A 121,896-nucleotide genomic window follows, 5' to 3' on the forward strand; every position below is an offset into this window, starting at 1 on the left:
GCCGAATGGCCGCCTCCTGTGCTGCCCTTTTCTATTCTCTGGACCGATACACTTCAAAATATCACGTCATAAATAATTGATGAAAAGTAACCGTCCTTCTGTCGGGTTTGACTGATTAACAATCCGGAACGTGCTTATTCGCTCCAAATTGGGGGACCACATCCAGTAACAAATTGTTCCAAATAACAAATTAGATTGATCGGAAATTATGAGTGTCGTTTCAAAACTTGGAAAATCAAGTTGATCTCAGAAAAAGGATTCTGAATACTACGAACGACTATTTCATAAAATCCTGTGTCCCGATTTCACAGTGCAATGGGATTCTCTTGTACAAGACAGTCAGTCTTTCGCTTCTTCGTGCATGTATTGGCATACAGACGTTATATTATCTGATTTATACGTTGACTCGGCACTGCCACATAAAATCTGAATGTGCATGAAGTTTTCCCTATTCTCCAGCTGCTCTTGCACAGGATCTCCCGCCCCGCGTGGCTGGGAAATTTGCACCAGATTTCTCTGCACTGGAACACAAGTAAACTTTTGATGCATGTGAGTGGGCGAATATAAGGCCAAGGAGGTTCTACCACATAGGGGCACTCGGGAAAGTCTGTTCCTAAGCCAGTAGCCCCCCTCCCTTAGTAAAGCCCAGGCCTTTAGTAGAAAGAGCCATGTCGTTACAATACACAGTTGTTCCATCGTCTCAAGGAGAATATGGTTGCATTTTGTAATTTATTTTTTTAAAGTGTAACTATCTTTCAATAGAGTGTTTATTTCTGGTGACAGTCACTGCATATTTATTGCGTGATTATGCATCCGCATAACAGACTTTTTCAGCAGTGCCCAATATGATACTGACTCCTCGCAAAAGAAGATCCAAACAAAACTGCACAAACTATAGCAAATATGAATCTTAATTTATATGAGTGAATTCAAGACCTTAACCTTTTTGCGGACCAAGTTGATAGTTAAAAGCTTCTTTTGGTTTCTGATGTCATGGGGACTCCGTTAATTACATTACTGCCTTGTAACTAATCCTGGCGAACAATTATACTCTCTTAATTGCTTGCATGGGTATAAGCGAATCTTAAAACTTCTAGTCACTAAATATAAAATTAAGAAGTATCATACGGTTAGCGTTTTTTTTGGGGGGGAAAGTCGCAAACCTTTAAAATGAGGCTTGAGATAGAAAGATGTGATATTGACAATCGGCTAAGATAACATGAACCTGCATTTACGGTAAAAATGCAAGGGTTTGGGGGAGTCTTAAAGTGTTTTCGCTACACCGTACATTAAACTCTGTAAAATGCAAAGAACTCGCAGCAAAAGGTTCACGAGTCTTTATTCGGGAAACGCCACCGAATCGTTATTGTTGGGGAGGGTTCAGTAATACTTCATTGTTTTCAAATTCGATGCAGTTCATCGGTGAACTGTTGAGGTTTTACTGCTGTGCAATTGTAGCGTATATAGTTTGCCACGAAAATTCCCTCTTCGTCAAAAGGTTGGGGTCGAGACAATTCTGTAATTTCTAATTGCACCGTATTACAGGTTGGGCTCGGAGTCGCGCTGGTCCTTCTTTCTGGCTTAACCCTAACCCTAAAACAATTTTAGAATTTTTAAAGGATCATGAGATGTGCCAATACTTTTATTTCACTTGTCTCATTTACGCTCCGGATAAAATCTTACAGCTATAGGGAAACATTATAAAAGTACCCCGATTATATAGTGCCTTCGCCACCAGGACATCACAGGGAGGATGCAGAAAATATCCCTGACGACAACGAGACCTGGACTCTTGAGGCGCGAACTCCCCTAATCTGGTTCCCCTGTAAACCTGCTTGTTCGCGGGATATGAAGATGGATTCTAGAAAACAAATCTTGTATGTTGGATTTTTTCCTTGATTAAGATCAATTATTTGGGAATACCTTTTTGTGTAATATAAATACATTTTGTAACTTGGATTTTGAGAAAAAATAATTCGTTTTGAAATTTTAAAATTCCCAATCTCTGTAGAATTCTACACAATTTTATATGATTCCATTCGATCTTTGGACTGCAATGTTATTTGATACCCAGACACTGAAACCTCGTTTTCTTTTGCAGTCTGGTCGATCATTGTTCTCACTGGAGGGATCGTGTCGACACAAAAGGCTCAAGGTGCGTTTGTAATTTTGTTTTAACTGCTATTAGGTCAGTTGATTGTATTGAACTGTTTAGGAACATTAGTAGATAGGAATTTGTAAAACAAAACAAGATGTTTTATATCAGCTACCATGTGCATTGTAAATGTGGAATGTACTACGCCTCATTTATTGCATTAGTGGGATAATACAGTGCACTGGCTGGAGCAGCCTGAAATGTATCACCACTCCGACATTAGAGCCCGGCTTGTGTCGATCTGCCATCTCGCAGGCGTTTATGTTAATGTAGCACCGTCTGATCCGGTCACCAGTCCCGCAGGTCCTCGTCCCAAAAGATTCAGAAATGGAACCAGCGCATTTTAGGTCACCGCTGCTAAATAAGTGTGCATTGGTGGCTGGCAGAGAGCACGACAGCCACTTACTATCTGTGTATCGGCTACTAACCATTCACGTGTCAACTATTTACTAGCCATTTACGCCCGTATATCGGCTGTGTGCTATCAGGACCGGTCTTCGATATTGATGTCTGTGTGGCCACAAGGGGCTCCGCGCCTGTGGTCAGAACCTTCCTGCACTGCGCTCCGGCCATCCAACGACTTGACCATCTATTCCCGTGTCCCTAATTGGTCTTGTGTTAATGAATTGTTCTCCATTTAGGGTTATCGATTTTCAGTAGCTTAAGTTGAAAAATGAAAGATCTGTTTAAATATCCTCAATAACAAACAGCGGACGGGACACTAGAGACCAGGGCGAATCCTCTCTTTGTCAGAAGATAATCTTTGCCCATGTTTTTTCAATATAAATGTTTAAATTAAAGAGAAAGCATTTTTTCACCTTTTTATTTTAAAGAATCCTTTCATAGCAAATAGGGAAGTTGAACCCAATGCATAGAAAAATTGGTTTGGTTTCCCTCATATGCAATTACGTCTTTAAAAAATTGTAATAGAATAGTTGTTGCTACTGGGGCAATTAAAATAAACCTCGCCTGGTTTCCATTCCCCAGGCTCTTTAAAACAAGAGGCAATAGATTATTTCCATTTTCCAATTTAAAAAGTTCAAAGAATTCTTCCACTTTTAAATAAAACTATACCTCAGCAGAAAATAGACTGAGATATTTTAAAAGAAAAATTAAAGGAATCCAATGAAAATTATTTTTAATTGGTGGTGTTTTTGAAACCCTTTATTGAAAAAGAAACCCCTTAATGTTAGATAGAGGGCAGAACACCATGGACAGACAGAATAGCAGAATGGCAGTTCCCTGTGGTGCTCCTAGAAAACAAACTAAAATTTATTTGTCCCAGTTCTAGATTATTTGTTGATACTGGTTGAAAGAAGTTTTAAAATGTAAAGAAATATAATTATTTCCTAAATGGACAACAGGAAGTTTTCAGTAAAAGTAAACAGATTCATTGTCCTTTTCAGATTTAAAAAAAATGATGTCTATGTTCATTAGTGTTTGACAGAGTCTAATGACTTATAACAACATGTTTAATCAGTTCAAGTGGTACCATTCTTCAGTACTTGCATCTCAGATCTGAATAATTTATACAGGAAGCTTTGGCAATTATATATGTTGATCAAGACTAAAGGATCCCCAAGACATCTGCTCCATAGGGCTTTGTAACGTGTAAAGCAGACTCTGTGCAACATCCATATGCTCGGTGTAATAAAGTTTCTTATAGCTCACTTAGTAGATTCTTTGCTACTGAGAGTTTCAGCTTCTTACAAATGCACACAAACTAGACATTGACTTTAGAATGGGTACAAAAGTGGTTGTATTTAAAGGCAGAATGTGGGTAACTTATTATTCTAATAGTTGGACAGTACATAATAATCCCAGAACACAATGGTTTGTAGTCTGCCTGTTATACAATCATACCAACATTGTTATATTACAAAAGCAAAATACTGCAAATGTTGGAAATCTGAAATAAAAACAAAAATGCTGGTCAGCATCTGTGGAGAGAGAAACAGAGTTAAGGTTTCAGGTCAATGACCTTTTGTCAGAACTGGAAAAGTTAGAGATGTAACAGATTTTAAGTAAGTGCAGGGGCAGGGAAAGAGGGAAGGGGAGGAAAGAACAAAAGGGAAGGTCTGTGATAGGGTGGAAGGCAGAAGTGATTAAATGACAAACGGTATGATAGTACAAAGCAAAAGGAGATGGGACAAGTAAACAAATAAAAGATGAGTCTAGGTGAGGTGTAAATGGGAATGGCAAAATCATCAACAGCTGCCATGTGAAAAAATAGGGGCAGAGGTTATAGTCTGAAATTGTTGAACTCAATGTTGAGTCCAGAAGACTGTAAAGTGCCTAATCGAAAGATGAGGTGCTGTTTCTCGAACTTACGTTGAGCTTCGTGGAACAGTGTAAGAGGCCGAGGACCGAGAAGTCCGAGTGGGAGTGGAGTGGAGAATTAAAGTGGCAGGCGACCGGAAGTTCGGGGTCACGCTTGCAGACTGAATGAAGGTGTTCCGCAAAGCAGTCACCCAATCCGCGTTTGGTCTCCCCAGTGTAGAGGAGACCACATCGTGAGCAGCGAATACAGTATACTAAATTGCAAGAAGTACAAGTAAATCGCTGTTTCACCTGGAAGGGGTGTTTGGGACCCTGGACAGTGGGAAGGTAAAAGGGCAGGTGTTGCATCTTTCCACAGATGCTGCCTGACCTTGTTATATTACAATTCCTTTCCAAAAAAAGTATCCTGCCATAGCTATTTGGGTTTTAACTTATAAATTTTCCTTCAGTCCTTTTAGAATCATACCACAATTATTTACTTGCTGTAAATCATATTTTACAAAATACATATTCAAATTCAATAGAGATTTGATTAGTCTGCCTCTTGATGATCTCTTTCTTATTTGAAATTGTGGTGGGTCTAAACTGTGTTTGTTTACTTCCGGACTTGAGTCACTGTTCCACTGTCAAGGTGGCTTGTTGTGTCTGTCTTTACTGATGCTGGCGTTTCTGCTACATACATTTCCACAGGGGCACAAGCTTCTCAAGACAGAATTTGTGTTCCAGTTTTGACCACAGTCTATCAGAGACATATGTGATATTAAAGGCTTCTTGTTTTGTCATTTGAGAATTATTGCAAGTATCACATGAAGATATGTAGAAGTTGAGTTCAGCATTCATGGCAAGTCAGTGTACAACATCTCTGGCTTAGCACAAATATCCAGTAATCCCAAATGGCTGTAATGAATTTTCTGCAGCATCTCTGCCTTTTCATCCCTAGGGTTGATAACTCTATTCCCTTTGAATGTGATCTCATCTTGAACAGAGAATTCATATTGGAAATGGTAGCATTCTTAATCTCAGAAAGAATATATTTTTTGTATTTTGGGCATTTAGTCGGAGTTTTAAAATGGATTTTAGGTGCTATTTTGAGATACCAAGATACTTTACCATGTTGATGTTTTTGATCTTTTCAATGAACTCACTAAGTACTGCATAATCATTGTCTTTCTATGGCTTTCTCTGTCTGTTAAACATTGCAGCAATGTACATATCCATTACTTGCTTGTATTTCACTTTCAGAGGGTACAGCATTCTTCGTAGTCATTTGGTTGCAGATAATAATGCTGTCCAAGGACTTACAATGAGTCTCACCTCTGTTCCATACACAGTGGTCAAATCACTCACCCTATACATTATGGCAAACATCTCTTTCTCATTTGTAGCTAGTTGCCTTCTGCTGGAGTGACTGCTTTTGAGGCATATTCCACTGGCTCTTTACATCAAAGTAACACACAGATCTAATACTTTTGTATCACACTGATGTTCAGACTTCTTCACATCATAATACTTAGGAACCAAATGATTTGATTTCATTTACAGATTGGTCGTGGGTGTCTAATCACTGTCGTTCCATACTTGATCTTTTATAAATCTAAGTGGTTCAACAAATATGGCAGAAAGGTTGAAGATAGATCACTATACTGAGGTACTTAGTGAAGAGACATTATTTGGTGCATGAATCTACAGGATAGCTTTAACTTTCATTCAGTCATAACAGTTAACATAGAAATATAAAATAAAAACAAAATGCTGGAGATACTCAGCAGGTCAGGCATAGAAACATAGAAAAAATAGGAGCAGGAGTAGGCCATTCGGCCCTTCGAGCCTGCTCCACCATTCAATATGATCATGGCTGATCCTCTATCTCAATACCATATTCCTGCTCTCTCCCCATACCCCTGGATGCCTTTTGTGTCTGCTCCGGCCTGGCCAGTTTTAGTTAAGCTCATAGCTCGTGCACTGTAATGGCATAATAAAGCTTTATCACTATCATTATTAACCAAAAGCCACTTAAAAAATAGACACTTTAGCCTAGACTTTCCAAATTGGTATTATTTCACTGACTGACGACTTTAAGAATAAGCCAATTGGAAAGAAGAAAAAGCTTGTATTTCGGTAGCGCCTTTCATGACCTCGGGATGCCCCAAAGCACTTTACAGCCAATGAGGTACTTTTGCAGTGTAGTCACCGTTGGAATGTAGGAAACGCAGCAGCCAACTTGCACACAGCAAGCTTTTATCAAACAGCAATGATGATCTGTTTTAAGTGATGTTGGTTGAGGGAATAAATTTTGACCAGGACACCAAGGAGAATTTCCCTGCTCTTATTCAAAACTCTTCTTCGTCCACCTGAGGGGGCAGACGGGAATCTCGCTTTATCGTCTCAGCATCTGTGACGAAAGAAACAGAGTTAACGTTTCAGGTCGATGACCTTTTGTCAGAACTGGAAAAAAGCAGGAAATGGAACAGATTTTTAAGCAAGTGTGGGAGCTGGGAAAGGGGGGAGGGGATGAAAGAACAAAAGGGAAGGTCTGTGATAGGATAGAAGGCAGGAGAGGTTAAGAGACATTAAGAGATATTCAAGGCAAAAGGAGATGGTAATGGGACAGGTTAAGAAACAAAAGATGGCTCTAGATGAAGTGTAAATTGCATAGAAACATGGAAATATATATTGGGGCAGAAATTCCTCCCCAAACGCGGGAGTACGGAAGGGGTACTTGCGTGTCTGGCCGGAGGAAATGCCGGTTTTCAGCATGCACAGCGCATGCGCTGAAAACCGGCATTTCCTCTCCTGTAACCCAAGAGGTGAAGAGGCTAGCGCGTGCGCTGTAGGGGGCAGCACGTGCGTCTTGGATTTCCTCTGTTTTGGGAGATTTGCGCATGTGTAAAGGCCTCCGGTCTTTACGCTTGTAAAAAGCACACATATTTATTTTTACAGGTAAGTGGTGTTTTAGTGCAATTTAGAATTTTTTTTCCCACAGTTTTATTATTTTAAAGAATCTACAATAAGGTAAGTTTAGTTTTAAACCCTGTTTATTAAAAATTTATTTTTTTCAAAAAAAAAAATTATTGTTTAAATTTTTTAAAACTTATTTATACTTAATTTAATGATTGGGATGTTTTTTAAAATTTTATTTAAAGTTTAAGTAGTGTTTTGGGGTGCAGTACTTCTCATGAGTTTGACAGTTCTTACTCTCAAACTTATGAATGAAGTTTCCCCTCCCCTGATTGGCTGAACAGTGCTCACCTGATCCCAGCCGGCACATCGCACTAACTACGCCGCTGGGTCAGGTTAGCACAGCACGCCGACATCAGAACCGGGCCACTGACAGGAAATCCACTGCGGGCCAGGTTTCAGATGTCGGCGCGCCGGGTAAGTGCACATCGGGGGCTTGCACGCGCGGCAAGCCCCCGACACCAAGTTCTGGGCCATTGTACCTATGTAAGCTGCAACTTAAGTATCTTCTTGTTTAACTGTAGACGTTTCTCTTCCAAGGTTACAAAATTGTTGCCATAATCTGCTGTGGCATTTTTAAGATAATTCCTTTTGCATAAACCAAAATGACATCTACAATTAATTCTAGAAAACCCCAAGATTTTCATGCATACACTTTTAGTACACCTCTGGAGTGACACAGCAGAAAAAGTCATGCATGGCCACTGAAACCTACCAAATGGAATGTTGAAAATCATCAATTGGCGTAATTCTTTGTCCAGCTTAACTTGCTAGAACCCATCTTGATACCTAATTCAGAGAAATTTGGCTTTGTGAATTTTGTGGCAATCTGTTCAACTGCTGATAGTAGGTGGTAAGACCTCTTAATTGTTTCAGTTAAATATGCAGAGTCAGTGCAAATCCTCAGGCTTTTCTGGCTTAACAACTGTCACCATACTTGATATCCAATCCGTGGGTTTACTGATAGGAGCAAGTACCTCTGTTGTAATGTTAATCGATTGCTTTCTTCAGGGGCTTCTTCAACCCAATAGGAAATTTGTATGGATAATTTCACTACCAGTTTCACAAATTTGTCTATTTCAGTGTAGCATGTACTGTAGACCACTCAGACCTAAAAACCCATCATTGCATACATTCAGAACTTCTTAGGTCACTGGTTTTTGTTAACAATATTTACATAATGACACGGTGTAACAGCTGGCAGCAATTTCAGAAAGTTTAATTTCTGACATATTTCTGCACCCAGCAGTAGTCAGAGAATCATAGATACTAGTGTAACATCCTTATAGAGTCATAGTGATACAGCACAGAAAGAGGCCCTTCGGCCCATCATGTCTGTGCCATCCATCAAGCCCTATCTATTCTAATCCCATTTTCCAGCACTTGGTCCGTAGCCTTGTATGCAATGGCATTTCAAGTGCTCATCTAAATGCTTCTTGAATGTTGTGAGGGTTCCTGCCTCTACCACCCTTTCAGGCAGTGAGTTCCAGATTCTAACCACCCTCTGGGTGAAAAAGTTTTTCCTCAAATCCCCTCTAAACCTCCTGCCCCATACCTTGAAACTATGCCCCCTGGTTATTGACCCCTCTACTAAGGGGAAAAGTTCTTTTCTATTTACCCTATCTATGCCCCTCATAATTTTGTACACCTCAATCAGGTCCCCCCTCAGCCTTCTCTGCTCTAAGGAAAACAACCCCAGCCTGTCCAGTCTCTCTTCATAGCTGAAGCACTCCAGCCCAGGTAACATCCTGGTGAATCTCCTCTGCACTCTCTCCAGTGCAATCACATCCTTCCTTATCTACAATATGGGGTTCAAGATTGGGTATAATTCCTTCTCCAGTACAGTTCAATTTACATTTGCTTATTGGAGCCATCACATATCCATCATACAGTTTTGGCTTAGCTTTACTTCTTTGAGATAAAGATTTCTTATAGCAAGCACATAATTTTTGTTAGGGAGTAGTTTGCAAGTTGCTGCATCCCTAACAGGTGAAATTTAACATCTACTTGCCATTGGCCCGCATTGTCTCATTTGAAATAGATTTTTTTCAGCTTCTCCACTGCTGCGATTATGAATTTCTGTGCTTGTACAGTTTGCAGTTGTTTCTTTTACTGTCTCTTTGTCTTACACTTGGCAACAAATTATTTTTTAAAACTGCACTTGTTACATACACATCTATGTGAATGCTGGACATTGAAGGGACTATTTTCAAAATGTGCGCTACTGGTGGGGAGCCTTACCTGCTGGTCACACAAATTGGGAAATGGTTGGGACACTGCCAATGATTTACTGCCCATTATGGCCCTTGAATGTTACTGTTAGCATGTTTCTCTTACAAGAAGGTGGTTAGTTGATTCACCTCTAGTCAACTTGGGCATTTGTTTGCCGAATATTGTAACAGGTAGTTTATGGGCAATAAATGCTGGCCTTGCCAGCGACACCTATATATCCAATGAATGAATAAATAAAAAATACTTGACACTCTCCATTTGCCAAACTGTATGGGCAATTTGATCAATACTGAACTGTTTTGCTGTTCTTAACATATGAAGGTTGAGCATTGGCTCTCTCATCGGTCTCTCTGTTCTGGTTCCTAACACAATTGTACCACGAATCAGTAACTTCTTCAGTTCACTGGAATTACAAGTTCTGCGAGGTCCTTCAACACTGTTGCACAGTGATCAATCAATTCTCCGTTCTCGATTTCTTGCATTTAAAACATAGCTCATATATGTAGTATTCTTTTTTGACTGGCAAAGATTTTTGAATTCTCTAACATTTTATACTTTCCTCACCCACTGTATCCCATGGAACATGTGACATACAGTCCAATGTTTGACAAGAATGAAGTCTCTCGAACACTTGTAGCTAGTTCCTAATTCACCTTCGCATAAACTTCTTCCAAATATGCGCTGGATTTCACTTTAAGAGTTGCCATTTTTGAGGCAGTGAATTTTAATTCTTGGACAGCAGTTTTAAACACCCCTGATATTTTGCAATGAGAGCTTTTCTAATTGGTTCCACCCAATTTACAGGAGTAAATTGAGAAGATCTGATCAGACAATTTTGCAAAAGTTCTGTTACAACTGACTTCCGTCCTTTATTAACCTGCCCCGTTTTAAGTCTCACACAGGACGCAGCTTCATTTAAATATTAATCTTGGGGCTTGGAGATCCTGCACATCATTTCACGATGCTCAGGTGTGCAGGACATCGATTTGTAATGGTGCCCATGTGAAATGGGTGTTTAAGGTTGTCATGTAAAGACAAGTACAGGGAAAGAAACAGCAATGTTACAGCCAATATATTTAGTTATTTCTTAAATGCTGGCATTTAGATTCTCATGAGCCTTTGTGATAATTGTTCTATTTTTGTTGCCCCTAGCCCCAGTACAGGCACCAATGACTTTCCAGTGAGAATCCCCTATCTAAAGAGTTTGCAATAAAAAGAGGATCAATAGAGAAATGCCAGGAAGGTCAGGTTGCACTCGAGGTGCTCAGTGCCTAACTGTCAGTATCTACACACCCGCAACTGCAGACAGAAGTGACTATATCTCATTTTGGCAGATGATTAATGTCTGCGGAGGTTCCTATTCCAAAAGGGAAGTTGGGAAAACAGATTGAGAAATTGGATAGGATAAAAATAGATAGTGAGGAGGTACTTAAAAGGTTGGCAGTGCTCAAAGTAAAAAGTCACCCGGTCCGGATGGGATGCATCCTAGGTTGCTGAGGAAAGTAAGGGTGGAAATTGCGGAGGCTCTGGCCTCAATCTTCCAATCCTCCTTAGATATGGGAGTGGTGCCAGAGGATTGGAGGATTGCAAATATTACAACCCTGTTCAAAAAAGGGGAGAGGCAATTACAGGCCAGTCAGCCTAACGTCGGTGGTTTTTTAGACACATTAATCTGGGACAAAATTAATTGGCACTTGGAAAAATATGGGTTAATAAATGAAAGCCAGCACTGATTTGTTAAAGGTAAATCATGATTGGGTTAACTTGACTGAGTTCTTTGATGAAGTAATGGAGAGGGTTGATGAGGGTAGTGCGGTTAATGTTGTGTATATGGACTTTCAAAAGGCATTTGATAAAGTACCACATAATAGACTTGTTAGCAAAATTAAAACCCATGGGTTAAAGGGGCAGCGGCTGAGTGGATACGAAATTGGTTAAGGGGCAGAAAGCATATAGTAGTGGTGAACGGTTGTTTTTCAGACTGGAGGGAAGTGTGCAGTGGTGTCCCCAGGGGTCGGTGTTGGGACCACTGCTCTTTTTGATATATATTAATGACTTGGCCTTGGGTATGCAGGGCATAATTTCAAAGTTTGCAGATGACATGAAACTCAGAAATGTAGTAAACAGCGAGGAGGATAGTAACAGAATTAAGGAGGACGTAGACAGCCTGGCGAAATTCGCAGACACACGGCAGATGAAATTTAACGCAGAGAAGTGCAAAGTAATTCATTTGGTAGGAAGAATGAGGAGAGGCAATATAAACTAAATGGTACAATTTTAAAGGGGCTGCAGGAACAGAGACACCTGGGGGTGTATGTACACAAGTCTTTGAAGGTGGCAGGACAAATTGAAAAGGCTGTTAAGGCATTCAGGATCCTTGGCTTTATAAATAGAGGCATAGAGTGCAAAAGCAATGAAGTTATGCTAAACCTTTATAGAATATTGGTTAGGCCCCAGCTGGAGTGTTGTGGCCAATTCTGGGCAACACACTGTAGGAAGGATGTCAAGGCCTTAGAATGGGTACAGAGGAGATTTACTAGAATGGTACCAGGGATAAAAGACTTCAGTTATGTGGAGAGACTAGAGAAGCTGGGATTGTTCTCCTTCGAGCAGAGAAGGTTAAGGGGAGATTTGATAGAGGTGTTCAAAATCATGTATGGTCTTGATAGAGTAAATAAGGAGAAACTGTTTCCAGTGGTAGAAGGGTCGGTAACCAGAGGACACAGATTTAAAATAACTGGCAAAAGAACCAGATGCAACGTGAGGGGAAAAAATTACACAGTGAGTGGTTATGATCTGGAATGCACTGCCTGAAATGGTGGTGGAAGCAGATTTAGTAATAACTTTCAAAAGGGAATTGGATAAATACTTGAAGTGGAAAACATTACAGGGCTATGGGGAAAGAGGACTAATTGGATAGTTCTTTCAAAGAGCCAGCACAGGTACAATAGGCCAAATGGCCACCTTCTGTGCTGTATCATTCTATGCTTCTGATTGGATTGGCACCAGTATGATATGTGAATGCCTGACTAACCACAATACTGGATACTTTCCCAGAAGCACCCCGATCACAGTGTCTTATGCTTTCATGAAAGAAGATATACCACATGATCAACAGCCAGCATAACCTGATTGGCTGTACCCATCAAGATGCTACCGGTCATAAGTGAAAGCCTTGCCATATCTACCTGACAATGACCATGGTGACTTATCTTCACAGGGTCCAGGTCATCAGAGAGCCAGCTGCAGAGCTATGCTGTCCATGCACATAGAGATGGCACGTCCAATGACGATAATGGTAAGCTGCGGTCTGAAACTTGGCTCCATCTCCTTACAGGCATGTTTCAATGCTGACTAGGGAGAAAGTGCTGTTGATTAGCACAAAGGGCTTTTCTATCCCTTGCCTGCCTACTTATACCTGCACCTTGGCTTTTCTTTCCCATCACTTCTACCTGTCATTTCTTAATCCCTTTCCCCTTCAGACTTGGCAAACAGGCTTTCCCAAAAGCTTTCAGTAATTTGTTCAGCCTATTGTGACTCTCCATTTTAATTGTCCCCATCCCTTAAATTTCACTTACACACAGTTTTCTTCCTCTATAGCTAGGGTTCTCCCTTTACACATGGGGTTAGGCCAGTAAATATACCTCAGAAAATTGGGTCCAAATAGTACACTTCCATTTGAGTCTGCCCAAGATCTGATTCTCACCATTCAAGTCTAAACCACACCCATATTATAAAAGTTAAATGGCTATCTCTTATTCACAGCTCACACTCAGTAGATTCTTTACTGATCTGTGTCTTTTTTTCTGCCAATTCGCACACATGCACACTCCAAACACTGATTGTAAAACTGGTTGTTCTTGAGCAAAGCACATGACCTGCTTTAGCGGCTAGGAGGTACATAATGATTCCAAAAAATAATGATCTCTATTCAATGCATTCTATAATTATAGCCACTTAGCACCAGCCATGTTCTAGGCATATACCAGCCATCTACTAGGCATATACCAGCCATCTGCCACCTGTGCTTCTGAAATTATAATTTAAATCACAGTAAACTGAATTTACTTCGTTTTACAGGGAGACAGAACATCATACCACATCACAAGTCAGGAAAACAATGTGGAGTTTGGGTTCGGAACGACAATGGCGGATATTTTGCTTCACCAAATTACCCGAATGCTTACCCTCCCAATAGAGAATGTATCTACATACTAGAAGGTAATGTAATTTCCTCATTTCCACCAAACCTTTGTCAGTACTCAACAAAGGTCTATCCATATTTATTAGTAGGGATTACCTGCAGCATTTGCTTGAACAATGTAATTGTTAAAATGGCTAAACTGGAAGCTTGTCACAACATTGTACATCTTTAGTCCTCCTGCTTGAAATGTTCTCAGAAATGTTGAGAATGTTTCTTCCTTTGATAACTGAATACACCTAAACCTCGAGGTAAGCCTTGTCCTCTAAGAACTACATTTGTTAACATTTTGCTGTACTTGCAGCGGCCCCACGCCAGCGAATTGAACTCACTTTTGACGAACCTTATAGCATTGAACCCTCCTGGGATTGTCGATTTGACCACTTGGAAGTCAGAGATGGACCATTTGGATTCTCCCACGTAATAAACCGTTACTGTGGTCAAAAAAGTCCATCGCTTATTAAATCATCTGGAAGGTTCTTATGGATAAAATTCACTTCAGATGAGGAATTAGAAGGTTTTGGATTTCAAGCAAAATACTCTTTTGTACCAGGTAACTCATTTATCATTTTTTGGAGGAACCTAAAGATTTTCAATGGGCAGGACTATCAACTTTGGCGAGGGCGTAAAACAGGAGGTAGCAAATTGGCCACTCATTATTCACCCCGCCTGATTTTCCGTTCCATGAAAGGTATATCAGATGGAGTGTATAATGGTTGGCCGGTCCATTTTAAGTTAAATGTTCTGTCCAGTATGTCCAGTGTTTGATTTAAGTGAATTAAAGTTGTTAAAATCTTTAGCCGTGACACAGTATTAAAAAATGTGTTGTCGGGATTTAAGGGACGCATTTATTGCTCACCTATAGTTGCTTCGACAAAGGTAGCAGAGAGCCTTCTCCTTGAATTGCTTATTCGAACAATGACAGACAGAAAAACACCCTCTGGCCCACCCAGCCTGCCCCACACAATGGCGATACCTTGTGTATCACAATATAGACACTCTCCACCCCACCTGAAACTGTGTGATCTCCTGGGAGAGGCAAAAAACAGATTTAAAAACCCAGACCAATTTAGGGGGGGAAAATCTGGGAAATTTCTCTCTGACCCATCTAGGCAATAAAAACTAGTCCAGGAGATCACTCTAGCCCTGAATTCCCTGAAGTACCTATCTTTTGCAAGAGATGATGTCCGCCCTGACCAGAAACCGGTCGAGCTCTTGCTTGAAGGAATTTAGTGAATTGGCATCCACCGCATGAGATGGCAGCCTGTTCCAGAGGTCCACTGTTCTCTGGGAAAAGAACCACCTCCTGACATCTAACCTAGACCTGGCCTTACACAACTTAAAATTGTGACCCCTGGTCCTCCCTAACCTATTTAATTGGAACAAACTGTCAACTGGAACACAAATCTATTCCCTTCATCATCTTATGAACCTCAACCAGATCACCCCTAAGTCTCTGCTTCTCTAAAGTGTAGAGTCCCAACTCTTTTAGCCTATGTTGTGGTAATGGTGCTCCCACAATGGTGTTAGTTAGGGAATTCCAGTATATTGACTCAGCAACAGTGAAGGAACGGTGATATATGTTCAAATCAGGATGCTATGTGACTTGGAGGGGAACTAGGAGATGATGTTCCCATGACATTGGTACTGTAGTTCTCGGTAATAGAGGTCAATGGGGAAGAAGGTGCTGTTGAAGTAACTTTCATGAGTTGGTGCAGTATGTCCTGTAGGTAGGACATACGGCAACCGTAGTGTGGACAGGTGGATATTGAGTACAGAGTATTGGCGCCAATCAAGTGAATTGCTCTGGCCTGGATGGTGTCAAGCTTCTTGCGTGTTGTTGCAGCCGCACCTATCCAAGCAAATGGTAAGTATTGCATCACATTGCTGACTTGAGCCTTGTAGATGGAGGAGAGTCTTTGAGGGATCATGAGGTGAGCCACTTGTCAAAGTCTACCCAGCCTCTACCCTGCTATTATAGATACAGAGTTGATATGGTAAGTCCAGTTAATCTTCTGGTTAAAGGTGACCCCCAAGATGTTGATGTTAGAGGACTCAGTGGTGATGGGGCTGTTGAAGCTGACTTTCTGTTGGAGATGACCATTACCTGGCACTTATGTGGCATAAATGTTACATGCCACTTGTCAGACCAACCTGGATGTCGTCCAAATACTCCTGTAGGCTGTTTCCCTGAGAAACTCCCGCAACAATGTCCTGGAGGTGTGATGATTGGCCTCCAATAACCATGACCATTTTCCTTTGTGTCAGATTCCTCCAAAATAAAGACAAGCATTTTAGACATATTTATCAAATATTACTTGATTTAGCATGTCATTTAAATTGACAATCAAACTTTTCCTACTTTTACAGATCCTGATTTTATCTACCTTGGTGGAATCTTGAACCCCATTCCAGGTATTATTACCATTACATGTTCCAGGTGATTTTTTAACACTAGTTTTTAAAAAATAAAATGTTCATATTTTCTCTTTTTCCAGTAAATATTAATATTTTGTTTCTCTAGATTGCCAGTTTGAACTATCAGGGCCTGATGGGATTATTCACTCTAGTCAAGTGGAACAAGAGGAGAAAATAAAACCTGGAGAAGCAATCGACTGCATTTGGATAATAAGAGCTCCGCCAAAAGCTAAAGTATGTGTGTACTTTACAGAAGACAATGCACAGAGAGAAACTTTAATTGAGGTTCCTACCCAGAGCTTGTATGATAGAACATTTGTAGTGTCATGTTCAAGCCAAAACACTTTGCAGTTTCAGAGCAGTGCAGTTTAGAAATAGAGAACATGGGCACCAAACATTGTTCAGGCTTCCCAGAAGTCATTTATTGGTCCTCATACTATTTTGAGACACGGATTGCTCTGAAATTGTTGCTAATTTCTCCACACTAGTTTGTGCCCCACAATAAATTCAAATCTTAAAGGATTCAAAATCACTAGCAAGGAAACTTTTAATTTACTCTCATTGATCTTTCTTGGCAATAATTTCAAACTGTGCTCACAATATATGCAACAAAAAGAATCTTCAATAAACCAGTACTTTTGTTAAAAATAGAAAAAGACAAAAGTAAAAGAATAATGACAATTCTCTGTGGCAGGTAGATTTTTAATAGGAATATACTAATGGCAAAATGACATGTTTAAGGAAACGACTGTTACAATTTAACTTGCTATTTGATAGATAATTTAAACCCCCCTCCAAAAAACCATTAAGGGCGATTTTCTTTTTTTGTCTTGTTGTGTGGCGTCACTGCAGCATTCTAGTGATGTATGTGTGTGTGCTGCTTGGCACCATCAGAATTAATTTGAATTAAACGCAGTCTTTTATTACTTTGCGCGTGTTTTTTTATTAAAATACAATATCAAAAGTATTAGCGCACTTTCCAGTCAAACGTACATATTTAGTGAAACCGTGCAAGTAAATTATTTAATTTCACAGATGCAAATATAGCTATACATTTTACAATGTTGATCCTAAAGAAGTTTCACCAACTGTGATGTAGTAGGCTGTCTAATGTTAGAATAAACCCACTGTCTTAGCTTTATGAATGCTAATAACAGTAACATTGGCCTGGATTTTCTAGTGCCTACAGGTACATACGAGGTTTGTATGCGTCCGTAAGGGCCCCGCAAGTTCCGGGTTTTCGTGCATGCACGAAAACCCAGACCTTGCAGTCCGTCAAGAATCTTCTTGACAGATTGTAGTCATCCCTGGTAAATGGACATCCGTGGGCGGAGAGTTGGGCTATTTACCCAACTACTGCCCAACGAATGCCCGTGAAATTCTTACGCCTGGTAAAAGCAGGTGTAAGGCCTGCTTTTACCAGTGTAAGAGTTTAAATGAATATAAAAATATTTTTTTTCAATTATTTAAACATTAAAACACATGTAAAATAAGTTACGGTTATTTTTAGTCCCTTTAAAACATTTAAATTTATTTTTCAAAAATTTACATTTTTTTTAATGTTTAATTAAATTGTATTTTAATTAATTTTAAATGTTTTTTATTTACTTGGTATGTAAATGTGTTTTTTTTATGTGATTCCCCATTCATGCTTATGGGGATTACATACGTACAGAATCCCCATAAGCATGAATGGGGATCCCCCTTCTTTCATTGGTTGGGCCGGCCCACGTGATCCCAGGGACGCTTGCAAACTGCCTGCACCCCTGGGATACACATGTCTACGCATAGAGGCCCAGGAGCGCGAGTCTCCGTGGATCCTGAGGCAGAAGGTAGGCGCGGACTTTATTTGCACATCAGAGGCATTTCCCTGCGGGAAGCCTCCGACCGCAAATTCAGTCCCAACATATTACAGCCTAAAATCTGTTGCAGAAAAATGATATTAAGTTTGGTGAGATATAAATAGCATTAAGAATAATGATTTTAGAGAGAAAGGTTTCCACCTGAGTTATTTCCATTAGCTACCAAACACCTGTGATATCTATGTGCAATGGGCATAAATATGTCAATATTTCTTTCTCTTCCAAAAGTAATTTGTTTTCAGTGAATTCTGATTTATATGAATTGTCGCTGAAGGCAGTGAAATTGAAATTTGCAAGTAAACTGTGACTTGACATTTAACCACTTTCTACATAAGTGATTAAAAATGTTCAATTTATTTTATTTTCATATCTTGTTTGCCAAATAACCTTTCAAAATGTTCTTCAAATATGTCCTGCAGTAGAATACAATCCATAACAATAGCATTTACATTTTGAACAAATAGATGCATATCTTGTACATTATGGTAGTTTTAACGAGCAATTTCAATTGCCATTGACCTTGAAAGATGTGCTTTATTTTAAAGTATCATAAACAACTTATGCCATGCATGCGAGGAATATATGATAGATAAAATTCAATTTGATGTCCAGTGCCACTGTGATCCCAAGAGTGCGAGCTATTTCATTTAACCTTAGTATTGAACAATTAACATTACCAACAAGTCAACGCAGATTAGTGGAATTATTCTAATGCAGATTAACATCAGGTAAGACTCAGAGAGAGTGGCACTTTAAGTAACATTCCCCAATTAATACTAAAAAAGTAATTAAGATACTACATTGCTGTACTTTGTAATCTACAGAAATGGAACAGAAGATAGATGTGTTTTCAACACTGTTCATTGTGATTCATTTTCTTCATTCCAATTAGATATTGGGAAGACCAAAGCCATTGTTTTCAGTCCCTGCCACAAACTCCGTTCCCTAGCCACTGACTCCATCCCTCTCCCTAACATCTGTCTGAGGCTGAACCACACTGTTCGCAACCTTGGTGTCATATTTGACCCTGAAATGAGCTTCCGACCACATATCCACAGCATAACTAAGACCGCCTACTTCCACCTCCGTAACATCGCCCATCTCCGCCCTTGCCTCAGCTCATCCGCTGCTGAAACCCTCATCCATGCCTTTGTTACCTCTAGACTTGACTATTCCAATGCACTCCTGCCTGGCCTCCCATGTTCTACCCTATGTAAACTTGAGGTGATCCAAAGCTTGGCTGTCTGTGTCCTAACTTGCACCAAGTCCCGTTCACCCATCACCCCTGTACTCGCTGACCTACATTGGCTCCTGGTTAAGCAATGCCTCGATTTCAAAATTCTCATCCTTGTTTTCAAATCCCTCGATGGTCTCAACCCTCCCTATCTCTGTAATCTTCTCCAGCCCCACAACCCCCCAAGATATCTGTGCTCCTCTAATTCTGCCCTCTTGAGCATACCTGATTATAATCGCTCAACCATTGGTGGCCTTGGCTTCAGCTGCTGCCCTAAGCTCTTGAATTCCCTGCCTAAACCTCTCTGTCTCTCTACCTCTCTTTCCTCCTTGAAGACGCTCCTTAAAACCTACCTCTTTGACCAAGCTTTTGGTCATCTGCCCTAATTACTCCTTATGTGGCTCGGTGTCAAATTTTTTGTCTTATAATGCTCCTGTGAAGCACCTTGGGACGTTTTACTACATTAAAGGTGCTATATAAATACAAGTTGTTGTTGTTCATTGGTATTGCTTCACTGGCAAATATACCTGCTGCTTACTACAACAGTTCAGCCTTGTTATAACATGGTCCTTGGGATCCAAGCCTATTACATACAGTGTGCGTTACATGTAATGTATGAAATTTGAGAACAATATTTCAGTAATGTTGTAACAAATGTTCTATTAAAAGCTGGAAGCTGCAATAGGACAGAACACCACCCTTTCACTTTTAAGATTTGCGTGCAAACTTCCTTTGTAAAGGACCAGAAGTGAAATATTGTCATGTTCGTATGATTGCATTGTCCACCATTTACAAATAATTGGTACATATCATTCTTAGCTCGATTATTCTATAGCTCTTTGTGAAAATATGCACAAATGAACTGACAAGGATTTACTAGCCACCCATATTGATATCCAGGCAAAGGTTGATAATAGACCTCATGCTCGCAATCTGGCTTCAATGCAGACACATACACAATACATGATAGTCATTGAACTCATCTAGCCTAATATTGGGAAACTGAATAAAATAAACTATGTTGAATTAACTTTCCTTCAACAACCTTATAAAAATGAGATGCTGTTGTTGCCACACTTGGGAAGGAGTTGTATCTAACCCATATCGGTATACTGAAGCATATTGTCCAGACAGTACTGTAGTGGCAATGTCTGTAGGGCACAAAAAGTACTCTGAAAATGCTAACTGTAGTTATAAAGAATGATCAATGAAAGTCCACCATCTGAAGGTAGACTTATTATTGGTGTAATCAAGGTCAGGCTCTCAGTACGGGTTCTATACTGTAATTTTGGATTAGCTTTATAAATGTTTCCGTGTGATCACTTCAAAACTTCAGCATTAGGGGCCATCTAAAGGGAATAAGAATGGTTGTTGTGGGAAATTGAGTTGGTACACTGGTACAGTAGGGATTGTTCCCCAAAGGTGGGGCAGAATAGAGGGAGCTCTTTTGCCCATCTGACATACAGTAGCTTGATTCTGAAACTGAAAAGTAGTCCATTTCCAGCCCTAATATTCTCAAGTCGATGGGCATGAACTTCACCTCCAGCCATTCAAAAATGAAAAAGAGAAAAAAATTAAAAACTAGGCCAAAATCAAAAAGAATATTAAATGTTAATGGTCAGGTAAGTAAAATCAGCCACGCTCTTTGAGATCCAATTCTGATGCTCGTTCTTGATTCTCCCTTTCTTTAAATGTAAAGGTATACAGCAATAATCTTGTATGTAAAGAATAACCAAATACGTATACAACATTGTCACTGAACCGCAAAGTATTTCTGTTTGACAGATTTATTTACGCTTTCTTGACTATCAAATGGATCACTCCAATGAATGCAAGAGGAATTTTGTTGCTGTGTATGATGGGAGCAGTGCTATTGAAAACCTAAAGGCAAAATTTTGTAGCACAGTTGCCAATGACGTAATGCTACAAACTGGAATTGGAGTGGTTCGTATGTGGGCTGATGAGGGCAGCAGGCTCAGCAGATTCCGAATGCTGTTTACTTCATTTGTGGATCGTAAGTAACTGTTGCTTATAAATATTATTCTCTAATAACATTTAATTTGTTACTAGCTTAGTTTGTTGTGCAATAGATTGCTTCAGAGGATAGCGTTTAAAAAAAAAAAAAAAATGAAACACTATTGTAACACGGCAGCTGGATTTTGATACCATAATCAAAAATCCTTGCTTGGAAATTATGCTGTGCAATGTTATAAGGTGAGGATTGGGAGAAGTTTGGGATCAGTGTGGCTGCCCTTCCTCTCAGCAGCAGTGCCATGTGTCCGAGCTGACTGATTAACGGTATGTTACCTTGGAAAATTGCCAATAAAAGAGAAAAACATTTTTTTTAATTTCCAGGAACGCTATTTATTTTGGTCCTGTACACTTTGATTATACTTTCTAAAATTTGTCTTTAGAAATGTACAAGAAATGTTTGCAGACATACAGAGCAAAAAAGAAATGTTTCAAAATTGACAAATGATTATATCAGAATTTTTTTCCTTTTTTTGAAAATATTTGAAAGAATTACTGACAATCTTTTAGATTTCCTGTCGGAAAGCAAGTCAGGACAATACTATAAAACAGAATGCCATTCCACTTGTACACTCAATAACGCAGGAAGTACTTTAGGTAGGTTGTGATATTGCAACACTTGACTGCCATATAAATTTTAAAAGACAGTTCATTTTAACAGCAGCTGCACAACAGCACCTGTTCTGCTAAATCCATCGTTTCCAATCTTATTTTTTACTTTGTGGCCCTTTTGAAATAAAGATAGTTGAATTGGTACTGACTTCAGGAAAGTCTCTATACTGTGACTTGGCATCCACTAGGAAATGGATTACAGCTAGTAATCGTACCTAACAAGATAAAATTCCCTATTCAGTGAAAATCAATAAGAATTCTGCAAATCTTCCTAATATGTATCAGTTGATGCAAGCTTTGCTTGTGTGCTTATTACAGTAATTGATTGATATCCTCAACGCCTCCTTTTTTACTCACTTGTCTGAATTCACTCCTGGATTATGCATAGAAAAAGTGCCTGTACCAATAGTGATTTTCATTAAAAATGAAGAGCACACCTGACCCAAAAACCCTTTAAAGTAATGTTCATATCTTGTGTTTTTTAAAACAGACTTTTAGAGACTTCAGTCACAAATTATTCATAGCAGATGTCACTTGCATGAAGATACCACTTGTATGTACATTTTTATCTCTTTCAACCCACCACCTGCACAGTAAACAGCATCTCCAGATTTTGTTCATGTAACACATCCTGTGACTTGTCCTTTAAGAGTTTAAAATTCAAGCAGTTGATTTGCATAAATCCCTGAAGAATCACCATGAAAAATTGGATCAGAATGCACAAAATGTTATATGTCACAGAAAGTGCCAAAAGTACATCTAGTTTTTTTTGTTATTTTTCTGATCTATTCCTTTATTTCAGAATGCTATTAACTATAGCACTATATCTTGTTTACACTTAGTTTCCAAAGCTAATGATTGAATGATGCTTGGATTTATTGATTGCTAACGTGCATAAATTCTAACAAGATTACATGAATTCATTAATTTTGTGTGGGAGATTCAGTTCATGCTTTTACTGTGAATAATGGAGCTATGACCAATTTACCTAACTGACACAGCTGAACTAACAAAGACATGACCTTTTCAAAGTGCCCATTTACTGTGTTTAGTTGCTCATGGTTGAATGGCCATACACAGTGCTACACCACATCTTGTATCAGATTTTGAAATACAATTGCTGTGCTATAATTTATGGTGACACTAACCTTTGTCTCACAGCTCCCTGCCAGGACAACACATTCTTTTGCCACAGCAACATGTGCATCAACAATTCTTTGGTCTGTAATGGAGTCCAGAACTGTGTGTACCCATGGGATGAAAATCATTGTAAAGGTAACATTGTTTGCCGAGAACTGTAAAAGCATTTGTGAGAAAAAATGCCCTTTACTTCATCAGACTTGACAAAAGCCATTTCTCTCTGACAGCTGTATTTATGGGTTAAATCAGTACATTTATCCCAGTCAAAGCTTCCATTAAGCATTGGTTTACAGAGCCTAACAGATCTTAACTAGTTTTGACATTTCCACAGCTACTATATGGAAATCTGATTTAATACAAAACAGCTCATCTCATTCCCTAATAAAATTTGAGAGGTCAGTTCACAGTTGTGAACTGAAGATATGTCACCAGGTCGAAGGTGGGTATGATTTTTGGTTTATTTAGACTGGTATTTAAGATTAATTGACTAATATTCCATTGTTGTATATTTCTTGCTATTTGTCGTCCTCCCCGCCTACCCACCCCCATGATAGTTTATAGTGCTGTAACTGCCAATGTTAAACAGCGTTAAAATCTGGAGTAACTGTGAAGATATTCAGCTTTCCCCTGTACCTGATCATCTTTGGTTAACCGCTAGCACTGGATGAATGAGACAGCCTGTTCCTTTTTTTTTCAGCACTACAAATGGCAAACATAAGGCTCGTAGGATCAGAGGAGGGGGTGGGTGGACGGTTGAGGTCGGGGGTGCTGGTGGGGGTAGGGGGGTGGGGTGGAGGATGCATCAAAAGGTAAACTTGATCTTGTCCTCATCCAGTATCCATCAGCATTCTCTTGCAGCAGAGATAATTGAAAACAATCAGGGAACCCTGGCCAACTTGTGTCAGTTCCCAGGATATCTGTTACCTTAATTGTGGATTAGAGTCCTGTCCTTGGTTGGCAATATTCTGACGCAGTACACCTAACAAGCATATATCAAGAGCAATTAACAACATGGCCATCTTGGCACTGAAGCAGCAGGTAAATGATATACCCAGCATTATGATAGAATATATACAGCAAGCATTGAAAGGTGGTCCCTGCCACAGCAATTTCCACGGCTACAAATAGACTGACTTCATCTGATAGCAGTTTTTCTATTAATACAACTAATGTTAAATACACTACTGCCTACTTGGGGAAGAATAGGCCTGTCATCCTTATACCAGCAGTGCTTAGAGCTGTCACTTCAAAAAAATTCTGCTCTGCGCTGAGAGATTAAGTGGAAACAGAATGAAATCTCATTGAAATAAAGCTGTTAGAATTAACGAAATTACACAGAGATGCACCAAATAAACAGTAAATTGCTGTCAAAGACTGGATTCAGTGCCTGATCATTTCCATTTAAAACTGCCAAGACTGTCCTCATCATCCCTGGAGCAGCCTGTCCAGATCTTGTTTCTGAATGTTGGCAGGTGCCCTTTGAATGGTCTGAGTTAAAAGCTTAAGGAAAATGTTTATGCATATTTGGAATTGATGCTGTATCAGTAATGCCGCATGCAAATTTTGAATTTAATAGTTTTATTTCATGGAAAGATTACACAAACTCTACAGAAAACTGTTGAAGTAAATAATTAATGGGACTAAAAGTCAACAAATCCCCTAGACCTGATGGCCTACATCCTAGGGTTATAAAAGAGGTAGCTACAGAGATAGTGGATGTATTGGTTTTGATCTTCCAGAATTCCCTATATTCTAGAATGGTCCCTGTAGATTGGAAGGTAGCAAACGTAACCCCGCTATTCAAGAAAGGAGGGAGAGAGTAAACTGCGAACTATAGGCCAGTTAGCCTGACTTCAGTAGCAGGGAAAAGCACTAGAATCCATTATTAGGGACATGGTAACAGAGCACTTAAAAAATCATAGAGAGTCAACATGGAATTATGAAAAAGAAATCGTGTTTGACAAATCTAATAGAATTTTTTGAGGTTGTAACTAGCAGGGTAGATAAGGGGAGAACAGTGGATGTAATGTATTTTGATTTTCAAAAAGCATTCGATAAGGTGCCACAACAGGTTATTATACAAGATTAGAGCTCATGGGATTGGGGGTAATATATTAGCATGGATCGAGAATTGGTTAACAAACAGAAAACAGAGAGTAGGAATAAACGGGTCATTTTCGGGTTGGCAGGCTGTAACTAGTGGGGTACCACAAGGATCAATGCTTGGGCCTCAACTATTTACAATCTATATCAATGACTTAGATGAGGGGACCGAGTGTAATGTATCCAAGTTTGTTGATAATATAAAGTTAGGTGGGAAAGTAAGCTGTGAGGAGGATGCAAAGAGGCTGCAAAGGGATATAGACAGATGAAGTGTGTGGGCAAGAACACGGCAGATGGAATATAATGTGGAAAAGTATGAAGTTATCCACTTTGGTAGAAAAAATAGAAAGGCGGAATATTTTTAAAATACTGAGAGACTGGGAAATGTTGGGCTTGATCTTGCCGGCGCTCTGAGGGTGGGTTTGGAGGTGGGTCCGCTGTCAAAATAGCAAAGATTGACAGCAAAGTTATGTCTCAACATTCACTGGAACTCAGTAAGAAACTTCTCAAGGTGCGCACAGATTTGTCCAATAAGGGTCAGTTTTGGAAGAATAGATTTCACTGTATGACAACACATTACCAGAAACTTCACATGGACATTGGCTAAACCTCTCAAGTTTATGCTTGTTAGTTGGTATGCTTGCAGTAGGATGAGGGTGAGTGTGAGGGGTGGCTAGTGAGATGGGGAAGTGATAATGTAGATAGAGAGGTTTGGGTGGAGGTGCAAGGTAAGTTGGTGTGAGTAAAGATGTGCAGGAGAAGGGTATGGAAGGCAGAGTGACGGGGATGTGTTGAGTGGCACAGGAGGATGAGTTTGAGTGTGGCTTTGCAGTAATGTTTTGCGATCCATTGAGATCATTGAAAGGTTTGCACCACTGCAGTAAGGACCCCTGATGACACCCCTGCTTGTGTCCTGCTGTGCAATGTGCAACCAGGCTGCGTTGATCTCCTGGGGCGGTCTCTTCCTCCCTGAATGCTGTAACTCCCTCCATAAGCATATGGAGGGAGTCATTGGAGAGCCTGGGTGCAACCGTGCATCTCTGTGTAATGCTTGTCAGTGTTTGCAGCACCTCAATGCTGTCAAACACTGACAGAACAACTGTCAAACTCAATGTGGCCGTGGTCCTTTTAAGGAACCTGTCTGATGACACATCATCAAATTACGTCATCAGACCCGCTTCCTGTTAATTGTCCGGGAAGCCCGCAGGGCGGGCTTAACGAGGCCAATCAAGGGAAAATCCCTTTGACCGAACGGCTGTAGCCGGGAGCAGGACCGGAACCCGGCAACCAGCTCTCCCGCCACCATCCCAACGCCGCCGAGAAAATCCAGCCCATTGTTATTCAGAGGGACCTGGGTGTCTTTGTACACGAATCACTGAAAGCTAACATGCAGGTACAGCAAGCAATTAGGAAAGCAAGTGGTCCTCTTTTTATATAGGAAAGCAAGTGGTATGTTAACCTTTATTACAAAAGAATTGGAGCATAAGAGTAAAGAAGTCTTATTCCAATTATATAGGGCCTTGGTGAGACCACATCTGGAGTACTGTGTACAGATTTGGTCACCTTACCTAAGGAAGGATATACTTGCCACAGAGGCTCATTAGACTGATTCCTGGGATGAGGGGATTGTCCTATGAGGAGAGATTGAGTAGACTAGGCCTATATTCCCTAGCGTTTAGAAGATTGAAAGGTGATCTCATTGAAACATATAAAATTTTTACAGGGTAAATGCTAGGAGGATGTTTTCCCTGGCTGGGGAGTCTAGAACTAGGGGTCACAGTCAATTTTCCCTGTAAGCTGTGCGGCAGATCCCACGCAGCTGGCTTGCCGGGTTTAAGTAGAAATACTGAGCATGCGTGGTATTTTGAATGGGTTGCACGGCCGGAAAAAAAATTACAGGGAACATTGGTCACAGTCTCAGAATAAGGGGTCGGCAATTTAGGACAGAGATGAGGAGAAAAATTTTTTTACTCTGAGGGTTGTGAATCTTTGGAATTATCTACCCCAGAGAGCTGTGGATGCTCAGTTTTTTTAAAATTTGTTTATGGCATGTGGGCATCGCTGGCAAGGCCAGCATTTATTGCCCATCCCTACTTGCCCTCAAGAAGGTGGTGGTGAGCTGCCTTCTTGAACCGCTGCAGTCCGTGTGGCGAAGGTACTCCCACAGTGCTGTTGGGGAGGGAGTTCCAGGATTTTGACCCAACGACGATGAAGGATCGGCAATATATTTCTATGTCAGGATGGTGTGTGACTTGGAGGGGAATTTGGAGGTGGTGGTGTTTTCATGCGCCTGCTGCCCTTGTCCTTCTAGGTGGAAGAGGTCGCGGGTTTGGGAGGTGCTGCCGAAGAAGCCTTGGCAAGTTGCTGCAGTGCATCTTGTAGATGGTACACACTGCAGCTATGGTACGCTGGTGGTGGAGGGAGTGAATGTTTAAGGTGGTGGATGGGGTGCCAATCAAGCGGGCTGTATATTCAAGACAGAGATCGATAGATTTTTGGATACTAAGGGAATCAAGGGATATGGAGATAGTGTGGGAAAGTGGAGTTGAGGTAGAAGATTAGCCATGATCTTATTGAATGGTGGAGCAGGCTCGAAGGGCCAAATGGCCTACTCCTGCTCCTATTTCTTATGTTCCTATGTTCATATGTAATTTATTTTCTTTTAAAGGGGTGACAAAAGGGTCTTGTTTATACACAATAGACTGCTTAACAAATTGCCCGTTGTGTCTGATGTTGGAAATATATAATTTATTTCTACTTCCAACGCCGCTCTTCTCCTAAAGAGGGTGGGAATGATTTTCTTGTCCTCTGTCCACCTGGGCACCAGGCAGGTGGCGTAAATTCAAAATGAGTTCACTTTCAATTACTTGAACCTGTTTGAATTTGCGAGTTCAGATCATTATCATGCATCCGATGCAGACCTGCCATCTGGCAGGGCCTTGGACCTAGGAATGGGCCAGAAATGCAGCCATTGCTGCTGACCTGAGAGTCTTGCAGCAGCAGGAATGGCCATTGGCATCCGGATCTTCAGGCTGTTCTCCAAAAACTGCAGCCAAAAGGCCTCCAGGCCCAAAGATCGCCAACGAGGCTAAAAAAAAAGCTTTCACTTAACTTTTTAGGCCTCCCTGACTTTGCTGCCTGCTTAACATGGGAGCCGGCAGCAAGCCCGACCACCTGCGGGTCCTCTATTGGTGAAGCTGGAGGGAAATGAGCCTGGAGACCCATCCTACCTCATTTCCACGGTTGTCCTTTGCTTGCACCTGCTCCAGGCTCAAACACTCTGCCCCCCGCGCCCCACCCCCCCTCACTTCCGGGGAAATCCCAGGACAGCATAAAGGGGATGGAGACTGAGCATCGTGGGTCCCTGCTCCCTTTTCATCTCCTTGCAAAGGCAGCCACTTGGGTGCGCTATCAGATGGGTGTCAGTGAGCAGGTCTTCGGGAACAAGGGAAAATGAGAATAGAGAGAGAAAGAGTAATAAATAAGACTTTTTTTTACCTCTCTGATTCTTCCCCTTACTCCATCCATCTGCATCTGCTCCCACATCCATTTGTTCCCTTTTCCTTCAGTCACCTATCTAAGCTATTTTTCAATGCTGACATGGTCTCTGCTTCAATAACTAACTCCACCAGCACATTCCACAGCCTCAATACCCTCTGTGTAAAAAAGCTTCTTTTGCTCTCTGTCCTAAATCACATTCATTTAATCATATCTATATCCATATCCCCTCATTCTAGACTTCTCAATCACTGGAACAGTCCGTTTCTATCTACTTTATAATTTTAAACAACTCTATCAAATCACCCGTTAATTTCCTCTGTCGTAACAAAAACAGCCCAATTTTTCTTGTCTTTCCTCATATTTGTATTTCTTCATACCAGGCAACATCCTAGTGAATCTGAATTGTATCCTCTCTATTGCCGTAACATCCTTCCTATAGCATGGAGCCCAAAACTGGGCACAGTACTCTAACTTTATTTTAATGATGACAATACGTTCATGCCCCATACAATGCTATTTTCGTCCCCCTCCTGATACTCAGATGCTGTAAACTCTGTGTAACTAGTACTTTTTCTACCTATTCCCCTTAGTTATCTGTCAGTCTAAATAGCAATATGTCAGTGAAGTAAATATTTCATATTCTAACTCAGTGGGTAAAATGTCTACTGATGCTATGTACTCTGGATGACCTCTGTTTCAATAAAAAGTATATTATAGAACATTTTAACACAGAAGTACATCCAATATTTAATAGCCATCTGTCATCCATTATGCCATGACCAGTCTAAATATATAGTCAAGTGCTTTTAGCTGCAGTGGGCAGAACTCACCAGTACATTGATGAAAATGTCACAATGTGCAGTATTGATGGATTTTGGCACATTGTGGATTTTAATATGGGTGAATGAATGGACATCAGAATGCAGTGCATCTGTTTTGGTACATTTTACCTCAATAATTAAAGCCAACACAGAACTCACCCATATCTTCTGGCAGGGATATTTAGTTTTCCTGTTCATTATTTCTCCACATTATATCATGTTTTAAAAATACTGGTATTGCCATAAAGCATTTATAATCCGTACTGAACTACCATCCTGGGCACATTCATTGTGCTTTTGTGATTGACTAAATAATTAAGGAAGGCATAGGCCTTCCTGTGAGTCATGCTGATTTAAGTGTGCGCTTGCTAAAAGCACTGTGAGTAAGTCTCCGAGAATTCAATGTCTGATCATTTTGGGAGAGTGCAGATAATGTATAGTAGAACAACTATAAAGGTTTAGTAAGCTCCATTATTCTACATTACTTCGATTTCCTAAAGACTTGTTATAAACTGGAGCCGTGTAGCTGTGAGCGTATCAGGATAAATCACTTTCTATGGTTTTTCCAATAATGGATGCAATTTCTCTCCAAAGGTTGGTAATTATTTTCCGTCATTCTGCACAGTCAACTACATGCACAGTTTTATAGCTGATTCATAAAACCCAAGATGACTAATGGAGTTGCATTTTACATCAATTAAGGATCCTGATACACAATTAAGTAACGACATAACCACTTAAAACTACATGCATTTTTCTCCTCTAACTTTTCGTTGAACTGTGAAGAAAATGATGCCCTTTCTTGGTACATAGATGAATTACTTAAGATAAAAATGAAAAATATTCTGATTGTATTATGTGAACCCAAATTTAATTTCACCATTACTTAGTTATTACATTTAATAGTAAAATTCATACATTTAGAAAGAATTGTAGTTGGCACAGTAGTGCTGAGGGACGAGAGTAGATTTTTAGTCTTTACTGCTTGGGCATTAAGCATCACCTAGGCATGGTGCGGAGAGAAAAATCGGAGAAATGGATCCCATGACTCTTAGAGGGATTGCCTGATTTTCCTTCCAATAATTTAAACTGAAGCAAAATCGGGCGGGTTCTATTACCGGAGTGCGAATCCTCCAGCTAGATTTTCTAGCAAGGTGAATCTTAATGCCCAGGTGGTTAAGATGAAAATCTCTTTCATTGTCTATACATTGGGTTCTAATTCCAATGGTGGCTGGTACTTAAAGCAGCTAATCATACACTACTTTGTTTGTTTAAAGCATGTCTGATCCATTTTGAATCTAGTGAGTCTTCAAGGAATGACATTTGGCATAATTCCTCAGTCGTGTTACTAGAAAAATACCTAATTGGCCTCAACATAAAAAATTTTATAGCACATCCCTTCAACAGCTTCAATGTATGTTTTCCTTGCCCAATTTAATCATAAGTGGACAGCATTGTCTACTTTTATTATTTGCTATTTATTAGTTAAATCTTGGGGTCAAATAGGACCTCTGGTTATAGTTTCATTTTGGAGGCGTGTCGGGCAAGATTTAATTCCTGTAGTAAAATAAGACAGTGACATAGGTTAATTGTCATTGCTATCCTGTCAGCTCTGACCATTCAGCCAACTTCTATATCAATGACATACTGGCAATGCAGACTCAGAAGGCACTATTAAACCACCATGCAGACCAAAGTGCCAAATGTGATTAAGGTGATCAATTTAATTCCCAGCACAATAATTACCTTCAATTAATTTCTCACCTAAGTGTCAATGTCAACCTGAAATAAAAACAGAAAATGCTGGAGATACTCAGATCAGGCAGCATCTCTGAAGAGAGAAACAGAGTTAACGTTTCAGGTCGATGAGCAGAACTCTGATGAAAGGTCATCGACCTGAAACGTAGGGGTAGATTTTCATAAAGCTGTCGGGAAGGAGGCGGGACTACAACTTTCAGGTTTTAGTCCCGCCTACATCGACGTTCGGCCAATCTGCGCGATTTTCCCTTGACTGACCTTGTTAAGCCCGCCCAGCGGGCTCAGCAGGCCAATTAAGGGCCACCCGGCAACAGGTGACGTCACAGACTGAAATTTCATCTGTCAAGAGGTCTTGACAGATGAAATATCAGTGTTTCACAGCTGTTTGAAGCTGTCAAACACTGACAGTCTGGCTTCCAACCTGAGTCCTTCTACGCAGACTCAGTTAGAAGTCTCACCGGCAATGAAAGCTGAAGGCTGTCACTTTTGACAGATCGCAGCCATTTTGCTTTCAGTGCCGGCTGAGTGATGGACTCCCGAAACCTAGCGGAGGAAAGGCTGTTAAGGTAAGTACAGGTAATTTAAACTTCTTTACACACTTTAGATACACCAAATACACTTACCTTTGCACTCATGCACCCATCACTCACCTGAACACCAACATCGCGACCCCTCCAAGTCCTTCAACCCGACGGCCCGCCTGCTCTAACGTGGCGTGGTTTGGAGCCGTCGGGAATCCCACACGACACCCCTCAAAATAGGAATTAGGCTCAAAACTGCCTGTTAACTACCTGTTAACAGGCAGTTAATTGGCACTAATCCCTACCCGCCTCGGGTCGGCGGGTCCCAGTGCGGGGTGGGTACCCGCCTCCCCTGAAACTTACGTGGAGGCGGGTTTTGGGTGGGATGGTGTCGAGACCCCTGAAATCGGGATTTCCCCCCCCCCCCCCCCAACACACGCCTGAAACCCCACACGCCTGACGGCTCCAGGAAAATCGGGGCCGTTAACTCTGTTTCTCTCTTCACAGATGCTGCCTGACCTGCTGAGTATCTCCAGCATTTTCTGTTTTTATTTCAGATTTCCAGCATCTGCAGTATTTTCTTTTTGTGTCAATGTCAACCCATGGTTTCCTACTTATGAGGAGGCTTACTGACTCTACTACTCCTACGATGTGGTCCCGTAGTTTCCTCAGCAAAGCCGGTGGTAGGCTGCTGTTCCTCATGTTAAAACACTAGAGATGCTTGTGGCTGGCAAATTCTGGGTGCTCGAGCCTGTGATTGCCCGGCTGCAGACTGCTGCACCTTGACTGCTGTGAGGGCAGTCTGGTCCATTTGACATCTTGGCACCATAGTGGCTATTTGTTGAGGGGTAGTAAAGGAGCAGACATGCTGACACGGCAGTGGACTTCTCCATATATTCAGTCATAGTGTTGAAACTCCGTGGCAGACCTTCCAATACATTGTTTAACCTCTTGTGAGAGGCAAGCAGTTTTCTTTTCATGGCTGGGCCCCTGAAGTTCTCATCTCTGTCCTGCTCAGCAGAGCTGGGAGAGGACCTCACCCTCTAACCAGTTCTCTCCTGGGCTGTCTCACCAGTACCTGCTCCTGCTCACTTGTGCTGGGTTTTCCACCATGTGCAGCCCCCTCTATCTCATTCACACAAAGTCCCAATATTTGTGCTGGTACTTGAAAGGGATGGAGTGCGTGACGGTGCATCCTCAGGATTGTCCTCCTCCGAGGTGTCTTCAGCAGGGCCCAAGTGTTGAGAAGGACCTAGAGGAGGAAAGAAAAAGGGGACGAGGTGGATGGTACTGAGAGGCTGTATATTAGCAGATGACAGTCTTCAGAATGCAGCTTCGAGTTGTGAAGCATGCTGAATATTTGCTGAGGTGATTGAAGGGTTACAAGTAATATATAGACACCCTTGCCTTCCCTGTGCCACTAATCTCCAGGGCTTTGTACTCCACTTGGGTAAGGGCTATGATGCCTAATACTCCTCCCCCAGTCTTGCTGCTATCCATCGCATTATTTGCTCTCTTGTCCTGCAGAAAGATAGAGTGAGAGGTAGTGAGTGGCTGTTGAAAAGGTAAGTGGAGATATGTGGCACTTGTGCTATAGTGCATGTCCTGAAAGCTGGAGAAGAAGCAAGGTGGAATGAGAAAGCCAAATGTGTGCAATGTGAAGTGAGGAAGGAGACTCTGGTTGTGCAAGTAGTAAAATGTAAGAAGAAAATGCTGTTACATAGTATAACATAGTATTACAGCACAGAAACAGGCCATTCGACCCAACAGGTTGATGCCGGTGTTTATGCTCCACACGAGCCTCCCCGCACCCTTCTTCATCTAACCCCATCAACATATCCTTCTATTCCTTTCTCCCTCATGTGTTTATCTAGCTTCCCCTTAAATGCATGTACGCTAGTCACCTCAACTACTCCTTGTGGTTGCAAGTTCCACATTCTAACAAATCTCTGGGTAAAGAAGTTTCTCCTGAATTCCCTATTGGATTGAGTGTGTGATGTGAAGAGAGCAAAGGAAGAGGTGTGTGTGTTTGGAATGAGAAAGAGAGGTTTTGCAACAAGCCCTCATGATTGTATGTTGAAGAATGTGATGGAGTGAGAGAACTGTTGCGAGTGGTGGGGGAGGGGGTGAAAGGAGTGTTGCAGGTGTTGTTGAGAGAGATGGAGAAATCAAGGCCTAGAAATTCAGTCGCGTTTGCGCCCACTTATTGGCTAAAGAGTGGTTTGCGCCGGAAGTTTTTTAGTGCCCGAAATTCAGTTGGTCCCTAAAATCGACGTTAGCCGGTAGCGCTGCGCCGGCACCGATGACGTCATCGGTATGCGCAGCGCCCCGGTTCCAACGCGATTCCGTGCCGACGGCCAAATTCAGTTGCGACCGCCTCGCCCGTAGCGGCCGCAAACAGCGTTTGAAAAACGGGGCCTTGCAGCTCCGAGAGGCCGGCGCATAAAGGTGGAGGGGCGGCTGGCTGCTTTCCCGGCGGCCGCCTGGCCGCACCTCCCTCCCCGGACTCCTGCACCACCCCCCCGCGGCATTGGTGTCTGACTCCCGCGAGCCTGGCACTTCTCCGTGGTGCCGGGCTCATTTGCCGGGGGAATCCAGCGGCGATCTCACGGCTGCAGGCAGCTCCTCCTTAAGAGAAGGAGGAGGCCTGCAGTACCCCAGCCTGCCGCACCGCATCGGGTGCCGCAGCGGCAGCTGGACGCCTGAAATTGACTTTCATCGCCCCAAGCGAGGCGGCCAAACCCTGCAATAGCGCCCGCCTCCGTCTTGGGGCGCCGCAACTGAATTTCAGGCGGGCGCTACGGGAATCCGGGAGAGCGCTAAATTTCAGGCGCTAAAGACCTGGCGCGGCGATAGCGAATTTCTAGGCCCAAGAGCTGTAACCCTTGCTGCTCTTGAGGTCATTGAACTGCTTCCTACACTGAATCTAGGTCTTGGGGGTGATGCTGCTGGCAGTGACCCTCTCAGCCGCCTCTGTCCAGGCCTATTGGATAGCTACCCTGGCTATGCTCCTGCGGGTGCTGGGAAACAATACCTCCCTCCTTGCCCTGACCTCCCCCACGAGGACCTCCAGGGAAGCATCAGAAAACCTTGGGGGAGCCCTGTAACTCATTCTCCCAACAGTCCCTCTTCCAGCACTATAACAGCAAAATCTGGCATCAGGGTATCCAACCTCACTTTAGGAGGTGCATTCCTGCTTTAAATGGGCCTCAGGCACCACATTGGAAATGGCCCCACGAAAATGGGCAGGCTGCCCATTTCCCAACACGATAGGGTGGTCGGCCCGTCGATTAAAATAAGGACCAGGAGTTCAACTCTCCCGGGCCCCTCATTGGCATTGGGGGCTCGTCACCACTTCCCCCCTCCCCCCCCCCCCCCCCCCCCACACCACTACCCACCCAATTTGTGCCTCGAGTTAAAATCAGGGCTTGTGGTTTCATCAGAAACATTTCAAGTGCTTTATGTTAGCGCTCTTTAAATGCTAATGTGCAATTGTTATAGAACTAGACTTAAAGATAATGACAGACTTTAGAATTCCTACTGAGCTCTGATATTTCCTCACCACATAATTTGATCAGAATTATTAGCAGTTTCTGAAATAACTGATGTATTGTAATAATAATAATCGAGTTTGCCTAAGTCCTCAAAGAGTTGTAAATCTGTATATTTTCCTATTATCCTTTGAGCTGCAAATAAAGTAAATTAGAAAATAATGAAGAGATTTTTAATGCAGAAAGATGGGCCATTACATTGAAATGGAATGGTTATTAGGTCTGACTGGTTTATAAGCTTGTCAGAATTCACATGCTTTTTCTAGCAAGTTTATAGATTTAGGTAGTGGACTGCTTTTTAGAAGAACCTATAATGATAACTGCTAGTTAGAAACAAAAAATATAGAAAAAAATGAAAGGCCAGAATTCATTTACAATCAAATGATACAATTGTGAAGAAGAAGCACTGTGCAGGTCAGATGCTAAGCTGTGGTTCGGCCAGGACTAGCTATTCTAGTTTTTTTTCAAAAATATTTATTTGTATTCAAAGTGGCACTGGTGTGAATATTTTTAGATTGGTAATGTTTACACATTTGGATATTTGTACTTTTGCAGAAAAGAAAAAGCCTGGCCTTTTTCACCAGATTACCAAAACTCACGGAACAATCATCGGTATTTCATCAGGAATTGTCCTGGTTCTTCTTGTCATTTCTGTACTAGTGCAAGTAAAACAACCTCGTAAAAAGGTTTTGGCTCGCAAAGCAGCATTTAACAAATCAGGATTTCAGGAAGTGTTCGATCCTCCTCATTATGAACTATTTTCGTTAAGAGACAAAGAAATAACGGCAGATTTGGCTGATTTATCTGAAGACTTTGAGAACTACCATAAACTGAGGCGCTCCTCATCCAATGCCTCCAGGTGCATCCACGACCACCACTGCGGCTCACAACCACCAAGTATAAAGCAAAGCAGGACTAATTTAAGCACAATGGACCTTCCATTTCGGAATGACTTCTCTCAGCCACAGCCAATGAAAACATTTAATAGCACCTTCAAGAAAAGCTGCTATACTTTAAAACACTCACAAGACAGTCCAGAACGTGTCATAGAAGACAGAGTGATGGAGGAGATTCCTCCTGAAATCTACATACGTGGCAGAAATGACACTGTTCAGCGTTCAATGTCCATTGACTTCTGAAGTGGAACTGCTGTGCTGTTACTGAGCACTATCTTTTGGTCTCTTTGTCTCTTGCAAATGCTGCTCTGTCACTTTGACATTTCATTTGGCATTTTAATATACCCCAATAATCAGCTCAATGACAAGATATGTGGAACTGGGGTCACCTTTCCTTGACCCTTCTGATTGACTATATTTCTGTGAGACGAACTGTCGACAACAATTCTTAATAACAGACTCTCTGGTTGTGTTCTGAAGCTTGCTAATATTGTATTATTGGTTGATAATTATTTACTGTAAATATGCTAAAGGTTTAATTCTTTGGTCTCCTGCTGTTAGCCCATTAATTGCTCCAGTCCACTGGAGAGAAGCTTTTTAACTGAAGTATGAAAAGCAGCACTGCAATTACATCAAAAGTCCTTTCAAGTGTCTTTTTTTTACTTAAAAAGAAGCATTGAATTTTTAGACCCTGCTAGACTATGGTTTTGAATGGCAACATTTTCTACTTGTCATGGCCTATTTTTTACACATTAATTTAACACACTATTTAGATAAGGTCACCACTATGAATAAAGTTACCATTAGTGAACTCACAGGATTATGTATTTGCCAGTTCAAATAAAAAGCTTGTTGAAATGTAAAATTATTTCTTTCTGTGCAGACTATCGACAACCTAATTATCCATCCTCTTTGCAAAATGTAATATTTTAGTAACTTATTTTGGTAAATGGGAGTTAACTTTTAAAAGCTGTGTGGAATCCTGACACTTGAAAGAGGGGACAGTGGGAGTGGGGGTAGGGGGGGGTGGGAGTGGGAGTGACGGAAAGTGGGTGGGGCCTCTGGTGCCCACCGATGATGCAGGAGAGAGGCATGAACCATTTAAGGTTCATGCCTCATTTCCATATGATGGGTATACTCACACTGGTTATTGGCAGCTCGTCCATTGGTGGGTAGGGAGAGCGAATTGGGGCAGAAGTAATGCAATTTAAAGGCAACCTGCACCTCTTAAAGGGGAGGTGCACTTTGCTGCATGGTGTGATCTTAAACTTGGAAAGTACATTCTCAATGTGTACTTGCAAAGGCCCCAAAATTTTCAGACAGCTCTCCGGAGGTCCTTGTAGAGGAGGTCTGCAGGAAGAAGCTGGTCCTGTTTCTGGATGACGGGAGAAGGGTGCCAAGGCAAGTAGCCCTGCAATGGTGGGCAGAGGTGGCTGACTAGATGCATGCGGTAAGCATTGCCCTGAGAACTTGGCATAGTGCCATAAAAAATTCAATGATTTGACCAGAGCTGCTAAGATAAGACTCCTATTCCCACCTATCTTACTCACCGCTTAGCCCTGCACCACCTGTAGCCCCAGCACTCACAAGTCTTCCCTGCTTCCCATCACTTTCCTCTAATCACAGCAGCACACTTCACTGCACTGCACTGCACCTCTTTCAACTTCCACCTGCACATTCTGTACCGCCTCACAATTATTCCCCTCGCTGCCCCACACCTGCGGCTTCTTTCACGCACCATCCAAACTGTACTAGCCTGACAAGCTCATCTTCAGAACCCTTCAACAGGTCACACGCTAACGCACTTTCTTCTGGACCAGATATTTGCAGGTGGCAAGGCTGGAGGATATGTCCCACAGGGCGTTTGGCCATCCGACCCTTTTTGCTTTTCACTGAACTTTCTCCCTCACGTACTATGCATGGCAATCTGGTACTGCCTTGAACTGCCACTGATCTGAGTCAGTTACAAGGGTCTACACTGGGAGAATCACCAAGTACAAGTGCACAGGAACATGGGCAGGGGAAAGGATGGCAGAGGAATGAGTTTACCACAGGGCAAGCTCATGTCCTAGCGCTGCTGTAGACAGTACAGATGAAGGCTGCTAGGGCTATAAAAGACTGATAGCTGGGCACCAGCAACTGCTTGATGCATTGGACTGTCTGCCAGGGAGCTTGTGTCAGACAGTGTAGAGTAGTCCACCTCGAACTCACATGAGGTCCTTGCACATGACATCAAAGCACTGCAGTCAACGATGGAGCATGTAACCTCCCTGCACACTGCAGTGAGGCTCTCCGTTATGGAGCCTGTGGTAACAACTCTAACATCTTCGATGGAAACTCAGACTGTTGTCATTCAAGCGTAGGGTTCCAATGCCTCCTGCATCTTGAAGGAAAGCATCAATAGGGGCATCTAAACCATCCAATCAATCCTACACTTGGTTCTCGTGCAGAGCAATGGGAGTGCTGAGACCCAGCCTCATGCAGGTGGCAATAGCTCCACAGAAGAGGCATATGCTTTCCTTTTTCAGGATGGCAGGATGTATGCTCCCCATCACTCCTTCAACCAGTGTCTGTGTTGGTGCTATAAAGTAAGCTGGATCAGACTGCCCCAGCCGTAGCCAAGCTGCTGCGGTTCTGCAGCCAGGCCCTCTCAGGTCCAAGGTCCACAAGCTCACCCACGATGGCCATCTCAAGTGCACTCATTGGATTTGATGCAGGCATGTGTCGCAAATTGATTAACATTGTTTATCTCACCTGCTGCAGCCTGGAATGACCCTGAGACATGGAAATCCGGGCACCTTCAGAGTGTGTGATCCAGTGATGGGCACCAGTTGCTACTGCAATAAGTGCCCTAGCTCTCTACAGCTTCCGTAGAGAATCAGAGCCACTGGACAAACTGTTCCTCACATAACTGGAGGAACGATGTTCTTGTCCTGTAAACTCGTCTGGGGTAAGGCTCCCCAACTCTTCCTTTCTGCTCTTCTTGCTCCTGGTCCTCCACTACAATGGCAGATTGAGCAGCACATCCATGTTACCAGATGAAGTTTGTGCAGAAGCCCAAGGGCAGAAATTCTCTTCCAGCTACAAAAGAAACCTTGCCACAAGTTTTGCACTCAGCTACATCAGCCAACTCAGCAGAAATGGGCACAAAAGCCCAGTAGCATTTAAAAATGAGCAACCAGATCCTGAACTAATTGCAGCTGAGGATCCCTTTAAATAACACTGGTACACCATCCCTCCTGACTGTTCCGCCCCAAGGTTTGTGAGCAGGTTTTAGAATGGGCGAATCCAGAGCTGAGGAAGTTGGAAAATGTCAGTAACAGGCGCAGGACCCTTATTTGCATATATGTATTAGGCATCAGACGGACGCCCTGGATAACAAAAATGCACCCGACTCAAAATGGCACTGTGCGCATTTCTAGCAGAGATCGGGCAAGCAAGTTCTCCACTTAGAATTAGGAGGCCTATCGGCCATTTTTCGAAACCAGCTATAAGTTGAAAATCCTCTTGGATTTTTGAGCAGGATGAGATTGCTGGGAAACGAATGTTATATTCTGTGAAACGCTAGATCATGGTTTTGCCTCATAATTGTAGGGTCTCAGCTGGATCATGGGTGTTTGTGAGGGGGCGGGTGAAGGTGACAAACCAGAGAAGAGGTAGTGAGGACTGATAGGTCACCTACGTGCTCTCTTGGTGGGGGAATAACATAGTGCAAGCAACCAAATAGTGAAAAAATAGTGGACAAACAGGGGAAGGGAATGCCATCAAGATTCTTTTGATAAGTGGAATGGACAGTGCTGAATTTCCCTTCCCTTGTGGTGGAACACTGCACCATTGAAAGATGCACCGTGCAGAAGCCTGACTGAGGATTGATGATATTTATAAGACTGTGGAGAAGCGACAAGACATCAGCAAAGGTCTCATATAGGTGACATATTACTTCCTATTATACTTAGCATCTAATACCAAGAATTCCTTCTCTCTACTCTCAGCCTGTTAGCAGTGTATTTCCTTATTTAGTTCCTTATCTCAGAATGTCATTAAAGGCCATATTGTGTAATGAATGCTGCCAGTGTACAAAATGGTATTAGCTCAAGTGCTGAGATACAGGGCTAGAAATTCAGTAGATTAGCGCCTGGCGGGGGCGATAACAGTTAGTGCCTCGGTTCCTTTTGCCATGCAGATCATGACATCAGCGAGCTGGGCGCCTGATCTGCAAACTTCAGTAACAGCCCCCACCTTACCGCCTCGCGCCGACAGCACCAGGGAGCGGGGGAGTGAACCAGCCGGCTGGCGGGACGCTACTTAAAGGGATGCATCCCAGCTGTCAAGGAACTTCCGTTCTGTGGAAATGGAAGAAGTAGTGTCTAAGTAAGAAAACTGAAATAAAATGAAGGAGTCACCATGTGTAAGGGATAGTGGGTAAATAATGCAGAGGTTCAGTAATGTTCTGAACAGAGGACTCATAGGTAACCTCATCAGACACAGGTGAGGTCACTACAGACGCCAGTTAACAAACAATGGGTCAATTGGAGAAAATGGATGAAGTAAGACGTAATCTAATCAAGGAGATGGGACAGGTTGTAGAATAGGATAAACTAATCATCAGGGCGCAGGAAAAAAAGGAACAAATGTGTAACCAAAGCGATGGGACAGATTATAGAATAGTATAAACCAGGAGGGAAAACCCCTGATAGGGAACGAGAACCTAGGAGCAACACTCAACACAAGGAACCTGGGGACAGAAACCCTACGTAGAGGTTTGGACAGAGATTGATCACCTCGGACCACATCGGGGTAATATCACTATAAGTTGTGAGTCTTATATTTTGGAATTGTACTTTAAATAATGAACAGTGTTTGTTAAGCATTTATTAAAGATAAATCTTTGTACGCGAAATCTGTTGCCTGTGTGTTTGTTCAGACCAAACTTACATTTGAACCCTGAAAGGAAAAATTGCAAACCTATTTGTTCGATCTTTAGAACATCCAGCGAATTCGGAGCAACAGTTCCAAAGGCCAGTTATGAGTGGCGGAGAGCGCAGGATGCATCTGCAGCCAAATAAAGGCTGCTTAATCCCCGAAGTGTTACGGTCTGTCAAAGGACTTTGAATTTCATCCCACAGCATATCGCCGTTCTGCACTCCCCGAATCATTGGGGGCTGGTGTGCCGATTCCAGTGACCCTCCCCTTTACGGGCTGGAAGGCGCCTGCGCCAGTGCTCACTCCCGATTACACAACTCCTCATACTCGTTATCGCTTGGAGCCTAACGCCACCCACCTACGCCATTAGTGCCTGATTTAGCGTTCCCCGGCATTCTTTGAGTGCTGAGACTGAATTTAGCGGGCAGCGAGATTGATTAGCGCCTGGCGCTAAACTTCCAACTTCTTAAAAGTTACCGCCCCTTCCTGGGCACTACTGAATTTCTCCCCCACAGAGTAGTATCAATAGGATTGCGACACTTTGATGCTTAACTTCAACTGCACTGTTATATTTCGTGAGGGATGGGTAATGGAGACAGAAATTGAAATTAGTTCCATAACCATAACTCATTAGTCATTAGCACTCTACTAATATCCTTTTGAAATATTATTCACTATTTAATGGATTCTAAATTGGTGGATCTCCTCTCTGGGAAGAGGTAAGAGCTCAGAAGAAGAAGAATAACAAGAACAACAGCAATAACAACAACATGCATTTATACAACCGATTCACAAAAATATAATCAGACAAAAATGTGAAATAAAAAGGAATATTATAGGCCCCTCCTCCCTTACAGCAGTTCTCATTACAGCTAATCAAAAATAGAATGAATAACACTTTTTAAAAATAGTTTCAAAAAATAACAATAAACCTGTGGTATAAATAGACTGTTATATCGGCTGAATGTAAAAAATAAAGAATATTTTTACTTGTGGACTAAATTCACCGATGAGTATGTCATTTGTGAGTTATCAGGTCAGTACAAAGTTGAATAAACTCTTCAGATTTCATCTGTCCCTTCCCCTTCATCCGTAAAGTGACATCTACGTTACTTTTATTGGCAGTTAATAATAATTGCCTGACAGCCAGTTTTTAAAACACACCCTGTAACAGCAGATAATTGCTCCATGATTATGAAAATAATTCAGAATAGTGTAACGTACAGAATTTGAATCATTTGACTGAATTTAAGAAGATAATTGGATACAGGGTAGAAAGAACAGGTACTGAAATCTGGGCTCAGTATTTTCCATTATTCTGTTCAACCGTGCCAAGTGATGCTTTGTGTTGGCAAATAAATATTAATTGCCTAATTTAAATGCACTTATGGTACACTATTTCACTGGCATGCTGGAATTCCAGAGGGATCTCGAGGAGGAAATCAATTTTAATTTCATGGTTCAAATGCTGCGGCCATTTCCTCTTCTTCCTACTTCCCTTTGTTCTTAACTTTTACACATATTAAACACATAACCTAGCAATGTCAGGTGATAATCTTATGTTTTCTCGTCCTTTACAGAGCACTACAAAGAGAATATGGTAAGCAAAAAAGACAAAATTGTGCGCATCGCAGTAATACGCATTTACTTCCAGAAATTTCTTGAGGCAAAGAAAGAAAAAAACACTTACATTGATATGCTGCCTTTCACATTCTCAGAATGTCCCAACATGCTTCACAGCCAATTAATTACTTTTTGAAGTGAAACTACTGTTGTTTTGTAGGCAAATATGTACAGCAAGGCCCCACCAACAGCAATGCGATGAATGAACAGCCAATTTGTTCTTGCTGGTGTTGATTAAAGGATAAATGTTCCCCAGGAAAACTGCCCAGCTCTTTTTGAATAGTGCCATGCGACAGTTTATGTCCATCTGAACACACAGGTTTAATGTCTCATCCAAAAGATGGCAGCTCTGACACTGCAGCACTTTCTCAGTACTGCATTGATGTGTCAGCCTACATCACATGCTCAAGTCCTGGAGTGGGGCTTAAACCCGTGACCTTCTGACTCAAAGGTGAGAGTGCGACAACTGTGCCAAACTGACAGGTTGCAGTGTAATAAAACCTTGCTTTGCATTGTAGGTATGTAGTGAGGTAGCCCAGGGGCCACATTCTTTTATAGTATGCACATATGTACAACATTGCATGCACACACAAGGCTGTATACATACAGTAGACTCCCAATTTTTATGGAAAACAATTTTTTTTGGTAGTTATCTGTATGAAAAAGAAAAAAAATAAAGACTTGCACTTAGATAGCACCTTTCATGACCTCTGGACATCCCAAAGTGCTTTACAGCCAATTAAGTACTTATGAAGTGTGGTCATCGTTGTAATGTAGGAAACGTGGCAGCCAATTTGCACACAGCAAGATTCCACAAACAGCAACGTGATAATGATCAGATAATCTGTTTTAGTGATATTGGTTGAGGGATAAATATTGGCCTGGGTAGAACTCCCTAGCTCTTACTTTGAGATAGTTCTGTGGGATCTTTTATATCCACCTGAGAGGGCAAACAGGGCCTCAGTTTAATGACTCATCTGAGAGGATGGCACCTTCAACAGTGCAGCACTTTCCTCAGTAACTACACTGGAATGCCAGCCTAGTATCAAGTCTCTAGAGTGGGACTTGAACCAACAACCATTTAAGACTCAAAGGGGAGAGTGCTACCACTGAGCCACGGCAAACATCCAACAGAAGCTAGCTACTGTGAGGTGGATATGATTGGCAGGTTGCAGTCGCAAGTTCACCTCCAAATTTTACTCTCAAGTATTTCAAGTGCTGCTGGCATAAAGCCTACTGTCCACTGATCAGTGATGTAATATATTAGATATTACTTTATGCTCTCAATATTTTTATTCTAGTCTTTTCAGATTTTTTCCCCAAAATTTATACCTTATAAAAAAAATGTCGTAATTGTTTTGATTCTCACACAGCTCACAAGAACACAACAAATAGGAATAAATGATACAATTGAATGGAAACTACGACAGGCCTGGAATTTCCTTAGAGCTGCTCCCACTATACTGCTGTAAATTCACTGGACATGTGGCGGAAGCCCCGCTTACATACTTCCAGCACAGCAGAAATTCCCAGTCTAGGGACTGTAGTCATCTGCTTCAATTCCAACACCTGTTCCAAACCTAGTGGACTATTGATCAGGTTTGTTTTAGTCGTAGAAATAATTGTAATTTTATTTTCAGCATTTCCTCCTTATTTTAAATTGTAGTTCTTTTAAGTTTCCATCAGAAATTTTCTTACCTTTTTAATTTTCTGCATCATTTTAATTGATTACATGAACACTGCCTCTGATGTTTGATGTGATACAGACAATTTAGAAATTTATGGGCCACAATCTTCAACCTTTTGATATGAGTGTATTGGGCTCAAAGCTCGCTTTACCTGATTTGCATCTAAGTGTTAAAACACAAGGGGCTATATTTCATCTTTGATGAAATTGGGAAGAATGCATGTGTCGCATTATAATTAGCGATCTACTATTGAAATTGTTGGAATGTACAGTTTCGAAAAATGTGATTTCGGAGAATGCTATTTGTTTTAGCAGTAATGAACACGCAGAAGTAATAATGATCTTTTAATGCTCCCATCTCAACTAATGAGCCACATAACCAATTTGTATGACAAAATGTGTGCTAATCCGGCTGTGGTGCACAATTTTGGAGGGAAGTGGTTCAATGACAATTGCAAATTGCTTGTTTTTATAGCAATGGCTATACAATACCTAGATGGATATATGCACTTATTTACTCATAATATTTCATCTGCTCTCTTCACAGAGCAAGGAGAATGTATTGGTTCACAATACACACCCAAAGTGTACCACTCACCTGAGCACTAACTGTTACCAATCCCAATTGAAGCTGACACTAATGCAGATACCCCACAGGAGATTACTCTGATTTTGAGGAGGAAGGAAATGTGTGAGGCATAAAGCACCGTTGATGAAAGGGTAACAGTCGCAGAGGTTGTTGGGGGGCCACCTGGTTCATGTCAGAGGTCCAACATGCTGACTGCCCCACCTAAATTGCACATATTTCTGTAGTGGCTGTTAGAACACAGGGTCATATTGAACAGTCATTTGCCTCCATATATACAGCATTGGAAGATGCTGAGGTTAGATTGCCTGCAGTGTCGTCTATCATTAAGCACCTGAAAACATCAATGGCATTTTCAGTGGGTACCTCACTTATGCAGGCCATAACTATATTAAGAATATCATTCATGAATGGATCCACTTCTGCCATGTAGATTTTGGGCAATAAACTGCAAGATACAGCCATAGCCTGCTTCAACGTACTTGAAGAATTGTTTTTAAAAACCATGAGGGAGGAGTTATCATAGATTTCTGAGATATCATAGATGGCCACTATTCCATGCTCACACAGAGCAGTGGGCATTCACTGCCATTACTAGGGCATTGCCGATGGTCGAATGCCCCTACAGGTCTTTGTGGGCTGGGGCACATCTCAGTACCAACTTCCCTGGTAATCCTGAGACTTCATGCACTGCTCGTATACCATGTCCAGTTAGCTCACTCTGTTGCAGTACACACACTACCTGTACTAGTTCCTGCTGCAAGCTGTGTTCCCCTCTGCCCTTTTCAGACCTGGCCTTCCTTGTCCTCTTCCCACCAATGACTGCTACAACTATATGCAAAAAAAAACTCCTCTGTACTATTCACATTTTTTAACTGGTGTGATAATTCCAATAGTTACCTTTTGTTAAACTCATTACCACCAGGTCCAATCTTGACTCTACTACAGCTGCAGAACATTGCACAGGTTCACCAACAAGACCTTAGTGGGCAAAAACAGACTTTTTACAAGCTTTTCGCTAATGTTCATTGGACCATTTTTGAAGGGGTAGGAATACTCAAAACAGCATTATTGTATTAGTGTTTTTGTTGATATAATACCAATTTTCACTTATGTCTCCTTTTTTATTACAATTTATCAGAAGAGGAAAATATTGCTAGTAGCCTACTTTCTGATTGGCCGCAGAGTGGTGCAGCAGCTACAGGTGGACATTTAAGTACGGTTATGGTCCTCTGGTGCCACCATGTGGTGATCGTTTTATGTGGCACGGAGGAATGACTACAGAGAATGCCCAAATCTATATAGGTGAGTCTTCCAATTATTCTTAAAAAATTTACATATAGGGCTCAAAATTCCACAAACCCTTGTAAAGGGGCGGAAGTGCAGCAAGACAGATGGGATGGACCTCAATGGATCCAGGCTCTGAACAAAATTACGCCCACCTCCCCCCTGCCCCACCCCACCCCAACTTTCTGGGATTGTGTTGTATTTCCACCCTCCCCTGCCCCCTAAATTTCAGACCCATAATATTCAATGGTGACTCTTGTCTCTGACACCAAGGTGGACCCCTAGTTTGTACACACCTACTTTCTCTTTAGTAGATCTCCTATGGCATTATCCGAATTTATAATAATAGGCGTGTTATGCTATGTAATGGATAATGTATTATCAGGACCATTAATTTATGGTGATGAAATTTGTGAAATCCTATTTTTTATTGAATGTTTTTTTACGAATTACGGTAGTGTTTTGCAAATAAAATTTTGGAACTCTGACCATTTTACCATGAAAACTGTAAATGAGCGGCCTTCATTATTGCTGTGTGTTCCTTATCTGATGTATTTTCTGTGTTAGCCTGAAAATCTGCAGTGTGCCACACCTCGACTTTGCCACCAACCCCATCAAAGTTTATGCAAATAGGGAGAGGGTATGCGATTTCCATGCCTTTAACAGACAGGAGGCAGATCTGGGGCACATAGTTACATAGGAGGTCATTTTAGTCTAACTCGCCAAACGGAAAACAGATGGGTTTGGGTCGGCTACCCATTTTACACCCTGCCTGGTATGGGATGCACTGAAGGCGGGGGTTAAAACAGGCAACTTTCCAGAGTACAAACAAACCAAAAAATGTCCAGAAGTTAACCAGCAGCCTGAAATGAAAAACCAACACCTAACCTGTAAGTATTGCATGATCCCTTTAAATAGCGCTGATGAGGGGTCCTTCCTGCCATGTACACACACACACACTTACTCTCGCTTTAACGGATCTCCTATGGCATTATCTGATGTAATAATAATAGGTGTGTTATGCTATATGAGGGGTGATGTATTATCAGGACCACGTGTTGCTGGGTGAGTTCAGCACATGGCGAGCATTGTGCTGGTCCATACCAAAATTCGAAACTAGTGCACGACCCTAATTTAACTAAGATATTCAACTCTGAACATAATTCCAGCATGCACTCCTGACATCAATGGAGTTGCCTGCACCAATATGGTGGGCGGCGCACTGCCAACTTGTAATGAGAGTGCGCTTCCTGCCTGCCATGTGGAAGCTTAGGAGGTCATTTAACACCTGAAAAACAGACGTTACGTGATTGAATTTCTAGGCCTATTTGTCTGATACAGAATTCACAGCAGGTCATTGCTGAATTGGATGAAACTTCTTTTCTCACTAATTCAATTATTCTCCCATCTTGGTTGCTGTGTATTGCTAATGTTTTCAGGAAACAAGTAATTATAAGTAATGATAATTGAAATGTTTATACATTTTGCATTTTTAGATAGCTTTCAACTACGATACCACTTTACATTGCTACACGTGCTCTTAATTTATTTTTCACTGCTATGTATTTCTTTGTTATCCCCTTGATCTTATTTTATTTATTTCACTTGCACAATTTCAGGTCTCAATTACTTGTATATATGTTCTCAATTAATTCTATTTGCTTGATCCATTATACAGCTTAAAGTGGCATTTTCTGTCAGCTCCTTAGGATCTAATTAGCATGATTTTTATAAATTGCTTTTCATATTGTGCATTTTTCATTACAAATGCATGCATCATTGTGCATGCCAGATATTTATTTTTCATATTCCCATTTATGTTTGAATCTACTTATGAGATTAACAGTGTCACTGTGACACTTAATAGTTATCTCACATCTCCCCTGATAACAGAGTAGTTAAGTGATACTGTACTGAACATGTGTTTGTAATCCATGTTACACTTGTTGGAGAGGGACCGTGAACACTGTACAATCTCATTTTTACCATTTTGCAAAGGTACTAAAATGCATTTTGCCACATAAATTGTGGTGCCTGTGTAATTTAATGACATCTTCCAAATAAGAGATTTTTTTTTTAAGTATTTCACTTTGTGGCAATGGTTAGTTAGAGTACTGTGTGCAGTTCTGGACATCCCACTATAGAAAGGATATTAAGCCATTGAAAGAGTGTACAGTGTTGATTCACCAGGAGGATGTCAGGGACGGGAAACTATATCTGTGAGCAATGACTTAAGATACTCTGACTATTTGCACTGGAGCAGTGAAGGTTAAGTAGAGATTTAATAGAGGTTTTTAAATTATGAAGAGTTTTGACAGGGTGTCAGCCATGGCTCAGTTGGTAGCACCCTTGCCTCTGAGTCAGAAGGTTGTGGGTTCAAGTCCCACTCCAGGGACTTGAGCACATAAAGCTAGGCTGACACTGCAGTGCAGTACTGAGGGAGTGCTGCACTGTCAGAGGTGCCGTCATTTGGATGAGACATTGAACCGAGGCTCCGTCTGCCCTCTCAGGTGGACGTGAAAGATCCCATGGCACTATTTCGAAGAAGAGCAGGGGAGTTATCCCTGGTGTCCTGGCCAATATTTATCCCTCAATCAACATCACTAAAACAGATTATTTGGTCATTATCACATTGCTGTTTTTGGGAGCTTGCTGTGCACAAATTGGCTGCCGCGTTTCCTACATTATAACAGTGGCTACACTTCAAAAAGTACTTCATTGGCTGTAGAGCACTTTGGGATGTCCGGTGGTCGTGAAAGGCGCTATATAAAAAGGTGTGAGTCTTTCTGAATAAGGAGAAACAATTTCTTCTGGTTGTGGAGTCAATGATAAGGAATCATGGCCTAGGAATTCGGTGGGCTGCGCCACCAGTTAGTGCTCAAAGAGGGCACTTAGTGGGTTTAGCGCCACTGGCCACGTCTCCCGCGAAATTTAGAGGGGCACTAATGGCGGCGTTAGCCGGTAGTGCTGTGCCGCCACCGATGACATCATCGATGTGCGCAGCGCCCCGCTACCGCTCCGATCGCGATATTTGGTAGCGCTTCCCGCTGTAACGCCGGTCGCAATTTGCGACTGGTTATGGGGGGCCTACTTGCGGCGGTAGAGGCGCAAATTAAAGGAGAGGTGCGGGGCGGCCATCTTTGTTGTTGGCCGCCTGCCAGCACCTCTCTGCGCCGCCGTCCCCGGCCTCCTAACCACCCCCCCCCCCCCGCGTTGTGCCGGCTGTGTCCCAAGAGCCCGGCACTTCCCCTCGGTTAAGAAGAGGAGGAAGGCCTGCAGTACCGCAGCGCGCCGTGCCGCAGCGTGTGGCGCTGCGGCACGTTGCGCTGCGATTTTCAGTTGCAGCGCCCCAAGACGGATGCGGGGCGCCTCGAGTAGCGCCGCGCATCTGTTTGGGGCGCTCAAACTGAATATCGGGCTGGCGCTCGCGGCTCCTTCTGGGGCGGTACTTCCGGCGCGGAGCGAGGCTAGGAGAAATGCCTTTATGCAGAAGGTAACTGGAGCAGGGAATGCTTTGCCACAGGGAGTGGTTGAAGTAGAGACCATTGATTCTTTTAAGGGAAAAGTGGATAAATATTTGAAGCAGAGGAAGATATAATGCTGTGGGGCGAAAGTAGGGCAGTGGGATTAGTTTTGGATTGCTCTAGCAAAGAGCCGACACAAACATGATGGGCTGAATAACCTCCTTATACATAGATACATAGAAGATAGGAGCAGGAGTAGGCCATTCGGCCCTTCGTGCCTGCTCCGCCATTTAATGAGATCATGGCTGATCCTTTAATTCAGTATCCCGTCCCCGCCTTCTCTCCGTAACCCTTAACCCCTTTTGCCCGTAGAAATATATCTAATTCCCTCTTAAATATATTTAATGAGCTGGCGTACACTGCCCTCTGTGGCAATGAGTTCCACAGGTTCACCACTCTCTGAGTGAAGAAATTCCCCCTCATCTCTGTCCTAAATGGTTTAGCCCTTATCCTTAAATTATGTCCTCTAGTTCTGTTCTCACCCGCCAAGGGAAACATTCCTTCTGCATCCAGTCTGTCTAGACCTGTCAGAATTTTATACACTTCTATGAGGTCCCCTCTCAATCTTCTAAACTCCAGTGTGTACATCCCTAAACTACATAGTCTCTCCTCATAGGTCATTCCCGCCATTCCTGGTATCAGCCTGGTGAATCGCCGCTGCACCCCCTCCATGGCAAGAACATCCTTCCTCAGATGAGGCGACCAAAACTGTACACAGTACTCGAGGTGTGGTCTCACCAGTGCCCTGTACAGCTGCAGCAAGGTATCCCTGTTCCTGTATTCTAACCCTTTTGCTATGAAGGCCAGCATACCGTTTGCCTTCTTGACCGCCTGTTGCACCTGCATGCTCGCCTTCAGTGACTGGTGTACAAGAACACCCAGGTCTCTCTGTACTTCCCCCTCTCCCAATCTATTGCCATTTAAATAATAATTTGCCCTCCCGTTCCTGCACCCAAGGTGGATAACTTCGCACTTGTCCACATTATAGTGCATCTGCCATTTATCCGCCCAATCGCCCAGTCTGTCCAAATCGCTCTGGAGCTTCCTGGTCTCTTCCTCTGAGCCCACCCCACCTCCTAGTTTAGTGTCGTCTGCAAATTTGGAAATGCTGCATCCGACTCCCTGATCCAGGTCATTAATGTAAATTGTGAACAGCTGGGGGCCCAGGACAGATCCCTGTGGTACCCCACTTGTTACTGCCTGCCATTCAGAAAATGAGCCGTTTATTCCAACTCTCTGTTTTCTATCTGACAGCCAGTTCCCTATCCACGCCAAAACTTTCCCCTTTATCCCATGAGCCTCAATTTTCCATGCTAATCTTTTATGTGGGACCTTATCGAAGGCCTTTTGGAAGTCCAGGTACACCACATCTACTGGCTCTCCCCCATCTATTCTACCAGTTACTCCCTCAAAAAATTCCAATAGATTAGTCAAGCACGATTTACCCTTTGTAAATCCATGTTGACTCTGTCCTATCCTGTCCCCATTTGCTAAGTGCTCCGCTATTTCATCCTTAATGATGGACTCCAGCATTTTGCCCACAACTGATGTAAGGCTTACAGGTCTGTAATTACCTGCTTTTTCCCTACCCCCCTTTTTGAATAGTGGGGTAACGTTAGCTACCCTCCAATCCATCGGCACTGTTCCCGAGTCTAATGAATTCTGAAAAATCATCCTTAGTGCATCCGCTATCTCTAGGGCCACCTCCTTCAGTACCCTAGGATGCATGTTATCAGGCCCTGGGGATTTGTCCACCTTCAATCCCTTTAGCTTCCTTAACACCATATCCTTAGAGATATTGATTTGCGTCAGTTCCTCCTTTGCCAATGTCCCTATTTTTCCCGATATCCCAGGGAGGTTTTTTGTGTCTTCCTTCGTAAAGACTGACCCAAAGTATGCATTTAGTTGATCTGCCATTTCCTTATTTCCCATTATATATTCCCCCGTATCTGACTGCAATGGACCAACTTTGGTTTTCACCAGTCTTTTCCTTTTGATATATTTATAAAAGCTTTTGGAGTTAGTTTTTATATTTTCCGCCAGCTTGTTTTCGTAAGCTATTTTGCCCCTCTTGATCATGCCCTTTGCCCTCCTTTGCTCTATCTTAAACTGTTCCCAATCTTCCGCTCTGGCGCTTTTTTTGGCTATTTTATACGCCCTATCTTTGGATTTTATGCTGTCTCTAATTTCCCCTGTTATCCACGGTTGAGTCACCTTTTTAGATTTCCTTTTATGCCAGATTGGTATAAACAATTTTTGCAATTTTGTCATTCTATCTTTAAATGTTTGCCATTGTTTATCTACCTCCAGTCCTCTCAGGAACGTTGTCCAATCAGACCTACTCAGTTCCCGTCTCATGGCATCATAATTCCCCTTGTTTAAATTCAGGACCTTAGTCTCTGAGTCGATTTCTTCGCTCTCCATGTACTGTAAAGGTCTGTGACTCTATGAATGTTTTGTAAGAGATGGCCCCAAGCCATGAATTTCAGGATTTAGCTTAGGGCTACTTTTATATTTCTTTTATTCAATCTCGAGATACGAGCGTTGTTAGCAAGGCCAGCAGTTATTGCCCATCTCTAGTTGCCCTTCAGAAGGTGGTGATGAACCTTCCAATAGCTTCTTTCAGTTAAAGAAAGTGTAAAAGTCATTGGGTTAGATTTTGACCATGGGATAGCCCAGTCCATATTGATGGCTTGGCCTCAATACCGTACCCACAGTGGGGGGGGGGGGGGGGGTGAGGGGGAGGGGTGACCCTGTGCGGCAGCAACCCAGATTATTTTAATGCAGCCAGGAGAAACACTGCTACGTCCCCATGCCCCACAAAAATAAATAAAATCTTATTTTGGGCTTCTCATCGGCTGGGCCGCCAGCTGGCACTAGACAGAACATACTCTGCAGTTCTGTCCTAAAATGGCAATCAGGGCTCTATGTACGTCATGGCAGCCAGATTTGCCTATTAAGAGGGCCTACTGCCGGGAATAGGTGGACACTTTGACTGCCCAGCGGTAGACTGCAATTTAACAACTTTCTAAGTCACTAAGTTCTACCATGTTACTGTGTTGACCCTAACCTTTCATTCCTTGAATTTTTATGCCAGTGCAGCTGTTGTATTCATTTAACAAAAGGTTATTTTCCTTGATTCAACAATAACCTGCTACCTTTATTGCCATTTAACATGTGATGAATATGCTGGAGATCAATTCCGCCTCGCCAAAGTAAATATTAATCTGACCAGCACTTTGATCATATCAGAGATGAAACTGAAATTCATTTGTATTTGTTTTGCTTCTCCCAGGGGTTACTAGATGTTAAGAGGGCAATGTGTGAGGTTGCACTGTGTCATGGATGGGGCACGCATTAATGGCCTTTTCTTCACCTTTTCTCTATATTCATAAATATTGTTTTGTAACATTGCAGCCTCTCTAATGACTGCAAAAAATATTAGTGCTCAGATATCCTTTCGCGGGCATTTTTTCACAGGCCATTGTCGGGAGCGGTGAGAGCGGAGACGCAGTGAGTATTTAAACTCACTTTCACGTGCTTTTTTTCACAGGCTTACCAATCTCGCAGACCGGTGGCGGTGTTCCAGAGCCACGTCACGATTCAAAACATGACGCGGGCAGGAGGAAGCAGCTGATTGGTGAGTATTTATACTACTCTATAGTTTGACAGTTAAGGTTCATAGTTTATAAAGTTTAGAAGGTCTTAATTTTGTGGTTATAGTTTCTAAGGTCTCTGTTGTGTAGCGGGGAGTGCTAGGAAACAAGGGCCCTTGAGTATATCATTTAATTGTAGTATAATTGGTGGTATTGATTTAATTTAAATTAATTAAAGGGTAAGTCATGGCAGCAAAGCTCGGCCCCGTGGCATGCTCCTCCTGCACTATGTGGGAAATCAGGGACATTTCCTGTGTCCCTGACGACCATGTGTGCGGGAAGTGTATCCAGCTGCAGCTACTGGCAGACCACATTGCGGCACTGGAGCTGCGAATGGATACATACTGGAGCATCCACGATGCTGAGGACATCGTGGATATCACGTTTAATCAGTTGGTCACACCGCAGGTAAAGGCTGCACAGGCAGGAAGGGAATGGGTAACCACCAGGCAGAGTAGCAGGCACAGGCAGGTAGTGCAGGGGTTCCCTGTGGCCATCCCCCTCTCAAACAGATATACCGCTTTCAATATTGTTGGGGAGGATGGCTTATCGGGGGAAGGCAGCAGCAATCAACTTCCTGGCACCATGGATGGTTCTGCTGCACGGGACGGGAGGAAAAAGAGCAAGAGAGCTATAGTGATAGGGGATTCTATTGTAAAGGGAATAGATAGGCATTCTGCGGCCGCAAACGAGACTCCAAGATGGTATGTTGCCTCCCTGGTGCAAGGGTCCAGGATGTCTCGGAGCGGCTGCAGGACATTCTGGAGGGGGAGGGTGAACAGACAGTTGTCATGGTGCATATAGGTACCAATGATATAGGTAAAAAATGGGATGAGGTCCTAAAAGCTGAATATAGGGAGTTAGGAGGTAAATTAAAAAATAGGACCTCAAAGGTAGTAATCTCAGGATTGCGACCAGTGCCACGTGCTAGTCAGAGTAGAAATAGAAGGATATTTCAGATGAATACGTGGCTAGAAGGATGGTGCAAGGGGGAGGGATTCAAATTCCTGGGACACTGGAACCGGTTCTGGGGGGTGGGTGGGACCAGTACAAACTGGACGGTTTGCACCTGGGCAGGACCTGGACCGATGTCCTAGGGGGTGTATTTGCTAGTGCTGTTGGGGAGGGTTTAAACTAAAATGGTAGTGGGTTGGGAACCTGTGCAGGGAGACAGAGGAAAGGGAAGCAAGGATAGAAACAAAAGACAGGAAGGAGAAAAGCAAAAGTGGAAGTCAGAGAAATCAAGGGTGTAAATCAAACATGGCTGCAGTAAACAATAATTCTAAAAGTGTTAAAAAAACAAGCCTGAAGGCTTTGTGTCTTAATGCAAGGAGCATTCATAATAAGGTGGATGAATTGACTGTGCAAATAGATGTAAACGGATATGATATAATTGGGATTACGGAGACATGGCTCCAGGGTGACCAAGGCTGGGAATTCAACATCCAGGTGTATTCAATATTCAGGAAGGACAGGCAAAAAGGAAAAGGTGGTGGGGTAGCATTGCTGGTTAAAGAGGAGATTAACACAATAGTAAGGAAGGATAATAACTCTGATGATGTGGAATCTGTATGGGTAGAGCTGAGAAATACCAAGGGGCAGAAAATGTTAGTGAGAATTGTATACAGACCCCCAAACAGTAATGCTGAGGTTGGGGATGGCATTAAATCAGAAATTAGAGATGCATGCAATAAGGGCACAGCAGTTATCATGGGTGACTTTAATTTACATATAGATTGGTCTAACCAAATTAGTAACAATACTGTGGAGGAGGAATTCCGAGAGTGTATACGGGATGGTTTCCTGGACCAATATGTCGAGGAACCAACTAGAGATCAGGCCATCTTAGACTGGGTATTATGTAATGAGAAAGGATTGATTAGCAATCTTGTTGTGCAAGGCCCCTTGGGGAGGAGCGATCATAATATGATAGAATTCTTCATTAAGATGGAGAGTGAAATAGTTGATTCAGAGACTTGGGTACTAAATTTAAATAAAGGAAACTATGATGGTATGAGGCGCAAGTTGGCTAGGATGGATTGGGGAATGTTACTTAAAGGGTTGATGGTGAATAGGCAATGGCAAACATTTAAAGATTGCATGGATGAACTACAGAATTTGTTCATCCCTGTTTGGCATAAAAATAAAACAAAAAATGTGACTCAACATTGGCTAACAAGGAAAATTAGGGATAGCATAAGATCCAAGGAGAGGACATATAAATTGGCCAGAAAAAGCAGCAAACCTGAGGATTGGGAGCAGTTTAGGATTCAGCAAAGGAGGACAAAGGGATTAATTAAGAGGGGGAAAATAGAGTATGAGAGTAAGCTTTCAGGGAACATAAAAACTGACTGTAAAAGCGTCTATAGATATGTGAAGAGAAAAAGATTGGTAAAGTAAAGCATAGGTCCCTTGCAGTCAGAATCAGGGGAATTTATAATGGGGAACAAAGACATGGAAGAGCAGTTAAATACATATTTTGGTTCTGTCTTCACAAAGGAGGACACAAATAAACTCCCAGAGATGTCGGGGAACATAGGGTCTAATGAGAGGGAGGAACTAAATGCAATCAGTATTTGTAGGGAAATGGTGTTAGGGAAATTGATGGGATTGAAGGCCAATAAATCCCCAGGGCCTGATAATCTACATCCTAGGGTACTTAAGGAAGTGGCCCTAGAAATAGTAGATGCATTGCTGGTCATCTTCCAAAATTCGATAGACTCTGGAACAGTTCCCACGGATTGGAGGGTAGCTAATGTAACCCCACTATTTAAAAAATGTGGTAGAGAAAAAATGGGGAATTATAGACCAGAAAGCCTGACATCGGTAGGGGGGAAAATGCTAGAGTCCATTATAAAAGATGTAATAGCAGAGCACTTGGAAAACAGTGACAGGATCGGACAAAGTCAACATGGATTTACAAAAGGTAAATCATGCTTGACTAATCTACTGGAATTTTTTGAGGATGCAACTGGTAGAATAGATAAGGGAGACTCAGTGGATGTGGTGTATTTGGACTTTCAGAAGGCTTTCGATAAGGTCCCGCATAAGAGACTAGCGTGCAAAGTTAAAGCACATGGGATTGGGGGTAAGGTACTGACTTGGATAGAAAACTGGTTGGCTGACAGGAAGCAAAGAGTTGGAATAAATGGGTCTTTTTCTGAGTGGAAGGCAGTGACTAGTGAGGTACCGCAGGGATCGGTGCTAGGACCCCAGTTATTCACAATGTATATTAATGATCTAGACGAGGGAACTAGATGTAATATCTCCAAGTTTGCAGACGACACAAAGCTGGGTAGGCATGTGTGCTGTGAGGAGGATGCAGAGAAACTCCAGTATAATTTGGACAGGTTGGGCAATTGGGCAGATGCATGGCAGATGCAGTATAATGTGAATAAATGCGAGGTTATCCACTTTGGTGGCAAAAACAGGAAGGCAGATTATTATCTGAACAGCAATAGATTGGGAAAAGGGGAAGTGCAACGAGACCTGGGTGTCCTTGTGCACCAGTCGCTGAAGGTAAGCATGCAGGTGCAGCAGGCGGTTAAGAAGGCAAATGCTATGCTGGCCTTCATAGCGAGAGGTTTTGAGTACAGGAGTCTTGCTGCAGCTGTACAGGACCTTGGTGAGACCACACCTTGAGTATTGTGTGCAGGTTTGGTCGCCTTATCTGAGGAAGGATGTTGTTGCCATGGAGGGAGTGCAGCAAAGATTCACCAGACTGATACCTGGAATGGCAGGAATGACGTATGAAGAGAGATTGGGTCAATTAGGCTTATATTCGCTCGAGTTTAGAAGAATGAGAGGGGATCTCATTGAAACTTATAAAATTCTAACAGGACTAGACAGACTAGATGCAGGAAGGATGTTCCCGATGGCGGGGGAGTCCAGAACCAGGGGTCACCGTCTAAAGATAAGGGGTAAGCCATTTAGGACTGAGATGAGGGGGAATTTCTTCACCCAGAGAGTGGTGAACCTGTGGAATTCTCTACCACAGAAGACAGTTGAGGCCAATTCATTAAATATATTCAAGAAGGAGTTAAATATATTTCTTAAGGCTAAGGTGATCAAGGGATATGGGGAGAAAGCAGGGACAGGGTACTGAATTTGGATGATCAGCCATGATCGCATTGAATGGTGGAGCAGGCTCGAGGGGCCGAATGGCCTACTCCTGCTCCTATCTTCTATGTTTCTATGTTTCTATGCCAGAGTCCCTTCACCCTGAACCAGTTTTCCTCCTGCTTTTCACCTCACAGCCATCTGATTCCCAAAAGAGGCTTTGTTTGCTTTCAAAATTCCATTTTTTTAAGAAATCAAATTAGAATGATGAAAAACCTGCTTGTTCCTTTCTCTCTATCTGTGCCTTTCTGTCTATTTCCCTCCCACTCTGTCCATAGTTAGAAATTGTCTCACAGGTGTGCATTATTAACAATGGCCCAGAAACTGCTGGAAAAATAATGGCAAATTAACGGTGGCCGCCATTATTACTTTGCAAAAAATCCAGCAATTTGTGGTGAAGAAAGACTTGCATTTATATAGTGCCTTTCACAACCACCGGATGTCTCAAAGCGTTTTACAGCCAATGAAGTACTTTTGAAGTGGAGTCACGCTTGTAATGTAGGAAACATGGCAGCCAATTTGCACACAGCAAGGTCCCACAAACAGCAATGTGATAATGACCAGATAATCTGCTTTAATGATGTTGATTGAGGGATAAATATTGGCCAGGACACGGGGGATAACTCCCCTGCTGTTCTTCAAAATAGTGCCATGGGATCTTTTATGTCCACCTGAGAGAGCTTTGTTTTAACATCTTGTCCAAAAGACGGCACCTCCGACAGTGCAGCACTCCCTCAGCACTGCACTGGAGTGTCAGCCTAGCTTTATGTGCTTAAATCCCTGGAGCGGGACTTGAACCCACAACCTTCTGACTCAGAGGTGAGTGTGCTACCACCTGAGCCACAGCTGACACTGAGATACAGCATGAGTTCCGATTCTCCAAAAATTGCTGGACAATTTACGCCGCTCCGCTATTAGTCTCGACAAAACTGGAAAAATTGCAACCTCACCGAGGGCATGTCATGAAATTTCTGGATTTGCACCGTAAGTGCGGATCAATCTCGCCGCTGCCATTTAGGGCTGGTAATTCACATTGTAAGGACCTTGTTAATGACAGGATTTGTGGTCCTGACATGAAACCCAACCTTGGAGGCCAAGAAAAGGAACATAGACATAGACATAGAAGATAGGAGCAGGAGTAGGCCATTCGGCCCCTCGAGCCTGCTCCGCCATTCAATGTGATCATGGCTGATCATCCAAATTCAGTACCCGGTCCCTGCTTTCTCCCCATACCCCTTGATCCCTTTAGCCTTAAGAAATATATCCAACTCCTTCTTGAATATATTTAATGATGATTTGGCCTCTACTGCCTTCTGTGGTAGAGAATTCCACAGTTTCACCACTCTCTGGGTGAAGAAATTCCTCCTCATCTCTGTCCTAAATGGCATACCCTTTATCCTTAGACTGTGACCCCTGGTTCTCGACTCCCCGACCATCGAGAACATCCTTCCTGCATCTAGTCTGTCCAGTCCTGTCAGAATTTTATAAGTTTCAATGAGATCCCCTCTCATTCTTCTAAACTCCAGCGAGTACAAGCCCAATCGACCCAATCTCTCCTCATACGTCATTCCTGCCATCCCAGGTATCAGCCTGGTGAATCTTCGCTGAACTCCTTCCATGGCAAGAACATCCTTCCTCAGATAAGGCGACCAAAACTGCACACAATACTCAAGATGTGGTCTCACCAAGGCCCTGTACAACTGCAGCAAGACATCCTTGTTCCTGTACTCAAAGCCTCTCGCTACGAAGGCCAACATACCATTTGCCTTCTTAACCGCCTGCTGCACCTGCATGCTTACCTTCAGCGACTGGTGCACAAGGACACCCAGGTCTCGTTGCACTTCCCCTTCGCCCAATCTATTGCCGTTTAGATAATAATCTGCCTTCCTGTTTTTGCCACCAAAGTGGATAACCTCACATTTATCCACGTTATATTGCATCTGCCATGCTTCTGCCCAATCACCCAAGCTGTCCAAATCATACTGGAGTTTCTCGGCATCCTCCTCACAGCACACACACCCACCTAGCTTTGTGTCATCTGCAAACTTGGAGATATTACATCTAGTTCCCTCGTCTAGATCATTAATATATATTGTGAATAGCTGGGGTCCTAGGGCCGATCCCTGCGGTACCCCACTAGTCACTGCCTGCGACTCGGAAAAAGACCAGTTTATTCCAACTCTTTGCTTTCTGTCTGCCAACCAGTTTTCTATCCAAGTCAATACCTTGCCCCCAATCCCATGTGCCTTAACTTTACACGCTAACCTCTTATGCGGGACCTTATCGAAAGCCTTCTGAAAGTTCAAATATACCACATCCACTGGTTCTCCCTTATCTATTCTACCAGTTACATCCTCAAAAAATTCCAGTAGGTTAGTCAAGCATGATTTACCTTTTGTAAATCCATGTTGAATTTGTCCGATCCTGTCACTGTTTTCCTAGTGCTCAGCTATTACATCCTTTACAATGGACTCTAGCATTTTCCCCACTACCGATGTCAGGCTTACCAGTCTGTAATTCCCCGTTTTCTCCCTACCACCTTTTTTGAATAGCGGGGTAACGTTAGCTACCCTCCAATCCATGGGTACTGTTCCAGATTCCATCAAATGTTGGAAGATGATCAGCAATGCATCTACTATTTCTAGGGCCACTTCCTTAAGTACCCTAGGATGTAGATTATCAGGCCCTGGGTATTTATCGGCCTTCAGTCCCATCAATTTCCTTAACACCATTTCCTTACAAATACTGATTTCTTTCAGTTCCTCCCCTTCATTAGACCCTATGTTCCCCGACATCTCTGGGAGGTTATTTGTGTCCTCCTTTGTGAAGACAGAACCAAAATATGTATTTAATTGGTCTGCCATTTCTTTGTTACCCATTATAAATTCCCCTGATTCTGACTGCAAGGGACCTACGTTTGACTGCACCAATCTTTTTCTTTTCACATATCTATGTGTCAGTCAGTCAGTTTTTATGTTCCCTGCAAGCTTACTCTCATATTCTATTTTCCCCTTCTTAATTAATCCCTTTGTCCTCCTTTGTTGAATCCTAAACTGCTCCCAATCCTCAGGTTTACTGCTTTTTCTGGCCAATTTATATGTCCTCTCCTTGGATCTTATGCTATCCCTAATTTCCCTTGTTAGCCACGGTTGAGTCACCTTTTTTGTTTTATTTTTATGCCATACTGGGATGAACAATTTCTGTAGTTCATCCATGCAGTCTTTGAATGCTTGCCATTGCCTATCCACCGTCAACCCTTTGAGTGACATTCCCCAATCAACCCTACCCAACTCGCGCCTCAGACCATCACAGTTTCCTTTATTTAAATTCAGGACCCTAGTCTCTGAGTCAACTACTTCATTCTCCATCTTAATGAAGAATTCTATCATATTATGATTGCTCCGACCCAAGGGGCCTCGTACAACAAGATTGCTAATTAATTCTTTCTCATTACATAATACCCAATCTAAGATGGCCTGATCTCTGGTTGGTTCCTCGACATATTGGTCCAGGAAACCACCCGTAAACACTCCAGGAATTCCTCCTCCACAGTATTGTTACTAATTTGGTTAGCCCAATCTATATGTAGATTAAAGTCACTAAAGTCACCCATGATGACTGCTGTGCCCTTATTGCACGCTTCTCTAATTTCCCTTTTAATGCCATCCCCAACCTCCGCATTACTGTTTGGAGGTCTATATACCACTCCCACTAAAGTTTTCTGCCCTTGGTATTTCTCAGTTCTACCCATACAGATTCCACATCATCAGAGCTAATATCCTTCCTTACAATTGTGTTAATCCCTTCTTTAACCAGCAATGCTACCCCACCTCCCTTTCCTTTTTGCCTATCTTTCCTGAATATTGAATACCCCTGGATGTTGAGTTCCCAGCCTTGGCCACCCTGGAGCCATGTTTCCGTAATCCCAATCAAATCATATTCGTTTACCTCTATGTAGCTGTGGAGTCTCACTCCAACAGGTAGTGAATTGTTCCTAGAGCTTTTTTAAACTTTATTTTTTAAGCTGTCTTGGCGGTATTTTTGTGCCATCCACTTTCCTGTCAGTCTCGGAAGGTCATAGTTTACAGGATGCAAAAAATGACACTCAGAAATGCAAATTAGATAGATTTCCGACAGGAAATAATTTGGGGATACGGTATATGAGTAAGAATGTACTTTTTGCACACCTACCCTGCCATTGACTCATTATTAACTTTTCAAGGAACAATACAACAATTTCCAAACACAACTGGGTTACAATGTCCTCTTCTTCTTATTGTTTTTTTTATTTTTTTCTTATTTTTCCTTTCTGTCTCTTTTCATTCTCTAACTTAATCCACTCTCTCTGTATCTAATTTGATGCTAATTCACCCTATTTCCTTCTCTGTTGTTTGCTCTGTTTCTTTCTCTATCCTTAAATTTCATTGGTTAAGGAGATAGACCATTGGGCATGGCACTCATGACATCGCCATGCCATTATCAATTTGCATGTTCAGCAATCTGCTGCGCGAATATAGTGCAATCTGAAGGGTGAGGAAAAATGTCCAATTCACGTCGCTCCAGCAATTTCTGGGCCATTAAACTATTCTAACTGTCACCTTGAAATAATTAGTTGGTTTCAAAGTTTCATTGGTGTTGTTTGAAAATTTAAGTAACATAAATGAAGAAAGCACACACACACCTTTTCTCTCTGCCCCGTCGCACTCACCTCTCTCTTTTTACCTAATACACTTTTTAACATTTATAGGACACATAACAGGTATGTAATCCACACACTTTTTTTTCCTTTTACATCCACACAAATGCATGCATGCAAATACATACAATCTCTCTATTTTAGAACAAAATATTCAATATAAATTTTACCCATGTAAGACTATTGAACTTTGTTCTCTTGTTTTTCAAAATTATTTGAAGAAAAGCTAATGGACAGAAAGTGCTAGGAGGTAAAGAAGAATATCCCATCAGTACAGCTCACTGAACAGTATTGATGTATCTTGTAAAATTAGGTAAATTATGCTCAGACTGCACATTCAGAATTCAACTCATAGCATCACAGCTCTAGGCAAATATATCAACTTATCAACTGCTGTGCTTAATGTGTATAAATGATGGTTTGATGGCTTCAAACTGCAATTTTCATAACACCAATGAAATAAAGAGGGACTCAAAGAAGAAAGATGGGGTATGTTTAGTGCTTTGTTTACACTGACTTCCAGTCATTTTATCCTGATTTTGAAGTTCCTTAAGCGCACGCTAATGGCATTCTCAGGAAATTTCGGCGGAAATCGCTGTTGGCGTAGATGTCGGTGCAATTTCGGCATAAGTGCGATGCAGGAAATTCAGGAGATTGCGTCAAACCTCAGACTGCTGGTGTCTGATGTCACCTGCCCAGCCCATTATGTGTGTGTAATATATGTGTATGTGTGTGTGATATAGATGTGTGTGTGTGTGATATATATGTGTTTGATATATATGTGGGTGATATATATGTGTGTGTGATAGTGTGTGTATGATATATGTGTGATATGTGATATATGTGTGTGAGTGATATGTGTGTGTGATATATAAGTGTGTGATATGTGTGTTTTATATGTGATATATATCTTCTTCTTAGGCAGTCCCTCGGAACCGAGGATGACTTGCTTCCACATTAAAAATGAGTTCGCAGGTGACTGATGAGTCCAATGAAGATCTACAGTCTCTGTCACAGATGGGGCAGACGGTGGTTGAAGGGGCGGGTGGGTGGAGTGCTTGGGTTGACGTGCGCTCCTTGCGCTGCCTGCGCTTAGCTTCCGCTTACTCCCGGCGAAGAGACTCGAGGTGTTCGGCGCCTTCCCGGATGCTTCTCCTCCACTTTGTGCGGTCTTGGGCCAGGGATTCCCAGATGTTGGTGGGGATGTTACACTTTTTCAAGGAGGCTTTGATGGTGTCCTTGAAGCGTTTCCTCTGCCCACCTGGGGCTCTCTTGCTGTGCCGGAGCTCCGAGTAGAGCGCTTGTTTTGGGAGTCTCGTATCAGGCATGCGGACAATGTGACCCGTCCATAGGAGCTGATCGAGCATGGTCAAAGCTTCGATGCTGGGGATGTTGGCCTGAGCAAGAACACTGACGTTGGTGCACCTATCCTGCCAATGGATTTGCAGGATCTTGCGGAGGCAGCGTTGGTGGTACCTCTCCAGTGTTTTGAGGTGCCTGCTGTACATGGTCCATGTCTCTGAGGCATACAGCAGGGCGGGTATCACTGCTTCTCTGTAGACTCCATCCCACAGCATGCTACCCGTCACCATCTCAGCACAACCCCAGCCCAGCATGAGGTTGAAAAAGCCATCCGACAACTGAAGAACAACAAAGCCTCAGGAGCAGATGGAATCCCCGCCGAGGCACTAAAGCATGGTGGAGAAGCACTACTGGCGCGAATTCATGAACTCATTTCTCTTATCTGGAAGGAGGAGTGCATGCCAAGGGATCTCAGAGATGCCGTAATTGTGACCATCTTCAAGAAAGGTGACAAGTCCGATTGTGGTAATTACAGAGGAGTTTCCCTGTTGTCTGCCACAGGGAAAGTCACCGCAAGAATCCTCCTCAATCGCCTTCTCCCAGTGGCTGAAGAGCTCCTCCCAGAGTCACAATGCGGATTTCGCCCACTAAGAGGCACAATGGACATTCAATTCAATTCAATTTTTTATTTATCATATATGCAGCAAACGTGTGTACTGCACAATGAAATGTTGATTTTTACGAGTCCTCCCAACATTGGAATAAATATGGCATAGCAATGATAAAATACTAATAGAACTACAGTAATAATAAATAAAAAAAAATTATTCATTCATGAGTCTTATGGCCTGGGGTAGAAGCTGTTTCGAAACCTGCTGGTACGAGACCGTATGCTTTGATATCTCTTACCAGACGGGAGCAGGGCGAAGAGGCTGTGGCTGGGGTGGCTCGCGTCTTTGATGATTCTCAGGGCCTTCCCCCGGCACTCTGCAGCCTTCCGGACTCAATATCGAGTTCAACAATTTCAGATCATAACCTCGGCCCCTATTTCATTTTTTCTTGTAATTTTTCCACTCCTTTCCCCCCCGCCCCCTTTCCTTTTGTTTCGCTCTCACACCTGGCAGCTATCCCTTGCCCTGCCAGTACACTTTACACCCAATCTCAGCCTATTACCATCTCGTCTAGCTTCTAACACCTTTCATTGTCTCTTTTTTACTTCTTTTGTTTCTTTTATTCTTTTGTCCGATCGCAGCCCTGCCTCCTATCCATCTTTTCTTTCCAGTTTTGCAGAAGGGTTCGACCCGAAATGTCAACTCAAATTTCTGTCCACGGATGTTGCCTGATCTGCTGAGTTTTTCCAGCATTTTCTGTTGTTATTTCGGATTTCCAACATCCGCAGTATTTTGCTATCGAGCTTGTTGGCAAGCTTGGAGGGGATAATGGTATTGAATGCTGAACTATAATCAAGACATGATCTTCACCGCACGTCAATTACAAGAGAAATGCAGGGAACAGCACCAACCCTGTACATGGCCTTGATCTCACAAAGTGATATATATGTGTGATATATATATATGTGATATATATATGTGTGTGTGTGATATATAACTATGATATATATATGTTTGTGATATCCTCTGTGTGTGAGGTTAACGGTATCGGAATGTGAGGCGCTGTGACAGGCGGCACGTGATAAAGAAACCCCGCCCCCTCTCCCTAACTGTCACCGAGCCGCGCTGACGTAAACGAGCTCTATGTGAGGAAACGGGCGGACGTCACTTCCGGAGCCTGCCTGCCTGCGGCCGGTGCGCGAGCTTCTTCCTCTCTTGTCACGATGGCGTCTGTAGCCGACACAAAGCTCTACGATATCCTCGGAGTTGCGTCTGCGGCCACAGAGAACGAGCTCAAGAAGGTCAGTAACGGTATGAGAGAGGCGGAAAGAACAGATTACCCCCACCCCCCCCCCCCAGCGGCGCGGTAAACCCGGCGCCGGGCAGTTGATTTTTTAACAACCCCCCCCCCCCCCCCCCAGTCTTTAAAAAAAAACAAGTCGAGGCCTAACCGGCTAGGCCGCTGCTGAGGCCCTGGTTTGGGGGGGGGGAAATCGCCGAGCCATTGCGCAGTGACGCCGGGTAGACCGGGTTCAGCCTGACTGAACTCGGGATCTGGCCGCTTTCATCTTGGATTTTTATTAAAACAGGCGGAGCTGGGCCGCTGTCAAGGGAAAGTCGGCACTTGGAGGTGAGAGTGCCGGCCCCGCCGTCGCCGGCATCCGTTCGGTGTCCCCCCCGGTCGCGTGGTGCGAGCTTGGGAAACACCGGGCTCGCTTCTGTTCATCTGACACCGCGGCACCATTTTGTCCCCGCGGGGCTCGCCAGCTTTTGTCGTCGCTGCGGCGGCGGCGGCTTCACGCCGCAGCGGGTGGGTCGTTGCGAGACTTTGAAGAGTGAAATGACGGTGACTGCGGAAGCACGTGAAACGCTGCCTGTAAATTTAGACCTGCTGTAATCTGGAAACGCCTCACTGTCAGTGTATTCTGCCCCGGTCGGCGATTTAAAGCTTCCACAGGCGTAGGTAGGACTGAGGTGTCCCTAAACCGAGAGGGCACGGGAACACACGAGTTACATTTCTGCAAGGGTTGTGCCCTAAATCTGGTGTGACGACCAATGGAGAGCGTCTGAAGTGGTACTTTCACTTTGTGAGTGCCGTAAACTGTAGCATTGTTGATGAATGATATGCAAAACAAGTGTTATACTATGTATATCACAATATATTCTGTGTGTCTCAGTTAGCTTGTTCCTTTCCAGTTACAAAGTCGATTGCTGCAAGTAACGCTGAGTTGCTGTTGGGTGAGGAAGGATTGCAAAGTGGAGCGTGTAGATTTCTGGTTCCATATCTCCACAAAATATGGAACGGCAGCCTTTTTAATGCTTTTCACATTTTGAAGTGTGACAGGTGCTCCAAATATACTTTGTATTGTCTTCTGATTTTTAAAATCATTTACAGAGTGTACTGTACAGAACTGATTTATTTCTATGAAATTAAAAGTATGTTGAGCATAGGCTCCCTTGGTAGCTCACCTGGTCAAGCTAGAAAGAAGCTGAACAACACAGACTGTGAAAGTTTGAGGTTTTGTCCTTGTCCTGTGTTGAGTTAGCTGATTTTCTGGGGATGCTAAAATCGACCTTTTGAACCCTGGATTTGGGGGGGGGGGGGGTGGAGAAAGAGACTCACTACTTTCTGGTGACTCTGACCATGTATGTGTGTAGGTATTGAGGAGCAGATCAGGTTTGTCATGCCTCTATGCCCATTAGCAGTCATATAATCGGCTGACGTTTGCTGTTCAGGTTGTTGTAAAGGATGACTTCTTGGGCAAGGTACTGGAGCCAATGAGACTGTTCTCCAGCAGTGAATTGATGCTTTCAGCGAGGGGGAGAAAACAAAGGATGGGAAAATAGATGTCGTAAATTCAAAATTTGAAGTTGATTATACTGTTTTTGTCTAACATAGCAGCGCTAATTGTTGTAATTGTTCTTAGAAACAATAGATGGGAAAGGAAGAATAATGTAAGTGTATTGTTCTAAAGATCTGAGTTCTAGAAAGTGGATCTAAGACTTTAGCCTTGTGAAATTTCTACTAGTGTCCGAGTGCAATGCGTAGAAGCTTCTTAAGTTGAAATTAATTTAATTTGTATGTGCAATTAATATTGGGCTGGTAGACATTCCTTTCAGTCCTATAGCTTCCAATTCTTGAATGGTCCAGTCTTGTACTAGAATGCTTCTGTGTAACTTTAAACATCATACTCTGCTGCTAACTATATTCAGATTAAGAATGTTTAGAAAAAATTGCTATCTTTCTAAGTAAAATATTTTCCTACTTCAGATAAGATCTTTTTGTCTTTCCAGACCATATGAGACCCATTGCTACCTAGTTGGACTGTTTGCATCTACCGAGAGATTAGACAGTGGTATTTTTTTTTTTTAAGGGGCAGGAACAGTTTAATCAGCATTTCCTGGCAGATTTTCTCCTCCTTGGGATTCCTGTACCTTTCACATGGGAAATTCACAAACTTGCTGTATTACTCTCCATCAAATAGATCGCCCACTTCCACTACCGAAACATCGCCCTTCTCCGCTCATCTGCTGCTGGAATCCTCATCCGTGTATTTGTCATCTACGGACTCAACTATTCCAATGCTCTCTTAGCCAGCCTCCAGTACTCAATGCGCTGTAAGCATCAGCAAATTCAAAACACTGCTGTGCATATCCTATCTCGCACCAAGTCCTGCTCACCCATCGCTCTTGTCCTTGTTGACCTACATTGGCTTCTGGTCCTCCAACGCTTATAATTTAAAATTCTCATCCTTGCATTTAAATCCCTTCTTCCCCTCGTCTCCCTATCTCTCTAACCTCCTCCCAGGCCTATAACCCGCCCAGAAATCTCTGCTCCTCTAAGTCTGACCTATTGTGCCTCTCTCTCCTTACCCTAGGGCAGATATAGAAACATAGAAGATAGGAGCAGGAGTAGGCCATTCGGGCCCTCGAGCCTGCTCTGCCATTTAATGAGATCCTGGCTGATCATCCAAATTCAGTACCCTGTACCTGCTTTCCCCCCATAATCCCTTGATCCCTTTAGCCTTCAGAAATATATCTAACTCCTTCTTGAATATATTTAATGAATTGGCCTCAACTGCCTTCTGTGGTAGAGAATTCCACAGGTTCACCACACTCTGGGTGAAGAAATTCCTCCTCATCTCAGTCCTAAATGGCTTACCCCATATCCTTGGACTCTGACCCCTGGTTCTGGTCTCCCCTGCCATCGGGAACATCCTTCCTGCATCTAGTCTGTCTAGTCCTGTTAGAATTTTATAAGTTTCAATGAGATCCCCTCTCATTCTTCTTGACTCTAGTGAATATAAGCCTAATCGACCCAATCTCTCATGCGTCTTTCCTGCCATCCCAGGTATCAGTCTGGTGAATCTTCGCTGCACTCCCTCCATGGCAAGAACATCCTTCCTCAGATAAGGTGACCAAAACTGCACACAATACTCAAGGTGTGGTCTCACCAAAGCCCTGTACAACTGCAGCAAGACATCCTTGCTCCTGTACTCGAATCCTCTCGCTATGAAGGCCAACTTGCCGCCTTAACCGCCTGCTGCACCTGCATGCTTACCTTCAGCGACTGGTGCACAAGGACACACACGTCTTGTTGCACTTCCCCTTTTCCCAATCTATTGCCATTCAGATAATCTGCCATGTATCTGCCCAATCACCCAACCTGTCCAAATCATACTGGAGTTTCTCTGCATCCTCCTCACAGTGCTCATGGCCACCCAGCTTTGTGTCGTCTGCAATCTTGGAGATATTACATCTAGTTCCCTTGTCTAGATCATTAATATATATTGTGACTAGCTGAGGTCCTAGCACCGACGCCTGCAGTACCCCACTAGTAACTGCCTTCCACTTGGAAAAAGACCCGTTTGTTCCAACTCTTTGCTTCCTGTCTGCCAACCAGTTCTCTATCCAAGTCAGTACCTTACCCCCAATCCCATGTACTTTAACTTTGCATGCTAATCTCTTATGCGGGACCTTATCGAAAGCCTTCTGAAAATCCAAATACACCACACCCACTGGTTCTCCCTTATCTATTCTACCAGTTACATCCTCAAAAAATTCCAGTAGATTAGTCGAGCATAATTTTGTAAATCCATGTTGACTTCGTCTGATGATGTATCAATCTACTGATGGCACAAAGATCTCAGGCGGGCTTAGATAGGTTACTGGAGTGAGTAAATTGTGAGGTAATGCATTTTGGCAATATAATCTAAACTGCTTCTTGCAAGACACCGGAGGAACAGAGACCGAAGGGCACAAAAATATAATTCCTTCAAAGTGTGAGTGCAGGTAGAAGTTGAGGCAGAGACAATTGTATCTTTTATGAGGAAAGTAAATGTAAATTTCACAAGGAAAGATACAGATGCAAGAGTAGGGCATTTGGATTAGTTCTGGATGGCAGAGACGTAATAGTGAAATTGCCTCCTCTTGTGCTGTAGCCTTCTATAATTTCCCTCCAGGGATGTTTCAAGTTGGAGCTTGTTACTCTTTGAAATTATAACCCAATATTTGGATGAAATTGCAACCCAATATTTGGAGGAAAAGTTAGGTTGTAATTAATCAAATATACATTCAACAAAATGAATATCGCGGTTTAATATATCTTTGTAAAAGCAACAAAGACACCAAGTTGTGTTGCTTACCACAACAAATGCCTGTATCACAGCAACGATAGGGAACAAAATTGATTCTTGGTAACCGTCTTTGTGTGACGAAGTTCTGTGATTAAGCTACTTGATAAGAGCAATGTTAAATTTCCCTTTATATGTCAACGGACAAATAAGTAATCTGGTGCCCAAGGCCCTGCTATTACTTCATTGATGTTGTGAACAGTAGCAAAAGAAATGCAGGTAATATTGCACATGATATTTCCTTTGTAGGCAGGTGACATTTAATACATTTTTGTGTACAGTTGGTTGCTCTTAAATTGAGGTGGTTGTTTTTCACCTTATCTATCACTATGAAATGCACACATTAAATGAGGTTCAAGCTTTCACAATAAATGCGCTGCCCAGTATGGACCTAAAACACCGACTGATGTTCCCACATTCAATCCCTGGCCTGTGGTGTGTCTCAGATGATGCGGCAGTACAGGCATTAAACTTGGACTGTCTGCTCCTGGGCTAGGAAGGGGGGAAAGTCTGCAGCAGTTACCACACCTGATTGCTATTCAGCGATCCTCATCTGGAAGATGCATCTGTTTGGAAGTTGCTTCAAGGGCGGAGTTGGTCTTTACTGTCGTGCTCCCTCAGTCAAATAGCTGTCATCCATGATGCAGTATCCCAGCATGACACCGTGCCTTTAGGAGTGACGGGTAGAAGGGGACGAGGGACTACATTGGAGGAGCTTGTAGCATAAAATTCAAAGATGCTGTAGAATTATGCAAATTATTTATATTAGTACCTACAGATCAACTTGTTCTTGATAGTTAATTATGATGTAATTACCTGTACATATTGCTGCAGTGTGGACTATGGCCAGCTCCCTTGGTCTTAGTCATGTGACACATAATGAAGTATCTGATTATTTCAATCAATTGATTATGTAATTTATTCTATTAGATATCTGGTGTCTTTTACACTTGAGATTTTATCATGGATTTGTAGTACTTGTAAATCCAGTTTTTCCACTTTGAATTTTGACAAAATTATGGCATCGAATATGATGTGTACTAATTGAACAATTTCCTCCTCCATTATTATTAGACAAACTCTAATGTGGAATATAATGCTGACTGAATCAAAATATTTTTGTGACAATTTGACCTGTGTTGTATTAATTTTTCTTAAGGCATACCGCAAGTTGGCTAAGGAATACCATCCAGATAAAAATCCAAATGCAGGAGACAAGGTAAAGATCACCAATCTTTTCACGTTTTAAAGTTTTTTTTTTTTTACTTAATCATATCTGACATTGCTGTACTTTAACTGAGACATTTTGAAATGGAAAATTGGATCGCTAACAAAGATGGCCTCGCTTCTTTCCAAGTTGGCTTCAGTGACAGATGTGATTTTGTGTGTGTGTGTCTCTACATATAGGCACTGCTTGGGAAATGATAGTCCAGCTCCAGGTGGGTAGGAACATGCAGCTTGATGTACTCAGCACACCCAAATTTTAAATGGTAGCTATGCTACTCTCTCGAAATTTTAAAATTGCACTGAAGTCACAATATTAATTTTGTTTTCTTTTAAACATTCTCCCTTCCCTTCCTCTCGTCAAGGCACAACTCCATGCTGGGGTTTAGTTCCACAGGTGCCAGCTACCCTCCAGTACTTTGCCCAAGAGGCTATCATTAACATGAGCCATGGCAGATTATTGGACTGTGGCGGGCATTCCACACTTTCACTTCCAGCAGGAGTCACTAAATATTGAAGAGAAACCCCATGCATTGGTTTTTCCTCTCGGTTGAAATGTTCCTTCTGACATCCTGGTAAAGGCTAACTTAGCATGATAATGGGTTAAGCCTGGGACCTTCCTGTGCTGTATGGCTCAACTAGCTATTTAGTAAACTAGCTGAACAATTGGAGAATGATAGCAGTTCTATCCCAAAACCCAATTGGGATGTTTCATTACGTTAAAGATGCTATATAAGTTGTTGAGATATGCTGCTTCCTTAAAAGCAGTTGTTGACTAGTTGATTCTTAGAAATTGGAATCCTTTGGTAGTTTTTCTGAGAAATGGCTTGGTTGCTGCTGCCATCAAGTTATTACTCAAAGATAACAATGAGAATTAGATTGAACAGTTTGAGTGGGTCCTTTGTATATCAGATACTTGGGTGAGAGATCATTGTGGGGGTGGGGGCTATGCCTTTTACTTCATGGGTTGTTCCTTAATATTCAGAGAAGCCATTTTCATAGGACTGATGGTGTGTAGGCCAGAGCACTATTGGTCTACAAAATACAGAGGCTCCTACTTCCGGGTCCATAGAAAAGGCAATTGTTAGGAATGCATAAGAAATAGGAGCAGGTGCAGGCCGTTTGGTTACATAGGGTTTATAGTGCTACTTTGCAATTCCACAATTATTGAACAAAATAATGCCCCTCAAATTAGGCCGAAGGGTCACGAATCAGGTATTTGTCTTAGAGGTTGGCTGTGGACTGCAAAAACAAGTATTTTCTTAGTGAGAGGTTCACAAGAAATCCTTTAAGTTCAATGTACAAGGAATCCGCGGTCAGTACACAATATTTTTTTAAATTCTGTCAGGCCCCAGGTCATTCACTAGATGTCTTGCATTCTGACAAACACTGCTGCTACTGTAACACCCAGGCATCTATTATGGGATTCTGTTCAGCAACATCTACTGAGAGACACCTTTGGTAAGGCATTTTGTGAAACCATGCTCATTTTGCCAAAAAATTCTGCCTTCGTCATGGTGCTGAAATTTTATCTACCACTTTGTGTGTCCTTTTGATAGATCACTTTCATGGGCAGAGTTTATCTTTGTACATAATAAAACCAAGTGGTTTTCAATCAGGGCTGCTGTTTATCTTTGGAACATAACCGTAGGTAAACTGATACTGTTATTTACTGGCAGGGCAGGGGTCGCAGGAAAGTTGAGGCTTATTCTAATGCGAACTTGAATGTTTCATGCATGAAATTTCCATGTTCAAGGTATTGATTTGTAACATATATGGTCAACCATATTTTGAATGCTAGATTTAGCTTTTAATACTGAATAGCTGACCACCAAAAATGATGTTTGTGTTTTTGGATTGATTTATTGAGATTGGAGAATACTCAAATTTATTTTACTTTTTGTCTACAGTTTAAAGAAATAAGCTTTGCATATGAAGTTTTATCAAATCCAGAGAAGCGTGAACTTTATGATCGTTATGGCGAACAAGGCTTGCGAGAAAGTGGTGGCGGTGGAAGTGGAATGGATGATATCTTCTCGCATATCTTTGGTGGTGGTCTCTTTGGGTTCATGGGTGGTCAAAGTCGAAACCGCAACAGTAGACGAAGAGGAGAGGATATGGTGCATCCCCTTAAGTAAGTTTTCTTTTCATTAAAAAAAAAATTCTTTTGGCATATCAATTGTCTTGTTAATTTTTTGTTTTCTAAATTCAACAGGGTATCTTTAGAAGACTTGTACAATGCAAAGACGACCAAGCTACAACTAAGCAAAAATGTCCTGTGTAGTTCATGTAATGGGTAAGTTGTGCTAAACTAAAACTGTGTACATTATCTGAGTGATGTAGAATTTTTTAATCATTGGTACAGAACTGCACGTTGGATTTTCTTTTCAGTATTTGATTTAAAAATCTGCTGTCCATTAAAGCAAGACATGGAAAAAGTATTGCATTTATGTAACGCCTTCCCACAAACAGCAATGAGATCAGTGACTAGTTTTAGTGCTAGAGGGTGGGATGTTGACCAAGATATCAGAAGGCTTTGTGCTCTTTAACTAGTGCCATGTGGACAGGCAGATAGATCCTTGGCTTAATCTCCAATTTGAAATTTAATGTCAAATCTAAAAGTCACATGCCTTGGTATGGCACCAGAACGTGAGCCTAGATTATCTTGGGAGTGGAGCTTGAACCAATGGTGCTCTGAGGTTTTTACCAAATAAACCATGCATGTTTTCTGGAAAATTTACAAAAGGATGCTGAACTCGCTTATTACGGCTTAAAATTTCTTGGTACTTTCTAAAGAAAATAGCAAGTTTTTTTTTCTTCCCAGTATTCTCTGCTCTCTTGAAGGCAATTGCTTATGCTGAGGTACAGTTCCAGGGTGGCAGCTCTCTGCTACTTGGTACAATTGGCCATTCATTGAGTGTTGGCAGGCTAAGTAACCATAGATGGCATTACAGGAGAGCCTGATGCTGATCTTGTATGGCATCCACAGCTTCACTTATCATTAGTCACTGGTAGTGATCAGAGATGGAAATCCTGACTTTTTAAAAATAGGAATGTAGTAGATCACTTTTTTCTCTAGTGATAAATAATGAAATGTTGAAAATGAGTGGATTTATAATAGTTTTATATTTTTAAAGACACTTAAGCAGTCATTGCTTTCATTGCTACTTTTTAACCATTGAATTATACATCTGTTCTATCAACCAAGTATTCTTTGCATGCTTTCTTGGATCATCTTTGTTGCTTTGGCTTTTTTTCTGAGGTGAATCTTGAATACACAAATTTGTTGTGTAATATCCATCATTAACTTTAACTGGGAGAAAGAAAGTTATTTTATTCAAATGTCTTTATTTGGTTTAACAAACCGATTCTCTAAATAGTGGCATTGGTTTGAATGTCTTTTCAGTTAAGTGCCAGAGCCCTTATTGATCTCAGCTGTTGTTCTGATCACTTATGCTTATCATTTGTTGACATGCTAAAACATTTATTTTTAAACACAGCCAGGGTGGGAAGGCAGGAGCTGTTCAGAAGTGCAGTGCTTGCAGGGGACGAGGTGTAAGGATTATGATTAGACAGCTGGCACCAGGAATGGTTCAACAGATGCAGTCTGTGTGTTCTGATTGCAATGGAGAGGGTGAGTAAATTCTTAGTGTTTACATGTAATGCATAGTAATTGAACTATATGCTGGATTTTTTTTTTATATAATGAGTAAGATTTGTTCTTTTGAACCTGAAGCCTACACCAGAGTGTTGGGAACAAACCTGATTTGACATCAAATGTGCTCGGCATAATGTGACTATAGCCTAGATTACTTTTACTAGCTTATTTATACACAGTAAATCCCATATGGACTTGGTCTCAACTGGTACTCCAGTGACTGAACAGCAATTTTGTTGCCAAACTGGTATATCTTGTCCCCAACAATTAATGGGGAAAATAAAAGCCAATGGACAGACATAATACCCATTTCTAGTGTGGTAAAACTGGTCGGCTGTGGTCAGAGGTATGAAGCTCTTAATAGTGCATGCCCTAGAAAGGAGCCACTACACCCAGAGCCATTTAACTGCAGTGTCTTGATTTTATTACTTCGTCACTAATGCCACCAAGCTCAACACCAGCAAACCGAGTATGAAGTTTTGCAAATAAGTGTAACTCCATCATATTGGATGCATAATGAGGGAGAGGTAGAGGGTTATTCTTGAATTTGTGACAAAAAAGATGGTGTCTAAAAGCTAAACATTATCTTTACATTATCTGCAAATGCTTAGGTTGCGAAGATTTTTGCCCACCCAGTGTTGTGAATTTAAACTAACATTGTTCAATTCAACATTGCATTTTTAATGGCAAGTATTTAAAAGATTAGAAATGGTATCCATTACCTTAAGTAATTTGAATGGAGTAATCTTGAATACATACAGACGTGACCATAAACCTTTTGTGTTTGAAAGACATCTACAGGAAACTTTGGTTTATCCGGAGGTTATATGCCCGGAATACTCGATCTAACGGCAAAAATCAGGAGCAGTTTTCTATATTTTTTTAGTTCTCGTTGCTTCTTTTTTCCCCCAGTCAAGCACTGCAAGGTCTGTAGCTATAGCAACAGCTTCAGCTACAGACGCTTGCAGCTGCAGCCGACTGTTTTGAAGCTGCAACAGGGTTTGTTGATTCACACGGAGCTTCTCAGTTCCGTATGTTTAAACATTAACTCTGGTATGTCCGGCACTTTTGATGTTACGGCACCAGCTCGGTCCCGTCAGTGCCGGATATCAGAGTTTCCTGTATTTATATTTCAGCGTTGGGTTACATCTTACAGGAAACTTTCTGGTATCCGGCACGGACGGGACCGACGTGGTGCCGGTTCAGCAACAATTCCGGATAACTGAACGCTATAGTGAAAGATATGGACCTTAGAGCTCCGTATGAAGCAACAAACCCTGTGCTTCAGAACAACGTCCACAAGTTGCAAGCGTCTCTGTAGCTTAGCAACAGCTGCAGCCAAACCCTTGCCTTCCTTAATTTGTTGCTGTGCAAGTAATAAAAGTTAGCTGAAACCGACTCCTGAATTTTGCCGGTTAACTGACATTTCCGGTTATTTAGGGGCCGGTTAATCGAAAGTTTCCTGTATTCTGCACCTATTATGCAATGTATGTTTCTTCCTGTGAGAAATGCCATGGGAAATCTGCTAGAATATTAAGGAAGAAATTGCACGGTTCCATCACAGAGCCTCACTACATGTGAGCACGGTTGCAGATTTAGACCTACTGTTGTAGCCCACAGTCATGCCTACAGTGGCTCCGTGCCGTGCGTAGCCTTATAATTTCTGTCCTATTGTATTGAGTTGTTGTCGCTATGTCTGTGTTCCAAAGAAACATGCGCTTTAAGAACATATAAAATAGGTGCAGGAGTAGGCCTTTCGAGCCTGCTCCAGCATTCAATAAGATCATGGCTGTTCTTCTACCTTAACTCCACCTTCCCGCACTATCTCCATATCCCTTAGTATTCAAAAATCTATCGCTCTCTGTCTTGAATATACTCAACGACTGAGCATCCACAGTCCTCTGGGGTAGAGAATTCCAAAGATTCACCACTCTGAGTGAAGAAATTCCTCCTCATCTCAGTCCTAACTGGCCAACCCCTTATTCTGAGACTGACCCCTAGTTCTAGATTCCCCAGCCAAGGGAAACATCCTCCCAGTATCTACCCAGTCATGGCTTTACCATGTCTTAAACATGAGCTATCACCAGATTCTAGAACCCACTAAGCTTTAATCTAAATCTGTATATTCTGTAGCATTCTAAACTGCTAAATTGTGTGTGTGCATGTAAGAACATAAGAAATAAGAGCAGGAGTAGGCCATTCAATGAGATCATGGCTGATCTTCTGCCTCAATTCCATTCACCGGCCTTCTCGCCATATCCCTTGATGCCCTTACTGGTCAGAAATCTATCGACTTCTGTTTTGAATATACCCAATGACTGAGCCTCCACAGCCCTCTGGGGTAGAGAATTCCAAAGATTCATCACCCTCTGTGTGAAGAAATTTCTCCATCTCAGTCCTGAATGGTCTACCCTTTATCCTGAGGCTGTGGCCCCTGGTTCTAGACTCCCCAGCCAAGGGAAACATTCTCCCAGCATCCACCCTATCAAGCCCTGTAATAATTTTGTATGCTTCAATGAGATCCCCTCTCATTCTTCTGAATTCAAGAGAATACAGGCCTAGTTTACTCAATCTCTTCTCATACGACAGTCCCGCCATCCCAGGAATCAATCTCGTGAACATTCGTTGCACGCCCTCTATGGCAAGTATATCCTTCCTTGGGTAAGGAGACCAAAATTGTACACAGTACTCCAGGTGTGGTCTCACCAAGGCCCTATATAATTGGAGTAAGACTTCTTTACTCCTGTACTCAAATCCTCTTGTAGTAATAATAATAATAATTCAACTTTATTGTCATTGTACAAGTACAACGAAATGTGATCTTGCAAGCTCCCATGAGTCCAGTACAAATAACATTAACATTAAACGTAAATAGCACCGCCCTGGGAGAAGCAAAGCCGCTGCGTCTGTGCGCGCCGCCATTCCATTTCCACCATTCCTCCTGTCCGACAATCTTCAGCCCAACGCCCGGGCCTGCTCACCAGCCGCCCCTCCCGGGGCTCCTTCCGTGACCTTCTCACCAACCGCCCCTCCTTGGGGCTCCTTCCGTGACCTTCTGTACCTGGTCTTCCCTGATGGTCACCCCTCCAGGTACTAACCAGGCCTGGCTCTGCTTAGCTTCCAAGCCTTGCCAGTGACCCTGTCCCTAGTCCCATTTGCCTTCCTAATGGCTTGCTGCACCTGCACATTCACTTTGTGACTCATGTACAAGGATACCCAGGTCCCTTTGAGTATCTGCATTCCCCAATCTTACACCATTTACAAAATACTCTGCCTTTCTGTTTTTTCTACCAAAGTGGATAACTTCACATTTATCCACATTATAATCCATCTGCCATGTTCTCGCCCACCCGTTGAGCCTGTCGATCTCCTTGAAGCCTCTTCACAACTGACACTGCCACATAGCTTTGTGTCATCAGCAAATTTGGAAATGTTACATTTAGTCCCCTCACCCAAATCATTGCTATAGATTGTGAATAGCTGGGGCCCAAGCACCGATCCTTGCGGTACCCCACTAGTCACAGCCTGCCATCCTGAAAAAGACCCGTTTATCCCTACTCTTTGTTTTCTGTCTGTTAACCAATTCTCAATCCATGCTAGTATATTACCCCCAATTCCACGTGCCCTAATTTTGTTCACCAACCTCTTGTGTGGGACCTTATCGAAGGCCTTCTGAAAATCCAGATACACCACATCTACCGGTTCCCCTTTCTCTACTCCACTAGTTACATCCTCAAAGAACTGTAGTAGGTTTGTCAAACAGGATTTCCCTTTCATAAATCCATGTTGACTCTGCCCAATCTTACTATTAGTTTCTAAGTGCCCAGTTATTGCATCCTTTATAATAGATTCCAGCATTTCCCAACTACTGATGTGAGGCTAACAGGTCTGTAGTTCCCCGTTTTCTCTCCCTCCTTTCTTAAATAGCGGGGTTACATTTGCTATCCTCCAATCTGCAGAAACCGTTCCAGAATCTATAGCATTTTGGAAGATGACAACCAATGTGTCCACTATCCCAATGGCCACCTCTTTCAAAACCCGAGGATGTAGGTCATCTGGTCCTTGAGATTATCGACTTAGTCCCATTAATTTTGCTCGTACTATTTTTTTTTACTAATAATTTCTTTAAGTTCCTCATTCTCGCCACACCGTTGCTTTTCTTTTATTTCTGGGAGGTTTTTTGCGTCTTCCTCCATGAAGACAGAAACAAAGTATTTATTTAATTTCTCTGCCATTTCCTCATTCCCCATTATAAATTCTCCCGTCTCTGACTGTAAAGGACCTACATTTACCTTCGCCAGTCTTTTTCACATACATATAGAAGCTTTTACAATCTGTTTTTAGATTTTTCGCTAGTTTCTGCTCATATTCCAGTTTCCCTTTATCAATTTCTTGGTCCCACTTTGCTAATTTCTAAAAAGATCCCAATCCTCAGGCTGACTGCTTTTTCTGGCAACTTTTAAGTTTCCTCCTTTGACTTAATACTAGCTTTAATTTCTTTTGTTAGCCATGGCTGGACCACTTCCTTTTGGGTTTTATGCCCTAGAGGAATATATGTTTGTTGCAAATTATGCATTATTTCCTTGAATGTTTACCATTGTATGTCCACCTTCATACCTTTTAGTGTAGTCTCCCAATCTACCATGGCCAACTTGTCCCTCTTACCCTTGTAGTTTCCTCTGTTTAGATTGAAGACCTTAGTTTCAGATTGGACTACATCACTCTCAAACTTGATATAAAATTCAATCATATTATGGTCACTTGTCCCTAAAGACCCTTTTACCACAAGATTATTGATTAGCCCTTTCTCATTACACAGTACCAGATCCAGAATAGCCTGTTCCCTGGTTGGCTCCTCCACATACTGATCCAGGAAACCATCTCTCGTGCATTCCAAGAATTCGTCCTTCACACCATTAGTGGTAATTTGGTTTGCCCAGTCAATATGTAGATTAAAGTCCCCCATGATTACCGTATTGCCCTTGTTACATGCACTTCTAATATTGATACTGTGCCCTACATTACCATTACTGTTTGGTGGCCTATACACTGCACCTGTTTCTAAGTCTAATCTTTATTAATCCCTAAAACTATCAACAAAGGCTGTACTATTAAATTTGAACCTGTTGAAAGTTTGGTTGCTTATCCTATATTACAACTTGACCTGTTTTTTTAATATTACAGGTGAAGTTATTAATGAAAAGGATCGATGCAAGAAATGTGAGGGAAAGAAGGTGATTAAAGAAGTGAAGATTCTAGAAGTTCACATAGATAAAGGCATGAAGCATGGGCAGCGAATTACTTTCAGTGGAGAAGCAGACCAGTCTCCTGGTGTGGAACCTGGTGATATTATCCTCGTACTACAAGAAAAGGATCATGAGGTACTTGACTTGACTGCAAGTTGATGAATATGACCCTAACTTTTATCATTTGTTTCTCATCTCAAATATTGCTGCTGTGGTTCAGCAGGTGTCAGATGAATTAACCTAACATAGGGAGAAAACAGATTGGATGAATCTTGATGCCATTTACAGCTCTTGCATTTTTCAAAAGGGAACAGAGGGAAGAAGTCTTATTTTTATTAATCATTCAACTGTAAATCAAACAAAATGTAACTATTTGGAGTATGTCACTTGTGAACCTGAAACTACTTCGCGTTTGAGATGTTTGGAGCTCATATATACTATCAATTTAGTGATTCACAACACTGCTACAGTTCAGATAAATTAGAGCTTGATGCCAGTGATTGTGTTCATATAAGCTGCTATTTTAATTGATGCACAGTAAGAAGTGAAGACCTGTTTTTAACAGTGGTATTCCTTTCATATCCCTTACCAATTCATAAATTATCTATAAAACAGATTGCATTTAGCTCCATTTTCTTCAGTTAAGGTCAAATACCATGCCTATTTTGAAGTATAGATGCAGTGCTCTGATTTTCTTCTCTTCCACTTTACAATCAGACTCTGCTTCTGTTAATTGTTACTTTTAGCTGCTTAATAAACTTTTTTTTATAGTTGGCTCACTAATATTGGAACTTTTGTCCAGAAAACTGAAGATGACCACTGCAACAGTTCTCTCAATCAGAATGATTAAATCCAGCTATCTAGGACAATTTTCAGTTATAATTATTCTGTCTAGATATATTCACTGTAGCATCATTTGGGCAGGTATACAGTTTATATAGAAGGCTGGTGAGAGATGAAAACCACTGTCTACCAAAAAACACCAATTACTGCAGGGAATATTTTGATAGATGGAATAAGAATTAAACTGCTTGAGAGCACAAATTGAGAGGCAGGGCCATTGTTGAACAGATATATAATGTAAATAACAGACTTAGAGGTGTGCTGTAGACTTATCAGCATTGTGGTATGCAATGGATTTCAAAGGAAAAATAGTTGCCATTTTGAGGAGGTGGCTCCTCTATGTTCAATGAGGGTTGTTTTTGAAACTTCTGGGAAAGCGGTGTTCCTCTAGGTAGACTTCTGTATAATAATATCAGTTTTACAACTGGCATGAGATGCTAACAATGGGTAAGACACTAGCATTCTTTGACACTTGTTTCCATTATAACTTTAAAACTAGTAAGGGGTTACTTTTTACTGTTGAGAATTTGTCATAAAATGATATGTAGACTGCAAAATATGTCAGCCATAACTTTCAAAGAAAGCCTTGACCCTGATGGCTATCTTGCTGAGTTCTACAAGGCCCTACTGCTGGAGTTCGTGCCCCTCGTGCTGAAACTCCTGTGCTATGTGCTGGAAGCAAAGGCCCTCCCAAGATATATCCAGAGGGCATAACCATAATATCCAAGAAAGATATGGACCCCACCCAGGCTAGTCATGCAGATCAATATCCTTCCTCAATGCTGACTGAAATATTGCCAAAGATCTTGGACTCCAGACTAGATCCAGTCATCCCTGGGATTGTCTATGCAACAGTGTTTATATGCAAAGCAAAAAACTGCAGATACTGGAAACACTTGGCAGGTTAGGCAGCATCTGTAGAGAGAATAAATAAATGTTTCAGGTGTGGACCCTTCATCAGACCAGCCTTTATACGTTGCCTCAAGGGCCAGCATAAGGTGGCTAGTCAGTGTTGTGCACTACTGTTACAGCACCAATGCTCTGTCTTGGCACTCCTCTTTCCCCCCCCCCCCCCCCCCCCCCAAACAACTGGAGAAGACATTCAGCTGAGTCCAAGTTCTTTCTTGCAACACTCGAGAAAGGGTTTTAGCAGCATATACAGGAGGTCAATTAAAATCCTGCATTCACATACCGCTGCACCAAGTGATCAAGCAAGAATGTCCCCTGCCCTCCCACCCTGGCCATAGAACCCTAGGGACATGCATCCATGTGAACCCAGGCAATCGTGGAGTATAGTTAAGGGGACTAAACACAGTTGACAGCTGTATGCTGATTACATACTATATGTAACCACCTCATCCCTGAATATTTTTCAAAGCATCAAAGAATTTGGATGACTTTCTGATTACATACTCATCTACACATAAGCAGATGACATGTCCCCTCAGTTATTCATAATGCAGGAATAGTGCATCTTTTCATGGTGACAGCTTGGCTTAAGATACTTTGGTGTACTTGTCACACAAAAAGCACCACCCTACACAAAGGAAATTCTGCTCCCCCCCCCCCTCCCCCCCCCACCCAACCAGATGAAACAACCGACCCATATCACTCTTGATAAAGACAAACATTCTCACTTGCACCTATGCTGATTAAAGCTGTTGCCCAACAAGGGACCAGCACACCTATTCCACGACTTGAACAGTCACATTTGCAAGTTCCTCTAGGCAGGCAAAGAGATATAAATACACAACAAATGCCTCCAGCTTCCAAATTGAGGAAGGACTCTGTCTCGAATTCCAGGCACTGTTACGAATTGGCTTAGACCTGAGTGATTGTAGCCCTGTTCCTATCCAAAATAACCTGTAGCTGGGGATGGAAGCCAGAACCTTCCTACCAGTCCACCTATACAACCTACTATTTGTGCACCCTCTGAAAACAAGAGAACCCTCTTCCCAATATGGCACTTTCTCCTCCTCTTGAGCATCTCGCCTCATTCCACCCCCCCCCCCCCCCCCTCGTCTCTCATTTAAAATCCTCGTTCTTTACTGCTCACCCAAGTACCACAGAAAATGTTCTCACCCAGTTATCTTCACTGCCTTCCTCCCTCAGCCTCTGCACCGAGTAGCTTCTCATCCTTGGTGATTTCAACTTCCATCTCAATTCATCATGCTCTCCTGAGTTCACTGCCTTCCTATCCTCCCTTTATCTCTCCCTCCATATAAACTTCCCAGCCCATATTCATAGCCACCCTTTTGAACTTGCCATCCCACGTGGCCTCGCCATTCCCATCATGTCACTTACTGATAAGGCCATCTCTGATCACTTTCTTGTATCGCTCTCTACCCACATCCCCCTTCTCCCTCCACCCAATTCCTTCTGTGCCCGCCCTTGGAAAAAGCTCTGTCCCAATTCACTTACAATTGCACTTACAAAATCCCAACTGTATAGCCTTTGGCCCTTCATTCACCACAACATTTCTGCAGCCAATGATCTGCTCAACGATGCCCACACCTCCACCTTAAGTGCCCTAATCCCCAGTAAAACCATTACACGCTCTCGCCCTGGTCGTTCCCCCCCCCCCCCCCCCCCCCCCGGTACAGCCCTCATCTCGGCTCCTTTAAGTCCAAGGAACACAGACTTGGAACAGGTATGGCGGACAACAGGTTTAGCCATTCACCGCCTGATCTGGCTGGACCAGATATAGCACTGTCGGGTCCTGCCCTCGTCTGCCAAAACTGCTCACTATTCCAGGATCATCTTGGAATGCAAAGATAACCCCTGGCTTCTTTTCTCTATGCAAACCATTTTCTTAAACCCCTCGCCCCTGTCTCCTCCACCCTCGTCCCCAACAAGTGCGAGGAACTCCTGGACTTCTTTGTCACTAAGATTGAGACCATCCGATCAGCTGCCTCTGCCTCCTCTCTCCCTTGCCCTAGCCCTAAACTCACATGTTTCTCTAGTTTCCATATGACCTCTCCAAGCTCATCTTGTCCGTGAGACCCACCTCCTGGTCCCTTGATCCTATTCCCACTAAACTGTTGACCTCCCAATTTTCCTTCCTGGCTCCCATGTTTGCTAATAGTGTTAATGGTTCTCTCTCCTCTGTCCCCATCTCCTTCAAATCTGCCATCAGCACCCCTCTCAAAAAAAAAAAAAAAAAAAAAAAACAACTCTTGACCCCCTCCATCCTTGCAAACTACTTCCCCCATCTCCAATCTCCCTTTCCTCTCCAATCCTTGAACGTGTTGTCACCTCCCAAATCCGTGCCCATCTTTCCCAGAACTCCATGTTTGAATCCCTCTAATCAGGTTTCTGCCCCTTCAACAGTACTGAAACAGCTCTCGGTCACAAATGATTTCCTATGTGACTGTGACAAAGGTAAAACTATCCCTCCTCGTCCTTCTTGACCTGTCTATGCCTTTGACTTGGTTGACCACACCATCCTCCTCCAACACCTCTCCACCGTCATCCAGCTGGGTTGGACTGCACTCGCCTGGTTCCATTCTTATCTTTCCAGTCGTAGCCAGAGAATACAATGCAATGGCTTCTCTTCCCACTCCCACACCGTTGCCTCTGGTGTTCCCCAAGGATCTATCCTTGGCCCCCTCCTATTTCTCATTTACATGCTGCCCCTCGGCGACATCATCCGAAAATATAGTTTCCACATGTATGCTGATGGGACCCAGCTCTACCTCACTACCACTACCTCTCGGCCCCTCCACTGTCTCTAAATTGTCAGACTGCTTGTCTGAATCCACTACTTGATGAGCAGAAATTGCCTCCAACTAAGTATTTGGAAGACCGTCTCCATCACAAACTCCGTTCCCTAGCCACCAGGTCCATCCCTCTCCCTGGCAACTGAGGCTGAGCTAGACTGTTGGCAACCTTGGTGTTTCTTTGACCCCGAGATGAGCTTCTGACCACATCCACGCTATCACTAAGACTGCCTATTCCCAGCTCCGTAAGATCGATCAGCCCCTGCCACAACTCTTCTGCTGTTGAAACCTCATCCATGCCTTTGTTACCTCGACTTGATTATTCCAACGCACTCTTGGCCGGCCTCCCACGTTCTACCCTCTGTAAACTGGAGGTTGTCGAAAACACTGCTGCCTGTGTCCTAATTCGCACCAAGTCCTGTTCACCCGTCACCCCTGTGCTTGCTGACCTACATTGGGTCCTGGTTAAGCAACGCCTCGATTTCAAAATTCTCATCCTTGTTTTCAAATCCCTCCGTGGCTTTGCCCCCCTCTATCTCTGTAATCTCCTTCAGCCCTAGACCCCTCCGAGATATCTGTGCTCAATTCTGGCCTCTTCAACATCGCCGATTTTAATAGCTTCATAAAATGTATGTATCATCGTTTCGTAGAATGTGAATGTATTTCCTTGGGAACCCAATACAAATTTATTAAACAAAAGGTGACAGTTGATGATCTCCTAATGGTGCCATTTGCTTTGGTCAGTCAGCTGAACAACCTCTGTGTAAAATATTGAGTCACAAACTAGGCAAACCACAAAATGTTAAATAAGATTTGGATTAAGAGACAAAACTCTTAAAGTAGTGATATGACAGCTACTGTATTTAAATATAAATAGGCAACCTAATATTTCTGCCTGTTGTAACTAATGGAAATTTGCATTTGGTTTAGATATTTTGTTGTACCTGATTGTCCAGGAAAGTCACATGGAGCACAGTTGGAGTACACCGAGTGTGCCATGGTGCACCCCACTTTAGATCAGTGATGCTTTAACTATTTGGTTTCTCACATTTTTATACTTTTTTTTTCAAAATGGAAGTTACACTTGATTCATAGGACCACTGAAGACATTGCATATAACAATTTTTTTTTTATTCCTAGCTGTTTCAAAGAGAGGGAAATGACTTGCACATGACCCACAAAATTGGTCTTGTTGAGGCACTCTGTGGCTTTCAATTCACATTCCAGCATTTGGATGGGCGGCAGATTGTTGTGAAGTATCCTCCAGGAAAAGTTATTGAACCAGGTAATGGATAAGAATGGTGTGAAAGTTACCAAATATTTTCTATTCGCAAATCTATTCAACCAGTATAAATTGTTTAAAAATTGAGTGCATAGTCACACTAGCATATAACAATTGGAATTAAAAATTGATTTGTAAGTGGTATTTTCCTGCATAAAAGTTGCAACACAGAAAGCGTCCAGTCTTTCATTATTTACCCTCCATTTGTGTTGTACCTCACGAATGCATAGCACAGAACAGCTTTTGAGAATAAACATAGCTGTGAGGGTTTGCTGTTTCTTTGGTGGTAGAACCATTCCATTTGTGCTGTGGCACAGTTACCTCAATAGAAGGGACAAATGGTAATTGTGGGGCAGAGTCTGGTACTGTATAAATAGCCTGTTCACACTCCGAGGAGGACATTGCTATTTTGTACTGTCCCACATCTATGGATGAATCAAGTGTCTGATGAAAGAAACCTAGTTGTATGCTGAATCAATAGATTGCAAAATGTGAGTTCTCTGACACGGGATATTGAGCAGAAAAAATAGTTTTGCTTGTACCTTGCGAGTGCACCTTATTCCATAGCCTGGTTGACTTATTGTAGAGCTTTACCTGGTGCTTCATGCAGCTGTGGTATAAAATTCTTCGTTTGTGCATTCATTGGCTGTTTTGGTATTGAGTAAAACCACTGCAGTAGATCTCAATTCTTTAAAATTCAGATTTTTTATGCCTTGTATCTTGCACTCGGTTGACAAAGGGCAATTCTGATATTTGTATTTTATTTCTTCAATAGGTTGTGTTCGTGTTGTTAAAGGTGAAGGAATGCCGCAGTATCGTAATCCATTTGAAAAAGGCGACTTGTACATCAAGTTTGATGTTCAGTTCCCTGAGCATAATTGGATTAGCCCTGAAAAAATAGCTGTAAGTGGAAAGCTCCAATCCTTATGACTTGTTTGGTGGTTCCAGTCTGTCAGTCAACCAATCAGATATTTTGGTATCTGGCACTTGAAAAGATCTAGTAATGAAGCGTCTAATACTCTACTATAAACCTGGAAGATTTTTAAAATGTTATTTATTTCCATGTTAAATGTGACATTGGTTTCTAACATTTTACGTAACTAAAAATGCATGCACAAATGTAATACTTTTGTTGTCTTCAGGAACTAGAAGATCTACTCCCAGCCAGGCCTGATGTTCCTGATGTGATTGGTGACATTGAGGAGGTTGATCTGCAGGAGTTTGATAACACCCGTGGCTCTGCAGGAGGACACCGACGGGAAGCCTACAATGATAGCTCTGATGATGAAAGTGGCCACCACACTGGCCCTGGTGTACAGTGTGCCCATCAGTAAACTTTGATAAAACACTTGCAAACCATGTTCTGTTCAGTTTTGGATATTTTCAGGTTTCATCTGGTTTTGCTGAGCGCCAAACTGGACTTTATGTCACAACTCAATCCAGAGGAACTCTGATGGACATCTCTTTGCTGTATATGTAACTTTTAATTATATTTACTGAATGTATAATTTAAAGTAAACTAACCATGGCACAGTGTGAGGTGCTCAATTCTTTGAGACCTATGCAGGGGAGCAGCTGGTGAGAATTAAACTGGTATCACAAATTTTGTCTGTCCTTGTATCTGCTTTTTTTAAAGAAAAGTTTCTGTAAATTCTTTTCTTTCTTTCTGCCACCATTTTAAAAATGTTTTCCTGATGTTGTAAGGCCCTTATTTGTGTACACTTGATGTATGGGCTGAAATCACATCAGCTGCTAACATAAGTAGAAATAAAGAATTTAGTGGTGCGCATATCTCCAAACAGCTGCATGTCAATCCAAGTGGAGCTGCATCTATAAGTTTTCTTGAGCTTCAAAAAAAGTTAAAGCAAAATAACAGATAATGTGGTTGTGCGGTTCTTTTCTAGAATCTTGAGAGTTCTGTGGTTGTTAAGTAATAAATTCAAATGGCAACAGTGCAACATTTTTTTTTTTTACTCTGAACCCGTGCTTGCAAGCAGGCCCAATTCTGTTTGCTTTATAAAGCTTGGGCAAAGTTTTTTTTTTGCTTTCCCCCCACCCCTCCCATTGCCTTAAATTCTGGCAAAGCCTTTGGACCATTCTGTATTGTAACACTGATTTAAAATGTTTTTTTTTCATATTCAAATTGTAAGTAGTTATTTCTGAAGTCCAAAATTGAGTCATCTGTTAATGTTTGTTCAGATTAAAAGTTTTGAAAAAATTAGAATCATTTGTATGCACTGTTAAATATGTGGCTGTTTAAGAATTTTGGGGCAGACGTTTGTTTAACTGACACTAACAGCCACTTGCTGAAAATATGGTGTAGTCTGCTAAATGTGTAGCAAAAACTACCTGTATGAGAGTGGCGGCTGCAGTGGTGGTCATTATCAAATGTTTCCCAGTAATAGGAATCCATTAAAGATATGGATAGGCATTTATTTTTATTGGAATTATTGGGCAATGGATGTGAATATTTGATTGGAAGCTACATGATGCTCACTGGATCCAGTTTTTTTTTAATTGAGCAAAATGTAGTTGATGGCATTATGGCAATTTTAAAAAAAAAACAAAAACCACTGCACACTAGCAACAACAACCTGCAACTATATAGTACTTTTAACAGCAAGGGTCTTCAGCGGTGTAGGAAAAAGAGAAAAACTGGACACCAAGTAAAAGGTGGAGTGACCAAAAGGTTGGGTTTCAAGCAGGGTGTATGGAGTGGAACATAGGTGACTGAAGGTACAGCCAGGGTAAAGGTGAGGTCAGAATCTGAAGAACTCAAGTTTGGGGAGGTTACCCAGATTGTGAGGCCGTGAAAGGCTTTAGACACTAGAATTTTTAAACTAGAAGCAGAAACACATTGTATGTGCTTACTTTATTGGCTCCACACTAGTAAGGTGGTACTATAGAATTGGTTGGGGTCCTACAGCCCTTGAGAATCCATCTGTGCCTACTATTGAACCTTGTGTAAACTGCACAAGGGGTGCCAGGAGAGAGAATTTGCAAATTTAATCCCTAAAGTCTCTCCTTCTGGCCCAGTTTTTCTGATTGTATTTCCTCAGACCATTTATGTGGCACCAAATTCCTGTAGTACAATTTTAGAAGTATAGTGATTGACTTCAAGAGGACATAGGCTGGTGGACTAGGCAGCCACAAGGCAGATGAAATGTAGTGCAGAAACGTGTGAAGTGATACATTTTAGTAGGAAGAATGTGGTGAGGCAATATAAACAAAAGGGTACAATTTTAAGGGAGGTGCATGAAGAGAGACCTGGGGGTGTATGTGCACAAATCGTTGAAGGTGGCAGGGCAGGTTAAGAAAGCAGTTAAAAAGTATACCAGATCCTGGGGCTTCATAAATAAAGGCATAGAGTACAAAAGCAAGAAAGTTTCGAACCTTTATAAAACACTGGTTTGGCCTCAACTGGAGTATTGTGTCCAATCCTGGGCACTGTACTTTAAGAAGGGTGTGAAGGCCTTTGAGAGGGTACAGAAAAGATTTACAAGAATGGTTCCAGGGATGAGGGACTTCAGTTATGGGGATAGACTAGAGAAGCTGGGGTTCTCCTTGGAGCAGAGAACATTGAGATTTGATGGAGGTGTTCAAAATCACGAGGGGCCTAGACAAGAGTAGATAGAAACTGTTCCCATTGTCGGAAGGGTCGAGAACCAGCGTACACAGATTTAAGGTGATTGGCAGAAGAACCAAAAGTGACATGAAAAACTTTTTTACAATCATTCGATTGGCTTTCAAAAGAGAATTGGATAAGTATCTGAAGGAAAAAAATGTGCAGGGATATGGGAGAGCTGGCATAGGCTTGCTGGGCCAAATGGCAGCCTCCTGTGCTGTAACCATTCTAATACATAATCATGATGATCCTCAATTTGAGGATTCTGATTGAGCTTTTGATAAACACTTTTTTAAAAAGTACTTTAAATGTAAAAGATGTGTACCAGTTGATTTTAAGGAGCTGAAATCCAATATTTTTGACTTAGTTTTGTAAAAGGACTGTAGTTTGTCCTGTTCAAATACATAGAAACCTGCAATTGACACAGGCAAGCTTTGCAGCCATGTTCCATTTACCTTTTAATCCAACACCTAATTGAACTTCAAAAGACTTCTTCACTTGTGTTCCTATACTATTATAATAGTGCAAATTTGCACATCACATAGCAGATTATATTACTTGGGTTAGATTGTTTTGTAAAAATTAATCCCCTAGTGTGTTCTTGCAGGCTGAGGAGCTGACCAGTCACACAAGTGGAATCTGCTCCTATAGCTACTGCGAGGTGTGGCCTTCAGTATCATTCATGAATATACAGCAAAGCTACTGTCACTAATCTACAAACCTAAATCTGGCAAATTTGAGAATTTCATCTCGTGTTTTATAAATAATAACCTACTTTGAAAATGCTGTAACTTGGACCACTGTACACCAACATGGGGCAACCTAGATCAGTGGGACTCTACTGTGCTGTTGTTTGAAAGTGGTAGGTGGGGAGCGAGGAGCAAGAGAAATTATTGGTGAATACCTCAGTGGCACTAGTATAGACTTGAGGTAGAGGCTGGACCACTCAATAAAAAATAGGGAACATAGGACCACTCAGAAAAGGGAGGGGGGAGGGGGGGGGGGGGTGAAGAGAGGAGGTATTCATGCAAAGAAAGGTACTAAGTGATATCACACAATCTGGGCCATATTGTACCTGAAGCAATTTTCCTACATCAATTTTTTTTGTTCAAAAGGTTGAAATGTGCTTTCAGCAATTTACATCATTTCAGGGTTAATAAAAATGTACATTTCCCCAAAAAGAGCACGTTTCTCTAACAGTAGCAGCTGTTTCTGAACACTAATTTGAATATACACCTGTCTGTTGGAAGTTTGTATTTGCTTTTGATGGATGCATACTCACTAAGCACAATTGTGAATAGAAGTGTGGTAGCAGAGCAGTTACTGTTTGGTGTGATAGAGGCCTAACCGTTCCATTCTGCAACAGCTACTTCTCTAAGTGGTGATAGTGCCAATAAATAGGTGTTGGCCATAGCTCAGTGGTAGCACTCTCACCTCAGCGTCAGAAGGGTGTGGGTTCAAGTCTCACGCCAGAGACTGGAGCACAAAAACTCCACTCCAGTGCAGTACTAAGGGAGTGCTGCACTGTTGAGGTGCCACCTTTCGGATGTAAGAATAAAAATGTTTTATATGTGATGGACTCAAGACTATTAATATAAGATGTAATAAAGATAAATTTGATGTGTATGGATCTCCCCTGGGTAAGGCAACAGCGTGAAACTTAACAAAAAAAACCTGCATAACAGGATAACCCCCCCACAGAGACACCATTGAAACTCAAGCGCCACTAAAAGATGTCAACTAACAATTAACTTAAGCAAGAAATGGCACCAACCACTGCAGACACATGTTCAAAGGAAAGCCAATCAAGAACTACCATGAATCTAAGACCCAAGCATGGGGTCTTAGCAATTTAGACTCAAGCATGGGGTCTTAGCAATTTAGACTAGAGACAATGGACTTTAAAAGATATAAAACAAGGAACCCAAAGGCTCTCTCTCTCTGACCAACCACGTGGAAGAACAAGAAGCCCTCCCTCTACAGACCAGACCAAGAAGCAAGGAAAAAGGTTGTGTGCATTGCTTGACTCAGGGAAGTACCAGTCTGTGTAAATCTAACCCATTACCTTAAGTGTTGTAATCGAGTAGAGTCCATAAATACCAGTAGGCTATTGTTTTGATGTGCATGAGTGTGTGTTTAATAAACTTATTCCAAATTGTTTCAAAAGAATTGGTCTTGCTGTCAATTTAATGCCAGTCGAAATAAAAAGCTTACATGGATGAAACATTAAACTGAGGCTCTATTTGCTCTTGAGTGGGCATAAGATTCCATGGCACGATTTTGAAGAGGAGTAGGGTTGATCTTCCTGGTGTTCTGGGCAATATTTATCCCTCAATCAACATCACCAAAACAGATTATCTGGTCATTATCACATTACTGTTTGTGGGACCTTGGTGTGCACAAATTGGCTGCTGCATTTCCTACAACAGTGGCTACACTTCAAAAGCACTTCAGCACTTTGTCACATCCTGGAGGTTGTGAAAGGCACTATCTAATTGCAAGTTTTTCTTGAGTCAGAAGATTTAAGCCCCATTCCAGAATCTTAAGCACATAATCTAGTTGCAGTTACTGAGGGAGTGGTGTGCACTTTTGGATGAGACTGTCTGCCCTCAAGTGGGCACAAAAGATCCCATGGCACTATTTTGAAGAGCAGGCAAGTTCTCCCAGTGCCCTAGCCAACATGCATCCCTCAACCAACATCACAAAGATAATCTGGTCATTTATCTCATTGCTGTTTGTAGGACTGTGCACAAATTGGCTTCTGCGTTTCCCTGCATTACAACAGTGACAACACTTCACAAAGTACTTTTGCCCTGCCAGTACACTTTACACCTAATCCCAGCCTATTACCATCTCGTCTAGCTTCTAATCTCTTACTTCTTTTGGTTCTTTTATTCTTTTGTCCGATCGCAGCCCTGCCTTCGATCTAGTTCCTTTTCTCTCCAGTTTTGAAGAAGGGTCAAACCCGAAACGTCAACTCAAATTTCTCTCCACGGATGTTGCCTGACCTGCTGAGTTTTTCCAGCATTTTCTGTTGTTATTTCGGATTTCTAACATCTGCAGTATTTTGCTATCGTCCTTCACAAAGTACTGATTGGCTGTGAAGTGCTTTGGGACGACTGGATGTTATGAAAGGCACTATATAGAAACCAAGTTCTTTCTTTAAACTTGAGCTTTTGTAGGAATGAAAATCACCAGTTAAAGAGGAATGAAGGTACTTGGGTATGGCAAATTAGATTCTGCCCATTATTGGAGCTGTGTTTTTAAAATGTATTACTGCAGTTCATACTGTGTTAAAATCTATCACCCATTCTGCTGTGAGGATGCTTATATCAGCCTCATCCCAGAAATGACCCTCCTAATTTGTAAATTGGTGTAGCTTTGAACCAATGGGAAGACCATTGTTCAACATCTTAGGCCATCAATAAAGATGGTCTTTGTCTTCATACAACATTGGTAAATTAGCTGTTAATTAAATTATGAAAACAGTCTATGCACACTCAATTTAAAGCAGGTCAGAGAAGACAGCAGCAGAGTGATCTATAACCACATACAGCAGCAAAATGTTTCAGCTTTTTAAAAACATGAATCAGCTGAACTTAAAGTCTAAACTAGAGAAGTTGAGTGCTGGAATGTAGGGTATTATTGATCCAACTGTGAAAGCTATATTTGTTCATTTATTTTATGTAAATAAAGAGACATTAGTCTGAAGCTGTGCTTCATCTCTTGATAAAGGGAAGAATTTATATGTTTCCAAGTTGGTAGATGAAGTAAGGGTTGTATATTACAATTCATGGTCATTCTATCGCTTAACTTGATATTGGGTAGAAAAAAAGCAAACTCTGGCTTTATAGGGATGAGAGGTCCAGTTAAAGGGTTGATCATTGAATCCAAGAACATTTGTTCTTGTGCAAAAATACAAAATAGAAGTACAGGAATGTTTTTTCCAGTCCTGTATGTAGTGCTTGTTCAAAATAGAATTCTGCTCATAACCCATAATCCTCAATTGATTTTCTGACCAAATGCTTGTCAATTCCCTTTTAAGATTACTGGCTTATCCATGTCAAACATTCACCACCTTTCTCTGTTAAGTAGTTATCTGATAACTATTATGTTCCCTAGTTCCTTTTCTGAGCTTTATCTGATGCTCCTCGTTGTTTACTGTGAGCCCAGGAATTTCTCCAGGTTCAACTTGGCAATAGTCTCTTCAACATCACCGTTTCCTGTGTGTACCTCAGGTGGCTGAAATTGTTTCTTGGCTAGAGGCTTCTAGTATAAACAAACATTCATTCTAAATAATAGCTGAAGATTCAAATCTAAATATAGCTTTCCAGCCAAAATGGTAATAAGCAGTTTTTAAACTCTTACAATATAAAAGTCCTCCCTTGTTGTTGGGTTTGCTGACTTGCGCTTTTTCAGACTTAATTCAGATTGTGCAACAAACACTTGTATGAGGTAATCTTCAGAAAATTCATTTAAAGAAACAATTCAGGAAGGTCAGAAAAGTCAATAGCTCTTTCTACAGCTTGAATGTACTGCACACAAAACAAACTTGGCACAGGCAATTCAGTAACCCACTTATCTACTATTCTACAGCTGAACTCTGCTGCCAGCATCCTAACTCTCACCCAGTCCTGTTCACCCATCACCCTTGTGCTTGCTCAACTACAACACTCTCAATGTTAAAATTCTCATCCTCATTTTCAAATCTCTCCATGGCCTCACCACTCCCCATCTCTAATCTCCTGCAGCCCTACAACCCTCATATCTTTGCACTCCTCCAATCTCTGCTTCATTTCCTCTCCCTGACCCATACAACATTTCAACCTGAAGTGGAGCTCCAAACCACTTACTTCCACTATTGCATACCTCTTGCCTTAACATAGCAAAGGGATGGGGTGGTGACAGTGGAAGAGAAAGAGGGGAGGGTGATGGAGTTTCATAGCATACAATAGATAGCATTCTGTTGTAGAAATCATTGCAGGGGTTTTTGGTAGGGCAGTGGTAAAAAGGGAGAAAACTCCAGGGTCTGGGGATGAAGAAAAGATAGCATTTCTTCAGGTTTACTTTAGTGGCTTTTTGCTCCAAGAGATCCAGTTCAAAATGTCTCTTGGGCAAGATATATTGATGGGGCTGAAATCAGCATCACTCCCTCAAGCATGGAAAGCCTGTTGTTGCAGTGACCAGCATAGCAGGTATACCATAGGACTAACAGGAGATACTACCAACACTGCTCTTTTGTTCATCGACATATTAGTCCATGGCAGCATTATACAGAAACACATCAGTGATACCCACATCTAGGTCTCTGCTAGTCACACCCAGGTCTCTGCTGGTCACACCCAAGTTACCCATGTGTGGAGACCCAGTTGAGCTAAAAGCATCTTCCTTCACCTGGAGCTTCTCCTCCACATTCTAGAGACAGAAACCATGTCAATTGATGTATACCAAGGTTAGGGAATTTCCTAGCATAGATCCCTAGAATAGTTAAATACCTTCTCCTTCCCTTCCCAGTCCTCCTCTGCTGTTTATAATGCAGCCCAAGACTTGTATTTTGGGAAGTAGTGTGTCCTCAAGTTATCCAACTTCATGAATTGATGTAGTTGGCTGCCAGATTAACAGGGAATTTTTACAACATTTAAAAAAATGTTAGCCATTAGCAACATGTACATTGCAGATAGCAAATTTAAAAAAAGGTAGCGATACAATGTTATCTTGGATCTTTCTAAATTAATCAATTTTGTGGCTAAATCCTACACTTTCACCTACCTCCAAGGACAGTAGGAAGGGTCCAGACCCAAGTTTTGCTGCAATTGTCCTTATTGGCACACTTGCTCAAACTCCTTCCAGTGAAAGATGCATTGGTTTTAAACCAAAGTTTTCAAACAGACAATTAAGCAAACTTACTGGCAAAAAATGTACTTTACCATTAAAAAAATCAACTTAAACATTTGTACTTAAGCAGCTATGCAAGACTGCCCTGAATTTAGAACAGCTGAGTAAGAACAACTTTAATGTAAACTTTAACAAATCCTTAAAAAATTACAAAACTTTGTAAATCAAAAACATGACTGCAGAAATTCTTCATATGCTGTTAGCACTATTTTGGGCCTTTTCACACAAGGCTGTTAGTTGAGTCTGTAGAGAGAAAGGAGAAAAAAAAGCTCATTTTAGGAGAAAGCTTAACACCATTAGGTTTCCCTTCATGTTTACATTGAACACAAGTCCCTTGAAACTCCTCTCTGGTACTTTACTTGAGATGCAATTGGGGACCAAGCCTGCATCTGGCATTTAATTTAGATAAATGTAGTAACACATGGGTAGGGCCAATGCCAAGCAAGTGTATACTTTGCTGGGTTCAAATTGAAGCATGTTGAGCAGGAAAGAGACCTGGCCATTATAGTACACAAGTCTCTAGGTTCCCAACCAGTGTCATGAAGCTGTAATGAAAGCAGATATAGGAAATATAGCTAGGACGATGAATATAAAACAAAAAGCACTATAGTGTCCTTGTACAAGACCTTGGTTAGGCATCATCTAAAATAATGTCCAATTCTTGTCCCCCGACAAGAGGCCCTTGAAAAGATTCAGATGAGGGCCACTCAATTAATGGATTAAAAACTATTAATTATCACAATAGGCTCGAGAGCTGGGTCTTTTTACTGAAAGCATAGGCCCAAGTATTTAAAATGAAAGGACTAGATTGTACCTGCATGGATAGATTATTTGAATTAGATGGGTTAGGGAGATTGAGAGGACATGTACTAGTTATGCATGCATAGCACTAGGTTAGATGTCAGGAGGTTTTGTTTTCAGGAGGGTCATAAATCTTTGGAATAAGTTGCCAGCTTGTGCAGTTGGGCAAAGATAAATTTAGTCAGGAGTTTTCCTTTGCCCTTCAGAAAAAAACCATTTCAGATAAAGAGAACAGACATCAGCTTCACTTTTCACATAACCAATCATAACCTGGTATGAGCCATGATCCAACTGGCATTAGTCCTCAACTTGTGGCTCTTTACAATTGAGAAATTCATTGGACTCTGTTTTGGGGGTGAGGGGGCAAGCATGACAGGGGAAGAACACATCCAAGCCAAATCCACTCTGCATCCAAACCAACAACATAATTCAGCAGATAGCAATTGGACTCTTTTCCCCCCCCCACAACCGGTTATCCCCTTACCCAAGCAAAGTCAGGGACAAAGGTCATCTCCATTATAGATTCACAAGATCAGCCTAAATCACAACCAAACCTACAAGTTTTGGTGGATTTGCCCATTAAGCCAAAGTTAGCTTTTGAAGCAGTTTGGTTTCAGTAGGACCTTTTTTAGTATTCCCTCTTGTCCATTCCTTCCCTGATGTGCCCTCCACTCTCCCCATTCTTGCCAAATATCCAGCACAGGCCAGTACTTATGGACCTGCAGTAACAAAGCAGGAAAGATCATCAGTAGATGGAAGGGAAGATGGGATGAAACAGGAATCATGTTGCAGGACTAATGAGAGACTGCACCCGTGACCATTATAGGCTGTAGTCTCACGGCAGGTCGACTGCTTTTAAGATAAAAAAGACTTGACCCTTCACTTAAACAGCTGGTGAAAGTGATATTTGGGTCTGAGCAAGTCATTTGCTGCCTCCCTTGCTTGGAAATGGTACACAAATGATCTTACAAAAACCTTCTAGTGCCTTTAGCTAGGTATTGATCTTCATAAACAACTCAGACTGATACGAGAGACAAGGAAGAAAGAGGCTTACCACTAGCAACTGAATACCTTGAAGGGCATGTGGATCAAGCGACTGCACATCTATATTGCTTACTTCCTCACCAACTGCATGGATTGCCTAAGTAGCAAACATTAAAACATCACACAACAGATTTTGAAAGCAAGAGTAATTTAATACAACTTTAATAACTGCTTTAGAAACATGGAGAATGAATTTACAGAATAGGACTCTTGCTACAGAACAGATCACCAGCTACATCCCCTAAGGTAGAGGGCTATGGCATTGCCAGTAAAGCAAGACAGATGAAAGTGGGTAAATGGCCAATACTTGTACATGCATCCATATAGATTGCAGAGCAACATCACTGGGAACATTTAAAAAGGAATGTTTGACAAAGGTTATGTTAAGGCATATGCCCCATAAACAGCAAAAGCCTTTCTGTAAGGGGAACTACAGGCACTTTCTCCTCTTTCCTGTTTGCAGTGCAAAAGACCACATTAATAGAAGAGTCTCAAAGCCAAACACTGAGCAAAGGGAGTGTTTTGAATGGGAATTCAGTGGCAAGTATTCATTAGATTTTATTTCACAAGTTTATAGATTTCTGATAAATGGGGAGAGATCAGAAGCAACTGGAAAATACTCTGATGCATTTGGCTGCTAGATATCTACTGTAGTTTCAGCTAAGCCAGATGAGGAGCAATGAGCACTCAGGTATTTTGAAAAGCTTTAAACAAGAGCGTGAGAGTCATGCTAGCTGCGAGCACCTGTGGGGATCAAGAGGTGCACCGACATACGAGGACCTTAGCGGAACGCAAGCTGAAAAGTGAGCAAACGTTTCGCTGATCTCACAGCAAGGTCAAGAAAAAGGCACTCAACTAGTGCATGATGTTGTGTGGCAGGACAGGCAAGCCTAGTATTCTGTGGAACAACTCTCACAAAGAAAGTCAGAAATGCAAGGAGTATCTCCAGGTGGACTGAAGAGAAGAGGAGCATGATATGGTAGTGTCAAGTGGTAGATATGGGAGATTTAATCATTAGAGGAATATATATATATATATATATATATATATATATATATATATATATATATATATATATATATATATATAGCCTCTGACAAATTGTCAATCGTCTTCCAGGTGCCAGGCCAAGCGTGCAAGTCATTGTAACGTTAGAGCCCATGAGCCTGGGAAAGGTAGGATGGAGATTTGGAGTGGGGAAAAGAAAGGAGAAAAGGAGGGGGTGGGGGAAGGGAAGTTGCTATTAGATTAAAAAGCAGAGCCTCAAGGGCCATTTTACAACTACTCCTAGAGTCACGAGGCCAGTTAGGAAGCAGATTAAACCTGGCCAATGAGTGGTGCAGAAGGGAGGGTTTCCAATTCCCACCACATTGAAATGAATGATGCTAGAGGGAGTGCAACAGATGGTACGAGCTTTACCTTGGTATTTCGGTTTAGATGAAGTGAGGAAAGGTTTGAAACTATGTAAACATGGTCAAAGGTTAAGAATAGATTTAGCATTGCTATTATAAGATATTGCAGTCTAAACAGCAAGTTCAATGAGAAATATAACAAAAATGTACTCAAGGCAAGAAAAAAAGTTAAAAATCTTTGAGTACATGGATCAAATAGTGGTCAAGTTGAAAATGAGATCTGTAGGCAATGGAGAACATTACTATCTGAAGATGGACACATGTTTGCGGTCAAAATAGAGATGGTAAGAGGGGGAAGGAGAGGATAAGGGGGGAAAAAGAAAAAAGCTTACGTCCACCTGAGAACAGAGATGGGGACCTTGGTTTAACGTCTCATCCGAAAGATGGCACCTCCAACAGTGCAGTGCTCCTTCAGCACGGCACTGCAGTGTCAGCCTAGATTTTTGTGCTCAAGTCCCTGGAGTGGGACTTGAACCCACAACCTTCTGACCCAGACAAGTGTGCTACCCACTGAGCCACATCTAGGCCATTCGACCCTTCAAGCCTGCTCTGCCATTCAATAAAGTCATGAATGATCTACCTCCCACACCATCTCCATAGCCCTTGATTCACTTAATATCCAAAAGTCTATTGATCTGTGTTGCATATACAGAACTGACCAACCACACCCCTCTGGGGTAGAGAATTCCAAACACTCAACCCTTTGAGTAAAAACATTTCTCATCAGTCCTAAATGGCTGATCCCTTATTTCAAGACTGTGACCCCCTAGTTCTAGACTCACCAGCCAAGGGCAACATCCTCCCAGCATCTACCCTGTTAAGCCACTAAAATTTTATATGTTTCAATGAGATCACCTCTCATTCTTCTAAATTTAGGGAATATAGGCCTAGACTCCTCAAAAAGGACAATTCTCCCCATCCCAGAAATCAGTCTGGTGAAACTTCGCTGCACTCCTTCTAAGGCAAGCATATCCTTCCTTGGGCAAGGAGACCAAAATTGTACACAGTACTTAAGGTGCGGTCTCACCAAGGCCCTATATAATTGCAGCAAGACTTCTTACTCTTGTACTCCAATCCTTTTGTAATAAAAGACTAACATACCATTTGCTTGCTGTACCTGCATGTTAATTGACAGTTATGTATTCAAGGACACAGGTCCCACTGAATACCAACATTGCCCAATCTCACCATTTAAAAAATATTTTGCTTTTCTATTTTTCCTACCAAAGTGGACAACTTCACATTTCTCCACATTATATTCAACTTAACCTATCTAGCAGCAACAATTTGTATTTATACAACGCTTGAACGTAGTAAAACGTCCCAACCCACTTCACAGGAGTATTATAAAGACAAAAATTTGACACCGAGCCACAAGGAGAAATTAAGGCAGATGACCAAAAGCTTGGTCAAAGAGGTAGGTTTTAAAGAGTGTCTTCAAGGAGGAAAGAGGTAGCGAGGCAGAGAGATTTAGGCAGGGAATTCCAGAGCTTCGGGCCTAGGCAATGGTTGAGTGACTATAATCAGGGATGCTCAAGGGAGCAGAATTAGAGGAGTGCAGATATCTCGGGGGGGGTTGTGGGGCTGGAGGTGATTAGAGATAGGGAGGAGAGAGGTCGTGGAGGGATTTGAAAACAAGGATGAGAATTTTGAAATCGAGGCATTGCTTAACCGGGAGCCAATGTAGGCCTTTGCCTCTAAAGGACCCGCGTTTACTTTTGCTAATCTCTTCCTTTTTACATATAGAAGCTTTTGCAATCTGTTTATGTCTCTTGCTAGTTTACTCATTCTATTTTCTCTTATTTCTTCGTCCTCCTTTACCGAATTACAAAATCCTCAGGCTTATTCTTTTGGCAACATTATAAGCCTCTTCCTTTATTATTCTAATATACTAGCTTTAACTTTTCTTGTTAGCCACAGTTGGACTATTTTTCCCCGTGGGGTTTTTATTCCTTAAGGGAATGTATATGCAGTGTGAATTATTTCTTTAAATGTTTGCCATTGCTTATCTACCATCATATCCTTTAATCTAGTTTCCCCAACCAACCGTAGCCAACTCTCCTCTCATACCTACTTTGCTCAGATTTAAGACCCTAGTTTCTGGCTTAACAGTCAGTCTCAAACTCAACATAAATTTCTATCATATGATGATGCACTGCTCCCCAGTGGCTCCTTTATCACAAGGTTATTACACAATAATGGATCTAAAATAGCCTGTTCCCTATTTGGCTTCTCAACATACTGATCTAGAAAACTATCTTGAATGCATTCCATGAATTCTTCTGTAGTTGGTTTGCCAAATCTATGAAAATTAAAATCCCCCATGACCACTATTACCCTTGTTACATGCACCTCTAATTTCCTGATTTATACTGTGCCCAACACTACAACTACTGTTAGGGGGCCTATAAACAACTCCCACCAGTGTTTTCTGCCCCTTGTTTCTTAGCTCCACCCAAAGTGATTCTACATCTTGTTTTTCCAGAGCCAAGATGTCTTTATCCCATCCTTTATCAGGGCTACCACTTCTCCTTTTCCATTCTGCCTATCTCTTCTAAAAGTCAAGTATCTGGAATATTTAGTTCCCAACCTTGGTCACTCTGCAACCACTTCTCCACAATGGCTAGATCATATCAAGCCCATTTATTTCTAATCTGCGCTATTAATTCATCTATTTTGTTGCAAATGCTTCGCGCAGATAGTGCCTTTAACATTTTTCTATTTTACCCTGATGTCACTTTAGCCACTGGTGCCCTATTACCTTCGTGGAGCTCTGTCCCTTCCTGATTTTTACCTATATCACTACTCTGCTCTACAGCCATGACATTTCTCTTACTGCTTCTGAATTTACCTTTTCCTGAATCTTCCCACTTCTCTTTCTCCCCCCCCCACCCACATCTCATTAGTTTAAAGCCCTATCTACCATCCTAGTTATTCGATTTGCCAGAACACTGGCCCCCGGTTTAAGTGGAGCCCATCCCAACGGAACAGCTTCCTCTTTCCTAGTACTGGTGCCAGTGCCCCATGAATTGAAAGCCCTGCTTCCCACACCACTCTTTCAGCCACGCATTTAAACTTGTAATCTGCTTGTCCCTATGCCAATTTGCACATGGCTCAGGTAACAAGCAAGATTACCTGTGAGGTTCTGAGTTTTAATTTTGACCCTAGCTCTTCAAACTCTCAGCAGAACCTCATTCCTAGTTCTACCTGTTGAATTTGTAAAAGACATAAGGGCCACATGGAGGATCATTTGCAGTGGTCAAAAAGGTTTCATGAGATTGAAAGATTGAGGGCCATCATGGAGATTTGTCAAACAGATATGATGCCCAAAGCATAAAGTGTACATTTGCTTACAAGTTTATGTAGGATTAGGTTTTCTTAAACAAATCTCCACCTTTAAAATCAATCTGACCTGCATTAGAACCTTAGCCCTCATAAGGTTGTTTACTTACCTGCCCATCAGCCAAAGGTATTTTAATAAACGGCAGTGACTTATCCACACATGCTGGAGAACGATATGAAAATTTCTGCATTTTTTGTCCCGATCTAAAAACAAGCAGTTTGACTAAGTCAATGGAGGTATCTACATAAATAGAAGTATTGCTGGTATTTTGCACAACTGCTAAAGTCGTGGTTGATAAGTGTAGATCTAGACATTGCCTTAGACACTCTTCACATTATGTACACACACATTTAAGTGGACTAAGTCTTGCCAATCTCAAATTGATGCAATGTTATTTACAAAAGAACCCAAAATGACCCTGAAATGCATTACTCTCAAAAGGATCAAAATACATGATAAAATTAACAAGTGGAAGAGCGGATGAAATTGAAATTCATTTTTGTGCCCCTCAACCTCCAAAATGGAGAGGTGTGAAAAAGGAAAAGGCAGCAAGCAGCTGGGTTATATAGGCCAGGAAGGTCCCATGACCATCCACCTCCCACCCCCAAGGATTACATGTTATTAATGGATCCTTGAACAAGGAACTAGAGGGAGTCAGCACTTTCTGGAGCTAGGGAGTAGGAAAAAAAATGCCCTTCAGCAGCCTATTCTTTCTTCTGCATTTTCCAAATCTTACATCCAAACACCAGCAACACCTAGAGTACATCAATTTGGGAAAATAAACATGGCCATTTTGATGCTTAATGACATATGACATAAATCGTGCCATTTATGTAGAAAGGACTTATGAAATATACTGGGCGGCCTGCTGGTGGCGCTGTCCAGGGAGAGTATAAATACTCGGGCACAGGCCCAGCTTGCTCAGGGACATTTTGTAAACAGGAACTAGTGAAGGATAACTAGACTTCCATGTTGTGAAAGTCGATAAAAGCCTGGTTTAATACTCTGACCAAATGCCTAGTAGTTTTCTTACATCAACATCCCTTCATAAATACAGTTTGAAATTAGCAACTGAAAACAACTTTTCTCTTTTTAAAAGACATGGAATTTACTTTTTGTCACCAGTAGAAGATCTCTTTGGTGCAGCTCCTTGAAGAACTGAAGTCATTTTGGTTCTCAATATTGGACTGCTGTGCATATAATTAAGAAAAAAAGACATTGAACAGAGGGAAGCAAAATAGACAAATTTTATTGTTAGCAACTATGTTCAAAATATGCCACTTTTCAGTTTAAAAAAGCATTACCTTGTGAAGAGGATTTCCTTGTCACAGCTGGAGAATGAACTAGGTTTTGGCTTGGCTTGAGGTATCTGAAAAAGTTTAATTATTAAAGTGCCACTTAACATGGATGCCACTAGTAACAGTAGCATGACAAGTAGTATATGGCTGCGTGGCTACACCCAGTTTATTTTCAAAGTGTTCGCTTTCAATGTGCTGCTACAGTTGCAGTTTACCTTTGGACACAAGTTCTTGTAACTGGAGGTACCACTAGCACGGTTTCACATGGAGTATAGAGTATAGTGTACAGTAGGTACCAAGGAACAGCAGCTTTACTAAAGCCTACTTCCTACTGCTTGTAGAAGCAGGCAAAGACATACCTACTTTGGAAGTGGCTATGATAAGGCAGGGCAGCACATGCTGGCATACAGAACCCCAAGTTTTAGAATACAACCAGTTTGTAGGTGAAAAGATCAAGTCCTCTGCTGTTCAGTCTAGAATCTGTCAAATTTGTTAAGCTTTTTCAGAAACCATAAATTTATATTGCACTTGCAGACGTTATTAGGCCATCCCTCTTGCCCATGGTCTTTCAAGCGGACCATGACAGAGCCCTACATTCCCAAGAAGTTAGCAACCTCCTCCAGACAAAGACTGATCTTTTAACTAGATTGAATCCCTTACCACAAGAGCTCTCACCCTTTCCATCCAATAGTTTAATAGTCACAATCTGTAGGTGGCAAACCCATCTTCTACTTTTGATCAGACAAAAATAAATGCCAGACCAACTGATGTGGGCTCTCGGGAACTTGAGCCAACAGAAAGTAGTCTGGTCTCTTGCAATTCTGTGGGGGTTTTAGACTGGAAAACAAAGCACCATCTGGTGCCTCAAACTAGCCATTCCTCACATGCAACCCCACTGTCCATCAACAGGTGGCATCAAAGCAAAGTCTGATCTACTCCTCAGCCAAGCGGTTTCTCCCCTTCCATGTTAGGAAAAGGGAAGCCAATGGCACAGCCACTCTTGTATTGGCAGAGATCAACTCAACACAGACCAAGATTAGTACTTTCCTCATCTAGATGGCTTATACACCACAAAATATATAGTGCATTTATCTACTAAGCCAGGGGGATTTCAATCAATCTTCTAAAAATAGAATTTAGCGCATGACCTTACCGTGCAAGATTTTGCTGCAGTTGACTTTGCTTTGCATTTTGATTTAGTAAATTCCACTTTAGAATTCAAAGCCAATAGAGCTTTTCCTGAAATAGAAATATTGTCATCCAGATCAATCTATCCAGAATTAATGTTAGTAACTGCACATATATTTTGACTTGCCTTTTGTTTTTCTCGTCTTAATAGCAACAGTGGCTAGTGCCTCTTCCTTGGGATAATCAGCCTGTGAATGTGAATAAATGGTTTCCATCAGTTGTACACAATAGAGTTGTTAGATAAGTAGAGAAATATACCAGGTCTTTCCCAATCATGTCCCTGGCCATCAATCCCCAGCATTAAGACCACCTTGGTCAAAGACACCAATAACACCCTGTACAGCTGATTCACCGCTCTTCATCCTCTCTACAGCACAGGTTAGATACAGAGTAAAGCTCCTTCTATACTGTACCATCAAATGCTCTCAGGTCAGATCAAGTGTACACCACTTCTTTGTGGTTCCATTCCTACTTGCCCAAATACATTTGTTCTCACCTCATGTTTGCATGATCACCTCCAACATACTCATTCTATCACTCAGCCACATTACACACAAAGACAGGTTAACTTCCATATGTACACACAAGCTTCCCACCACTGCTGAACTCCATAGACTAATCAGACATCAACTTCCTACAGCTCAACATTGTTGCAACTAAAGGCAAACATAATGGCCTGGAATTTGCAGTCAGCGGCGAAGCAAAGACGTTTGCCGTTGGCCCCGAAGTAAGCTTTGCACAAAGATCTCGGTGTCGAGAAGTTTGGATTTTCTGACACGCAATTCAAATCAACATAGTAGTGGGAATCCTAGAGTGCGAGCTGCTGGGACTGCAACAAGCCATCTAAGCAGCCAATCAAAATGCAGAATTCTCACAGCAAACCAGAAGTGGGTAAGCTGTTAAAATTCTAAATTTTTAAAAAATTATTAGAGATCAAAACAAAGATCAGGGCTCTCGCATAGGGAAAAGGCAAACTGAAATAAAAGACGAACACATTGATTTTAATTTTTATTAAAATGGAAAAATTTGACTGCACAAAATTAAAATGATTTTTTCAGGGCTATAACCTTTGCTTAGCAGTCAATAATCTGTTAAAATCCCCAGTTACACCTAATCCCTTTGGGTCTAACTTTTGATGGGGTATTTAACAGTGTAATTACTGCTGAAGAGCCAAAGTTTCAGTTTCCACGATTTGAAGATTTCACTGATTGCCAGTTCGGTTGGGGGAGGCGCAGAGCGCAACCTGTGAATGACAGACCACAACTTCAGGATTTCAGCATTAGGCTGCGCATGGCGCTAAATCCTGAAGTTGCGGTCAGTTTCAAAGGCGAAAGGACGGTGAACGCTGCCAGTTCACAGTCATCAGGGCCGCAAATTCCGGGCCAATAATTATTTGTTGCCAGTACCAATATGCCTCTGGCACAGACACCATCAGCCTGCCTGCTCACACTCCGCATTCTACTGGACCCCAAGCTGAATTTCCTACTTCACATCTGGAATATTGTTTGCTTACACCCTTCTCATCCTTTCAGCTGCCACATGTGTCCTGGGTACCTCAAGAATCCCTTTCTCTAATGTTTGCCTTGTCAGTACACAGAAACTTGCGCTAATCTAAAATTCTGCAGCCATATCCCCTCTAAAAAAAAAAAAAATTAAAAATGGAACATGTTACAATTAAGGGAGAGGTGTGGGTTGGTGCTTGGGCTGGAGATCCCCCATTGATACTGCCAGCAAGGAGAGAGGGCCCCCAACCCCACCCCACCCCAGTGTCTGCATGCCACCGCATTCCTGGGTCACAGAAGCTTTCTCCACTTCGACAGATTTTCCAAGCTTCCCTCACCCTCTAGGTATCTTTGCGTTCCTGAATTATCACCTAATTTTGCCTTGCACCGTCACTTGTCATTTAATCATCGTCTGCCCTTCACCCAATCACAGACAGCCTCTTCTCCTCCTGCCCCAGTTGGTTAAAAGCTTTTCATCTGGAACATCTTTCAATTCGGTCATAAAAAGTTAATGACTTGAAACATTAACCCTATGTTTCTCTCTCCACAGATGCTGCCTGACCCAAGTGTTTCCAGCATTTTCATTTCCGATTTCAAGTATCTGCAGCATTTTGCTTTTCACAAGGTAAAATGGCCCATCTTCTCCCCCTCCCCTTGAATATACATCTGCTCCAGGGTGGCCATTTCCCCTGGTTCTTGGCACTTTTCTATGGTGTAAATAGACTGATTTTATAAACTAGCAGGTAGCAAATATTTACAGGTAACCCAGGGCAAACTAATCAGAGCTGAACTGACAATTTTCTGCATTTACTGTTTAGTTAAATGGATTGTAGCATTGGCACTTAAAAAAAAAAATGTATTTAGTAACACAAAATAACCCAAGAGAGCTTAATGAAATGGGAAGTGAATGGTGTTCAAGAGGATTAAATTACACAATAGTGTTAGTAAATCAGGTCTAGAGCCAAATTTAGACAAAAAACTACTTACCAGCACTGCAGCAGTTGCAACTTGATCAGCTCCTACTGTAGCTACACAAAACATGAAGTTGAGATTGTGAGGTGAAATGCAGGTGTTACAAATCATAAATACATAAAGATTTGAAAATGCAATCACTTGGGCCATTATTTTACTGTGACTGCACTAGTCAAATTCTGCTTTTATTTGTGACATTCCAGAATTTTCCAATATTTTTAATTAGTGTTTTGGGGATCACACCCTACATCTCTGCCCATTTGCTGACTGAATTATTCATATTTTTCATACATGGTATTAAAAGATTTCCTGGGATCTTACTAGTGTGTTGGGATCATATTCTGCAATTCCATACATTTCTCCACCACCCCCCAAACAAAAAGCAAAATCACTTAGTAAGTGGCTTTTTGTTTTTCTTTGCCAATTTTCTCCCCCTTCCCTCCTCACCTGTTAATGCTTACTCCTTGCTGGGATACTGCTCCATGGGTGCCAGACTTAAACACACCCCCCCCCCCCCCCCCCCCCATCCTCCAGTACTTCACCCAAGTGGCCATTCTTTCCATGTGGGCCTATGTGACGATTGCGGAAAGGATATTAAACAAGGGGGTGAATGGAAGGGGGTCACAACCAAGCCCACTCTTGTCCACACACTTCGTTGTAGCAGGCGTGACAGGATAGGAACACAGGTTAAATTTGCCCTCCTCGAATGCAGGGATGCCGAGACCAACGGTAGACACCCTACTTTCACCCTAGGTGCGATCAGTTAACCCAGCAACAGACTGGGTATGGAACTTGGAATCTCCCTGTTGCACATGGTATGGCTACCTCTGGTTTAATCATGCGTCACTAGGGGAAGTCCAAACAAAGCTTGAATTTTTTTTTTTTTTACTGGAGTGTTATGCAAGGAAGGTACAAATTCTTTGGTTTCCACTTCATTTTAAAAAATTGAATATGTTAAATATGAGGTGGTACATTTTGGTGGGAAGAACAAGGAAGCCACATACTCCTTGGAAAATAAGTGTCCAAATGGGGCAGAGGGATCTGGGGGTGCAGATACACAAATCACAGTAATGGCGCAGGTGAATAAGGCGGCTTAAAAAAAAAAGTTTCTTTTCTCAAACAAAGGTTCATTTCTAGAGGGATAGAATTGAAAAGCAGAGAACTTAGTTAAACTTGTACAGAACCTTGGTTAGACCACACTTGGGAGTACTGTAAACAGTCTGGTCTCCATATTATGGAAAGGATAAAGAGGCACTGGAGAAGGTACAAGAGAGATTTACTAGAATGATACCAGAACCGAGAGGTTATACCCACCAGGAAAAAAAACCAACAGGCGGTGGGGGGGGGGGGGGGGGGGGGGGGGGGGGGAGAAGAGAGAGAGGGGGGGGGGGGGGGAGAAGAGAGAGAGGGCGGGGGGGGGGGGGGGGGGGAGGGAAAGAGGGGAGAAGAAGAGTCTGTTCTCTAGAAAAAAGACAGAGGGGTGGCCTGATAGAGGTCCTAAAGATTATTAAAGTGTTTGATAAGAGTAGAGAAAGTGTTTCCACTTGCAGGGGAAACCAGAACTAGAGGCCATAAATAAATGAGAGATAGTCACTAATAAATCCAATAGGGAATTTAGGGGCAACTTGGTTTACCCAGAGAGTGGTTAGAATTGCAGATGACACAAAACTTGGAAGTATAGTGAGGCTTCAAGACACAGACAGGCTGGTGAAATGGGCAGGTGAAATCTAATGCAGAAAAATGCAAAGTGATACATTTTGGAAGAACAAGGAGAAGCAATATAAACTAAAGGGTACAATCCTAAAGGGGGTGAATGAACAGAGACCTGGGGGTATATATGCACAAATCGTTGAAGGGGGCAGGTCAGGTTGAGAAAGCGGTTAAAAAACATATCGGATCCTGGGCTTCATAAATAGAGGCATAGAATGCAAAAGTAAGAAAGTGATGAAGAACCTTTATAAAACACTGGCTCAGCCTCAACTGGAATATTGTGTCCAATTCTGGGCACTGCATATTAGGAAGGATGTGAAGGCCTTAGAGGGTGCAGAAAAGATTTACAAGAATGATTCCAGGGATGAGGGACTTCAGTTATGTGGATAGATTGGAGAAGCTGGAGTTGTTCTCCTTAGAGCAGAGAAAGTTGAGGAGTTCAAAATCATGAGGGGCCTAGACAGTAGATAGTGAGAAACTGTTCCTGTTGGCAGAAGGGTCAAGAACCACAGGACACAGATTTAAGGGGATTGGCAAAAGAACCAAAGGGGGGGGGGGGGGGGGGAAAGCTTTTCTTTTTTTAAACGCAGCGAGTGGTTAGGATCTGGAATGCACCGACTGAAAGGGTGGTGGAGGCAGACTCAGTTGTGGTTTTCAAAAGGGAATTGGATAAGTACCTGAAGGAAAAATATATTGCAGGGCTACGGGGAAAGGGCAGGGGGAGTGGGACTAGCTGAAGTGCTCTTGCAGAGAGCTGGCAGGGGTTCAACATGGCCGCCTTCTGTACTGTAACCATTGGATGATTCTATGAATGTGGAACTCGCTACCAGAAGGAGCAGTTGAGGCAACTAGTACAGATGCATTTAAGGGGAAGCTAGATAAACACCAGAAAGGAATAGATAATGGAGTTAGATGAAGAGTGCGAGGTTGCTCATGTGGAGTGTGGAGCATAAACACCAGTAAGGCCCGGTTGGGCCAAATGACCGGCTCTGTGCTGCACATTCCATGTAAGACGATGCAAGGCAGCGAAAAACAAAATTACCAAGGAAGTCTTTCAGCTTCATTCGTTTGATTGCTGCCGGCATCTTTAACAATTGAACAGCCAGGACACTGTCAACCATGTCTATTAGTTTTCCAAAAGCTTGTTCCATTTCCCTTATTTTCTCACTTGCTGCAAAGGAGGAGGAACACGTTTAGTTGTGCCCAGAGATTGTACAACAACAATTGAAAGCGCAATGTAATCGGAATATACCATTAAATCACTCAAATAACAAATGAGGCGAGTTATTAAACCACAGACCAACACATTGTTAGCGCTAATTTGCACCTATTCAGCTGAACCCATTGAGCAATGTTTGGCTTTAGCACATAGGCTGGGATAGAGCGGCTAAAACAAAAGCAAGTCAACGTCAATGAATTAGGAACTTTGTAAAAATATAGTAGGCAAAGTAAAATTCAGTAAAAGCAGCACAATATACAGAAGAGTAAATAAGCATGCGCTATCAAGCGCGTGGAATAAATTACTATGAATTATTCTGCCACAAGAATCGAATTTACCTTTTGCATCGAAATATTTCATAAATAATTGTATTTTTTCATCCTTCGCCTCCTGCGAGAGAACCATTTGCACCGACTCCACATTATCCCTGGAGGCAGCGTTCCGTTTACTTCGAGTCCCCGACGCCATCATCAGCGCCTCACGAAACTGCATAAAAGTTAACTACAGCCTGCCGGTTACATCTTTATTTAATGCTCTTCCTGTTTGTACTGGCTGGGAATAATTGTCTAATTGAAGTTATTCAATTTAATCCACTCAATGCGAAGTGGCCGTTGGAATTTATTTTAATTGCAATAATGTTATATGAGGAGAGACAGCTCTGTGTACTCTTTTAGTGGGGTGATTAAACAAAATTGACTGTAAATTAATAAAACTTTAAAGGAACCTTAACAAATTAAATTAAAATTTCATTGGCCGGGGTGAAGATGCACTCCAGTTGCCGCGGCGTCCACCGGTCGCGGAAGGCCTCGAGCGTGCCGGCAGACACCGCGTGCTCCATCTCCAGGGCCACCCGGGCACGAACGTGGCCACGGAAGAGAGGCAGGCAGTCGGGCCGAACAACCCCCTTGACCGCCCACTGCCTGGACCAGTTGATGGCCACTTTGGCCAGACCCAGGAGCAGTCCTATGAGGAGGTCCTCCGATCTGCCCGCTCCCCTTCGCACCGGGTGACCAAACATCAGGAGCGTGGGACTGAAGTGCAGCCAAAAATTGAGGAGCAGCCCCTTCAAAAAGTGGAAGAGGGGCTGCAACCTCTCACATTCCATATAAACATGGAACACGGACTCCACCAGGCCACAGAAAAGGCAGGCGGCCTGGGAGTCCGTGACCCTACTTAAAACTTTATTGCACGGGACTGCTCCGTGCAACACCTTCCAGGCCAAGTCCCCAATAGATAAAGGGAGGACTCCCGCGTAGAGAGCCCTCCACTGGGGACACCCGCCTCCTCCGGATGGCAAGATGGTGTGCCAAGGTGTGTCCGGATGGCAGACGAGGATGGCAAAATGGAGGGTGTGCAAGAGCAGCCTGGACAGGAAACCCCACTGCGCAGAATGAAAAGGCACGGAGGGGATTTCCCGGAGACGGCTCAAGTTGTGAGGCGCCGGCTCCCAAGAGAGGTTTCGGGGCCGGGCGCCGATGAGGAATTTCATCCGGACGGGGGTCAGTTTGGATGTGAAACCCATGTAATTGCACGGGACAGTCCAGTGATAAGGTTAAAGATTTCAGATTTGCCTGGTCCACGGTAGTGTTGTGTCTCAAGGGGTTTTATACCCTTACCTATATAACAATTAAGAAGGACTCCGGGGTGGAGAGTTTAGTTAAAGGCCATTTTATTTACAATGTGCTTCTTCACTCAATGCACTACATTTCCCATAGTGCATTGCGAATCACCACTACGGTATCCCATGTGGGACAATTCTAATACACATTCAAAATACACAACATATTTCCTCCCCCTTAAAATAGAATGTCCACAAAACAGAATAACTGAAAATGACTATAACTTTGGAAGAGAGGGTAGACTACCTCTACATTCCGCTAACCCTGGGGATTATTCTGCCCCATGCACACAGGTTAGCACTAACTGTAACTAAGGCGCTCTGGAGGCTGCCTTTCTCTTTGGGGGTAACGCCTAGTCTCAGGAGCAGGCTCTGGCTGGCTCTCCCGTGACCCTGCAGGTGTGGCTTCCTCTCTCGATGGCACAAGAGTGGATGGTACCACTGTCTCAGGGTCGGACAACCAGTCCCTGCTGGAGCCCCCAGCAGGTCCTTGATCCTCTGTTTCTTGGGTTACCTGTGGCGACTGTCTTGGCAGTAACTGGTCTACATGCCGTCTCCATGTTCGGTCGTCTCCGGTGCGGACTCGGTATGAAACGGGGCCCGTCTTTTGAATGCAGTGGCGCTGCTCTTGGCATATCCCTGGTTGTCTCGCATGATGGGCATGATTTCGCTTCAACTTCAATTTCATGATCCAGACCAGGCCACCAGAAGTAGCTTCGTGCCAGCTCCTTCATCCGGACAATACCACAATGTCCCGAGTGCAGCTCGTTGAGGACATGTTTCCGCAGCTTTGGTGGTATGATCACTCGCATGCCCCAAAGGAGGCATCCTGACGTGACAGACAACTCCTTCCCTCTTGACAGGTAAGGTAGGAGCTCAGGTGGTGCGTCTGACACCCGTGATCCGTCTCCTTGCATCACCCGATCCAGCGCCTTGGATAGCGTAGGGTCCACTCTGGTCTCTTTCTTGACCTGCCAGGCCGTGACAGGGGCATTGCTCACCATGTCAAAGTAGAAAATCTTCTGCTCACAGCCTTCAGAGGGCACAGGCAGCAGAAGTCTTGACAATCCGTCCGCATTGCCATGTGCTGCTGACCTCCGGTATTTGATGTTGTAATTGTGAGCACTTAACATCAGCGCCCAGCGCTGCATCCTGCACGCTGCCAGGGAGGGTATTCCTGTGTGTGGACCAAAGATCGATGTCAGAGGACGATGATCCGTCAGCAAGGTGAATTTCCTTCCGAACAAGTAGTGATGGAACTTTTTGATTCCAAAGATGATGCCCAAAGCCTCTTTTTCGATCTGCGGGTATTTCACCTCCGCCTTGCTCAGGGACCTTGACGCGAATGCAATCGGCTTCTCTTTGCCTGAGGGAAAGATGTGGGACACGACACTCTGGGGTCAGTCAAAGCTGCTTTGGCTTTCTTGAATGCAGCTTCGCACTCCTTCGTCCACGCCCAGGCCTTGCCCTGACACAGCAACTCATGTAATGGCTTCAACAGTGATGCCAGCTGTGGAATAAACTTTCCGTAATAGTTCAGGAGACCTAAGAATGACCGCAGCTGGCCGACATTTGTAGGTGCAGGAGCGTCGGCAATGGCTTTCACTTTCGACGGTGCTGTGTGTAGGCCGTCCGTGTCGATGACATGGCCTAGGTACTCCACTGATGGCTTGAAAAATTTGCTTTTGTCCTTGCGAACGCGTAAGCCATATTCTTCAAGTCTTCCCAGTGTCTTCGTCAGGTTCTGCAGATGCTCGTTGTCGTCCTTTCCTGTGACAAGGATATCGTCGAGATAACACTGTACCCCTGGAATGCCGCTTAAGATCTGGTCCGTAGCCCGCTGAAACAATGCTGGTGCTGACGTTATACCAAAGGGTAGGCGGCAGTACCTGTAGAGGCCCTTGTGGGTGGTGATGGTGAGGTACTTCTGTGAGTCCTCTTCTACATGCATCTGCAAGTAGGCTTGGCATAGATCAATCTTACTAAACTTCTGACCGCCTGCTAGACCCGCGAAAAGATCTTCAATGATGGGGAGGGGGTACTGTTCAGCTGAGAGCACAGGATTCACTGTTACTTTGAAATCTCCACATAAGCGAACCGTGCTGTCACTCTTCATCACTGGTACCACGGGCATGGCCCACTCACTGTGCGAAACCGGCACCAGGACCCCTATCTTGACCAGACGCTCCAGGTCAGCCTCCACCTTTGGTCTGAGGGCGTAGGGAACGTTCCTGGCCTTCAGGAATCGTGGCTGGCTGTCAGGCTTCACCTTGAGTTTGACCGTAATCCCCTTCATACTCCCCAATTCTCCGTCAAAGACAGCCGCATGCTTTGTCAACACTGCCGCTAGCCCTGCCCCTTCGACTGACACCGCATTCACTTTTTTCCAATCCAGATGAATTTTCTCCAACCATGGCCTGCCCATCAGGGATGGATAGTCCCCCTTGACCACGTAAACTGGCAGCATCACGGTTTGTCCATTAAGCTCCACCTTGACCTCCGTCTTACCCAGCACTGGGACTGTTTCCCCAGCGTAGGTCTTTAAGATGAGCTTGGCCGGCGTCAGTGATAGGTGGTTCAGTTTTTCTTTGAATAGCTTCTCTGAAATCAAGGAGACAGCGGCCCCCATATGCAGCTCCATTTTGACCGGTATTCCCTCTAGTAGTGGAGTGACTCCATAGCCTGATGAGCCTCCATTCACCGTTAACACATGGAGATTCAGCTCCCCATCAGACTCTGTGTCACTGACTTCCTGTTCTTGTTTCACCATGTGTAGGTTTTTCTTTTTAGAACGCCAGTTGGATGTGTTTCCTTGTTTGTTTTTGTGTCTCTCTGTGTAGGATTGTTTGCTTTGCCCTTTACACACACGTTCAATGTGTCCTTTCTTTTCACATTTCTGACAGGTCAGGTCTTTACACCAGCAGGCAGATGGCTGATGACCTGACCTTCCACATCTGTTACACTCTCTGGCGCCCCTTGTATGCTTATCCGGTGTAGCTGCTACCCTGTGCACTCTTGTTGCCGCTCCCAACAGCTGTGCATCTTTAGCTGCTAACTCCATAGACACAGCGAGCTCCACTGCTGATTTAAGCGTCAGTTTGTCAGTCGTGAGCAAGCGCTTCTGTGTTGCTTCACATCTTAATCCACACACAAACCTATCATGGACAGTGTCATTTAGAGTTTCACCAAACTCACAATGCTCAGTTAGCTTCTTTAGCACTGCAACATATTCGGCTATGGACTCACCCTCCCCTTGGTGAAACCTGAACCTCTCGGCAATCAGCAGTGGTTTGGGTGCGAAATTTGTTTCCAAAACTTCCACAATCTGATCATATGTCTTAGCGCCGGGCTTATCTGGGTGCATCAAACTCCATAACAAGCCAAATGTTTTTGCTCCAATCATACTGAGGAACGTCGCCACTTTCACGTCATCTTTAATGCCATTTGCAGTCCCGAAAAATCCGAAACGCTCTGTATAAGCACTCCATTGCTCCGCCATTTCATCAAATGGTCCAAACGCTCCGGTTAGCATAGCCATTTTGTTTTATTTTTTTTCTTTCTTTACAGTCCTTTTCCTCCACTTCGTTTCACTGTATCGTTACTCTCCCCCTTCTTATTTGTGTAACACACAAACCGCCACATTTACGAGGCGATTGCATCAGCACTAAACTGCGGGCGCGCCATTAAGAAGACAGGAACTTCTTACTTTAAACATCGCCGATTCCAGTGCAAAGTGATGCGCAAGTCCGTCGTCCTCGTCGCCAGTTTTGTTGTGTCTCAAGGGGTTTTATACCCTTACCTATATAACAATTAAGAAGGACTCCGGGGTGGAGAGTTTAGTTAACGGCCATTTTATTTACAATGTGCTTCTTCACTCAATGCACTACATTTCCCATAGTGCATTGCAAATCACCACTACGGTATCCCATGTGGGACAATTCTAATACACATTCAAAATACACAACAGGTAGTCACAGATATAATTGTGGATTTGGCATCTATCATCTCAAACCATTATTGATTTATAAATGTTGCTAAATACATAAGTGTAGAAATTCTTCCTGCCACTTGATTTCTGCCTAAGACCCAGTCCCCATGACAGATCATTTCCATACAGGAGACGCCTGTCACACTGCAATGAGGCAGTGTTGTACAAAACGTTAGGCACCAGCCACATGCAGCTAATTGGGAATCCAGATGTGGCTAATTACATTTTTAATTAGTAAATAAAAAATGAGTAATAGACTCTCATTAGCCATGTGATTTCAATACTCATATTCGCAAGGCCTATGCCTATGTACTTTAACCTTTTTGTGCAATGGTTGGTAAAATGGTAAGATGAAGAGCATAGGACTCGCTACACAGAAGTCCTCCCCAGTTCCAGTGGTGATCTGGTGTGGAGGGCGTTGCACTGAGCAGTCCCGTCAAATAGGTTTTTTTTTTTCTCTTTTGTTTAAAGAAAGACTTGCATTTATATAGCGCCTTTCACAACCACCGGACGTCTCAAAGCGCTTTACAGCCAATGAAGTACTTTTGAAGTGGAGTCACTGTTGTAATGTGGGAAACGCGGCAGCCAATTTTGCGTTCAGCCAGCTCCCACAAACAGCAATGTGATAATGACCAGATGATCTGTTTTTGTTATGTTGGTTGAGGGATAAATATTGGCCAGGACACCAGGGATAACTCCCCTACTCTTCTTCAAAATAGTGCCATGGGACCTTTTACGTCCACCTGAGAGAGCAGACGGGACCTCGGTTTAATGTCTCATCTGAAAGACGGCACCTCCGACAGTGCAGCACTCCCTCAGCACTGCACTGGAGTGTCAGCCTAGCTTTATGTGCTCAAGTCCCTAGAGTGGGACTTGAACCCACAACCTTCTGACGCAGAGGCGAGTGTGCTACCAACTGAGCCACAGCTGACACCAAATAGGGTTTTAAGTCATTTTATGGACTCCCAGGCTGCCTGTAACTTTTGTGGCCCAGATGAGTCTGTATTTGACGTTTATATTGAATGTGAGAGGTTGGAGCCTCTCTTCCTCCATTTGAAGGGGCTGCTCCTCCATTTTTGGTTGCACTTCAGTCCCACGCTCCTGATCTTTGGCCACCCAGTGAGGGGGGGGGGGGGTGGAGGAGAGGGTAAGTCGGAGGACCTCCTCGTGGGTCTGCTCCTAGGCCTGGTCAAGGTGGCCATCGACAGGTTCAGGCTGGATATGGCCAATGGGGTTGTTCTCTCTGACTGCCTACATCGCTTCCGTGGCTATATCCGCACCTGGGTGTCTGCCAGTATGCTTGCTTCACGACGACATGCAAGCCGTGATCCTGACCAACGGTTCCACCACAGACCCAATTCATGTACGAACCGGGCTCAAGCAAGGCTGTGTCATCGCACCAACGCTCTTCTCGATCTTCCTTGCTGCAATGCTCCATCTCGCCCTCAGTAAGCTCCCCGCTGGAGTGGAGCTAATTTACAGAACAAATGGGAAACTGTTCAACCTCCGTCGCCTCCAGTCCAGATCCAAGGTCATTCCATCCTCTGTCGTCGAATTACAATATGCAGATGACGCTTGCGTCTGCGCTCACTCAGAGGTCAAACTCCAAACCATAGTCAACACCTTCACCGAAACATATGAGAGCATGGGCCTTACACTAAACATCCGTAAGACAAAGGTCCTCTACCAACCTGCCCCCGCCACACAGTACTGCCCCCCGATTATCAAAATCCACGACAAGGCCTTGGACAACGTGGGCCACTTTCCATACCTTGGAAGCCTACTGTCAACAAGGGCAGATGTCGACGATGAAGTCCAACACCGCCTTCAGTGTGCCAGTGCAGCCTTCGGTCGCCTGAGGAAGAGAGTGGTTGAAGACCAGGACCTCAAACCTGGCACTAAGCACATGGTCTACAGAGCAGCAGTGATACCCGCCCTGCTGTATGCCTCAGAGACATGGACCATGTACAGCAGGCACCTCAAAGCACTGGAGAGGTACCACCAACGCTGCCTCCGCAAGATCCTGCAAATCCATTGGCAGGACGGGCGCACCGTCAGTGTTCTTGCTCAGTCCAACATCCCCAGCATCGAAGCTTTGACCACACTCGATCAGCTCCGATGGATGGGTCACATTGTCCGCATGCCCGACACGAGACACCCAAAACAAGCGCTCTACTCGGAGCTCCGGCACAGCAAGAGAGCCACAGGTGGGCAGAGAAAATGCTTCAAGGACACCCTCAAAGCCTCCTTGAAAAAGTGTAACATCCCCACCGACACCTGGGAATCGCTGGCCCAAGACCGCACAAAGTGAAGAAGAAGCATCCGGGAAGGCGCCGAACACCTCGAGTCTCTTCACCGGGAGCAAGCGGAAGCCAAGTGCAAGCAGCGCAAGTCAACACAAGCACCCCACCCACCCGCCCCTTCAACCACCATCTGCTCCACCTGTGACAGAGACTGTAGGTCCCGCATTGGACTCATCAGTCACCTGAGAATTCATTTTTAATGTGGAAGCAAGTCATCCTCGGTTCTGAGGGACTGCCTAAGAAGAAGATACGGCCAATGGGGTTGTTCTCTCTGACTGCCTGCATCGCTTCCGTGGCTATGTCCGCACCTAGGTGTCTGCCAGTATGCTTGAGACTATTTGCATCTGGTGGGCACCGCAGGGACTGGAGTTGATTGTCGACACTGTAAATAAGATTATGATTTAATTTAATAAGTTTCCTTCGTTTTTTATTTATAATTTAGAGTTTATTGTTTGTGCTCCTTTTAAAAAGGGGGCACTTTTGTTAATTTGACTTTGATTGATGACAGTCATCCTAATTGGCAGTTAAAAGAGTCGAAAAACATAGGAGTGCAAGTGTTTTTGATTGTTGTGTGTGATTTACTTTTTTGGTTACTGCTGATTGATTATTTGCTAAAATGGTGTGCAGCGTGAGTGAAAATTCCTGACTTCAGCACCATGGAAACACCAGCAACATTATATGTCATTATGGCCAGCTCGACTAATCAGACTAACCACTCCAAGCCAGAAGAAAGCAAGCCCAACCAATAAGGAGCAGCTCCAACAGAGCACATTATAGCAAAGGACAAGTGGCATCCAAGCTGCATTCTGGATAGAGAACAGAGCTGGGACTGGCGTGTCTCGTTGTGACTCAACCTTCTCAGCAATCACTCTGAAGTCAAAATACTGCTCGTAACTGCTGGGTGAAAATCTCGAAGCTGCACTAAGATGTGCTGTGTCTGATAAATTCATGCCAGAATTCCAAGCTTTGGTGAAAGAGACTGAATGGTAGTAGATGTTTGTTAAGTAAATATACGCGTGTGGTATGTTTACCTGTATTGTGTGTACGCCGGTTTCTACTAAAATTAGTGCATGTGGCTAAAGCCGTGTTGCTGTAGCCACACCTGAGGCTAGTCAATGACAACACTGATCTTGTCAGCTTTTTTCTGCTCCATGGAGAATGGAATCCTGAAAACTGTTACTGAAGCCACAAGATCACTGCAGAGTTAATGCCAATTCATTTTAGAAAATGAAATAGACTTGCACAATTGGGAAAGGCCTGTCTGCAATATGTCAGATTTGTTACCTTTTAGAAGTCACATTTTGAAAGATGGGCACACTGTAAACTAATGTGTGGTAATTTAGCTGGTAGATGCAAGTCCTCGTCAGATTGAACCTTTATTATATTATGTCAGGAATTATTTCTGTAAGTGCAAAGTGTACTATGGATTACGGCCAAATAACCTGGGCTGTATTTTCCTCATTTATACCACCCAAAATTGGGTAGTACAGCTGCAGGGAAATTGGATGGGGAGGCCAACTACCGCCTCCTCACCCCAACCAACACCCCATCTAGAATCGGGGCAGAGGGTATTAAAAAATATTAATAAATATAATTAATTACATAGAATGGGAGATCAGGTGATGTGTTGCTGCTGCAATATGTGGGAGCTGGTGGACACCATTGATGCTCACGGTGATCACATTTGCAGTGAGTGTTGGCTGCTTGAGGAATTCCGGCTCTGTGTTGAAGAGCTGGAGTCCGAGCTTCAAACACTGAGACACATCAGGGAGGGGGAGAGTTACCTGGACTCTGTATCAGGAGGTAGTCACACCAATTAGATTAATTAATTCAGATGTAGTCCGTGGCCAGGGTCAGGATGGTGTGACTAGAAGTGAGGCAGGTACGGGGATCCAGAAGGTAGTGTTGGAGGAGCCGCAGCCCTTGCTCTTGTCCAACAGGTTTGAGGCTCTTACTCTGTGAGGGTGGGAATAGGGACTGCGGGGAGGATGAGCAACCTGGCCACAGCACCGTGAAGCGGGGGGCCATTCAAGTGGGGGGAGTTAAAAGAAATGTTGTAGTGGTAGGGGATAGTATCGTTAGGGATAGAGTTCTTTGCAGCCGAGAGCGAGAGTCCCGAAGGCTGTGTTGCCTGCCTGGTGCCAGGGTTAAGGACATCTCCTCTAGGCTGGAGAGAAACTTGGAGTGGGAGGGGGAGGATCCAGTTGTCGTGGTCCATGTTGGTACCAACGACATAGATAGGACAAGGAAGGAGGTTCTGCTGAGGGAGTTTGAGCAGCTAGGGGCCAAATTAAAAAGCAGAACCACAAGGGTAATAATCTCTGGATTACTACCTGAGCCACGTGCAAATTTGGCTAGGGTAAATAAAATTAAGAGTGTTAAATGCGTGGCTCAAAGACTGGTGTGGGAGAAATGGGTTTTGCTTCCTGGGACACTGGCATCAGTACTGGGACAGGAGAGAGCTGTTCCGTTGGAACGGACTTCACTTGGCCAGTGCTGGGTCTAGAATCCTGGCGAATCGAATAACTAGGGCTGTAGAGAGGGCTTTAAACTAATTAGTGGGGGGGGTTGGTTTTAAGAGAGCGAAAAATAAAAATGACAGCGGAGAAGGCAATAGAGCAAGGTAGCAGTGGGGGAATTAAAAACCAGAGCGTGTCAGGAAGGGACAGAATGTATAATGATAAAGGTAAAGTAGTAAAAGGGGTAAAAGCAGGAATAAATTGTCAGAAAACATATTTGAAAGTTCTTTATCTGAATGCACGCAGCATTCGTAACAAAATTGACGAGTTGACGGTGCAAATAACTACACATGAATATGATCTGGTAGCCATTACGGAAACATGGCTGCAAGATAATCATGACTGGGAACTAAACATACAAGGGTATTTGACAATTAGGAAGGACAGGAAGGAAAGGGAGGTGTGGTTGTTATGTTAATCAAGGATGGAATCACTGCAATAGTCAGAAATGATATTGGGTCAAAGGATCAGGATAGTGAAACAGTTTGGGTGGAGATAAGGAATAATAAAGGGAAAAAGTCACTAGTGGGCTTAGTCTATAGGCCTAACAGTTGCAACTCTGTTGGTCGGAGTATAAATCGGGAAATAGTTGGGGCTTGTAATAAGGGAACAGCTATAATCATGGGGGATTTTAACTTTCATATTGACTGGACTAATCAATTTGGGCATGGCAGCATTGAAGAAGAGTTCATAGAGTGTATTAGGGACGGGTTCCTTGAGCAGTATGTAACTGAACCAACCAAGGGGCAGGCAATCTTAGATCTGGTCCTGTGTAATGAGACAGGATTAATAAAAAATGTCCTAGTAAAGGATCCCCTTGGAATGAGTGACCATAATATGGTTGAATTCCAAATTCAGTTTGAGGGTGAGAGAGTTGGATCTCAAACCAGCGTACTAAGCTTAAATAAAGGAGACTATGAAGGTATGAGAGTAGAATTGACTAAAGTGGACTAGGAAAACAGATTAAAGTGCAAGACGGTACAAGAGCAGTGGTCTACATTCAAGGAGATATTTCACATCTTTCAAGATAAATATCTTGAGGAAAAGGGGGAGTAAAAGAAAAGACAGCCATCTGTGGCTTAGTAAAGTAATAAAGGATAGTATCCGACTGAAAACAAGGGCATATAAAGTAGCCAAATCTAGTGGGAGGATAGAAGATTGGGAAGCATTTAAAAGCCAGCAAACAATAACAAAGATTAATTAAGAAAGGGAAGATAGATTATGAAAGTAAACTAGCAAAAAATATAAAAACAGATAGCAAGAATTTCTACAGCTATATAAAAAGGAAAAGGGTGGCTAAAGTGAACGTTGGTCCCTTAGAGGATGGGACCGGGAAACTAGTGGTGGGGAACATGGAGATGGCAAAGACGCTGAACAAATATTTTGTATCAGTCTTTACAGTAAAGGACACTAAAAATATCCAAACACTGGACAAACAGGGGGCAATGGGGAGGAGCTAAACACGATTAAAATCACTAAGGAGATGGTACTCAGTAAAATAATGGGACTTAAGGCGGATAAATCCCCCGGACTTGATGGCCTACATCCTAGGGTCTTGAGAGAAGT

At 42.6% G+C, this 121,896-nt stretch overlaps 3 protein-coding genes across 6 annotated transcripts in view; 2 read left to right on the top strand and 1 right to left on the bottom strand.

Moving 5' to 3' along the window:
• Positions 1-37,139, top strand: part of neto2a (neuropilin (NRP) and tolloid (TLL)-like 2a) — a 39,227-nt gene extending 2,088 nt beyond the window's left edge. Inside the window, exons 2-10 of one of the 3 annotated variants that reach the window (XR_015078822.1) lie at positions 2,102-2,155; positions 12,846-12,923; positions 13,706-13,846; positions 14,131-14,379; positions 16,197-16,241; positions 16,351-16,478; positions 21,126-21,354; positions 22,474-22,536; positions 23,145-23,258. Coding sequence is in view for 2 of the 3 variants with exons in the window: in XM_085991514.1 (XP_085847640.1) it covers positions 2,102-2,155; positions 12,846-12,923; positions 13,706-13,846; positions 14,131-14,379; positions 16,197-16,241; positions 16,351-16,478; positions 21,126-21,354; positions 23,145-23,258; positions 35,934-36,517 (1,622 nt within the window). In the remaining variant the exon portion in view is untranslated. Of the gene's footprint in view, positions 1-2,101; positions 2,156-12,845; positions 12,924-13,705; positions 13,847-14,130; positions 14,380-16,196; positions 16,242-16,350; positions 16,479-21,125; positions 21,355-22,473; positions 22,537-23,144; positions 23,259-35,933 lie in introns of those variants that run through there. The other 2 variants (XM_085991514.1, XM_085991516.1) reach the window with 2 other exon arrangements.
• A 28,293-nt stretch (positions 37,140-65,432) lies between these two features.
• On the top strand, positions 65,433-88,117 carry dnaja2a (DnaJ heat shock protein family (Hsp40) member A2a). The gene is made up of 9 exons (XM_085991518.1): positions 65,433-65,589; positions 71,081-71,140; positions 73,056-73,279; positions 73,361-73,441; positions 74,646-74,779; positions 79,988-80,184; positions 85,752-85,896; positions 86,669-86,796; positions 87,036-88,117. Exons 1-9 carry the CDS (start codon positions 65,512-65,514, stop codon positions 87,225-87,227), a joined length of 1,239 nt encoding a protein of 412 aa, XP_085847644.1. The 5' UTR covers positions 65,433-65,511; the 3' UTR covers positions 87,228-88,117.
• A 5,108-nt stretch (positions 88,118-93,225) lies between these two features.
• LOC147116506 (borealin-2-like) lies at positions 93,226-110,479 on the bottom strand. 2 transcript variants are annotated; one of them, XM_085991519.1, is made up of 10 exons: positions 110,241-110,479; positions 109,726-109,854; positions 106,989-107,029; positions 104,627-104,687; positions 104,465-104,550; positions 103,318-103,382; positions 103,126-103,203; positions 102,123-102,216; positions 97,269-97,355; positions 93,226-95,656 (listed from the first exon to the last, which is right to left on the bottom strand). In XM_085991519.1, exons 1-10 carry the CDS (start codon positions 110,392-110,394, stop codon positions 95,603-95,605), a joined length of 849 nt encoding a protein of 282 aa, XP_085847645.1. In that variant the 5' UTR covers positions 110,395-110,479; the 3' UTR covers positions 93,226-95,602. The 2 variants fall into 2 exon arrangements, with proteins under 2 accessions (XP_085847645.1, XP_085847646.1); XM_085991520.1 differs by lacking the exon at positions 109,726-109,854.
• Positions 110,480-121,896: the final 11,417 nt, after the last annotated feature.

The sequence above is a fragment of the Somniosus microcephalus genome, chromosome 6, assembly GCF_052327205.1.
Source record: "Somniosus microcephalus isolate GS21.2 chromosome 6, FLI_Smic_1.0, whole genome shotgun sequence".
NCBI lineage: Eukaryota > Metazoa > Chordata > Chondrichthyes > Squaliformes > Somniosidae > Somniosus > Somniosus microcephalus.

What these genes read in the sequence shown, in the direction of transcription:
- dnaja2a (XM_085991518.1), top strand. Translation starts at nt 65,512, where the DNA reads ATGGCGTCTGTAGCCGACACAAAGCTCTACGATATCCTCGGAGTTGCG. An exon ending in ATCCAAATGCAGGAGACAAG is followed by an intron (nt 71,141 to 73,055) that starts GTAAAGATCACC and finishes TTTTGTCTACAG; the next exon opens with TTTAAAGAAATAAGCTTTGC. An exon ending in AGGAAAAGTTATTGAACCAG is followed by an intron (nt 85,897 to 86,668) that starts GTAATGGATAAG and finishes TTTCTTCAATAG; the next exon opens with GTTGTGTTCGTGTTGTTAAA.
- LOC147116506 (XM_085991519.1), bottom strand. Translation starts at nt 110,394, where the DNA reads ATGCAGTTTCGTGAGGCGCTGATGATGGCGTCGGGGACTCGAAGTAAA. An exon ending in TAAGACGAGAAAAACAAAAG is followed by an intron (nt 104,551 to 104,626) that starts GCAAGTCAAAAT and finishes TTTCTATTTCAG; the next exon opens with GAAAAGCTCTATTGGCTTTG. An exon ending in TCTTCTACTGGTGACAAAAA is followed by an intron (nt 102,217 to 103,125) that starts GTAAATTCCATG and finishes GCTTGTTTTTAG; the next exon opens with ATCGGGACAAAAAATGCAGA.